Raw genomic sequence first — 144,179 nt, 5'->3', positions numbered from 1 at the left:
ACAATATCCGTTGCACTTTGAAGTACCTGCTCATGTATTGTATAATGTGTTAGTGCAGGAATAAAGAGGCACACCTCTTATGTGTGTTTCAGGGCCGGAATTTGCTGCACTGGGCCTGTGACAGAGGACACAAAGACCTGGTGTCTGTGTTACTGCAAAACAGTGCTGGCATTAACAGTCAGCTGAGTCTCTCACACACATACACAGACATCTGGGGATAGGGATCAAGGGGCACTTGATGCAGAAGTTCATGGGGTTAGATATTTTAGGAGATTTAAACATTTCTGTGAGATTCACAATTGTGTTAAGAGGGGCATGACACCGACACAGTGCACTCTGTCAACACCCCACCACACACCTCCAGATTACACAGTACACCCGGTCAACACCCCACCACACACCTCCAGATTACACAGTACACTCTGTCAACACCCCACCACACACCTCCCAAACCCCACCACACACCTCCAGATTACACAGTACACCTCACAGATTACACAGTACACTCTGTCAACACCCCCACACACCTCCAGATTACACAGTACACTCTGTCAACACCCCACCACACACCTCCAGATTACACAGTACACTCTGTCAACACCCCACCACACACCTCCAGATTACACAGTACACTCTGTCAACACCCCACCACACACCTCCAGATTACACAGTACACTCTGTCAACACCCCACCACACACCTCCAGATTACACAGTACACCCGGACAACAGTTGAGCACACACCTCCCAAAGACACACCTCCAGTTTTATTTTACTACACACCAGAAAGTCAAACCTCTATAACCATGGAGGCCTAGTTTCTGTGGCTGGCCCAGGGGACTAAAACCCCGGTGACACACTCCCTAGAACCCTCTGAGCAGGTCTACTGTAATTCACTTTGTGATATCGACAAATCCCATGGGGTTTATCCAACACAGTAAGCAGGTAGACGTTGTTTAGTGACCTGGCTGTGGAGAGAAAAACCCTGAACGCCATTCAGGTTTAGAAGCAGGCAGTTTTGTCTTAAGCTGGCTGAACGATGCATTAATACTGTTATGCATACAGTTGTGTGACCAGGGGCTTTACTGCCCCACGGTAAAGACAAATCAATTGGAAGTAATCAGGCAAATTGTTTGCATTATACAACCCATATAATCAGAACATTTGCAGATGACTTTCTCTTTTTGGCCTTGAACCTTTATATGTGTGGATGAAAACCAGAGCGCCGGCTTCTAGAGAATTATCTTGGTCTTCCTGGCAGTGGCTATGGTCATGGTTTACAAGAAAACATTACTACTTAAATGGAGGCATGTGAAAGGCTGCATTGTAATTACAGAGAAGTGGAGTCTTTCTAAAGCCCATTGTAACATGTACTGTATTTAGCCATCATTTATTAATGATAACAGTAGTTACAATAGCAGTACACTGATATAAAAAAAAGTGGTTAAATATGGTCAAATCTAATACCTGTACATCTCTGGCATCTCGGATGAATTTCAGACACATGGTCTGGGAGTATGTGTGCAATATGCATAGCTATACACATGCATACTATTTCCTAGTGTAGGTACCAGTAAGTGTAATTGAATGGCAGACAGTCCTTATTAAGACCCCGTGTGAGAGGTCACTCTGCAGTCCCTCTCAGGCCATTAGGACCCCTACGGTCATGTCTAGATGGGATACAGCTTTTGTCAAATTGACATCAAAAGTTTATTTTATTTTTTGCATTTTAGCTAACCTTAAACCTTTTCCTATCCTTAACCTAATTCTCCTAACATGCTGCCTAAGTTCTCCTAAACCTGCCACGAAAGTCAATTTTGACAAAAGCTGTGTCCTTTCCAGACAAAACCAATCTTACTTAGTCAGCTGCCTGAGGGTAGATAATAAGGCAACTGGATTTTTGCACCATAATTATTGAGATCAGGTTTAGGAGATGGCGTGGGGGTGGCCGAAAGGAAATGCGACTAAATCATACAACCGTCTCTGCCAAATGATTATACAATATAAACCCCACGTAACTTAGAGTTGATGGGATATAAAGCCTGCTACTTCTTATTACATTCTATTAGATTGCTGTTTTCAGTCACTTTCTGGCCATGCTGAGCTAGACTAAATCCCTTGGATGCTGCATGCCTTTTCACTGTTAAACTGGCAAACATACATGTGGTAATAGTATCGTAGTAGGTATGTACAGTAGTAGGTTTGACATATACAGTGGGGTCTAAAATGATTGACGCCCTTGATAAAGATGAGCAACAATGACTGTATCAAATAGATAATACAAATACTGAGCTTTATTGTATGCTCCATACAATGATCTTTTATTCTAACACAATAGCTCAGAGAAATTGATTTTGTTTAACAAGTAAGATCATACCCCCCCAAGACATGCTAACCTCCGCTGTTATTGGTAATGGTGAGAGGTTAGCATGTCGTGGGGGTATGATCTTTGACCTTCTAACTTTCTCACTCATCATTATTCATGATTCCATCAGGATTATCTGTAATCATGGTAGCATCCACATCAATGTACACGTGTTTAGAAACATATTTTATTCTTATTTGTAATGAGTCACTCAAATTACACTACATTTATTTACCATTAATTACCATTGGGCAGAAAATAATCTGAAACACAACCAAAACGAACAGCAAATGCATCCAACAAGTTTGTAGAGTCACAAGCTTGATGTAGGGGGGGGGATCTTTACAGATCACAGATCTTTATTGTAAAGGGTCTTAACACTGTTTCCAATGCTTGTTCACTATCAGACGGTAGGCAATTAAGGTCACAGTTGTGAAATCTTAGGACACTAAAGAGGCCTTTACTTAATCTGAAAAACACCAAAAGAAAGATGCCCAGGGTCCCTGCTCATCTGCATGAACGTGCCTTATGCATGAGGACTGCAGATGTGGCCAGGGCAATAAATTGCAATGTCCGTACTGTGAGACGCCGCAGACAGCTCTACAGGATGGACAGCTGATTGTCCTCTCAGTGGCAGACCACGTGTAACAATAACTGCACCGGATCGGTATATCTGAACATCACACCTGCTGGACAGGTACAGGATGGCAACAACAACTGCCCGAGTTACACCAGGAACACACAATCCCTCCATCAGTGCTCAGACTGTCCACAATAGGCTGAGAGAGGCTGGACTGAGGGCTTGTAGGCCTGTTGTAAGGCAGGTCCTCACCAGACATCACCGGCAATAACGTTGCCTATGGGCACAAGCCCACCGTCGCTGGACCAGACAGGACTGGTCTTCGCTGACGAGTCACGGTTTTGTCTCACCAGAGGTGATGGTCAGATTCGCGTTTATTGTTGAAGGAATGAGCGTTACACCGAGGATGGTACTCTGTAGCGGGATCGATTTGGAGGTGGAGGGTCCATCATGGTCTGGGGCGGTGTGTCACAGCTTCATCGGACTGAGCTTGTTGTCATTGCCTGCAATCTCAATGTTGTGCGTTACAGGGCGGCAGGGTAGCCTAGTGGTTAGAGCGTTGGAATAGTAACCGAAAGGTTTCATGTTCAAACCCCCGAGCTGACAAGGTACAAATCTGTTGTTCTGCCCCTGAACAAGGCAGTTAACCCACTGTTCCTAGGCCGTCATTGAAAATAAGAATTTGTTCTTAACTGACTCGCCTAGTTAAATAAAGGTAAAATAAATAAAACAAAAAACAGGCTCATCCTGACATGACCCTCCAGCATGACAATGCCACCAGCCATACTGCTCGTTCTGTGTGTGATTTCCTTCAAGACAAGTCAGTGTTCTGCCATGGCCAGTGAACAGCCCGGATCTCAATCCCATTGAACACGTCTGGGAACTGTTGGATCGGAGGTTGAGGGCTTGGGCCATTCCCCACAGAAATGTCTGGGAACTTGCAGGTGCCTTGGAGGAAGAGTGGGGTAACATCTCACAGCAAGAACTGGCAAATCTGGTGCAGTCCATGAGGAGCACATGCACTGCAGTACTTAATGCAGCTGGTGGCCACACCAGGTACTGACTGTTACTTTTGATTTTGACCCCCAACTTTGTTGAGGGACAGATTATTCAATTTCTGTTTGTCACATGTCTGTGGAACTTGTTCAGTTTATGTCTGTTGTTGAATCTTGTTATGTTCATACAAATATTTCACATTATACATTTGCTGAAAATAAGCACAGTTGACAGTGAGAGGACGTTTCTTTTTTTGCTGAGTTAGCATTACCTTTAAATTGTTTAACTTCCCACAATAAGTTGGGAGAATTTTGGCTCATTCCTCCTGACAGAGCTGGTGTAACTGAGTCAGGTTTGTAGGCCTCCTTGCTCGCACACGCTTTATCAGTTCTGCCTACAAATGTTCTATAGGATTGAGGTCAGGGCTTTGTGATGGCCACTCCAATACCTTGACTTGGTTGTCCTTAAGACATTTGGCCACAACTTTGGAAGTATGCTTGGGGTCATTGTCCATTTGGAAGACCAATTTGCGACCAAGCTTTAACTTAGCCAAGAGTGTGCAAAGCTGTCATCAAGGCAAAGGGAGGCTACTTTGAGGAATCTCAAATATAAAATATATTTTGATTTGTTAAACACTTTTTTGGTCTCTACATGAGCACCCCCTTTGCTATGAAGCCCCTAAATAAGATCTGGTGCAACCAATTACCTTCAGAAGTCAAATAATTAGTTAAATAATAAAATCAAATCAAATCTTATGTCACATACACATGGTTAGCAGATGTTAATGCGAGTGTAGCGAAATGCTTGTGCTTCTAGTTCCGACAATGCAGTAATAACCAACAAGTAATCTAACTAACAATTCCAAAACTACTGTCTTATACACACAAGTGTAGGGGGATAAAGAACATGTACATAAAGATATATGAATGAGTGATGGTACAGAGCGGCATAGGCAAGATACAGTAGATGGTATCGAGTACAGTATATACATATGAGATGAGTATGTAAACAAAGTGGCATAGTTAAAGTGGCTAGTGATACATGTATTACATAAAGATGCAGTAGATGATATAGAGTACAGTATATATGTATACATATGAGATGAATAATGTAGGGTATGTAAACATTATATTAGGTAGCATTGTTTAAAGTGGCTAGTGATATATTTTACATAATTTCCCATCAATTCCCATTATTAAAGTGGCTGAAGTTGAGTCAGTGTGTTGGCAGCAGCCACTCAATGTTAGTGGTGGCTGCTTAACAGTCTGATGGCTTGAGATAGAAGCTGTTTTTCAGTCTCTCGGTCCCAGCTTTGATGCACCTGTACTGACCTCGCCTTCTGGATGATAGCGGGGTGAACAGGCAGTGGCTCGGGTGGTTGTTGTCCTTGATGATCTTTTATGGCCTTCCTGTAACATCGGGTGGTGTAGGTGTCCTGGAGGGCAGGTAGTTTGCCCCCGGTGATGCGTTGTGCAGACCTCACTACCCTCTGGAGAGCCTTACGGTTGAGGGCGGAGCAGTTGCCGTACCAGGCGGTGATACAGCCCGCCAGGATGCTCTTGATTGTGCATCTGTAGAAGTTTGTGAGTGCTTTTGGTGATAAGCCAAATTTCTTCAGCCTCCTGAGGTTGAAGAGGCGCTGCTGCGCCTTCTTCACGATGCTGTCTGTGTGAGTGGACTAATTCAGTTTGTCTGTGATGTGTATGCCGAGGAACTTAAAACTTACTACCCTCTCCACTACTGTTCCAACGATGTGGATAGGGGGGTGTTCCCTCTGCTGTTTCCTGAAGTCCACAATCATCTCCTTAGTTTTGTTGACGTTGAGTGTGAGGTTATTTTCCTGACACCACACTCCGAGGGCCCTCACCTCCTCCCTGTAGGCCGCCTTGTCGTTGTTGGTAATCAAGCCTACCACTGTTGTGTCGTCCGCAAACTTGATGATTGAGTTGAAGGCGTGCGTGGCCACGCAGTCGTGAGTGAACAGGGAGTACAGGAGAGGGCTCAGAACGCACCCTTTTGGGGCCCCAGTGTTGAGGATCAGCGGGGTGGAGATGTTGTTGCCTACCCTCACCACCTGGGGGCGGCCCGTCAGGAAGTCCAGTATCCAGTTGCACAGGGCGGGGTCGAGACCCAGGGTCTCGAGCTTGATGACGAGCTTGGAGGGTACTATGGTGTTAAATGTTAAAGTCCACCTGTGTGCAATCTAAGTGTCACATGATCTGTCACATGATCTCAGTATATATACACCTGTTCTGAAAGGTGAATATATATGGTGAATACATATGCACTCACCACTTTTCCGTTTTATTTATTTTTTACATTTTTGTTAAAAGACCAAGTCCATATTATGGCAAGAACAGCTCAAATAAGCAAAGAGAAATGACAGTCCATCATTACTTTAAGACATGAAGGTCAGTCAATATGGAACATTTCAAGAACTTTGAATGTTCCTTGAAGTGCAGTTACAAAAACCATCAAGCATTATGATGAAACTGGCGCTCATGAGGACCACCGCCGGAAAGGAAGACCCAGAGTTACCTCTGCTGCAGAGGATAAGTTCATTAGAGTTACCAGCCTCAGAAATTGCAGCCCAAATAAATGCTTCACAGAGTTCAAGTTACAGACACATCTCAACATCAACAGTTCAGAGGAGTCTGTGTGTGATATTTGACCTTCATGGTTGAATTGCTGCAAAGAAACCACTACTAAGGACACCAATAAGAAGAGACTTGCTTGGGCCAAGAAACACAAGCGATGGATATTAGACCGTGGAAATCTGTCCTTTGGCCTGATGTGTCCAAATGTGAGATTTTTGCTTCCAACTGGCGTGTCTTTGTGAAACGTAGGGTAGGTGAACGTGGAGGAGGTGTGATGGTGTGGGGGTGCTTTGCTGGTGACACTGTCTGTGATTTATTTACAATTCAAGGCACACTTAACCAGCATGGCTACCACAGAATTCTGCAGCGATACGCCATCCCATCTGGTTTGGGCTTAGTGGGACTATCATTTGTTTTTCAACAGGACAATGATCCAACACACCTCCAGGCTGGGCCTCCACAATCACCCGACCTCAACCCAATTAATATAATAATAATATATGCCATTTAGCAGACGCTTTTATCCAAAGCGACTTACAGTCATGTGTGCATACATTCTACGTATGGGTGGTCCCGGGAATCGAACCCACTACCCTGGCGTTACAAGCGCCATGCTCTACCAACTGAGCTACAGAAGGACCATGAGGACCAATTGAGATGGTTTGGGATTAGTTTGATGGCAGAGTGAAGGAAAAGCAGCCAACAAGTGTCCAGCATATGTGGAAACTCCTTCAAGACTATTGGAAAAGCATTCCAGGTGAAGCTGATTGAGAGAATGCCAAGAGTGTGTCATCAAGGCAAAGGGAGGCTACTTTGAGGAATCTCAAATATGAAATATATTTAGATTTGTTTAACACTTTTTTGGTCTCTACATGAATCCATGTGTTATTTTATAGTTTTGATGTCTTCACTCTTCTATAATGTAGAAAATAGTTTTTTTTAAACTTGAATGAGTAGGTGTGTAGTGGTTGTGTGTGTGTGTATATATATGTGCAGTGAATTATAATATGTATAATGACTTATATCATTAGCAGACTATCAAAGATTTTAAATTCTAAATGGTCCTGTGAATGTGAAAGGTCTCCACCGTTTTACGTTCTCACATTCCTTTTGTCTGTGTATGATAGGCAGTAGAGGATGTTTGGTGTTGTTTTGGGGGGTATTGGATATCCCAGTAATCTGAACTGACCTCTGCCAACTGCCGTTAAATAAAGATAAAAGTGATTTATGTTTAATTTGTTGATTAAATAACAAACCAAAAAAAATGCGTTCAGTGAAAATGGTTGAAAATGAATCAACTGATTGTTTCAGTGGATGTCCAAACCTGGTAACCTGCATTATGGGCTGTTTGATTCTAATCTGGGATCAGAAGGGACTACAATAGGTAGCTCTGTTCATGAATACCCAGATCAACTGTATACCACCTGTCACCAGCAGAATGCCTCACACTGGCCCTTAACCAGCACTGCTTCTCTACTGCACTCTAACAAATGAACCCCAGAAACTGGGCCGGGTGGCAGAAGTAGGGTACCGTGTTTGTGATGTCAGAAGCATAACTCAGTTATTTTATGTGGGCTGACATTTAGTGTACTGCATTGTAATAGAGGCACATCAAAATATCCTCAAAAATCCATTATTTGTGAGGAGAGATAAACATGATCATTCAGTTTACAGGAATTTAAAAGTTGAAAAAAGTCCTTAAGAGTCTTGATACATCCGGGCGTCAATCTAAGTAACATAATGAAAAAATCCCCATCAAAATCGGTCAGTTTAAGCTAAAGATATCTCAATCTGCCTATGTCGGCCTTCCTTACAGTATCTGCGGTGGAAGGACGCAGAACTATAGCGGTGTTTGTCAGACCATGAAAATGACTGTAGCGTCTAAACAGACGCCTACAAACGAATACCACTCTATGGAAATGGGAGACTCGCGAACACACAATGTTATCCTTTTTGTTATTTCATAGTCTTCACTCTTATTCTAAAAATAAGAAAAACCCTTGAATGAGTAGGTGTGTCCAACCTTTTGACTGGTACTGTATATGTTTTTTATTTTCGTGATGGAAAAACGCTTTCAGTTTGATCTTAAAGGACTTAAACCAGATATAAAGTATGCAGAAAAGATCATGGACCTACAGTGCATTTGAAAAGTTTTCGGGCCCCTTGACTTTTTCCACATTTTGTTCCATAATGATGAAGTAAAAACAGTTTTTTAGACATGCTTGCAAATGTATTAAATTTTTTCGTTGTTTAAATATCTAATTTACATAACTATTCAGGCCCTTTGCTTTGAAATTGAGCTCCGGTGCATCCTGTTTCCATTGATCATCCTTGAGATGTTTCTACAACTTGGAGTCTACCTGTGGTAAATTCAATTGATTGGACGTGATTTGGAAAGGCACACACCTGTCTATATGAGGCCCCACAGTTGACTGTGCATGTCAGAGCAAAAACCAAGCCATGAGGTCGAAGGAATTGTCTGCAGAGATCAGAGACAGGATTCTGTCGAAGTGCAGATCTGGGAAAGGGTACCAAAACATTTCTGCAGCATTGAAGGTCCCCAAGAACACAGTGTCCTCCATCATTCTTAAATGGAAGAAATTTTGAACCACTCAGACTCAGGGAGGTGACCAAGAACCCGATGGTTACTATGACAGACCTCCAGAGTTCCTCTGTGGAGATGGGAGAGCCTTCCAGAAGGACAACCATCTCTGCAATACTCCACCAATCAGGCCTTTATGGTAGAGTGGCCAGACAGACGGAAGCCACTCTTCAGTAAAAGGTACATGACAGCAACACTTGGGAGGCCCTTGCATCTTTATTTTTATCTTTGAGAACTAATAATCACCAAAATAAAATCTAGACAGTCGGTGATGATTGAAAATTCCCAAAACAATGATTTTAGCAGTATTCATTTAGTTATTTTGTTGGACCAAAAGAACACAGCATTAGCCATGGCAAATGCATATAATTCCAGGAAACGTAAAGGGTTCTATCATCTCCATTGCAGAATATATATTACCACAGGAAATTTGCTTTAAATCTTCAAAGTTTTCTCTGAGCTGCATGGCAAAATGTGTAGAATTGCAGGAAATTTGCTTTTAAATGCAATCATGTCTCTACACTGCCAAGATGGGGACCTCTAAAATGTTCCTAAATAATTGTACACGCTGACGGGCCAACCATGCTCATTGCCACGCCCCTGAAAAAAAACCCTGCCACGCCCACCACCTAAGCCACTTTTTGATCCAGGAAAAACTTTGATTGCTATGTGCACAGCCACTCTCACTAAAGTAAATAAGGCCTTAAGAGTCCTTTTCATTGGTCAAGGCTCAGACATCCTGGCCTCCCCTTTGGGATTTTGTGTCAAACAAACAAGCAGCAATCTGTCTGTGGGCTGGCTGGCTGGCTGGCTGGGGAATGGGCTGTAGTGGGATATGCAGGTAGCAACAAAAACACAATTTAAGACTTAAGCTAGGCTGATTACAGATCGGAAACATGTAAACAATGTGGGAGGATTGGAATTGGGCAGATTTCATCTCATAAAAAGGGTGTGAGGGTAAGGTGCATGTAAGGCAACAGGAAACAATCACAAATAGAAACAGTTTGAAGAGAAAGAGGCAAAAAAAGTAGAGGGAGGAAGAGAGGCGGAGGGGCAAGGCAGGAGGAAGACTATAGTGAGGTGAAGTGAAAGAATCTGCAATTTATATTGGTAGGTTGTAAATTCAGTTTGTTGGGCTGGATTAAATCATCTCCATCCTGAATCTAGTCCTGTCCTCTGCATGTAGTTTGTGACAGTGGCTGTCCCTGTGTGTGCATGGCTGGCTGAGCTGGGGACTGTGTGTGCATGGCTGGCTGAGCTGGGGACTGTGTGTGCATGGCTGGCTGAGCTGGGGACTGTGTGTGTGGCTCTTTACTTTGTATTAAAACAACATGATCCATGAGACGCAGAGGGTGATTCCCAGCACCACTAATTCTAATTAATCCACTCCAGGCCTTGGCCACGCCGGTCTAAAGCGCTCGCAGTCTATCAGATAGAAATTCATAACTTAATTGAGGTCAAAGCCGAGAGCCGAGAGAACAAAAGTCTCTGGCTGGGACCAGGTAGATCAATAGTAATAAATATCTGGCTGGGCTACAACTAGTTCATGGCCACGCATTATGTGGGACAGACAGTGGCATCACAGGGCAGAGGGACAAGAGGGGACGGAGGAAAGGCGGGGGGGCTCTATGTTGGTGTCCTATCTCCTAGAGGGTTTCTGTACTTCACTGTTGGCTGCAACTGCAGATTGACTAGGGAAGTAGTTTCGGTAGTTCTTACTCTGACGTATAGACATTCACATTAGACTACTCTTCTACCACACTTGGTATTGAGTGCTGATTGGCAGGTCAGCGTGCACGTCAGCAACAAGGGCTGTGTGTGTGTTTGATTTGTGATTCCGTAAGTGTTCTTTTTCTGTACGACCTCTTAGACTATAAACACATTGATTTGATATTGATGTGAGGAGAAATGAAATCTTTGCTAAGTGCTTAAGTGCCCCCTGGCCTGAATACATATTTAGTGTCAATGTAGTGGATTGTTTATATGGCTAGATAGGGACCATGGCAGTTTGTTGGGTTGTGTGAAGACGAGCAAAACATTCTCAGACAATATCTGGACCGTGATGCATGTTTTGCTATAGCTGTTGTGTGTCAGAATCACACTTGAGAAATAGCTTTGCCTGTATATGGCTTTATTGTGTGTATTATTTTTTTCGTGACTTTAGTTTCATTAATCGGATTACTGTTATTTATCTAATCAACTAACTATATTTAATTGTTACCTGATTTTAAATTAATCATGTAACAATTAACTCATTAGTATTTGGGGCACCACGAGAGCGGTTGTTTAAACAGTTACTATCTCCAGAATTAAAATCTAAAAATCTTTACCTATCACATTCATAGAACAGTCAACGTATTAATCATAACCTCGTATCATATCATCATTCTGAACAGTCGTGACCTCCTGCATCTGCAAAACCCCAGCCTTACTTATGATTCAGTACTACACAAATTGGTTTAATTATTTCTTTACTAGCCAACTAAATGAAAACACAGGATAAACATACACACTTAATACATTAGAAACAGGTCCCTAGCGGAATGACACAATATGGCGGCTTGTTACAAAGGAGATGAAGAGAGACAGAGACAATTAACGTTGGTACATTTTATAAATTACTCTCACAGTAATCATATATTTTGCACACAAACCGCCTCCCATTTGGAGTAAGAAATCATGAATGTATTTACGTGTAAATGCCTTGGTTCGGAATTAGGCCTTCTTGGAAACGGTGTTGGGCCATTCCGCGGCACACTTGTAAGACTACAATTGTCCAAAAGGGGTCCCCACCCATCTCTTCTACTGTTGCTCTCCTCTGCCGTCACCCGGCATCTGGCAACCCGTGGTGTAGTCCTGAACAGAACTACAGAGCTCACTCTGCTTCCACTCGATCTGGAAGATGATTTTTTGAAGATAGGCCAGCCAGCCGTGTCAATGGTTCTCAGTGGCGTGATAAGAGTAGTGCACTACTGTGATTTGAGAAGAGTAGTAGAATGGTCCGACTTAAATTCGCTTTTGTAGATACTTTACTTAGGACAGCTAATCAGCCGTACCAGTGATTGTCCGGGAGGTGACGTTATTGTCTCTACCTTGTGTTGAGATTTCAGAGTTCAAACCACTTTGGACGTGAGCTGCAGCTCAACTCCTCTCTGGTCTGATATGGTAATTCTTAACCAATCATTTTATACTGTTCTTCAAAAGGGGCAGTTCATGAGGCTGACACACTCTGACCTCACTCATGGGGGCGGTGACTACTTACTTGTACAAAGTTATAAAAACAATTTCCTCTTATAGTTTCTAAGATCACATCCCTCTCTTAACAAAAACACTTGTTTTTATTATCATTTCATACACAAAGTAAAGGATGGAAACTTCGTACATATAGTTGATATACTTTCCAAGTTACAGTATATCCTTTATAAAATTTTTAATGACGCCACAAAATAACACCCAAACCGACATTAGTGGTCTTTGGGTCGCCTCTGACCATTCCCCACATTCTATGTTAGAAATATTGTTCCAGTATTAACTTTAGAATGTGATAGATTTTTGGCGGGAAAATGTCTGTATAGACAAAGGCACATTCCTTGGTGAGTATTGGAGAGGGATGTTCTCTCCTTGATTTACAACAGGGTTTGAGCAGTCAACCCCCCACCAGTTCCCTCCTCCCCCCTCTGTGGGTTGAAGTCATCCATTGCCAAGCTGACCTGACCTATTTGGATCCTCACAGAGCAGTCGTGACACTTTGATTGTAGGTTCCTGATCACAGTGGTCTCTTTACAGTAAGAGAGTAAATCAAGCTCATTGCAAGGCTCTAAGAATAGGGATCATTTATTGTACAGAAGCCTTCTGGCTGTAGATTTAAGTACTGTATGATGACAATGACATTCTCACAGTGTCTTACTGTGAACAACTCTTCTCTCCCAGTAAGTCAACTGTGTTTTACTCTTTGTCTTATTGAAAGTTTGCTGCGCCGTCCTAGTTAGTGGCAATGCAGTGTAATTTTGATACTTTAATGTAATGTGAATAGAAATGCATCACAGCTTTGTACCCGGCCTCAGCTGTGTGAAGCTAGACTGTAGAGCAGGGATCATCAACTAGGTTCAGCCGCGTATGGTCAGGGGGCCGGAACCTAATTACAAATCATTTGTAGACTGCAAATTGATTGCAAGAAACTCAAACAGGTTTAATATTTGACTAAAACATGAATCATTTCAAAACTTGCTTACGTTTGTGTGCAATCACATGTCTCTCTTACAGTGGGGCAAAAAAGTATTTAGTGAGCCACCAATTGTGCAAGTTCTCCCACTTAAAAAGATGAGAGGCCTGTAATTTTCATCATAGGTACACTTCAAGTATGACAAAAATGAGAGAAAAAAATCCAGAAAATCACATTGTAGGATTTTGAATGAATTTATTTGCAAATTATGGTGGAAAATAAGTATTTGGTCACCTACAAACAAGCAAGATTTCTGGCTCTCACAGACCTGTAACTTCTTCTTTAAGAGGCTCCTCTGTCCTCCACTCGTTACCTGTATTAATGGCACCTGTTTGAACTTGTTATCAGTATAAAAGACACCTGTCCACAACCTCAAACAGTCACACTCCAAACTCCACTATGGCCAAGACCAAAGAGCTGTCAAAGGTCACCAGAAACAAAATTGTAGACCTGCACCAGGCTGGGAAGACTGAATCTGCAACAGGTAAGCAGCTTGGTTTGAAGAAATCAACTGTGGGAGCAATTATTAGGATATGGAAGACATACAAGACCACTGATAATCTCCCTCGATCTGGGGCTCCACGCAAGATCTCACCCCGTGGGGTCAAAATGATCACAAGAACGGTGAGCAAAAATCCCAGAACCACATGGGGGGGACCTAGTGAATGACCTGCAGAGAGCTGGGACCAAAGTAACAAAGCTTACCATCAGTAACACACTACGGCGCCAGGGACTCAAATCCTGCAGTGCCAGACATGTCCCCCTGCTTAAGCCAGTACATGTCCAGGCCCATCTGAAGTTTGCTAGAGAGCATTTGGATGACCCAGAAGAAGATTGGGAGAATATCATATGACCAGATGAAACCATAATAGAACTTTTTGGTAAAAACTCAACTCGTCGTGTTTGGAGGACAAAGAATGCTGAGTTGCATCCAAAGAACACCATACCTAATGTAAAGCATGGGGGTGGAAACATGCTTTGGGGCTGTTTTTCTGCAAATGGACCAGGACGACTGATCTGTGTAAAGGAAAGAATGAATGGGGCCATGTATCGTGAGATTTTGAGTGAAAACCCCCTTCCATCAGCAAGGGCATTGAAGATTAAACGTGATTGGGTCTTTCAGCATGACAATGATCCCAAACACACCGCCCGGGCAACGAAGGAGTGGCTTCGTAAGAAGCATTTCAAGGTCCTGGAGTGGCCTAGCCAGTCTCCAGATCTCAACCCCATAGAAAATCTTTGGAGGGAGTTGAAAGTCCGTGTTGCCCAGCAATAGCCCCAAAACATCACTGCTCTAGAGGAGATCTGCATGGAGGAATGTGCCAAAATACCAGCAACAGTGTGTGAACCTTGTGAAGACTTACAGAAAATGTTTGCCCTCTGTCATTGCCAACAAAGGGTATATAACAAAGTATTGAGATCAACTTTTGTTATTGACCAAATACTTATTTTCCACCATAATTTGCAAATAAATCCATAAAAAATCCTACAATGTGATTTTCTGGATTTATTTTCTCATTTTGTCTGTCATAGTTGAAGTGTACATATGATGAAAATTACAGGCCCCTCTCATCTTTTTAAGTGGGAGAACTTGCACAATTGGTGGCTGACTAAATACTTTTTTGCCCCACTGTATGTGTGGGAATACTTGGGAACAGATTTCCAAAATTGTAGCTGATTTCCTTTTATTTTTATGTCTGTCAATGCTCAGAAAACATGGGGGGGGGGGCAAATAAAACCACCCGTGGGTAAATTCAGGCCCATGGAGCGCCAGTCGGGGAACCCTGCTGTAGACCACGGACATTAGGTCAGGTATTGAAGCCATGTTCCTGGTCTATCCAAAGCCAGGGTCTGTTTTATCAGAGCAATACAGCCCAGTGAACATTCTCATCTCTGTCCTCCACCTCAGTGTCAACTGCCTTGGTTATTAAACTAGTAAACACACACGGGCAACAGCGGCTGATTGAAATTCTATGGCTGGAGCATTATTACAGGTTTGTATCCCTCCCCCTTCCCAGCACGGCCTCGCATAACAAATGGCGCAGTCATCAGAGTCATAACAAATATCTAACAGAGTTTGTCATAACGGTGTGTGTGGGGGAGGATAAGAGAGGGGGAGGGGGAGGGGAGGGTCGTTGCCTGCTGCATGAGAATGGCAGTGTTCTCGCATATGCAGGAATAAGTCTCATCTGCATGGCACAGCTACTGTGTGCAGGTCATACACCCATGTACAGATGTTTAAGAATGCCAGCCCGGTTTCCGATCTTTTAATAGGGCCATTGACAAACAAATGAATTGTCCCAGTGTTTAATATGGTTTCTTTACCTTGGCTAAAGGTAATTGCCCTGTTTTGTGGAAGCACATTTTTTGTGTGTGCTTTTTAAAAATAAAAGCGGAGAGGTCTTCAGAAACTCAGTTTGACAGCTCTTTACATATGGTGCCAACAGAGGTGAATCATAGGAGTTGTAATAAGCAACCGTTTACTTTTGTGTAGGGTATTACAATATTATGTCTTATATGCATTAGCAACCGTTGTAAAGAACCACTCTGCTCAGCCACACACATATGTATAGAGTGAACTTACACCACTCATACAGAATATTTGACATTTATACCTGCTAGCAGGGGTTATATGGCATATGTTTAAATGAAAGTAAAACGGCCACACAACCATTTTAAAAGTCCCAATAGGATGATGCACAGATGTGGATTTATTGTATGAAGCACTGTGTAAAGAAATAGCTACTTGACTCATATTCCTGCTGCATGTAAAAAAAAATGAAGTCCCTCTTTGTTGCGTTGTAGCTACCCATCTTATTGGCTTCTCACAATTTGTAAACTCAACAATTTTAGTAAATATTTTTTAACCATTCACATAAATTGCTCTGAGCATTATTAAAGCTGTCCTCAGCTGCATACTGATGGAGAGAGAAAGCAAAGTGACCTTTTCGAGTCCAGTTTGTACACACTGCTGCTTTATAGGTCTCTCCCAAATGCCTGCTTCCTGGCCATAGATTTTCATATTACACTCTTTTATGTATTTATTTGATCTATTTATTTTTAAACATCACTGATGATCCACTCGACTAGGAGCTCACCAATGTTAATTCTCTGCCACTCTCCCCCATGCTAGAATGCTTAATGGATTCTAAGGTGTCCCTCGGGGAGCAAGCAAGAGCCGTGGGAGAGGAGGGGACAAAAGGAGGGAGGGGGGGACAGAGAGAAATGAACCCCAGTCTATGGTTTTAATCAACCTCAATCTGAATGTCAAAACACACATAGATACCCAATAAATAGTTCCTAGCAGACATTGTTGGAAGGATCCATTCCCAAACTTTCAGTTGATTAGGGAGCTGAGAAGAGCATCAGACCTCAAGGCCACAGATACAAACGTCTCAGTTTAACTACGTGGAGTGGTCTTGGCCATTTGCGAGGGGCGGCAGGCACCTCAAGGACACTTTGGGGAAGCGCTAATTTGCACCAGCATAGTAGCGTGCACACGCTGAATGGCAAGGTTAACACTCACTGCACAGGGAGGTGGCCCAGATTCAATTAGGGGTGCCCCTGTCTCCTGATCCTTTTAACACTGGACTCTCAGCTCCCTCAGACACACACAGAGGTAGATCCACACACACATACAGTGCCTTCAGAAATTATTCATACCTCTTGACTTATTCCATATTTTATTGTTACAACTTGATTTCAAAATGTATTAAATAGATATTTCTTCTCACCCATCTACACACAATACCCCAAAAGGAAAACATGTCTTTAGAAATTTTAGCACATTTATTGAAAATGAAATGCAGAAATATCTCATTTACATAAGTATTCACACCCCTGAGTCAATACATGTCAGAATCACCTTTTGCAGTGGTTACAGCTGTGAGTCTATCTGGGTAAGTCTCGAAGACCACCTGGATTCGATCCCAGGCTGTGTCACAGGTTAAGCAAGCAGTGTATCAAGAAGCAGTACGGCTTGGCACGGTCGTGTTTGGGAGGACGCATGACTCTCGACCTTTGCCTCTCCCGAGTCCGTAGGGGAGTTGCAACGATGGGACAAGACTGTAGCTATCAAATGGGGAGAAAAAAGGGGTAAATGTACAAAAAATAAGTAAGTTGGTTGTCGATCATTCCTTGACAGCCATTTTAAAGTCTTGCCATAGATTTTCAAGTAGATTTAACTCAAAAGTGTAGCTAGGCCACTCAGGAATATTCAATGTCGTCTTGGTAAGCAATTCCAGTGTTTACTTGTGTTTTAGGTTATTGTCCTGCTGAAAGGTACATTTGTGTCCCAGTGTGTCTTGGAAAGCAGTCTGAAGGATTTTGCATGTGCTTAGCTTTATTTTGTCTATTTTGGTCCTAAAAAAACTCCCTAGTCCTTGATAATGACAAGCATAGCCATCACCATGCTTAAAAATATGAAGAGTGGTACTCAGTGATGTGCTGTGTTGAATTTGCCCCAAACATAACGCTTTGTATTTGCCACATTTTTGAAAGTTTTACTTTACATTTAAGTCATTTAGCAGACGCTCTTATCCAGAGCGACTTACAAATTGGTGCATTCACCTTATGACATCCAGTGGAACAGCCACTTTACAATAGTGCATCTAAATATTTTATTGGGGGATTACTTTATCCTATCCTAGGTATTCCTTAAAGAGGTGGGGTTTCAGGTGTCTCCGTTAGGTGGTGATTGACTCCGCTGTCCTGGCGTCGTGAGGGAGTTTGTTCCACCATTGGGGGGCCAGAGCAGCGAACAGTTTTGACTGGGCTGAGCGGGAACTGTACTTCCTCAGTGGTAGGGAGGCGAGCAGGCCAGAGGTGGATGAACGCAGTGCCCTTGTTTGGGTGTAGGGCCTGATCAGAGCCTGGAGGTACTGAGGTGCCGTTCCCCTCACAGCTCCGTAGGCAAGCACCATGGTCTTGTAGCGGATGCGAGCTTCAACTGGAAGCCAGTGGAGAGAGCGGAGGAGCGGGGTGACGTGAGAGAACTTGGGAAGGTTGAACACCAGACGGGCTGCGGCGTTCTGGATGAGTTGTAGGGGTTTAATGGCACAGGCAGGGAGCCCAGCCAACAGCGAGTTGCAGTAATCCAGACGGGAGATGACAAGTGCCTGGATTAGGACCTGCGCCGCTTCCTGTGTGAGGCAGGGTCGTACTCTGCGGATGTTGTAGAGCATGAACCTACAGGAACGGGCCACCGCCTTGATGTTAGTTGAGAACGACAGGGTGTTGTCCAGGATCACGCCAAGGTTCTTAGCGCTCTGGGAGGAGGACACAATGGAGTTGTCAACCGTGATGGCGAGATCATGGAACGGGCAGTCCTTCCCCAGGAGGAAGAGCAGCTCCGTCTTGCCGAGGTTCAGCTTGAGGTGGTGATCCGTCATCCACACTGATATGTCTGCCAGACATGCAGAGATGCGATTCGCATTTTAGTGCCTTATTGTAAACAGGATGCATGATTTATTATGTACAGGCTTCCTTCTTTTCACTCTGTCATTTAGGTTAGTATTGTGGTGTAACTACAATGTTGATCCATCCTTAGTTCTCCTATCACAGCCCTTAACCTGTTTTAGTCACCATTGGCTTTCCTCTCCGGCAACCGAGTTAGGAAGGAAGTCTCTTTGTAGTATGGGTGTATTGATACACCATCCAATGTGTAATTAGTAACTTCTCCATGCTCAAAGGGTTATTATATGTCTGCTTTTTTATTTTGACCCATCTACCAATAGGTGCCCTTCTTTTGCGAGCTATGGAAAACCTCTCCGTATTATGTGACTTGTTAAGCACATTTTTACTCCTGAACTTATTTAGGCTTGCCATAACATAGGGGTTCGATACTTGACTCAAGATCAAATCTCCATTTATATTTTAAGTTCAGGCTATGTAACACAGCAACATTTTGAAAAAAGACAAGGGTTGTGAATACTTTTGAAGACACTGTACACACACAGAATAATAGTAGAGAGAATGATTTATTTCCACTTTTATTTATTTTATCACATTCCCAGTGGGTCAGAAGGATACATACACTCAATTAGTATTTGGTAGTATTTGTCTTTAAATTATTTAACTTGGGTCAAACGTTTCGTGTAGCCTTCCACAAGCTTCCCACAATAAGTTGGGTGAATTTTGGCCCATTCCTCCTGACAGAGCTGGTGTAACGGAGTCAGGTTTGTAGGCCTCCTTGCTCACACACGCTTTTTCAGTTCTGCCCACAAATGTTCTAAAAGATTGAGGTCAGGGCTTTGTGATGGCCACTCCAATAACTTGACTTTTTTGTCCTAAAGCCATATTGCCACAAATTTGGAAGTATGCTTGGGGTCATTGTCCATTTGGAAGACCCATTTGCGACCAAGCTTTAACTTCCTGACTGATGTCTTGAGATGTTGCTTCAATATATCCACATAATGTTACTGCCTCATGATGCCATCTATTTTGTGAAGTGCACCAGTCCCTCCTGCTGCAGAGCACCCCAACAACATGATTCTGACACCCTTGTGCTTCATGGTTGGGATGATGTTCTTCAGCTTGCAAGCCTCCCCCTTTTTCCTCCAAACATAACGATGGTCATTATGGCCAAACAGTTCTATTTCTGTTTCATCAGACCAGAGGACATTTCTCCAAAAAGTACGCTCTTTGTCCCCATGTACAGTTGCAAACTGTAGTCTGGCTTTTTTATGGTGGTTTTGAAACAGTGGCTTCTTTCTTGTTGAGCGGCCTTTCAGGTTATGTCGATATAGGACTCGTTTTACTGTGGACATAGATACTTTTGCACCTGTTTCCTCCAGCATCTTCACAAGGTCCCTTGCTGTTGTTTTGTGATTGATTTGCACTTTTCTCACCAAAGTATGTTCATCTCTAGGAGACAGAACGCGTCTCCTTCCTGAGCAGTATGACGGCTGCGTGGTCCCATGGTGTTTATACTTGCGTACTATTGTTTGTACAGATGAACGTGGTACCTTCAGGTGTTTGGACATTTCTCCCAAGGATGAACCAGACTTGTGGAGGTCTACATTTTTTTATCTGAGGTTTTGACTGATTTCTTTTGATTTTCCCAAGACGTCAAGCAAAGAGACACTGAGTTTGAAGGTAGGCCTTGAAATACATCCACAGGTACACCTCCAATTGACTCAAATTATGTCAATTAGCCTATCAGAAGCTTTTAAAGCCATGACATAATTTTCTGGCATTTTCCAAGCTGTTTAAAGGCACAGTCAACTTAGTGTATGTAAACTTCTGACCCACTGGAATTGTGACACAGTATGTTAGAAGTGAAATAATCTGTCTGTAAACAATTGTTGGAGAAATTACTTGTGTCATGCACAAGTAAAACCGACTTTCCAAAACTATAGTTTGTGAACAAGAAATTTGAGGAGTGGTTGAAAACATGTGTTTTAATGACTCCAACCTAAGTGTATGTAAACTTCCGACTTCAACTGTACACGCTCACACAGTGGTGTAAAGTACTTAAGTAAACATACTTTAAATTACTACTTTTACTTCACTACATTCCTAAATAAAATAATGTACTTTTTACTCCATATATTTTCCCTGACACCCAAAAGTACTCGTTACATTTTGAATGCTTAGCAGGACAGGAAAATGGTCAAATTCATGCACTTGTCGCGAGAACATCCCTGGTCATCCCTACTGCCTCTGATCTGGCAGACTCACTAAACACAACTGCTTAATTTGTTAGTGTTGGAGTATGACCGTGGCTATCCAAAATAAAATAAAAAAAAATAGACAATGAAGCTGTCTAGTTTTCTTAATATAAGGACTTCGAAATAATTGATACTTGTACTTTTACATTTGATACTTAAGTATATTTAATCAATTATATTAACTTTTGATACTTAAGTATATTTAAAACCAAATACTTTTAGACTTTTACTCAAGTAGTATTTCACTGGGTGACTTTCACTTTTACTTGAGTCATTTTCTATTAAGGTATCTTTACTTTTACTCAAGTATGACAATTGGGTACTTTTTCCACCACTGCGCACACACAAACACACACACACACACAAATACACACAATCATAAAAATCAAAGCTGCTGTCTCTTTACAAGAAAATCATGGATATTCGGTTAAAAAAAATACATACAATTCATGCTCTCCATAACATAGAAAGAGCAATGACCGTGCCGACCTGCACTCCTGTGTTGAACAGCAAACAGACATGTACAGTGGAGTGTCATTGTCGGTTCAGCCCATCAGTGTGCTGTATGTGCCCTGTGATCTGCTTCCATGGAATACAGTACCATAAAGAAAACAGACAGTACCATAGAGAACCCAGTGTCTTGCAGCAGGTCGTGAGAGACGGGATCAGCCCGTTCTCCTCTGTCTTTATGGGACTCTGATTAATGGCACCTGCTCATCATAATGCTATCTGCATATGAATGGCTGAGGGTTCAATCGATTCTCCCTTCACAAGTCCCACTGCAGGCCCTGGAGACACCTGAGCCTTTCTCCCCTCTCTCTCCCTTCTCTCCAGCGCCATTGTCATTATAAAAGTCAGCTGCAGCTGTATGCATTGATCATAAATCATAATTGCATGTCCATTTTTCCCACTTGTTTAATGTGCCTGTCAGGGACAGTTGAGGGAGAGGGGGGGTGGAGAGCGGAATGGGGGGGTTAGAGTGAGATTTAGCTGCAATAGAGAATGGTGTTAAAGGATAAAAATCCCACAATGGCTTTCAGCACAACTACCATATGCCGTTGCCGGATTTCTGTGGTATGAAAACAAGAAAGCTTTTAGTGGCTGGCCATAGAGAGAACAAGCCCTGCCTGCTGCCTCATATGCTGCAGCAGGTTCTACAGATGGCAGTGGATTTCAGAGGGATTTTTCTCTACAGAATCTGTGTCTGGCTCACGTAGACACAAACCTACTTTGCTGTGATGGACTGGAAAGACCTTGTTCTGTAACCCTTTCAACCCCTATTCGTGTCTCTCTCTCATTTTCTCCATGTTTCTTATCTCTATTTCCATGTTTCTCTCCGTTTTATCATCTCTTTCAGGGTCTTCACGTCTATCCGTCTTATTTCTCTCTCTGTCTGTGCACTCTTCCCTCCCCCCATGCTACTGGAAAGGGAAATTCCAGCACTCCCCTCCAATGGTAGTCTGATTGGAGCATCCTCCAGGGTTTTGGCTGCTACAAACAAATAGATGAACAGAGATGGACATATTGATACACTGTCACAAGCATACACACACACTAAAAAAGGCAGCCAGACAATAAGATGTAGACTGTAGTTGTTTGATTCACTATTTTTATTTATTTTAAATTTTTTATTTCACCTTTATTTAACCAGGTAGGCTAGTTGAGAACAAGTTCTCATTTGCAACTGTGACCTGGCCAAGATAAAGCATAGCAGTGTGAACAGACAACACAGAGTTACACATGGAGTAAACAATTAACAAGTCAATAACACAGTAGAATAAAAGGGGAGTCTATATACAATGTGTGCAAAAGACATGAGGAGGTAGGCGAAAAATTACAATATTGCAGATTAACACTGGAGTGATAAATGATCAGATGATCATGTACAGGTAGAGATATTGGTGTGCAGAAAAGTAAATAAATAAAAACTGTGGGGATGAGGTAGGTGAAAATGGGTGGGCTATTTACCAATAGATTATGTACAGCTGCAGCGATCGGTTAGCTGCTCAGATAGCTGATGTTTGAAGTTGGTGAGGGAGATAAAAGTCTCCAACTTCAGCGATTTTTGCAATTCGTTCCAGTCACAGGCAGCAGAGTACTGGAACGAAAGGCGGCGGAATGAGGTGTTGGCTTTAGGGATGATCAGTGAGATACACCTGCTGGAGCGCGTGCTGCGGATGGGTGTTGCCATCGTGACCAGTGAACTGAGATAAGGCAGAGCTTTACCTAGCATGGCCTTGTAGATGACCTGGAGCCAGTGGGTCTGGCGACGAATATGTAGCGAGGGCCAGCCGACTCGAGCATACAAGTCGCAGTGGTGGGTAGTATAAGGTGCTTTAGTGACAAAACGGATGGCACTGTGATAAACTGCATCCAGTTTGCTGAGTAGAGTGTTGGAAGCGATTTTGTAGATGACATCGCCGAAGTCGAGGATCGGTAGGATAGTCAGTTTTACTAGGGTAAGCTTGGCAGCGTGAGTGAAGGAGGCTTTGTTGCGGAATAGAAAGCCGACTCTTGATTTGACTTTCGATTGGAGATGTTTGATATGGGTCTGGAAGGAGAGTTTGCAGTCTAGCCAGACACCTAGGTACTTATAGGTGTCCACATATTCAAGGTCGGAACCATCCAGTGTGGTGATGCTAGTCGGGCATGCGGGTGCAGGCAGCGATCGGTTGAAAAGCATGCATTTGGTTTTACTAGCGTTTAAGAGCAGTTGGAGGCCACGGAAGGAGTGTTGTATGGCATTGAAGCTTGTTTGGAGGTTAGATAGCACAGTGTCCAATGACGGGCCGAAAGTATATAGAATGGTGTCGTCTGCGTAGAGGTGGATCAGGGAATCGCCCGCAGCAAGACCAACATCATTGATATATACAGAGAAAAGAGTCAGCCCGAGAATTGAACCCTGTGGCACCCCCATAGAGACTGCCAGAGGACCGGACAGCATGCCCTCCGATTTGACACACTGAACTCTGGCTGCAAAGTAATTGGTGAACCAGGCAAGGCAGTCATCCGAAAAACCGAGGCTACTGAGTCTGCCGATAAGAATCTGGTGATTGACAGAGTCGAAAGCCTTGGCAAGGTCGATGAAGACAGCTGCACAGTACTGTCTTTTATCGATGGCGGTTATGATGTCGTTTAGTACCTTGAGTGTGGCTGAGGTGCACCCGTGACCGGCTCGGAAACCAGATTGCATAGCGGAGAAGGTACGGTGGGATTCGAGATGGTCAGTGACCTGTTTGTTGACTTGGCTTTCGAAGACCTTAGATAGGCAGGGCAGAATGGATATAGGTCTGTAACAGTTTGGGTCCAGGGTGTCTCCCCCTTTGAAGAGGGGGATGACTGCAGCAGCTTTCAATCCTTGGGGATCTCAGACGATATGAAAGAGAGGTTGAACAGGCTGGTAATAGGGGTTGCGACAATGGCGGCGGATAGTTTCAGAAATAGAGGGTCCAGATTGTCAAGCCCAGCTGATTTATACGGGTCCAGGTTTTGCAGCTCTTTCAGAACATCTGTTATCTGGATTTGGGTAAAGGAGAACCTGGAGAGGCTTGGGCGAGGAGCTGCGGGGGGGCCAGAGCTGTTGGCCAAGGTAGGAGTAGCCAGGCGGAAGGCATGGCCAGCCGTTGAGAAATGCTTGTTGAAGTTTTCGATAATCATGGATTTGTCTTGTCGGTGGTGACCGTGTTCCCTAGCCTCAGTGCAGTGGGCAGCTGGGAGGAGGTGCTCTTGTTCTCCATGGACTTCACAGTGTCCCAGATCTTTTTGGAGTTGGAGCTTCAGGATGCAAACTTCTGCCTGAAGAAGCTGGCCTTAGCTTTCCTGACTGACTGCATGTATTGGTTCCTGACTTCCCTGAACAGTTGCATATCGCGGGGACTGTTCGATGCTATTGCAGTCCGCCACAGGATGTTTTTGTGCTGGTCGAGGGCAGTCAGGTCTGGAGTGAACCAAGGGCTGTATCTGTTCTTAGTTCTGCATTTTTTGAACGGAGCATGCTTATCTAAAATGGTGAGGAAGTTACTCTTAAAGAATGACCAGGCATCCTCAACTGACGGGATGAGGTCAATGTCCTTCCAGGATACCCGGGCCAGGTCGATTAGAAAGGCCTGCTCACAGAAGTGTTTTAGGGAGCGTTTGACAGTGATGAGGGGTGGTCGTTTGACTGCGGCACCGTAGCGGATACAGGCAATGAGGCAGTGGTCGCTGAGATCCTGGTTGAAGACAGCGGAGGTGTATTTGGAGGGCCAGTTGGTCAGGATGACGTCTATGAGGGTGCCCTTGCTTACAGAGTTAGGGTTGTACCTGGTGGGTTCCTTGATGATTTGTGTGAGATTGAGGGCATCTAGCTTAGATTGTAGGACTGCCGGGGTGTTAAGCATACCCCAGTTTAGGTCACCTAACAGAACAAACTCTGAAGCTAGATAGGGGGCAATCAATTCACAAATGGTGTCCAGGGCACAGCTGGGAGCTGAGGGGGGTCGGTAGCAGGCGGCAACAGTGAGAGACTTATTTCTGGAGAGAGTAATTTTCAGAATTAGTAGTTCGAACTGTTTGGGTATGGACCTGGAAAGTATGACATTACTTGTGCAGCCCTATTCCAATAATGTTGCATTCCTCTCTCAATCTTCAAAAGGAATGATAGATTTGTGTAAGCAAAAGGTAGTACTGCCATCACAACAAATAGACCAATCCATTTTTATGTTGAACCTCCAAATCATATTGCCCTCTAGTATGTATTATATTACCCCCCGCTTCTATCTGTTGTATGGACCCTGCTTTATTGAGCTGTATGCTGACATTCATCTAGGTATTTTTTGGTGACATTTAAAAAATATATACAGTATAATGAGCTCTGATGTGCTTCTGTAATGGGATGGAAGGCTACATGGGAAACGGTTACCTCCAACTAGGAAGTCTCCTTTTTCCCAAAGCAAGACAATCCAATTTCCCCTGATTACCATCAAGCCCCTCTTGGAGCATTAGTAAACGGTGAGAGGAGAGGAGGATGGGCCAGTGACCCCCCCCTCTAGCACCAGCTCCCAGACACACAGGTCCAGCCAGCCTCCCCACTGCAGCCCATTAAAGAGCCCAGTAAAGACCAGAGCCCCCACCTGCCCTAACATACATTTATTCAGCCACAGTGCACCAACCTGCAGCAAAGTGCTCTACCTCTGGATACCACTGTCACATGCTATGTGGGCTACATACAGTATTTGCCTTCAAAGGTAACCTGGTGCTTTTGGTTTCATCATTTGACTGAAATGTACAGGCATGTTTTTAGTCTAAGTTAATATAATTTTTATACAAACTTAGTTTTGCAGTGGTTACTTCATTATGTTGTATACTTCTATATGCTGTTAAGCTTAGTTTTTATATGGTATTATTCTGTATTATTTTATACGCTGTTAATCTGTGTTAATTGTGGTGTGTTTGTATGTGTTGTGCATGAGCCAACTCGTGTGTGTGTGTGTGTGTGTGTGTGTGTGTGTGTGTGTGTGTGTGTGTGTGTGTGTGTGTGTGTGTGTGTGTGTGTGTGTGTGTGTGTGTGTGTGTGTGTGTGTGTTCCTGTCATACCCTGGGAGTGTCCCTTCACATCCTGTGCTGTCCCAGCCCATCCGGGACTAACACCAGATTAGTGGGAGCAGATTAAGACCTAAACCCCTTACAGTTTAATTATTCCTGTATGTATTTGTGTGCGTCAAGGTCCCACTCACTGCCTCTACACTAAACATCTGCCACTTCTCTATTGTATAGGACAATAGACCAAACATAGTGTGTGTCAGTGCGTCTGCGCACTGACATGCATTTATTGTCCGGATATGCATCTGTCTGTTCAACCAATTAGTTGTAAAGGCATTTGTACTTACTATATGAATTTGATATTAATACTCACTTTGCACATCAAGTGGGATTAATACCCATTCATGATTTATTGCAGCTTTAGCTGAGTAAGCCCAACACTCACATTGTACTGAATACTCAACGTTGTCATAGGGATAGGCCATAAGAAAATACTGTATCCCTCTGTACCATTTATGGTTGAGGGCATTTGCATTAGTATTCTATCCATCTTGAGGGAATTTAACTCTAATGGAATCAGCAGACCCTGAAGTGGTGCTACTCGGGGCAAACAATAGGATCTCTGGGCTTGTTAGAGAGAGCCTTTACTAGGCAGTGTAGGAGATCTCCCCTCATGCTCTGGGACGGTTTAACAGTCTCTGTCTGACACTGGGTTGGTTCTACTAATGGTTCTCAGTAGTTAATGGCTAGGGCCAAGGGCTAAGAAATAGAGGATTTACTGATATTGAAAGTGAAACACTGTGTTTGTTGCTTTTCACATAAGGGTCCATATTGAATGAACCAACTTAAATGTTGGACGCAATTGATAGTCAGGTCCAGAATGATTGGCACCCTTGATAAAGATGAGAAAAAAATACTGTATAAAATAAATTATACAAATACTGAGCAACAGTATATTGTATGCAACAAAAAAATAGGAAAGTAATTCAACAAAATCTCAAAGATGGGGGTCAACATTATTGGCAGCCCTGTTTTCAATACTCAAACAATACTATTTTCCTAAAATGTTTTATGAGATTGGAGAACACACAAATCAACGTTTATTGGCTGCATACACAGTTTACCAGATGTTATCGTGGGTGCAGCGAAATGCTTACAGTATGTTACAGCTCCTAAAAATGCAGTAAATGTAAACAAGTACACAAATAATCAGAACATTAAATAAAATAAACAATATCTTGAAATGTCAGAACAAATCTAATTGACAACCCAAATAGCACTGTAACAGTAATCTGTAAAAATAGTCTGTCCTCGGTTGCAACACTCACTGCCTCTGAAAGCAACGTCAGCACAAGAACTGTTCGTCGGGAGCTTCATTAAATGGGTTTCCATGGCCGATTAGCCGCACACAAGCCTAAGATCGCCATGCCCAATGCCAGGCGTCGGCTGGAGTGGTGTAAAGCCTGCCACCTTTGGAGTCTGGAGCAGTAGAAACACGTTCTCTGGAGAGATGAATCACGCTTTCCCATCTGGCAGTCCGACGGACCAATCTGGGTTTGGTGAATGCCAGGGGAATGCTACCTGCCCAAATGCATAGTGTCAACTGTAAAGTTGTCATCAAGGCACGGGGTGGCTACTTTGAAGAATCTCAAATATAAAATATATTTTGATTTGTTTCACACCTTTTTGGTTACTAGATGATTCCTTATGTGTTATGCCATAGTTTTGATGTCTTCATTATTATTATACAATGTAGAAAGTAGTAAAAATAAAGAAAACCCTTGAATGAGTACAGTAGGTGTGTCCAAATGTTTTAATGGTACTGTGTGTGTAGAAAATATATTTTAAAAATATATTTTCCTTAATTATTTTCCCCTCAACCAGCCACGTCACGGACACCGATGTCTTGTTTCCAGACAAACTAAACACCTTCTTTGCCCGCTTTGAGGATATTACAGTGCCAACGATGCGGCCCGCTACCAAGTACTGTGGGTTCTCCTTCTTCGTGACCAACGTGAGCAAGACATTTAAACGTGTTCACACGCACATTGCCCTATCCCACCTGGACAAGAGGAATACCTATGTAAGAATGCTGTTCATTGACTACCACTCAGAATTCAACACCGTAGGACCCTACAAGCTCATCATTAATCTTGAGGCCCTGGGTCTTGACCCCAACTTGTGCAATTGGGTCCTGCACTTCCTGATGGGCTGCCCCCAGGTGGTGAAGGTAAGAATCAACATCTCCACTTCGCTGATCCTCAACACTGCAGCCCCACAAGGTTGCGTGCTCAGCCCTCTCCTGTACTCCCTGTTCACCCATGACTGCGTGGCCATGCATGCCTCCAACTCAATCATCAAGTTTGCAGACGACACAACAGTAATAGGCTTGATTACGAACAACGACGAGACAGCCTATAGGGAGGAGGTGAGGGCTCTCAGAGTGTGGTGTCAGGGAAACAAACTCACTCAATGTCAACAAAACAAAGGATATGATCGTGGACTTCAGGAAATAGCAGAGGGAGCACCCTCCAATCAACATCGACGGGACAGCAGTGGAGAAGGTGGAAAGTTTTAAGGTCCTCAGCGTACACATCACGGACAAACTGAAATGGGCCACCCACACAGACAATGTGGGGAAGAAGGCGCAACAGTGCCTCTTCAACCTCAGGAGGCTGAAGAAATTTGGCTTGTCACATAAAGCCCTCACAAACTTTTACAGATGCACAATTGAGAGCATCCTGTCGGGTTGTATCACCGCCTGGTACAGCAACTGCACCACCCACAACCGCAGGGCTCAACAGAGCGTGGTGCGGTCTGCACAATGCATTACCGGGGGCAAACTACCTGCCTTCCAGGACACCTACAGCACCTGATGTCACAGGAAGGCCATAAAAATCAAGGACAACAACCACCCGAGCCACTGCCTGGTCACTCAGAGTCAACTTAGGACACTAAAGAGGCCTTTTACTTTCGTAACTCTGACCATAATTGCCTACCGTCTGTAAACTAATAGTGTCTTAATGACCGTTCCACAGGTGCATGTTCGTTAATTGTTTATGGTTCATTGAACAAGCATTGGAAACAGTGTTTAAACCTTTTACAATGAAGATCTGTGAAGTTATTTGGATTTTTACGAATTATCTTTGAAAGACAGGGTCCTGAACAGGGGACGTTTTTTTTTTTGCTGATTAAAAAAAATCCATAGGCCTAATGGACAGACAGACACATGCTCAAACTTGCACATCCAAAAATGGGTGTAGCAAATACAGATTGCCCATTTTTAATTCTATCAAAAGTGTGTGAGTTTGAGCATGTGTCCATTAGGCCTATGGATTTATTTATTTTTATCGGCATGATTTAGATTGAGCAATAAAAGCCTCACTTTTATTCCATAGGCTGTGATCCTCACTGTGCAGCTGTTGCTAGAGCGCATTTTCACTGGCTGTCCACTGGTTTCATAAACAATGATTCATATGCAGCTTAAACTTCTTGAATTCAACCATTATTGGGTTCAAATACACATTTATATTTGAACAGCCATCCAGAACAACCACAATCCTTAGGCGCAAATAGCTAAATGAGATAGCAGCGGTGATTCACATCAATGCGCTATGTAGATATCAATAATAAGTGATATTCATATCATCGTAGACTACACCACTGCTGACATCCTTACCTCCAAGCATTTATTCAAGTTGGATAATCTTTGGATGCCGACAGCGGTCACACCATTGGAAGACATAGCTTGGACTGTAGCCTACAAAAGCCTATTCCTGCTCTTTTCCCGCAATCCATCAAACAAATTTGCTGTGTCATCATAGTGGTCTCTGAATTATAGTCTGACTCGCTCACGTTGAACAAATTTTAATTTGCGCCTTTTTTCAGTTCTGGTTTGAATGTCGTTGAGAAAACAGAAGTGTCAAAGTTTTTTTGTGTGAACATATTTTCGGAATTTAAAAGGAGTCCTCGAAGTAATCATCTAGTTTTTCAAAAGTATCTGTAATCTGTACAATATTTTTGCTGGTAACGTAACGGATTACAGTTTTTTTTTTTTTTGTAATCCATTACATATAATCCGTTGCGCCACAACCCTGACCGGTAGTTATATAGGATGAGCCTTTACTAGAGTACAGTATCTTATAAATTGGGTAAAAACAGTATGTAAACATTATTGGGAGTAGACCAGATCAATCTTTCCAAATCATTGATATCCTTTGTCTGCTATTCTGAACTCCAGGCAGTGCTATTCAGCACTTTGTCCAATATTTTATTTGAAAAAACGGTTTTAAACGCTCATTTCTAGTGACTTTTGAGAGCTATACAGACATATTAACAGACACATTTACAGGGGGTCCTTGCAGAGGGGCTGTGCCCTGGACACCATATATGAATTGACTGCCCCCCCATCTATCTTCAGAGTTCGTTCTGTTAGGTGACCTAAACTAGGATATGGTTAACACCCCGGCCGTCCTACAATCTAAACTAGATGGCCTCAATCTCATACAAATTATCAGGGAACAAACCAGGTACAACTCTAAATCTGTAAACATGGGCACCCTCATAGATATTATCCTGACCAACTTGCCCTCAAAATACACCTCTGCTGTTTTCAATCAGGATCTCAGCGATCACTGCCTCATTGCCTGCATCCATTATGGGCCCACGATCAAACAACCACCCCTCAGCGCCTGCAAGCACTCCCTAAAACACTTCTGTGAGCAGGCCTTTCTAATCGACCTGGCCGGGTATCCTGGAAGGATATTGACCTCATCCCGTCAGTAGAGGATGCCTGGTTGTTCTTTAAAAGTAATTTTCTCACCATCTTAACTAAGCATGCCCCAATCAAAATATGTAGAACTAAGAACAGATATAGCCCTTGGTTCACTCCAGACCTGACTGCCCTCGACCAGCACAAAAAACATCCTGTGGCGTACTGCACTAGCATCAAATAGTCCCTACGATATGCAACTTTTCAGGAAAGTCAGGAACCAATACATACAGTCAGTTAGGAAAGTAAAGGCTAGCTTGTTCAAACAGATTTTCATCCTGTAGCTCCAACTCCAAAAGGTTTTGGGGCACTGTAAAGTCCATGGAGAATAAGAGCACTTCCTCCCAGCTGTCCACTGCACTGAGGTTAGGAAACACTGTCACCACCGATAAATCCACGATAATCGAGAATTTGAATAAGCATTTCTCTACGGCTTTCCTCCTGAATACCCTGGCCAACAGCTTTGCACCCCCCGCAGCTACTTGCCAAAGCCTCCCCAGCTTCTCCTTCACCCAAATCCAGATTGCTGATGTTCTGAAAGAGCTGCAAAATCTGGACCCCTACAAATCAGCTGGGCTAGACAATCTGGACCCTCTCTTTCTAAAATTATCTGCCACCGTTGTTGCAACACCTATTACTAATCTGACTCAACAGCCTTGGTTTCTCAAATGGTTCACCAACTACTGTTTACATCTGACCCTTCTTTGGACACTGTGTTAACAAACCTACAAACAAGCTTCAATGCCATACAACACTCCTTCTGTGGCCTCCAACTGCTCTTAAATGCAAGTAAAACAAAATGCATGCTCTTCAACCGATCTCTGCCTGCACCTGCCCGCCCGACTAGCATCACTACTCTGGACGGTTCTGACTTAGAATATGTGGACAAATACAAATACCTAGGTGTCTGGCTAGACTGTAAACTCCCCTTCCAGACTCACATTAAGCATCTCCAATCCAAAATGAAATCTAGAATCGGCATCCTATTTCACAACAAAGTCTCCTTCAATAACGCTTACCAAACATACCCTCGTAAAACTGACTATCCTACCAATCCTCGACTTCGGCGATGTCATTTACAAAATAGCCTCCAAATTCTACCCATCAAACTGGATGCAGTCTATCACAGTGCCATCCGTTTTGTCACCAAAGCCAATATACTACCCACCACTGCACCCTGTATGCTCTCGTTGGCTGGTCCTCGCGACATATTCTTCGCCAAACCCACTGGCTCCAGGTCATCTATAAGTATTTGCTAGGTAAAGCACTGCCTTATCTCAGCTTATTGGTCACTATAGCAGCACCCACCCGTAGCACACGCTCCAGCAGGTATATCTCACTGGTCATCCCCAAAGCCAACACCTCATTTCCTTCCAATTCTCTGCTGCCAATGTCTTGAACGAATTGCAAAAATAGCTGAAGTTGATAAAAAATAGCTAAAATAGCTGAAGCTATCTGAGCAGCTTACCGATCGCTGCAGCTGTACACAGCCCATCTATTAATAGCCCATCCAACCACCTACCTCATCCCCATATTGTTTTTATTTACTTTTTTTGCTCTTTTGCACACCAGTATTTCTACTTGGACATCATCATCTGCACATCTATCACTTGTGTTAATTTGCTAAATTGTAATTACTTCGTTACTGTGGCCTATTTATTGCCTTACCTCTTTATTCCATTTTGTGACGGCCCTGAATTTGTCTGAATCGTCTGTGCATCTCCTTCCAATAGGGCGCTTCCCCTTTATAAATAGCCAGCATCAGCTGCGTAAAAGTGGGGTTGTGATGGAGACGCAAATGAGGATGTGTTCAACCCTCAGTTTCGAAGCTGCTCTATTCGGTTTGTTTTGTTGTATTTAAAAGTGTGCTTTGTAGCCTAATAGAGTTTGCCCAGGATCGGATCCACACTTTGCGTTGTGGACTACACATATACCTTTGACTATTGGATGTTCTTATAGGCACTTTAGTATTGCCAGTGTAACAGTATAGCTTCCGTACCTCTCCTCGCTCCTACCTGGGCTCGAACCAGGAACACAACGACAACAGCAACCCTCGAAGCAGCGTTACCCATGCAGAGCAAGGGGAATAACGACTCCAAGTCTCAGAGCGAGTGACATTTGAAACGCTATTAGCGCGCACCCCGCTAACTAGCTAGCCATTTCACATCACATCGTTACACCAGCCTAATCTTGGGAGTTGATAGGCTTGAAGTCATAAACAGCAGAGCTGCAGGCAAAACGCACGAAAGTGCTGTTTGAATGAATGCTTACGAGCCTGCTGCTGCCTACCATCGCTCAGTCAGACTGCTCTATCAAATCATAGACTTAGTTATAACATAATAACACACAGAAATACGAGCCTTAGGTCATTAATATGGTCGAATCCAGAAACTATCATCTCGAAAACAAGGCGTTTATTCTTTCAGTGAATTACAGAACCGTTACGTATGTTATCTAACGGGTGGCATCCATCAGTCTAAATATTCCTGTTACATTGCACAACCTTCAATGTTATGTCATAATTACGTAAATTAGTTCGCAATGAGCCAGGTGGCCCAAACTGTTGCATATACCCTGACTCTGCGTGCAATGAACACAAGAGAAGTGACACAATTACACCTGGTTAATATTGCCTGCTGACCTGGATTTATTTTAGCTAAATATGCAGTTTTAAAAATATATACTTCTGTGTATTGATTTTAAGAAAGGCATTGGTGTTTATGGTTAGGTACACGTTGGAGCAACGGCAGTCCTTTTTCGCGAATGCGCACTGCATCGATTATATGCAACGCAGGACACGCTAGATAAACTAGTAATATCATCAACCATGCGTAGTTATAACTAGTGATTATGATTGATTAAGTTTAATGCTAGCTAGCAACTTACCTTGGCTTCTTACTGCATTCGCGTAACAGGCGGGCTGCTCGTGAGGCAGGTGGTTGGAGTGTTGGACTAGTTAACCGTACGGTTGCAAGATTGAATCCCTGAGCTGACGAGGTAGAAATTTGTTGTTCTGCCCCTGAACAAGGCAATTAACCCACCGTTCCAAGGTCGTCATTGAAAATAAGAATGTGTTCTTAATTGACTTGCCTAGTTAAATAAAGATGGGGAGAAATGGGGGGAAAATCTGCAAAATCAGCGTACAAAATTACCGATTTCCGATTGTTATGAAAACTTGAAATCGGCCCTAATTATTCGGCCATTCCATTTAATCGGTCGACCTCTAGTGTAGACTTGAAGGACCAGACGGGACTCATTCCCTCCCAAACCAAGAGGAGAAACCTGGCACCCCTACAAACAATAACCTCAAGTCAAAACCGTTACAATTTGCACATTGTATATATATATTTCTATTGTGTTATTGACTGTATTTCTGTTTATTCCATGTGTAACTCTGTGTTGTTGTGTGTGTCACACTGCTTTGCATTATCTTGGCCAGGTGGCAGTTGTAAATGAGAACTTGTTCTCAACTGGCCTAACTGGTTTAATAAAGGTGAAATATATATATACATGTTTTTTAAAGGGCACTTACACTGATACAGTCCAATCAGTCTAAGGGCCATGACCATTCATACTGTACTGAATACCAGTATGACTTCATGTGGATATATATATCAAAAACATTTTGTACTCTTTCTCTGCGACTGTATGATTAATTTCCTAGCATTTTACTCACTTCCCCTATGTCAGGTTATTACTACTGCAGCTCTACATACTGTATGGTCTAAAACTTAACGTCATATTTTCAACTTATAATACAGTTAGTATACTGTAATAATAAACAGCAACATACACAGTTAAAATCTGTTTAAAACTTTTTTTTAAGGTAGGCTTGAAAGGTCCAACAGAAATGAATCAATCGCCACTCTAAAATGAAATCTAATCATGACAGCCTCTCTCCTGCATGAAGTAAACACATACAATTCACCCTCTCGACTTAAGATGCTATAATTTCATCAGAGATATTATGAACTCTATGAGCTTGGAGAGGCACTTCTCACTGTCTTACCTGTTTGTTGCCTTTCTCTCTCTGCCTGCCTGTCTGTCTGTCAGTGGGTATCATCATGCCTGCAGTTAACACATGCAATAGACCCACTAGACCAGGGATGGGAAAATTTGATGGGGGTGAGGGCAACACAAAAATCTGAACTCATCTGTTTACCCATATCCATACCCACACATGCAGTCAGAGCCAGCCCTAGCCTTTTGGGAGCCCTAAGTGAAATTTTGTTTGGTCTCCATTGAAGGTTGTGGGTCTTCCAGTAAGACACCGACCCCAAATGCACATAAAAAGCACCCTGGAATGATTCAAGTAGAGATGCTGGACTGTTCTGGAGTGGTCAGCGAAGAGTTCAGATCTAAATTACATCCAAAACCTATAGCGAGATCTGAAAACAGCTGTTGGTGGAAGGCACCCCTTAAACATTGAAGAATTAGAGCAGGTTGCTGCTGAGAAGTGGAACAAATTGGCATTAGAAAGGTGCAGCAAGATCATTGATGGCTACAAGAGGCATTACTCTGCAGTTATTTTGTCCAAAGGCTTTGCAACCAAGTACTACCTCTGGGGTGCCGATGTCATTTGTCTTTATTTTCGAAATAAATTGGTAAACTTCAGTTTACAGAAATAATGTTTCTTCTGGAATGTTGAAAAACCAATAACAAGGTGTGAAGACCGATTAACATTTTTTTTTAAAGTATTTTAATTTTATTTTAAATTTCAACTTATTTGAGAAGAAATAGGGAATTGACTTTATCAAGGGTGCCAATAACTCTGTACCTGACTGTATATTTCATGCTGCCTTGTATGATCGTTCTATCTTGTAAGTAGCAGAAAGGCTGTTCCTGTGGCTGTGCTGGCTGCTGATAGTCAGGTTTTGACAGCCTTAGACCTTACTAAAGAAACAGCCAGTTAACTCAGTGACTGCAGGTATTCTAATTGTTCCCATCTGATCCTGCGGCTTGCTGGTGACAACAGTATTGCAGTTTGTCATCATTATGGGGTGAAAAGGCACGCTGGAGTGGTAATTAAGAGATGAATCCCCCTTGATGATGCGTGTCATACACTGTGTCAGTGTTACACCGACCTCCTCCCCGTCTCACTCCCGGCCTCATGCCTCCTACACATAGAGTCCACAGGATTTACACCCCCGCTCTAGGACACAGAGTACAGATACCACTTCAATTAGTCCCAAACGGTGGCCGTGCTCAGGGCAGATTGCTCCTTTGTAGCAAGACCATTGTGTGACGGTACGGCCTCCGTGGATAATGCATTTAGCGCGTTCTCACCCCAGGACAATGACGAGAGACGCCCAGGCTTTGTCCCTCGACCCTGGCCGTGTCACCCTACCTCAGAGCCTGTTGAGCACGGAGGTCTGCCTTCTCTTCCTGGCCCATTGGCCACAGTGTGTTAACCTGTGGCAGGGACGGCTCAGCCAGGGCTCAGGGGTAGCTACTGGGCTAATGCCATTGGTTCCACTGGCTCAGGTCGCTATAGAGTCTCTCCCAAGTTGAAAGGTTTAATTGTTCGCTCAGGTTGAGATCAATATTTAATCTTTTCACATAATCCCCTTTATGGTGAAATCATTGGGTTTTTGATTTAGTCAATAATACCATAGTTTTCTCAACTGCAAAGTTTGCAAGCCACAAGTAAGAACTTTACAACTGTCAAGGCTAAGGTTCTTTCATTGTTCTTTGACACAGAGCCATGGTTATTGTCTCTATTACTGTGTTATGGGTCTGCAAGTTAGACTTGTTTGTCTTTAGCTCTCCTCAGGTTTCTTAACATTTCTCACTCTCTTCTCGCAGGATGACGAGGGCCAGACAGCGTTACACTAGTTGTCATAAACCAAAAGCTTCCAGATATCAGAGAATGTCATCTAGATTTCTGGGTGAATATGTGTATATAGGCTATGTTTGTGTATGAATGGTTGTATGTCTGTACATGTACTGTAAATTGCATCTCTGTTTATGAGTGTGAACAATTGTATGGTGATGGATGGGAAAGCGTGCACCATCTGCTCTCTTGGCCCTGCATCTGTCTCACTCTCCCTCGCTCTTTCTCATCCCCCTCTCTTCTCCCTCTTTTACTGCTTTTTCTATCTAAGGTGCCTTTCATCCATCAGCGTCTCTTTCATCCCTCCCTCTTTCCATCTGTGTGTGTGTGTGTGTGTGTGTGTGTGTGTGTGTGTGTGTGTTTGTGTGTTTGTGTGTGTGTGTGTGTGTGTGTGTGTGTGTGTGTGTGTGTGTGTGTGTGTGTGTGTGTGTGTGTGTGTGTGTGTGTGTGCTCATGTGCTTGTATCTAATCTATGGTGTGTGTGTCTGTGCGTATGGAGTGGCAGTGTGTAATAATCACCAGGTCTCCCCAAGGAAATCAACAGTGCTCCTCAGACTCGCAATACCCCCTCCCATGGGCGGCCCCCATGTCCTCTGAGCCCTTGGTGTGTGTGTGGGGGGACACCATCTGGTCCCCGGCTGGGCTGGGTGACTACAGGGTGGGGACTGGGTACGTGGCTGGGCAGGGTGACTACAGGGTGGGGAGTGGGTACGTGGCTGGGCTGGGTGACTACAGGGTGGGGACTGGGCATGTGGCTGGGCTGGGTGACTACAGGGTGGGGACTGGGCATATGGCTGGGCTGGGTGACTACAGGGTGGGGACTGGGCACGTGGCTGGGCTGGGTGACTACAGGGTGGGGACTGGGCACGTGGCAGGGTGGGGACTGGGCACGTGGCTGGGCTGGGTGACTACAGGGTGGGGACTGGGCACGTGGCTGTGCTGGGTGACTACAGGGTGGGGACTGGGCACGTGGCTGGGCTGGGTGACTACAGGGTGGGGACTGGGCACGTGGCTGGACTGGGTGACTACAGGGTGGGGACTGGGCACGTGGCTGGGCTGGGTGACTACAGGGTGGGGACTGTGCACGTGGCTGGGCTGGGTGGGGACTGGGCACGTGGCTGTGCTGGGTGACTACAGGGTGGGGACTGTGCACGTGGCTGTGCTGGGTGACTACAGGGTGGGGACTGGGCACGTGGCTGTGCTGGGTGACTACAGGGTGGGGACTGTGCACGTGGCTGTGCTGGGTGACTACAGGGTGGGGACTGGGCACGTGGCTGTGCTGGGTGACTGCAGGGTGGGGACTGGGCACGTGGCTGGGCTGGGTGACTACAGGGTGGGGACTGGGCACGTGGCTGTGCTGGGTGACTACAGGGTGGGGACTGGGTACGTGGCTGGGCTGGGTGACTACAGGGTGGGGACTGGGCACGTGGCTGGCGTACAGTAAACCACACGCCACTGGGGACCCAGGCAGGGACAGGAGGATGGGGCTTTAAAAAATGACTAATAAACATAAGCGATGAACTCTTGGAGACAAATAGCAGAGAATGAAAATTCATTTCCACCTCTCTTTGCACAGGGCCACAGTGGCTGGCAAATGATTAATGGAGGGTTTACTGCACACTATAAATTGTTCTCCTTCTCAACGACTCCCGGGGGGATGAGGGTTTTTACAGACCAAGGCCCCACACGCAGCCCCCAAAAAATATATACAATTTAAAAGAATAAAAAATGATTGAACCTGACATAACCACGGCTGTTTTTTTTTCTTCTCCCTGCTGAGAACGGGTGACACTTTAGCCACCTCTGGGCTGGAGGATAAAAGGGCCTGCTGTCAATCAGCCGTTCCTGCTGACATCAGCCCATCACACAAGAGCAGGAGGGCTCTCTTTTTAAGAGGAGAGAGCGATTGACACTGGCGGAGAAAAGCACTCTGAGCACAGAGGAATCTAGGTGCATCAGCGCTGTGACTCGCTAACTGAGTTAAGAAAATGCAAGCCCTATCCTCATATCGTAGCCTAGCCTGTGAGTCCTTTTAGTGGGACACAAATTGCCAATCGGGCACAAATTGAGTGTTTCAGCCAACCACAGGTTCAGGGAAATGTCAATGGGCCTCCATATGAGCTTTTCATTGACTCCTGCACTCAGGTTAAAAAAGGAATATAAACACCAATGCTTAGAGGCTGTGTTTAGACATAGTTGTGTGCATCATGTCTCCTCAGGTGACCTTGGAGATATTTAAAGGTGATCCTATCCTTTTCTATTAGTAATTTGGGTACTGTAAGATATACAGATAAGTGTGTATTAAAGTTGCTGTCAGAATAATGAGATTTACTATGTCCTGTCTTGTCATACCACCCAGAATGATATATGGAAATTGCTGCTTTCATGGCATGTTACCTATGTAGTCAATCCTGGATCCTTTTACCTCTGAAGTGCATCACAATGATATCGCTTTCCTCTCTCGTTCTCTCTCACCCTGGTGTGCTGTGCACCCCCCCCCCACACACACTCTCTCCTTCTGTTCTCGCTCCCTGTTCTGTTATTCTGCCCTCCTCCCGCTCTGTCCTGCAGCGTCTGCGTGTGAGTTTGCTGACGTAGTGGAACTGCTTCTACAGGCTGGAGCAGACCCTTCCATGAAGGACCAGGAGGGCTCTCTGCCTGAGGTGGTCACTGAATCCAGCTCCATCTCCTCACTGCTGCGCCAGTACACCGCCCCCAAGGGCTAGGCCCAGCTTCGCCATCCCCTCTCCTCCCCTCCAGCCGGTGCCCATCCCATCCTAGACCTAGCATCCAGCTCTCTCAGTAATGGTCATCACACTCTGAAAGTGCAACCCACCACTTCATCATCTCTCATGTCCCATTCCAAGGAATGCATCCATCATCATCGCTATTAAAGAAATTAGTTTCTCACTGACTTTTTCAGACCACCTCCTTTGATGACACGACAGTCATGTTTGCACTTCGGATTTTGTGTTACCTTCACTTGTCTTGTGTTTCCTGATTATTATTATTTATTTTTTTGAAAGACATTTGGATAGCATATGTATATTGGTAAAAAAAAATTAAAAGATATATAACTTCCAAAGAAGTTTACCTATTATTAACTATCTAGTCTGACTGCTTATTTAGCATTTTAGTTGGTATCATCCTTGCATATATAGATCTGGACAAGAAAATACAAATTTAACCTATATTTGTCCAAAAATAAACTTAGAATATGCAATTTTATATTCAGATGGAGCATGGAGAAATCTAGCTAAAAGTTATTCCATGATAACTAACATAACCACAGCAGCACACCGATCAAATTCCCTGGCCAGGCCTTCTGTCTCCCTTGGCCCACCCCACATACCCACACCCTCTATTATGTCACTTAAGATATATTTGGATGTTCTCCAAATAGTCAACACATGGGCTGCCTCCAAATCTGCTTTAGTTTTTCGTAAGCTCTTCTGATCAGAGCAGTCTCTTTGGCACCCCCTCCCTCCCACCTGATGAGAATACTAAATCTGGAATCTCAGCTCTTAACTACAGCTTGATAAAGAAGCTAATGCACATTTGAACAAACAATGGGGACATGCTGTAATCCCTCTCTCTGAACACGAGGCATTAAATAACAGTCACCAAAAAGAGTCCTGCTGCGGCTGACTGCTGTCTGTCACCATGGCCCCAGCATACAGAACAGAGATGGTCCAGCCCAGACACTCTGCTCTGTTGCAGTATCACTGAGAGAGAGAGAGAGCATTGTTATGCATTCCCTACACAACCAGGAATTATGCTGTCGGTATATTTCCAAAGGATGTTTCGCCAATTTTCCAGTAATTTCCTAAATCCTGATCGGGTTGGAGTAGTAGTCGGTGACGGCATGCTCCCCAGGCATGTCTGCACAACTGTGACACTAAGCCCATTATGTTTCCATTATGGGCCTCCATTTTCTCTGAGCTTTTCACTTTTGACACTGCTTCCTCTCAAATCGCAGCCCATATTGCTCAACCTTCTTTACTTAACGTTTATGCATTTTTACAAGTCGCCTCTCTATGGTTCTCTAACACCATTAGTGACAGATGGCCAAGGTTTGTTACAGAGATGAACTGGAGCACTTTCCTCTCCCTCTCTTACTCTCCCCAGTCTGGGGGTTAAAGGCAGTGGCATGTCATTGTACTGGCCAAGTCTTAATGCAATCCGCTCGCTAGTCCCCAGAACAGTATAGCTTGAAATTCAACAGTAAGCAAAATCTCAGCTCTGCTGTTGAAATGCATCCCTCTAATATCTTCAAGAGGACTCGATAAGTCTCTTGCTGCAAGCCGTGTGTTTAGTGCATGATTAACAAGCATTGCCGTCTGCTGCTACTCAAGGCGATAGTGATCAAAGCTGCTACACAGACACTCAAGTGTCTATATGGTTCTTCTCCTCAGAATGTTCTTATGCAACACCTCAGCAGACACTGAAGGCAATATCCTGTTAACGACCCTCCCTCTCTCTAATTATATTATATGTACATCTCATTTCTGCTATAATGACCCAGTGAAACAAACCTAATTTCACTTCAAACAGAAGAACAACCTTGAAGTTGTCATTGAAAGGCCTCTCTGTGACTCAAACCCTTTTAAAGCTACACTCTGTCATGGCAGCCATTGCTCAACATTAAAATAAAATATCATTTTAGGAGACAAATATCCTGTCTTGATGTCCAAGATTAAGTTTAGTCTGAACCAAATATCTATTTACATGTTAATGTATTTCTTTCCATCAGAAGGAACATAGAATTGTTACCTTCAGGAAGTTTGTAATAAAAGCCTCAGATCGATGATAATGGCATTTGTGCTTGTGTTTGTCATCTTTGCAAAAGCAACAGTGCAGGAATTTCCCAGATTTATTTGTATACTAGTGCTGTAAGTGCCGTGTAAATTATCCTAACTGTCTTTGTCGCTGTTTATCTTTGTAAGGCAGCACTATTAAAGGCTATCCATTAATGCCCATGGCTTGTCTAATCAATGGCTGAATAAAACCAGCTTGTTTTGTGGCGTTTTATGCAGACGTGCTTGTTCTGCAACAGGAATAGCTAAAATGCAACCAAATTGATGATACTTAAGTATAGGACACACATGCTATAACTCCGACAAGGCTGGATAACAGATACATTATTAAAGAGTTATATTTACATTCTATTTGTTTCCATTTAACTATGAATCTATAGCCAGTATATTGCAGATGACTAGCCAACAAGACTGCTTTTAGCTCATGGGTTTTTGTAATGCGGAATTGTAAGGAACTTAAAATTGAGACTTGTCGTATTCTGTTAATTTACTATCATATGTAATATACACTCCTGTATTTATGCCATACTTAATGCTTCTCTCTATCTCTACACTCCTGTAATTATGCCATACTTAATGCTTCTCTCTATCTCTACACTCCTGTATTTATGCCATACTTAATGCTTCTCTCTATCTCTACACTCCTGTATTTATGCCATACTTAATGCTTCTCTCTATCTCTACACTCCTGTAATTATGCCATACTTAATGCTTCTCTCTATCTCTTACACTCCTGTATTTATGCCATACTTAATGCTTCTCTCTATCTCTACACTCCTGTATTTATGCCATACTTAATGCTTCTCTCTATCTCTACACTCCTGTATTTATGCCATACTTAATGCTTCTCTCTATCTCTACACTCCTGTATTTATGCCATACTTAATGCTTCTCTCTATCTCTACACTCCTGTATTTATGCCATACTTAATGCTTCTCTCTATCTCTACACTCCTGTATTTATGCCATACTTAATGCTTCTCTCTATCTCTACACTCCTGTATTTATGCCATACTTAATGCTTCTCTCTATCTCTACACTCCTGTATTTATGCCATACTTAATGCTTCTCTCTATCTCTACACTTAGAAAAAAGGGTTCTGCGGCTGTCCCCATAGGAGAACCCTTTTGGTTCCATATAGAACCCTCTGTGGATAGGGTTCTACATGGAACACAAAAGGGTTTGACCTTGAACCAAAAGGGGTTCTTCAAAGGGTTCTCCTAAGGGGAAACCGAAGAGCCCGTTTTGCTTCTGGATAGCACCTATTTTTTTAAGAGTGTATCTTGCCTGACCACAAAGCATATTTATCCATATTTCACAAAGCAGTTTACAATTAGTTAGCAGTGCAGGGATTAAGGAAAAATGTGACTGTGCAAAACTGCAATCTGGTGCAGTCTTTAGTAGCAGAGGGATCAGTGTTTGCAGCAGCTAAGCAGATGTGCTGCTTCAGCCCCCGTTTTGTCTCTTCTATGGGTGGGAGTGGTGTATATGGGCTAACAAACAAACACTACCGGCCAAGGACTAGCAGACACAGAAAACCAACACCCATCATTGGTTACTAACTGGATCTCCATCTTTGAATGTGTGTGATATTTATTATCAATTCATCCTTAAAGGGATAGTTTACCCAAAGTAGTAAGAGTATAAAAAAACAAGTTTTAAGTGAGAATAGGCATTGGTCTGAAGCTGAAAAAGAAAGTAAATTAACTTGAACACAACAATGCCTATCCCACCCATGCTCTACTAAGATTGTACAGCACACAGCTTTGACCTACTACAATAGCTATGTTGGTACTAAACACTATATGTGTAGGCAGGTAGCACAGGATTCAAACCTTCTCAAACAGCCTAATTCATTCTCTTGGAGGCGGTGCTTCCACAATTTGATTTGTACCACATACAAGTTAATGTATTGGATTCTTCACACACAACAGTAAGACATTATCCCACTACACTACCTTTTCATGCTCTTTTTATTAAATGAATGCAAGCTTTACTTTAATACTTACAAGACCATCTGGCTTGATTGAGCTGTTTTGTCCTGTAATAATGTGGTGCCTGCCTGTATTTTTTGGTTAGTTGGTGCACAACATAACAGGTGGTGGTGTGTTGGACACAGTAGCTTAGATAGATAGAGCCTGTCTGCTTTCCTCCCGAGTGGCGCAGAGGTCTAAGGCACTGCATCTCAGTGCTAGAGGCATCACTACAGACCCTGGTTCGATCCTGGGCTGTATCACAACCGGTCATGATTGGGAGTCCCATAGGGCGGTGCACAATTGGTCCAGCATCGGCCGGGTTAGGTTTTGGCTGGGGTAGGCCGTCATTGTAAATAAGATTTTTTTCTTAACTGACTTGCCTAGTTAAATAAAAAAGCCTGATTTCTGTAACTTAGCTTATGTTTGTACTTATTTATCTTTGCAATGAAGATGGTGACGGAACAATAATACACATTTACAATCGGCCGATATCTAAAAATACATACAGCTAAATTATACGATGCATTCGGGAAAGTATTCAGACCCCTTGACTTTTTCCACAATTTGTTACTTTAAGGCCTTATTCTAAAATTGATTCAATTGTGTTTTCCCCCCCTCATCAATCTATACACAATACCCTGTAATGACAAAGACCAAAATGCTACAAGCTTGGTAATCCTGTATTTGGGAAGTTTCTCCCGTTCTTCTTTGCAGATCCTCTCAAGCTCTGTCAGGTTGGATTGGGAGGGTCGCTGCACAGCTATTTTCAGGTCTCTTCAGAGATGTTAGATCGGGTTCAAGTCAGGGCTCTGACTGGGCCACTGAAGAACATTTAGAGACCTGTCCCGAAGCAACTCCTGCGTTATCTTGTCTGTGGGTTTAGGGTCGTTTTCCTGTTGGAAGGTGAACCTTCACCCCAGTCTGAAGTCCTGAGCGCTCTGGAGCAGGTTTTCATCAAGGATTTCTCTGTACATTGCTCTGTTCATCTTTCCCTCAATCCTGACTAGTCTTTCAGTCCCTGCCACTGAAAAACATCCCCACAGCATGATGCTGCCACCACCATGCTTTACCGTAGGGAGAGTTCAATCTTGGTTTCATCAGACCAGAGAATCTTGTTTCTCATTGTCTGAGAGTCCTTTAGGTGCCTTTTAGCAAACTCCAAGCGGTCTGTTATGTGCCTTTTACTGACGAGTGGCTTCCGTCTGGCCACTCTACCATAAAGGCCTGATTGGTTAAGTGCTGCAGAGATGTGTGTCCTTCTGAAAGGTTCTCCCATCTCCAAAGAGGAACTCTGGAGCTCTGTCCGAGGGACCATTGGGTTATTGGTCACCTCCCTGACCAAGGTCCATCTCCCCCAGTTGCTCAGTTTAGATGGGCGGCCAGCTCTAGGAAGAGTCTTGGTGGTTCCAAACTTCTTCCATTTTTAACAATGATGGAGGAGACTGTGTTCTTGGGTACCTTCAATGCTGCAGAAATGTTTTGGTACCCTTCCCCCGATCTGTACCTCGACACAATCCTGTCTCGGAGCTCTACGAACAATTCCTTCGACCTCTTGGCTTGGTTTTTGCTCTGACATGCACTGTCAACTGTGGGACCTTATATAGACAGATGTGTGGCTTTCCAAATCATGTCCAATAAATTGAATTTACCACAGGTGGACTCCAATCAAGTTGGAGAAACATCTCAAGGATGATCAATGGAAACAGAATGCATCTGAGATAAATTTTGAGTCTCATAGCAAAGGGTCTTAATACTTATGTAAATAAGGTATTTCTGTTTTATTTATTTTTTATATAAATTTGCAAAAAAAAAAAATGTTTTCACTTTGTCATTATGGGGTATTGTGTGTAGATTGATGAGGATTTTTACAAAATGTGGAAAAAGTCAAGGAGTCTGAATACTTTCTGAATGCCCTGTATATAGACGTGTGTAATAGTGAAAATAATGTTCTCTACATTTTCAATAAACACGTAGCTACAATACTATGGGATTACTCTTCTGAAGTGAGTGATGTTAAACACCACTGTTTAAGGTAATTGATGCTATTCTTACCTTCTGGTGCATGGTCATAGCTAAGTCATAAAATATTAATGATAGGTTGCAGTCACTCCTGGCCCATATGCTTCTTACAAGGTAAGAACAAGATTGACAAATTATGGAAATTGAGTGAACAATCCCTAGGGCCTTGCTTTGCTTGTCTGTCACACCTTTCCCCTATGAGAAGGAAACACTAACTATGGTCCCTCCTCTTTTCTTCTGGTTCTTTAGTGGTGGGCCGGCCATAGCTAGGTCCTTCCCACTGCTGAGTTGTTGCTCCTCCTCTTCCTCTGCGGTCTGAAGACTAATCTCTTCTAACTGCATCTGCTATCTGCTTTATGATATAATATACATGTAAACATTAAAGAGAAATACACCCACTTTAAACCAAAGACATTTTAGCTTTATTTCCTCATATAGATATTTCTGTACACAGTTCCTATCAATGCACAGAAGGCATATATGAATAGTTTCAGTGCTATCTTTTTCATCTTTTTTAAAGACACATGGCAATAAATAGCGCTCATGAAACAAGACTGTCAACACCTTTTGAAACTGTACAAAATGTACAACAATTAAGACGCAAAGTTCTGAGGCAACAGATTGAACAAAAAGTATATTGGTGTGTGTATATATTTGCATGTGTTTTTTTGTGTTTTTTTTCCATTGGCTTTCTGGTTGGCATAATGTATGCTCTTTTCAGCTGGTTCAACATTTGGCAATTGACACGGAAAGAAATATAAATTAGCAGACATTGTGATTTTGAGAGATTTTTTTACAGGAATTGTTCTGTCCCCTTATACACTTATTCTCGGCGTAAATCTTTAGAAACATTCATGAATGTCTTGAAACCAACACCATCACACAAGACTGAGATTTTGTAAAACCTCTCTCATCTCACCCAGTGCGGGTCCTAAGATACAGCCTGTAGCGCATGACACAACAACATATTCAGATACCATGACAATCGGGCCATCAGCTGTTTTACACTGTCTCTAAGTATTACGTTTGATAATCCCTTTTGCATGTATTTATACTGAACACAAATATAAAACCAACATGCAACAATTTCAAAGATTTTACTGAGTTACAGTTCATAGAAGGATATCAGTCAATTTAAATAAATTAATTATGCCATAATCTATGGATTTAACATGACTAGGCAGGGGTGCAGCCATGGGTGGGCCTGGGAGGGCATAGACCCACCCACTTGGGAGCCAAACCATCCTGATGGTAAAGAAGATGGATGTTGAGGTCCTGGGCTGGCGTGGTTACACGTGCGGTTGGACATACTACCAAATTCTTATGGTAGAGAAATTAACATTCAATTATCTGGCATCAGCTCTGTTGGACATTCCTGCAGTCAGAATGCCAATTGCACACTCCCTCAAAACTTCAGGAATTGTTTTGTGTGACAAAACTGCACATTTTAGAGTGGCCTTTTATTGTCCCCAGCACAAGGTGCACCTGTGTAATGATCATGCTGTTTAATCAGCTTCTTGATATTTCAGGTGGATCGATTATCTTGGCAAAGGAAATATGCTCACTAACAGGGATATAAACAAATTTGTGCACAAAATATGAGAGAAATAAGGTTTTTGCACATATGGAACATTTCTGGGATCTTTTAATTCAGCTCATGAAACATGGGACCAACACTTTACATTTATTTTTTGTTCAGTAGACTTTGATGGGTGATATTACATCTGTTGACAGAGAAGAGCAGCTTTTAAACAGCCAAAGATACTGGAGCCAGGATGGCTGTTTATGACTTTTCAGCATTAAACAGTGAATGTTCCTCAGTCAAGATTAGGTTGGTGTGTGTTTTCTCATATAAATAAATATACTGCATTAATGAAACATTTAGTAAAATGATTGTTCTGTTCCTGCATCTGTCATAATGAGTTAAGATGTTGTCAGCTGCACCATGTTGTCAGCTGCACCAATAAAAGAGGATATCAAATGTGAATTTCCACATTGTTGTTGGGTTGCCTTTGCACTTCTTTCTATCCTACAGTCATTGGGTCATGACGACTTCTAGCAGAGAGCATATTCTTGGAGTAAGAACAACAGATAAATAAATACTGACAAAAGTGTACCCCCAGGACTACAGATAATTCACAGAGAAGAACATTACAGAAGAGAAAGAGTTTGAAGAAAGCGACTTCCTCCTCACAGACACAGAATAATCTGTGGCTCCCACACTGTATAGACCAACATCTAGTCATTCCTAAAAACCCAGTGCTGTTAGTTTCAGTATTACATTTTTAAAAAACGTTGCATTGTAAAATTAGACTTGTGTCACTGTTTGAAACTAGTTCTCAAATTAAACACTGCTGGGTTGCATTGTGCATTCATCTCTCTTCTGTTTGTTGCTGTCCATGTACAAACGAGGAGAAGTGTAAAGTGCATTGCCAATGTAAAAGGCTTTAATATGAACATTGATCCTCCTCATTCAGAAGCATGCAGGAAGCTTCTTTTTTTTTTTAGGGATTCCGTTGAGATTGTGGCCCTAACATTGCTGATGCCTGTTTGGGCTTGCCTCAGGGTTTAATGACAAACATCATCCCAATGCAGGAACTCATGCTGGAAATGTCAAATCCAGTTTTTTTTGAGAATGGAATCAAATCTATCCATAAAAAAATGATAATACAGTGTAAGTTCAACATTCAGTAGTGTTTTGTCCTGCCATTCTGTTCTGTGTGGCGTCACTGCTCTGCTCAGGTCACCGGTGGGTCTCCACACATCCTTTACTCTAATGTGGTGGGAGGGTAGCTGAAGTGTAGCCTGTCCGGCATACCTACTACTTCCACAACCATTATTGGACAACAAGCAATATCAGTTTCAGGGAAATAGAAATGTAAAAAGCCTGCTTCGTCTGTCTCTGTTCCACAGTCAATCTGCTGTGTTCAAGGTGGAGCTCAGAACTGGGAGTGGTCCATCTCATCCAGCCATGATGCAGGGCTGGTGGGGAAGTCTGGGTAGCCCGTGCTGCTTCCCGTGGAGAGGTCAGAGGTGGGGCCTCCTGCCATGGACCTGAGAGCCTGCCCCACGCCTCCCTGCCCCCCATGGGCTATGATGCTGTCCATGGTGAAGCCCAGGTTGTTGAGCAGCGGGGTGTGGCCGGGCAGTGAGGCGATGGATGAGGGCGACTGGGGGAGACCGTAGGGACTGCCAGTCCGAATGTCATGATAGGGCTGTCCAGCAGCGTCCAGAGAGAAGCCTCCGTTCAGCACTCCCCCGTCGCCCACACTCCCATACAGGCCGTTGGTGTGACCCAGGTCTGACAGGATCTGGTCATCTACAGAGAGAAGGGAGGGAGGGTTTTAACACTTCTTTGGTGCTGTCATCAACTATATCAACATTATACAGCTTTTATCTTTAAATAGAATTAAGTGCCGTTATGAAACCTTTTTATTGAGGCAACATAATCTGTATTTCATCTAGGTAAATGGCATGGGTGTGTAGTGTTCCCCCAGTGCTTAGTAAGAGGTCGAAAGACTTGATTTACCTTAAGCTCAAACAAAGGGGGTCTGTGCGTGCAATAGAACATATTTGTCTCCGACAGTCCCTCCAGTGCTGTTTCAATAACAACAATGCCCCAGAGCACTTTCCCTCTAATTGACTAAAAGCTTCACCTACTTTATAGAGTTTCTGCTATGGGGTTTTCATTTCTCGTAAAAATGGCCTCCTTTTAAAAATGGCTTGAGACTTTTATGAGTCCCCAAAACGGGCTCACAAACATCAAACAACCATAAAAACATGGGGATGTCTAAAATGTAATTTGCACAGTAGAAGCTTCTCTTTTCATGTAGGCTCCATATTGGATAAGTGTGAAAAGAAAGACAGGAAGAAGAGGAGGAGTTGAAGAAGCAAGAGAAAGATGTGAAGTGAAGGAGGTTTGGGGTTGGGTTAGCCATACTGACCTCTGAAGCTGAGCTCACTGTCACTCAGTCCTGCATCATCTGTTGAACTCTCCTTCTCTGCTTTGTTGCCCCCTCGGTTACGTTTGACGCTTTTGTAGAACTGACCCCAGCGGTGCCGCCCTGCGTCCTTCTTCAGACGCTTCTCTTTCGCACGACGATTCTGGAACCACACCTGCCATTGTGGGAGTAGAGACGTTTGACTTCTAATTCATGTATACATCTGCATATTATCACTGGGATGTTATATTAAGCTAGTCCAAACTAGACAACTGCTCAGCTTGGAATTAAAGATCCTGTTGAGGTACACACCTGCACTACTCTCATGTCCAGTCCCGTCTCTGAGGAGAGCTGCTCGCGGACGTGGCGCGCTGGCTTGGGAGAGTTCTTGTAGGCAATTTTAAGGGTCTCCAACTGTTTGGCTGTGATGGTGGTCCGTGGTCGCTTTGCCCCTGCCTCTGAATCATCTGAGAAAGATGTGCACGGATTAAAGAATATCTGGAAGAATGTTGTTTGCAATATTTGCATATAAAAAAAATGAAATTAACTTGTGGCTTTTCGCTTTTGAAAACATCATATAGGCTCGGATGGACTGAGTGGTCATGTATAGCAAGTCAATACCCTTCTGAAACTGTCCCACTCTATCTGTAGGGGATATAAATCTCCCTGGGGAATGCTAGAAGAAGGGAGTTATTGGGGACCCACTGTAAAAGTGCATTGCATCACTTAACATAATCAATCAGTGGGCCATGGAAATTTCCATAAATACACAGGCCGAGCTTTCAAAATCAGATCCATAAAAGGTCACAGCAACTGGAGATTTAATGCCCAAGCAGGACACCGAGAGACACTGAGAGACACTGGGACCCCATCCGGCTGGGTTTATGATGATTCTGTCGCTCCACTATCCCACTGTCTCTTGTGATTCCTCAATGCTTCAGTATTATTGTACATAAAGCAGTTAATTGCACCTTGCTGTCTGCTGAACTCCCTGTCTGAATGCTTTTGAATGGGCTGCTAACTCCTGCACCACTCTCCACAACTCCCCTGCTGGACCCTGCTGGACCCATTACTCAGAGCTTCACACCAGCTCCAGATAGTTAATTCAAGTCAATTCCCTGAAGAGGTTCTGAATATGACAGTTTATCAACCAGGGAGATAAGACTGAATTATTCTTTCAAAATATTTGGATGGTGTTTGATGGCCGATTGGCCATAGAACTAGTAGGATGGCCCAGTCAGAAACTTACCATTCTGTTTGGCTGTTTCATAGTCCTCCTTGCACACCAGCCTGCCATCCTCCATAAGGTAGAACTCATCCCCAGTGGCCAGCTGCCGGCTGCACATGACGCAGGCGAAGCAGTGCAAGTGGTACACAAAGTCCTGGGCCTTCCGCACCACCTGAGTCGGAGGGATCCCCTGTTGGCACGACGCACACTTTGTTCCAAACCGCCTGCAAGTACACACACACACACACACACACACACACACACACACACACACACACACACACACACACACACACACACACACACACACACACACACACACACACACACACACACACACACACACACACACACCTGCCATCAGATACACAAACCCCACGCAGAACAGGTGGATGCATCTCCACTGTTCAGAGGCTGAAGATAACATGGCCTTATAGCATAGTTATAACGTAGCACACATAGTTTCCACTTCCACCTGTAATAATATTTTCTGTAATACTACTTGGGTTAGTTGTTAGTTGTAGAGGGGCAAAGCATCAGTGGTGGAATGTATTTGTGTTGGTGGTGGGCTTGTCCTCAGCTTGACGAATGGCCTGGATCAATGCAATGGAAGTGGAGGCTATAAGAACCAGTAGAGAGAGCCCTGCACAGTAAACAGGCTGAAGAGAACCAATAAAACACTGACTCAGGATGGGGCTGTAAATCACAAAGCCTATACAGAAAAATAAACCCTTCCTTTAGACCAAGGAGAAGTTTCTTCATTACTGCTAGGAAATCCTGCACTATACTCCAGTTTCCAGCCCAGGCCTCAGCCCCATCATCTCTACTCCTCTCCCTGTCTCCGATAACATCCCCATAGTGCACACGCAGCCTCACTGCAGTTGTAACAGCAAAAATCTCCCCTATTGTCCCCAGGGCCGACTAATAAAGTTACCTCCACTCTCTGATTCGCAAGCTTTTTAGGTCTCATTGAAGCTTCTGACATTAAAACCTCTCAAACATGATTTAGTAAAAGACAGTACTGATCCTGTTTTGGATAAAAGTCTAACTTAATTTACTTCTTTAATGCCTCAGAAATGCAATCGTAAAAAGATCGAAGCAAAAGAAAGAGAAAGAGGGATGAGAAGAAATTCATGTTGCTGTTGTGTGTGTCCAGCTAAGGCTGCTAGATCAGTAATTCATTCAATTAGTATATAGAGTGTTTGGAGTTGAAAGTTTGATTGTTATGTGTTCTGTCTTATCCAACATAAGTATTCAAGTATTCAGGACAGAAAGGCAGGAGGATGTTGTAGGATGTTCAGCTTGATTAACCTCATTGTGTTGGTCCTGTCACTAAGTATTGACACAAGCCTGTTTTTTGACATCCACATAATGATATTATGTTATTATATTATATTATGAAAGTAAATTATGTAAAGAGGAAAATCCTCACTAGCACTAGTCCTGTATGATAAGTGAAGTCAAACCTACTCCATGAGTAATGTGCTCACCAAATCTTTCCTCAAAAGCAACATGCAATACAGACCACTCTGATCATGTCACAGATTTTACAAGTCAAAATCAGTGCAATTTTATTGCCATTTTTGAGCTCACAAATATTAAAGTAAATCACTTCTACAAGTAATGTCACTTAGCTTGCAGCAATCAAATGCTCAAAATGCCCATTCAAACAAAATAGGTGAATGTTTTAAGATTAAGATGAAGAAGTGGAACTCACTTGAAGAAGTCCTCTTTGCAGTACACATTTCCTGCCCGCGAGAAACACTTGTCTGCCAGCAACGCTTGACAGTCTGCGCACTTGAGGCACTTGGAGTGCCAGTGGCGGTCCAGCACCTTCAGGATGAACTTGTCGAGGATGTGTTGACTACAGCCCGCACACTGGGGGATTTCTATGGGGAGAGAGAGAGAGAACACACACCATGAGTTAAGATAAAATATTGGTGGTGGAATAGTGCAAGGAGACAAGGTGAGCATTGCCCTTGCAGGTTTTTGAGATCAGAGCCGGCTAAAATTATGTTAAACAAAATCGGTAATGTAGCCTAATTCCTCACCATTGTGACCCTCGATGAAAACAAATATGGTCTGACAGAGTAAATTGTATCATCATGCCACTCATTCGACTTAGGTTTATCAAAGGCCTGTGCCTGTGCCACAATATTTAGCCTTGAAGTGGATTTGATTGGATAAGCCGACTGATTCGAAAAACCAAGTAGTAAATATATATAATAAATACTAATAGTCATAAACAACGTGAATGAAAAAAAAAACTGGGCTATAAGAAGGAGCAATAACTTCGGCCTTATAGTGTTAAAAACAATGCACTATTATCACCATCAACATCGTAACACCAGCACAGTGGCGCTATTAATGTGATTTGTCTATGCAAAAGGAAATAACCAGAGTTATTTTTATATTTATAAATATATATACATATATATTATAATGTTATAGAATAATACATATTAATAGTATTGTTATTATTATTCTTTTTGCCATCTTTTTTTTTTCATTTTAGAAAATAAAACTTCGGGAATAATTTCCCTCAATCTCCGTTGTCGTCAGTGCAATGGTACCGCATGTGAACAATGGCCAGATGAAGAAAGGCTTCTCATTGCCTTTTCAGTATCTTAGAATAGCGGGTGAGGGCAAGAAGAGATCGTACTGGAAACTGGCCCCTCAAACTCATGAAAGCGGATGCAATAAGCACCGTTTTGTGCACAAAATAATTGGCCAAGTGATTTTTTTTGTACTCGAGCAGTTTAATATTTGTACTATATCTACAAGTATGTCTGCAATTAGGCTTTGCCAAGCCAATTGTTGTTTTAATTATTATTATTTTTTTACTCATACGGCCTATGAGTAATCTAATCACACCCATACCAAACTGTTTAAATGTGCGTTGTGGAGGTCATGACAACATTTCAAAACAATTACAATACAGTAGGCCTATATGTGCATCTTCATACTGTAGCCTACGTTGGGAGACATTTTTGAAGAGTAAAACATTTCATTTTTTATGTATAGTTTCTGGAGGGCTGCTCAATGAACAACATTTATACATAAGGCCTAAGCTAAGCATGCACAAATAGAGGGTTGATTTTACAATACACGAATGAAGGTGATACGGTAGCCTATACAATGTACAGGAGTTGCATTTTGAGATGCTGCTCAGCTCAATTTCTTTTATTGTACTATTGCGATGTGGCATTAGCCTATACAGACATCGAAATACCAGGTGTTTCCCAATCAACTTCACAATCAAATGAGATAACTATGAAGTACATGGCTTTTTAAGACTTTTTACAAAACTTAAATGAAAGTTAGATTTATTTTACATCCACAAAATATGAAAGAAATGCCCTGATTTGTGGAACAGTATGCATTATGCTTTGGTGTAAGTGATGATACTGAAAGGATAGCACGAGGGCCAATCTTGGCAGTATTCACGTTCGATGTCTAATAGCCCCTTCACCCCCCCCCCCCCCTCTCTCTTTCTGCATAACTTGTAAATCACACGATTATACCACTTAAGATCTCTTGTGAGGCTCCTCAAGAGGGGTCCTCAAATCTAATCAAATGTGATCCTATAAGCTTCCTTTTCTCAGTTACAATATATGCATCTCCTACAACATAAATATATCATCCTGTTTTACTGTATTTCGATTAGCAGAGGATAATTGTGTTTTTTAACAGGACTAAAAAAAAGTGTTTCATATCAACCAAGTCATGTACTTATTAGCTACACTATCGGAATAACTGTAGGTCTTATAGGGAACGAGCACATAGTCTATAGAGCTCATAGGCCACATTGAGCTCATAGGCCTATAGCTCATATGTTTTGTAGATTGCATGACCTACACTTCAAAGCAAGCAGACTGTAAAACTCTATTCAGGAAATAATCTTATTTATCTTGGGGCCTAAACGTATCTTGTATCCGAACGGTTTAGAATAATTACCCTTATTCATAAGAGCATGCTAACAGCCATATTAATCATGATAATAATGTTTAGATACATAATACTAAATTGCTTTTATTCCCAGAGTAATGCCGTATTAAATATTGCATGTATGCACCAATGGGGGTTGAGTGGCAAGATCTTTACACAATCTTTACACAATCTCCTTCGATTTACAAAATTAAAGCTCATACCCCACTAACATATAGTTTTATAGGTTAAACCAATTATATTTCACAATTCTGCATTGTTTCACTTTGTGCATTAAACATTATGGTTCACTGCCTTTACCAATAAGGTAGCCGAAATGAAGGTCAATTCAAGACAATTTTAAATGGGTTAAATGATAAATGATGCTAGATTTTGAGTAAAAATATACTCTCCTGCGCTGAAAGAAGCAACAACTCGTTTGGATCTGTGATGTAAACTATATAGTATTTCATTGTGGATTAAAAGCAACATTAGAGGTAATAGAGTAGGTCTAATATCATATCACAATCTGTACGTGTAATATAGCCTACACCCTATGTGTCAAACAATAATAAGACTGACATAATTGTACAATTATGTAGCCTACAATTGTACAATAACACAGCTATAGCAGAAACATCCAAGCATACGCAAACATAGCCTGGATAATTCCGATACGAATCAGTAATAGCTGTCAGTCAAACTGGTGGGGTATGGAGAGTAGGTGATGAGAGCGTCTGATCTCTCGTCCATGGCCAGACAAATAAACAGCTGTCTCATCTCTGACCAGAAGCAAACTTCTCATAGGTAGGGAATATGAATATTCCTGTATAATACAAAATAATGTACAAACATAAAGTGTTTATGCCTTGATGAGTGTTATACTATTATACACATGTCCCAACCTAGGCCTATATATGCTCATGGGTTCTAATAGTGTAAAACCAGCATGTACAACTCGTGCATACGGCTGGGGGTTGGAAACACAACATTACGAGCAGTACAAACGCATACTTTAAACAAGACATAGGCTACATGTGATAAATAATCTCTATCCATACAACATTCCATAAAAGTCCACATGAGGACCAGAAGATAAAAATGAAATGCATAATACCCTCACTTCAAATAATAATATGAAACACACGTTATATGAATAAGTAGAATAATATGAATATATATGATCCAGTAGAACAATGTCGCTGCCTTCTTTAGCCTTGGCTTGTCTGTCCCTCAACCCAGTTTAATTAAACGCTACATATTTTTTTCTACAGCAGTGCCCTGCAGCATTTCAGAGCTCGGCTGCCAATTTCCGTATGATATAATCAATATAGAAAATGAAGTGGAAAAGCCTTACGTTGCATTGGCACTCCGAGTATCTCGGGTACACCCTTCACAGGACTCTCTGTTGGTAGAACAGCAGCACTTTGCATCATTGTGATCCAGAACGGGGAATAAACACACACATATACACGCTCAACAAGGTGGGCTGAAGCTCCCGTCTTTTAGTGAGAAAATGTAGAATATGTCAAATAGAAACAGGGTATGAACCCTTCTGTAGATCTAGCTGTCCCTTTAAAGTCCGGTATTTTTTATTATCCTGGAATATTGTCCATGCGTGCGAGATTTCGCCGTGCTCTTTTGATGTGGATCATACAAGCTGCTTGATTCATTCACACTGCAGGGGCAACTGTGACGTCACCCCAGCATAGGAACCACCAGGGACCAATGGGATCCTCCATCAAGCCTCAAATGGGCGGAAGAATTCTGCTCCTGAGCGCAGGTGTACAGTGAGAAAGACGAAAGAATTGGTGACAAAACAGAATGCCCCCAGAAAGAAGCAACCTTCTTTAGAATAGTATCAATAAATATAGTATCGCTTAGCACATAGCATTGTCTTTCTAGTATGAAGGGGTAAAATGTTTTTCAGCTGAATATGGAAATACGCTTCAATAGATAGACTTTGCACTATCAAAGCGTCTCTTTCTTCAGAGACGTGAAAGGTAACATTGAGCAACCGCTACTAGCCCATACAGCCGAATCCACAGCCTACCTGCTCTGGTGACATATGAAATGAATACGTTTTCTCATATTTTTTGATGTTCGTTTTTATATCACCTTTATTTAACCAGGTAGGCCATTTGAGAACAAGTTCTCATTTCCAACTGCGACCTGGCCAAGATAAAGCAAAGCAAAAAAAAATATCACAAACAACACAGAGTTACACATGGGATAAACAAAAGTACAGTCAATAACACAATATAAAAATCTATATACAGGGTGTGCAAATGTAGTAAGATGAGGGAGGTAAGGCAATACATAGGCCATAGTGGCGAAATAATTACAATTGAACAATTAAACACTGGAGTGATATATGTGCACAAGATGAACGTGCAAAATTAGATACTGGGGTGCAAAGGAGCAAAAAAACAACAACAGCAATGTGGGGATGAGGTAGTTGGGTGGGCTAATTACAGATGGGCAGTGTATAGGTGCAACTGTGGTAAAGCTACTCTGATAGCTGATGCTTAAAGTTAGTGAGGGAAATATAAGACTCCAGCTTCAGTGATTTTTGCAATTAGTTCCAGTCATTGGCAGCAGAGAACGGGAAGGAGAGGCGGCCAAAGGAGGAGTTGGCTTTGGGGATGACAAGTGAAATATACCTGCTGGAGGCGTGCTACGGGTGGGTGCTGTTATGAGCTGTGAGCTGAGATAAGGCGGGGCTTTACCTTGCAAAGACATATAGATAACCTGGAGCCAGTGGGTTTGGCGACGATTATGAAGCGAGGTCCAGTCAAGGAGAGCGTACAGGTCTCAGTGGTGGATAGTATATAGTGTTTTGGTGACAAAACGGATGGCACTGTGATAGACTGCATCCAATTTGCTGAGTAGAGTGTTGGGGGCTATTTTGTAAATGCTATCGCCGAAGTCAAGGATCGGTAGGATAGTCAGTTTTACTAGGGTATGTTTGGCAGCATGAGTTAAGGAGGCTTTGTTGCGAAATAGGAAGCCGATTCTAGATTTAATTTTGGATTGGAGATGCTTAATGTGAGTCTGGAAGGAGAGTTTACAGTCTAGCCAGACACCTAGGTATTTGTATTTGTCCACATATTCTAAGTCAGAACCGTCCAGAGTAGTGATGCTAGTCCGGCGGGCAGGTGCGGGCAGCGATCGGTTGAAGAGCATGCATTTAGTTTTACTTGCATTTAAGAGCAGTTGGAGGCCACATAAGGAATGTTGTATGGCATTGAGGCTCAAGGATTTGACAATTAGCTGCTCTTTAAATTGCATTTAGGCAAAAAAAAAATAATGCTCTAAAACCTTCAGGAAAGGTAGGTCATATCTGTTAGGATAGGAGTTATTGAATGTGGTTTGCCGATAGCATACAAATAGGCCCACCATCGATGACGTGGAGGCTAAAAAAGCAAGTTTATTACATTTTGTTGATTGGACATATAGGACCTTCCACCCCCATCTGGGATATGGATACCTGAGTGTAGTATGGTTGTTAAAATAAAATCACCTTAGAGCATGAGCATCAGCGTGCGGGGTTTTCCTTTTTATTTTTCGTTGATTGGACACAATCACAATATTTGTGTCTGATCTCTGTGAATGGGATGTAACCTGACTGCAAGGAAGACCTATTGTCCGAGAGCCTTGACAGGTATTAGAAGTCCAAGCACAGTCCTTCTGACAGTGTTCATTTCAATTCCGCGTTTGAGAGACTGCTTTCGGATAAGATATTCCCCCCGGAGAGTTCGTAGTTCAAGCAAGATGAACTCAATCTTCGCTTCCAATTTGCTTCAAGCATGTACAGTGTGGTTGCTTGGTCCGCGTCCCAAGCTTTCAGATGAACAATACGGTCCTATTCCACTCACACGTTGAACGAAATCGAAACCTTCAAGTAGCCGACCGTCTGAATCGCGGAATATCTGAATACAAAAAGATCTATAGCATATAGGCTTATGTCTGCTATTACCATAACCCGTACCACCATTACTAATATAACAACAAGTGTTTATATTAATGATCATGAACATTGAACATTTATTACATTAAATAATATATGTAGCCTATTAATCATTAATCAATTATTGTATTACAATATAACAATACTACTAATAATAAGAACAATACTAACAATACTACTACTAAGAATAAGAATAAGAATAAGAATAAGAATAAGAATAAGAATAAGAATAAGAATAAGAATAGCCTATTAATATCAACAGAATTTTGATAATGAACACAATAACTGTAGAATATTATTTTGTCCAGACAACAATTGAAAGAGGAAAATATACATTTGGGGCATAAGAAATATCCGTTGTTTTTCTATTCTCCTTGCATCCTCCCACAGTCGTCAATATTCCACGTTTGTTCAACATACTTTCGTTGAAATGACGGAAACAACGTTGATTCACCCAGCGTGTGCCCAGTGGGCATCTTCTTTCGTTTTCGGAATATGTACAACTACAAAAAAAAAAAAAAAATCAATATCAATGCTAACGAGACTCAACTCAGTTGGGTTATCACTTGCAGACTGACAATATAGGCCTATAGGTGAAACAATGTCTAAAAAATAGAAGATATTCGGAATAATTTGAATAATGGGATTATGATGTTGGATATTTCAGCTAAACTGATAGGATATTTAAAATTTAGCTGATGATTCCATTGTGTCACATTGCAGTGCAATAGGGCCTATACAAACCCCATACGCGGTTGTGTGTTAATATTTCAAATTGAATTTAGTCAAATGAAAACACTCATCAAGCTGATTAAATGGGAGCAGCAGGGATATTACGGGAATACTCCCCACACCAGCCCCACACCAGCGCTAAACCCAGCTTCATGTCTGTATGCCAGGTGTCCCAGTTATATCCACCCCTTCATCCCTATCCCTCCATCTATCCCCTCATCCAGGACAGTGCGGCAAGGCAAGGGAATCACCCCGTCATACACTTTCATTTTCAATATTCACTTTTCCCCAAAGATTATTCAGTTACTTAGATTGTCGAGTGCATTTCAATCATGCATTTGGCTTTTAAATACAGGGTGGAGAAAATGATCTTGGACTGTCAACATTCGGTCATAGGGTAAGATGTAGTAGGCCTATAGTGGATAAAGGCAGAGCACATTTGACAGTGAAACTGCTGGACAAAATGTAGATGTTGTTTCTTATACCCACGAACGAATATAAAAAGTAGTCTATATAAAAATACAATAAAGCATGCGATCAAAATATCTGAAGAGAAATAGACCTATTGAAATAGTATAAACCTCTGCATTTGTTTGATCCCCTGCTAGAAGGTACAAGTAAATGGAAGTGGGTAGTACACCTCCTCTTGTGTGCTTGGGGGGAAAAGTCATTGTGTCATTGTAAAATCTAATGATGCATCCCTTAGTATAGGACAATGAGTCCTAGGCTAGGCTGGAAGCTATAACTCAAGCAAAGGGCAACTTTTCTACCACCACTGTTGACCCAGTCACCTCTAATTAGATATAATATTTCAGTGTAAGAGTTCATTGACATCTGCGATTCACAAATCCATCTTATAGGTAAAGCACAAGGACCAAGAGGTCTCGCAATATAACCATTCATTCGTACCACTGGACCGCTATATTGTTCATAGGATAACCAGGCCTTCCCCAAAACCAGCTTATAAAATAATATTACACGTTTTCACCCAATAGGCTAGCTTGATTACCCTCAACGAAATACGGCGTCATCTATGCTTATTATTTAAACCGAGATACACCGAGGGAAGTGGTTTGTTGATTGACAGAAAGCACAAATAACTTGAGAACCTATAGCCTACAAGTATCTTACTTGAAATGAATTTGTTAGTTGTGGGTAATCGACAGAAATATAAATAATCTCCTAGGTCAAGTCAGGTTGTATAGTTGAACAGGTTAAACCTAACTCAAAAGCATATAGGTTGTCCAGTAGTACAGTAGATTCCAGTAAGAAAACCCACACACACACAAAACCACACACCGTAGAGTGTGTACACCATACGCTTCATGAGATGATATGCACACGAAAACAGTAAGCAGTGATTGGGAGAAACATGAATAACAATATAAATAGAAAAGCCAATGTTTTTTCTGCTAGCATTATTTATCTTCTTTTTAAAACATACATTACATCCTGCTAAATAATTAAAGGAGGAACAATATTTTCATATATTGTAAATTGTGATGGATTTGTGCATTTAATGCATTTGCACAATTAAACTTAAACTACAATAGCGATCAACTTCCTTCGAATTGAACCTGGAACATTGTGTGCCATAGGAGAAATCTCGAAATCTCCTTCTTATCATTATCTAGTTACTTTTGATAAGCCTACATTGCCTACTTGTCAAAGTGACACAGACACGACAATCACAATGAATGGACCCAGACTTATACAATATACAGGTGTTAACATCACATGAATACATTTATTTCATAAACTCAAGATGCGTAATATGTATAGGGAGCATCACACTTCTGCCCCTCGTATTGACAAAACACGTACAACTTCATGCAAACGTACCTACTTAGGTGGATTGAAGGCATCATGTTAATTTCAGCACTACTCCTACTGGACAGCGCTCAACGTGGCAGCCAGGTTCTGTCTTTTTCACGACTTGTTTACTCCAGCTAGCTTCTGCTGTAGCATTTTAATAATATCAGTCTCTGTTTCTCTGAAAATAGAGACAAAAATAGAGAGAACCATCGTGGCTGAGGCATGTCATAATGTGCTCCCCCTTTCTTTGCCAGAAAAAAGACAGTGAAAAAAAGGGGGACCTTTAGACGAGGGCAAGGAGAAAATTAAATTGCACTTGGGAGCAAATTCTATTAGGGAATAGTTATTGTCTCCTGACAGGTCCTGTCCATTTAGGTAATTAGTGGAAGAGATTGCTTGAACAAACGGGCTGTATTTTAGTCAGAAATCATGATTTCCATCGCAATCTGATTGACTACTATTTTGTGGCTTAATACGTTATATTTTACATGTGATTGTATTATCTGTAGGCTAATGTAATCAATCCGTTGCTATTATTATTAGACCACAAATGTGAACCACAACCAGCGGTAGGCTACTTACTATGTATGGCTCTGTGCATAACAAGAAGCACTTACATAATAATTGATAATCTGTTTTGTAATGTCTGCTAGCGCATTTTAAAGATAAAATAAACATCTGCCTGCCTGCCTGCCTGCCTGCCTGCCAGCCAGCCAGCCAGCCAGCCATATTGCAAATTAGTGCCTGTCATGCATGTTCCCCTGAATCAACACATACCCTAAGTGTTAATTACTATTATAGGGCTACAGACTAACATTCCCCTGGTGTCACTGGTGCCACTATCTTTTACAGTTGGTGGCACCAGCCCATGATTTGGTTGGTCCGAAATCATGAGTAATCATCTTATAAAGTAATTCATAGTGTTTTAATTAGAATGTAATTTATAAACTACTGAGATATTCAAGAAAAACGTTGTTTCGTCTAACATGTCCCAGCAGGATACACACGATTTTGTGCAACCTAATCCAGAAATTGTCGTGAATTTTGCGTTGACAATTAAGACTGTAGTTGATATATTTTACAGTCAAAATTTGACATTTTCTTCAATAGAGATGAATTACATGGATCTTTGTCACGACTCCTACCGAAGGTTGCTCCCCTTCCTGTTCGGGTGGCGCTCGGCGGTCGTCGTCACTGGCCTACGAGCTGCCACTGATCCCTTTTCCCCTTTTCTGTTTATTGGTTTCACCTGTGTTTGTTTTAGGCTTATCGGTCGGGCTTTATCAACGTGCGGGATTGTTTGGTGTACGTGTGTACACGTCTGTGTGTCACGGTTTTCCCATTTTCATGGGTTTTGCAGGACTGTTTAAGTCCCTCGTGTTTGGGGCATTTGTTTTGGTGTGCGCCCTGTGTTTCGTGGGGTTGGCGTATGTTCACCGTTTTTGTGCATTCAAAAGTATATCACTACCCTGAACTCTCTGCTTCCTGCGCCTGACTTCTCACCCACTACACCCAGGACGTTACAATCTTTCAGCAACTGGTATTATAGTCTAATTAATTTGGGGTTCAACACCCGAGGAAGTGGAAACTCAAAACACATGAACTGGATCGCTAACCCACTGCAAGCCATGTACCCATCCAACAGTAAATGTAATGCAAAAACATTGCAGCCGTAGGCTACTACCAATGAGACCTTTGGGCCTATGCCCTCGCCATGGCCGGTGCGCATTTCGCGCTTGCGCCGCTCCATATCCCAAAGCCATACCAATTACCTTGGTTGTAAAATAGTTGCTATTGAGCTGAATATGGAGACTTGAGAAATAAAAACGATGCATAGAGAAAGCTGATACCATCCCCCCTCTATTTGACAGGGACGAGTGGGGATGAAGCTTCAAAAGCTGTGTTTTCCTCGAAATTGCATTTTGAAATTTTATAGAACCAGAACACATTTTTTTCTGTCGAGCGCATGGCGGGAGAGGAGAGTGTCTCGCTCATTACAGCAGCAGGCCCCAGTAAAACAGACAATACACTTTACTGTTTGGCCAAATCATGGTTTTAGCCGCCCAACAAACAGGACGTTTTGAGTGAGGTGACAATGTAGAATGTGTTCTTTCTGTTTTTTACGATCCATGATCTTGGCTGTCTCTTTGGTGCTTCCATGTATGACGTTGAATGTGAATTTGCATGACCTCAGCTCAGTCTATCAGAAAACAAGGCTGGGCGTAGCACACTGATCAGCCAAAGGCTCATAATACATTGAGTATACCAAACATTAGGAACACATTCCCAATATTGAGTTGCACTTGCACCCCCCTTTGCCCTCAGAGTAGCCTCAATTCGTCAGGGCATGGACTCTACAAGGTGTCGGTGTCGAAAGCATTCAACAGCGATACTGGCCCATCTTGACTCCAATGCTTCCCACAGTTGGGATGTCCTTTGGGTGATGGGTCATTCTTGATACACAGGGAAAACTGTTGACTGTGAAAAACCCAGCAGTGTTGCAGTTGCAATGTTGCTTTATAGTATTATTAAAGTCAGAGAGAGATGACAGAAAATGTATCAAGCCTGTCCTGCATTTTAATATCAATACACAGGTAATAAACATGCAGGCTGTGAATACAGGAGAGGCCCACAATAAAACTAAGCATTGTGGAAGACAACACCATACAGGGCAGCGAGGTGATTTTATTTACCCGTGTTTTGAGCTTCCATAACATTCTTCTGGTGTAGTGCTACAGACACAGACCTCACTAAGTCATGTTTTAGGATCAGTGCAAGGAGAGGCTTTCTCAGTTTCTAAAAGATGTTAAAGTAGTAAAAGTGTCCCTCTGTGATCTCGATTCATGAGCAGGGATATCAAGTGGATGGCTGAGAGTCTACGACTGGATTAGAAAACCTTGTTCTCAGTGTGCACTTTTCACCTTCCGTATTGGCAAAGCCACAGATGTATATTGCACAGCCAACTTCCTCATTAACTTTCATTAGTCTCAACCCACATAATATCCTGGGCTCTCGGGCTCAAAGCACCTGAGGGTTGCCACAAGCAGCAGGGAGGGTGTCAACAAGCACCTTCACAGCTCACAATCCAACAGCAATTAAACAAGTCAATTAAGAAAGATAAGTAGGTAGGTAGTAACAGGTAACAGAGCAAGTGATAAAGCAAGTAAATAAGTACCGTTAACAAATGTTTGTTCATGTCATCATTCTTACAGCAGTTAGACGTCTCAGACAGCTCAATCTGAGATACACCTCTTCGGAATGAGTAATATAGATGGTACATCGGAGGCAATCAGTAAAATGTCTAAACCTTGCAGTAATTTCGACATCACAAACTATGCTTTTCTCAGCTCATTCTACAAATCATAAACTGTAACATGCCATCATTTTCCCAAAATGACATTCAAGGCACAGGTTTGACTAGGTCAGAGATCACAGCTTCTCAGGTTTGGTGTTCAACTATAATGTAGGGCCATTAATCATGTGTGTTTTTGTGGAGACAATTGAGAGCACCCCCATCACACTGCTGGCTGCTGTGACCATGGTTCTACTCTACTCTGCCAGTGTGAAAGCCAGGAGACAGGGAGGGCTTGGACTAGAGAGGGGGCAGAGACACGGGATGGGTGAAATGCAATGTTCCAGGAAAACACAAAGCTCAAGATCAAGCGTTTACTGTCCTTCATATGAGTTTGAAATCTGAACCACATCAAAACCCTCCTATTCCCCAAGGTATCCACCCGGCCTTCACATCCACGGTTGAAACACCCCCAGCAGAGCCCACTTCCAAGTGTGTGAAGGAAGAGACCCTGAAAGCCGATTGCGTTTTAATAAAGTTTATTATCGGGTGGGAGCTAATCCTCACGGTAATCTCCCACAGCCCAAAGGAAAGCTGGATTACTCACTTGCTATAATCCCAATGAAATTGTTAGGATTTAGCTAGCGCAACAGACCAGATGGTAACAGGCTTTTTCCTTCAACCTACAGACACCCCCACCACTCCTTACTCCACCCCCTTCCTCAAAACAAAACATTTGAATGTTACTCATAAGACCTCATGCAAAACATTAAGTGGAAAGCTGTGGAGGGACAGAAAAACATAATTATCTGGCATCTCAGGTACTTTGGATATTGATGGTATACTGCATGTACATTTGGTTTACATTAATCTATAGTTGTAGAGAGATATAAAACAGCAGAAAGGTAGTTAGTGTATATTCTAAAACAGTGCAATTTGCTCCAGGAGAACTATCAAAGTCCACTATTGAACAATTACAATGATGCACAATCTTAGCAAAAAATAATTTTATTGATTGAGATAAGCAAAGCAAAACACAGTATCTCGAGTTGAGTGAGACCAGTAAGCCTAATGTAATGGACACCAGCCAAAACCCCAATCCTGCTTATTTTGTACCCTGTGAACAAGTGCTGCTCTACAACACTTCTTTAATGTCTAAACTCTATTGTGCAAAGCTAATTGGGACATGTAAGATGCACTAGCCAATCAGACAATAGCATGGTATGGCCAGTCACAACATAGACCACTTTAGAACAGAATGTGTGAACCATAGAATTACATTTGACAATTTTACCTTTATTTAACTAGGCAAGTCAGTTAAGAACAAATTCTTATTTCCAATGACGGCTTAGGAACAGTGGGTTAACTGCCTGTTCAGGGGCAGAACGACAGATTTGTACCTTGTCAGCTCAGGGATTTGAACCTTCCGGTTACTAGTCCAACGCTCTAACCACACACAGCATCTTTTCGGAAAGGCTGGCAGTGACAGGTCTAAGAGAAAAGAGCAGTGCTTCTCATATTACATTAGGGCTTTTATCCATGAAACTATATAAAGTTATTATTTTTTCACATAAATTAATTTGTCATTATATACAGACTAAGAATTACAATAAATATCAAATAAACGCCTTTAGTTGTTTTTACAAAAAAAATATATAAAATCCTATTAATTCCCTGGTGTTTTAATTCATCTGTCAGAAGTGGTCAAAAAAGGCTAAATATTTTGGGGTCATAAATTATTATCCTGAATGCAAGCACAATGAAGCAATCCATTGATGCAGAACATTACGAATCCTTCAGTTGGAGGGTTTCGGAACTGACCACAGCGTCACAGTATGGGTAAATCTACAGTAGCATTGCCAGGTAATGTTGACTCAGGGCAGAGCCACCTTGGCCCGTCGGAGCCGCCGGCAGTTCTTGAAGAAGAGGTACATGGCCAGCAGACACATTGAGGACAGGAAGTAGAGGAGCACACACAGGCTGATGTCCAGTCTGGAGAAACCCACGCTCAGCAAGGACATCCAGCGCCTCTTGTTAGGGTGCGGGTATATCTCCAGAGCCCCCTCCTCCTCTGACCCAGTGTACTTGCCCGTCAGAATCCTCTTCTGCATCGTTTTGTGCTGCCCGAACAAGTCCTCTGGCTCCACGGGCTGCATCCCCAGCCGCAGCACTGGCCCCTGTTCCAGGCCGGCTCCAGGCTGCGGCTGCTCCTTCATCTGCAGGGTCCTGAGTTTGACACGGGAGGACACTCTGGCTGCAGCACGGAGGGCCTTGGCCTTGTAGTGCTGGTTGATGAAGGAGTCCAGGTCTACAATCTCCTCCTGGGGGGGCCTGAACATCAACCCCACGATGCTGGGCCTGCGCTGGGGCTGGTGGGACACATCTGCCTTGGGCTTTACCCAAGTTGGGGGTTCAGATATCTGCACCTTTTCTCCTGCCCTCGCTGCCTCCTCTTCTGCTGGCTGTTCTTTAGCCACTTCCTCCTCCTCCTCCGGCTGTGGTTTGAGCAAGGTGTCCTGGGTCTGTCTGGCCCTCCTCTCTGCTCCTCTCTTGGCCTCCTGCTCTTTCTCATGATGCCTGGCGACCAGCCTCTCCTTCTGCCTGCTGAGGAGCTGGGCCTCCTCCTCCAGGTAGTCAGAGAGGAGGTGTTCAGAAGAGAAGTGGGAGTGGAGGAAGGTGAGCAGCTCTGCCTGGTTCCAGGTGTGTTCTCCATTCTTAACCCCGTGGCAACTGGGACACAGCTCTGGGGACGGCCACTGGATCTTAGGGAAGTGTGGATCCTCACTCAGAGCACCTGGTCAGCAGGAATGAGACGGTTACTTAGTATGCTTACTTATCAGAGCTAACATGAATGATACAGATAACACAGTCATGTTGAGAGGGTAAACTGTTTTGGTGGAAATATAAATGTATTAGGTAAAATTGACTGGTCGAATAGAAGGACATACTGATGACATCTCACAATAACATTAAACTGATACCAAGACAGAGGTATTTTTGCATGCAGAATCTATGTTGATGCTTGAATACATTACAAAAGATCCATTTCTCCACATGGCTCATAATAAGCAGTAAGTGCAGTGTGTTAGCATCATGTGTGGATGAGTGTGTGATGTCTCAGTGTGTGTGTGAGACAGTGTGACAGGGTCTAACAATGATCAATGGGCTTCTGGGACGTCCCGGAGGGAGGGGTGGCGAGATAATAGACGTCGTCCAAGCGGACAGCTACCCCGCCCCCACCCCCAACCTCTCCCAGACCCCGAACCCCTTACCTCCACACCCCTTTGAAGACGGCCCAATCTCCAAATTGAATATGAAAGCAGGCACCTCCAGAGGGGAGCTATCCTTTTAATGAATTACATTTTTTTTGCTTTACATGTTTCCTTTAGCCCCCAAATGGAGGCATCTGCTAATAAATTGCTTGTCGTCGCCCATGCGAGAGGAAAGTCAAAGCTGCAGCAGTTCTGTCACTTTACAGCGCTGTCAATTTACATCCCCCGTCTCTCCCCCAGATTCATCTCAGTCATATGCATGTGTGTATGTACTCTGCATACAGCACTTTACATAAGAGATACATCAATTTTACTATGTCCTGCTGGGCTTGGGGCCTTTTATACATTTCACCAGCGTGACAGCTTTCATATCCCGTCCCCTTATGACGACATGTCTTTGATGTCTCTATTCTAACTACCTTGCCTTTCATTTCCAGGGGTGACTTTAGCAATAGTACTGATACTATAGTAGCAATATTATACTTATACTGTAACAAAGGCTTGTCAGGGAATGTCATTCAAAGCATCCCATAAATATTAATGAAGTATAAAGAAATATCTATTTACCATATCAAAATTGTTTCTTCAGCACTAATTCTCAATGTGGAGATCTATTGTACAGGACACAGAGGAGCAGTATTAATGTAGGCAGACTGGTAGATTAGCAGAGTGATGCTCTACAAAGCAAACCAACAACATGAGGCTGATACAGTACAAGCTGCTCCAGTCGCATCTCCCTGCCCCTCTTCACTGAGCCCTGGCAGGCCCATGGCTCTGCTGTCTGTAGACATGCGTCTCTATCTCACCCTGTTGACAAGTGGCAACAGGACAGGTCTGCTGTTGCTGCCGAGCCGGGCTCGACTCAGGGTCTCTTTGTGCCAGCTAAATTAATTGCGTTGCTGCTTTACAAATAGGCCCCGCTTCATGCATGGCTGCCTCTGAAAGGAGGACAGTGGGAGCTGCTAAAGAGCCCCACTTTAGCGAGGAGGTGTAGAGGGAGGGGTGAGAGAACGAGGGGGAAGAGGAGAGTACGTTCCCCCTGGGGAAGACTGGGATGAGAAGCAGAGGCGTTTGTGAGGGGGGTGGACCGACAGAGGAAATACTGCTACTCAATGCTACCAACACCCCTGCCCCATCCCCTCCCCACCAGCCAAGCCCACCCCTTGAGGCCCTGCCCCCAAACCCCACCACATGTCACAACTTGAAGCATCCTGGTGAGGGTGAGGGATTACAAAACAGGGAAGCGTGATGAAGGTGACATCGCGTGTGCCAACTGCCGTCACAAGTATCTTGGAAATTGAGCTCTTGGGCTAATGGTCCTCGCTCTGGGAGATTGTTGCCATATCAATTGTCAAGCGAAAGATATGACTCTCTGGGGAGAGACAGACATGCAATCCTAATAGGGAGGAGTGTCTGGGGACCAGGGACAAGCACAGAAGGGGACACACACGCCCCTGTACCCTGTTATTCAGGACACAGGCTGTCCAGGGGATTGAGGATGGGGGAGTCACCACCACCACACAGAAACGACAACAATGTGATTCAACAAAGTGAGGTGATAATGACAGGCTTGTGCCAAATAAACTCAAATGATGGCCCTAACAGCCAACTCAGCAGCCATATAGTCCTCAATAAAATGACACGGACATCAAGGCTACAGTCTTGGCCGTTTGCAGTCTTTTTGTCATAGATTTAGTATTTACTGTTGACCTGTAGTGAGCTCTAGACAGGCTAGGGCAGGGAATCTCAGTCTTCTGGAAGGAGGGCTAATCTCTGAGAGGAAGAAGAGAAGGGGAAGACTGGGTGAGGAGGAGTGAGGGGGGACAGCTGGTGTCTGCCCAGAGGATCGCCAGGCATATTATAGGGATTTACGGGTTAGAAGTAGAGTTGGGACACTTGGGGGGGGGTATGTAGGACAATGGTGACCACTATAGGAGACATTTCAATGTATCATACTACTCTATAGTAATGTGATATATGCCAATTCTATACTTACTAATTAGCATATTATGTGTTGGAAGTTCAGTCTTAAAGACCAATCGTCCTCAATGGAAGTAGCAGTAACATTTGTCCTTACCTGCCAGTCTATTGTTTACGTGGTTATGGTGGGACCAGAGCCACAGCACGGCGGAGGACAGTGTCCCCACATGGGACATGCTCTCCTGGGCCATGTTCTCAAAGTGGGTGGCACATGCCCGACAGCCAAAGAAACTGTGGATGTATGACCTCATCGCCTGGAGCACCTCCTGGGGGTCTGGGGAGAAGAACGCATAGGTGGAGGAAGTCATTAGCAAGATTAACCATACTTGTACTGTTGAAAAGGAGTCTAATATTGTACATTTGAAAATCGCAGCAAGGAATGTCTGTATATTGTTTCGTATACATTTAGTATGGCTCGGGACATATGGGTTTGGCACAATGTAGAAAAGGTGCACCGGTCCCTTAAAATGTTTTGCCATTTATTATGAAAGGCTTAAAACATCGAAACATGGACAACAGACATGGACAGGGATAGTGAGGAATTTTCCAGTTCTAAACTATTAGTAGATAATAACAAGGCAATAAAGGGCCTGGATCCTGAGTCCCCTGGGCATTCCCATGGTGCTCTGATATCTTCCATGAATACTCGTATTTAGTCAATGTGCTCTGAAAAACAACGAGGTTGGCAGATGTCACCACCAGTACCAGCACCAAAATGTCTGCTGCAGGTTTTTGTTGTGTTTAATTCCCTACAGTAAAGCCTTATTTTGCTCTCAGATGATCCGTGGTGGAAGGGCGGAGGCCTAATCCAGAGGTCCATCCGCAGGGGGCCAGATGGACACCCCTGGTCTCCTGCTGGCCCATCTGCAGGTTATGTGACCCCCCTTTCCACCCCATCCCATAAGCCCTGGTATTAAGCCCTCCAGGAGCTGGTCAGCTGGTCAGCTGCCTCCATTATTAACCACTCATATTCCACTAATCTAAAGAAATCCCCTTTGACCCACCCACAATTAGGGACGGTTTCAGATGCTGTTGTGACAAGAAAATAGAACAAAAAAAGTGCTTTGTATAGGCTACTTACGGAACTTAACACAGAAGTAAGTGTGTGTGAGTTGTGTGGGACTGTCTAAATGTTGTGCAAGTGTGCACAGTTAAATACAGTCACTGCAAAACATTCCACTAAACATTCCAGGCTAATTTGTTTACAAAGCACTTGTCCTCGGTTGGTCACCCCCCACCCTGCTCTCCCCTAGCTGGACCATATCCCTGTATTGAAAGCAGCAGCCCCTGTGTGAACGCTGTACACTCTTCTGACTGGCTCAATGACCTGGAGGGATCTGTCCCCAGAGAGCCATAGGGGTTCTAACAGACTGGAAACACTTGTGTCATGCTTCATCGCCTGGGCACAGTCAATCCTCCAAGACTGAATGGCTGCTGACTTCTGGCCAATTTCCTAGGAGGCGATGGGCTCTAAAGGCCGCATTAACAGGCTAACATGGCAGGAGGACTCGTTTTAGCTTCTCACAACATCCCTTTTCCACTTATTACCATTGTCCCAGGAACATTCCTCTTGAATTAACTGAAGTTTAGTGATCATGTAATCATAAAGACGTAAACAGCTGTTGTTTAGAGAGTTTTTCCTACCTTTGCCAGCAGCTTCCTCGGCCTGTACAGTAAGGACATGGAATAGGGTCCACATGCCACAGGGGTAACTTCTGAAGTGGGGCTTGGAGCCCTGGCAGCCCACCCACATCACCCCCTCAGGCAGCGCAGCATTAGGTACCTGATCACACATAAACATTTATAAGCATTTTGCTTCACCCACAATAACATCTGCTAAATATGTGTATGTGGCCAATCAAATTTGAATACTTGATTTATTTTACTTTAACACTTCAAGATTGATTGATGTCGCCCTATCTCCTCACAAAGCTGTTTCCATATAACCTGCTCTATCTGAGGATTCCTAACAGGTTAGTTTACATTAATGAAAACAGGCCAAGTAAGTACATGGAAAATACATCTATGATTTATCTATGTTAAGTGGGAGCACGTTCTGTGCCATACTATTCTCATTCTATATCATGGCGATTCCAGGTTAATGGAAACGCCTCAACAGAGTGGTGAGATTGTGCTCAGGTCAAGGGAAGAAATCACTGGGAAAACATGCTTTGATCAAACAGCATATTTCTGACATATTATCGTTTCCTCCCTGCCACTGCCCAGGATTGCAGAGTCTGTGAATGACAGAATTACTTCAAAGTCGATAGTAAAGATTCGGTGTGTGTATACTGTTCGACACCAGTCCATTTCTTAGAGGAGCTTGTTCATACCTCTTCATTGATTAATTGATTCAGCTGCTAAAAGCTAATGATGTCACTAAGTGACTGGTCCAATTGGGGAACCTATAGGCATGTCGGATTTAATCCAAAGTCAACAACACGTACATTTTCCAATAATACATATGCTGGCACAAGGTTGTGAGCGAAGATTTGTTTACAGCATTACATAAACCTACTTACCTGTGTGCTGATACTCTATGCCTGAAATATTTCAGCTATCATCTATAAAATCACTTGACTCTGGCTCATCAACAATATGGTGAGTGGTTCTGCCTCAGGCTTGTCTGATTGGCTGGCGTGTTGACCCCTCACCTCTGCAGTGTTGTCCAGAGCGTCCCTCAGAGAACTGTAGGACAGCTCTGTGTCCTTCTCACCCTTCAGCCACATGTCCACAGACTTCAGCAGGTTGTTCACCACAGGACGACCAGGGAAGTACTGCCCAAGACAACATTACAGGTAAACATCAACATCATTAACTCCTCTCATTTCATACAAGACTATTAAACAGTATATTTTGTACTGTGTGGTAATAGATCATTATTACTGAGTTTAGAAAATTCACCTAAACACGCTTTTGCCATACGTAACATGTAATGTTTTTCCCCACTAATTTAGTAAAAACGACAGTGTATAAGACACCAGAGGATTTGTCATGACTTTCTTGTACTGTTTGTTAACGTTCTCTAACCTCTGTCGTTGTCAAGAAGTAGGTTGAAATTTCGGCCAAAAAGGCAAACTCCGATCCATCATTCATTGAATCAGATTGCTCAGTCATCACAAAACCCACTGATATTGCCAACTACTTGAATGACCTTTTCATTGGCATTAGCAAACTTAAGCATGACATGCCAGTAACAAACGCTCTCACTACACATCCAAGTATAACTGACCAAATGATGTAAGTGTGGAAGAGGTGAAAAAGTTATTGTGTTCTATCAACAATGACAAGTCACCGGGGTCTGACAACTTCTTTGGAAAATTACTGAGGATAATAGCAGATGATATTGACACGCCTATCTTCCATTTATTTGATTTAAGCCTACTGGAAAGTGTGTACCCTCAGGCCTGGAGGGAAGCAAAAGTCATTCCGCTACCAATCAGCATATTAGCAATCCGTAGTAAAAGAAAAAGGTGTTTGACCAGATACAAATGCTATTTTACAGTAAACAAATTGATAAGACTTTCAGCACACTTATAGGGAAGGACATTCAACAAGTACAGCACTTACACAAATAACTGATGATTGGCTGAGAGAAATTGATTAAAAGGATTGTGGCGGCTGTTTTGACTTCAGTGCGGCTTTTGAAATTATTGATCATAGTCTACTGCTTTACACCCCTTGCTATATTGTGGACCAAGAGTTACCTGTCTAACAGAACACAGGGGGTGTTCTTTAATGGAAACTTCAACATAATTAGGAAAATTACCATTGGCTCAGAACAGGGCAGCACGGCTGGCTCTTAAATGTACACAGAGAGCTAACAATGATATGGATGTCAATCTCTCATGGCTCAAAGTGGAGGAGAGATTGACTTCATCACCACTTGTTTTTATAAGAAGTGTTGACATGTTGAATGCACTGAGGTGTCGGTTTAAACGACGAGCACACATCTCAGACACCCATGCATACCCCGCAAGACATGCCACCAGAGGTCTCTTCACAATCCCTAAATCAAGAACAGACTATGGGAGGCACACAGTACTACATAGAGCCATGACTACATGGAACTATATTCCACATCAGGTAACTGATGCAAGCAGTAGAATCAGATACAAGAAAACAGCAGGGAATGTGAAGAGACTAACACACAGGTACAGACGCATGCATGCACACACACACACACACACACGCTAGCACATACACACTAAACACACGTACATTGAAATATTGTTTTATTGTGGTATTATACATTTTGTATTGTAGATATGTAGCTGTGTAATAATTTTATATGATGTACGGTTTTATATTTTGTGTAATGTAAGTGCCTTAATATGTTTGGATTCTAGGAAGAGTAGCTGCTGCCTTGGAAGCAGCAAACGGGGATACCTTATAAATACAAATACAAAGACAACATGGCGTGTGTGGAAATATAACACTGCAACTAACAGTGGCTATGGGAGGCAGGGAGGAAATCCCAGTGCCTTGTGTTTGAGTCGGATGGTGACAGAAGGTCAGCTGAAGACAGGGAGGCATTAACAACAGAACAAGCTGATTGGGGGTGTAAAGCCACTTCCCATCCTTAAAGAACTCGTACAACAGCCACCCTGGAGGACCCATCACTATACTGCTATTGACTAGATTCTACAGGTCGACCTGGATTTAACCCTAATGGCTAAGAGACGACCAAATAAACAGTAGGCTGTCATGGCAACCTTCTCCCATTCAACACAGAGGTAAGATGTCTCAGTCACGATGGACTATTTAAGTTCATTAGCATTTTCTGGGGTTGTCATGGCGAAAACTACTTATGAGGAGCCTGTAGATAACAATCCAATCAGATGCCCACACACATGTGCAGGCGTGTATGCACGCACACACCCACAAGAAACAGTCAGTGTAGTAACATCCAGCAGTGCGAATATGGTGGACCTGGAAGTGGGCAAGTGCTGCCCTTTTGCGGCACGGGGGCACAAACCCATCAGTGCGACACAGAGGCAGGGGCCTGGCCGGGGGGGGGCATCCCAGAGGTGCACCTTTTTTGATTTGTGCTGCAGAGTCTTTTCAATTTGCCCTGGCCATCTGTTCAGCAGCATTTGGGTGCCTGGCTCATGGTTCTATTCATCACTCTAACTGGATCTCCATTACACCAGACCCACTTAAAAAGGCTCCTGGAGATTTACTTAACCCCTGTGGCCCACACAAGCCCCATACAGGGTTTGATTTGCTCCCTTAATCTGAGACATTCAGCTAAGAAGATGGTGTTTGGGTATTCACAGACAGAGATACCCAATCCTGTACTACAGGTGGGGTGTTAACAGGAAACAAAAAGAGGTCCCGCGTCTGCTGCTGCTGAGGAGGACAATTAGATCATCGGCCGGGCAGCCGAGGCGCCTAGGTCTGGGGACTACTGGGCACTAACCAGGCTGAAAAGCTCATTAACACACATTTGAATTTAACAGCAAGGAAATTGGGTGCGGGCAGGCCAAACACTTAGCATGTTCTGCTCTCCACCTGCGTATCTATTTCCTAAATCATAAGCAAAGGCCAACATATTTGGCTGGGAAATTACTAGTAATTTGGGCTGAAGTATTTGATTGGCAAACATGAACATATCAAGTGTGATGAATCAATGCTACAGTATACTGTATCCCCATCATGAAGGATCTCTCCGAGTGACCTCTTCTCTGGTAGTGTACCTCTAACCACTATCAGAGCCCCCACCTGACCCCCAAACCTAACCCCCTGCCCCCTCCCCCAGCCTCTCAGAGGACCATGACAATCCACTTCACCCGGCAATATGTCATCTTAAATCCGATTAGTATCAGCACTTGAGAAACCGCAGTCTCCTCTGAGAGACGTTCAAAATAGAATGCATCTGTCGGCCTGGCCCGGGGAAGCCCTTTTTAATCCTGCCTCATTCAACCTCAGGGACCAATATACATGCCACTGAGTAAAAGCTGCCCAACTGCTTCCCTGCATGCAGCAGCCTAGTGGACCTATCTGTCATGCCCACAGCCCAGCCACAACACAACAAACAAAGGCCTTTGTCCTACTGGTGGAGTCCAGAGGTTGGTGGGCTACCCTTACAGTATCACTGAGGCCAATCAGTTAACACAGCCACATTCCACCACCATCCACCTCCGCTAACTGCTAACCTTAGCATGGACACACTGAGCCAAGCGCCACAGGAGAAAGATGGATTTGGGCTCAAGCTCCCCCTAAATCCTTGTTTTATTCCCTGGCCCTCCCTCGCTGCAGGAGGCTTCTTTCAAGAAAGCAGGATAGAAACGGTAATCCTAAAACCTCTTTGTAATGCTCTCATGCTTCCCAGATCCACTTTTTAAAAAATCCTCATATACATGTAGGGATTCATAAATCTGGATTCTGGTTGACAAGACAGTAAATCTAGTAATATTACAGCGCAAGAAAATATAACTTGTTTACATCCTGTCTGGGACAGAGATGCACTGTGATGTTGGAGCACACAGCACACCACAGATTCTATTGACAGCTGAGCGTGTCATTGGTATGAGACCAGCTGTAGGTTTTGTGCACAGTGACTCATTCTCAGGATGATCCAATTACACCAGTCACTCTGGAATTTTAAGAATCTTTGTTTGCTGTGACATGCCGTGCGTGTTATCAAGTAGACGGGTAAACAGTGCTGTGCGGTCTGCCATTTGGTCACAACACTTGAAGGGATACGACAGATTGAGCATGAACAGACAGACCATGGTTTTATACACATGGTTCACTTGTCTGTATTGGTCCAAACTATCCCTAAGACAGGTTGAATATAACCACTTTGTTGAGGCAATGGTCTGACAAACATCAATAAATGCTGCTGCATTGCCTGCTTTCTCTGCTACAGTCTCAGCCATGACATTGCTGTGAGGCACTGACAAATACCACAGGGAGTTTGAGGTATTGACAAAACAAACTGGAGTTAATGGGGGGCTGGAGAAAACCCCTCCCACAGTCCGTTCAATCCCTCCCTAGAGAGTCTGAAATAATCACAGAGATTGGTGGTGGAGAGGCCTGATGCACAGCCAATACGAGCAGGACTGGGGAGGTCATTGTCTTGGGATCCCTGGCACACTTCTGGGTAGCATAGAGCTGGGATGGGAGGTGAGGGGTAGGGACAGGGGTTTTACCCAGTTCTAAGAAATCCTAATCAGGGTATGTCTGCATACAACAACAAGAGGTGGGGAACCAATGGGAAGCAAATAAAGCATTTCCCCAAGAGAGCCTTTTGTGTCCTGTCAAGTCAATGGCCTCCAATTTTGGGCTCACCATGAGAGTGTCATTCCTATTGTGATACACATTTTTGGGTGTGAAGGTATAAGCATGTAAAAACAATGTAATAGTATAGTTATTGTACACTTCAACGTTATTACATTAGGAATTTTGAACCAAGTAACAACGGCACTTGTTCATTTGGTAAATTAATATGGACCATATGCTCATATTTACTTTTTTTAAAGCAAAACTGAATTAGAACTAATTATGCAGCTAAATGGAAGGCCTCTGTTTCACAACTGATATCCTTGAACAAATCCAAAGCACTCTCACACTCTCCCTCTAGTGGTATGTCGTCATAACTGCATAGCCCTGACAACAGCCAACCAACCATCTTCTTTAGGGCTGATCTGAACAGAGAGAGGATGAATGGGTGAGGTTAGTGTTCAGTATGGGTATGGTTTAGTTTCAGTGTGAGCAGCAAACCGGTCCACTCACCTTCGCTAGTACTGAGATGTACCGTCGTAGTGTGCTCAGTGCCTCTCCTTTGATGACAGGGTGAGCGGCCAGCTCCACGCGCAGAGAGTAGTGCAGAGTAGACTCCAGGTCTGACATATACACATGAGACCTGACGACACACACAATTCAACATTTTTGTCATGGAATCAATGGGGGTAAATCTTATACCTAAAAAATAGGAACTTATTTTTCTGGACACTATTACTGTTTTGTCAAGTTAAAATGCTTTACCTGTTGAATGGTCTCAATTGGTCCTCTGTTGTGTTTTTTGCAAGGTCAGAGGTCACTGGCAGTGGCTTTCCGTCCCGCACTACCCCAGGAAGCCTCTGGAGGGCGTAGGTGTAGAAGGTCCGGACCTCAAGTTGTCTGGAAGACAGCCAAGCAGACAGTTGAGTTCACAGTTAGGAAACAGGTGAAAAAGCATTCCCACTAGAATAACAACACATACCTCACAGTATATTGTAGCTACAGTGGAAAAATATGGTTTTTAGCTTCTCTGTCTAGGAACAGGACACAAGTGGTTGCATGTGCCAGGGCCTGCCCTCAACAGACCACAGGTGGGCCCCTGGTCTCCTCACTAAGCCCTCCTCTGGTGAACAGATGGTGCTGAAATACCATCACTGATCATTTTCCTCTCTACAAACCCTACAAAAGGAACAGACTGCTATCCCTCTCCCTGTTCTTACCAGCCAGCCAAACCACCCCGTGGGCCAATGAGAGCAGGAGGACGCTCCAGGCCTGAGCTCGCCCGGCCCACTCCTGCCTGGGACTCAATTACACTAGACTCGCTGGGTCGCTATTCATTGTGGGGTCCCCAGAGCACAGAGGCACGCGTCAGAGGGGGAGATGCACACGTCGGAGGAGAGGGGCCGCTTTCACCTGGGAGAGGCACACGCATGACGGATGTACGACTCCATCCCCCCCCCGGATCAATCACGTATTCAATGGGCGACCATCTGTCGCAGCGCGAGGCAACGTTGGGGTGGTTTGGCAGGTGAACTGCAGGAAAGGAACGCTATTGTATCCATGCAATAAATTAAACCCCCTCTGTACACCCTGGAAGAGGGGGGAATAAATAAATCAGCAATAAATCATTTCCTTTTTGCATTTGCCAACTAAAAAGACTCCTCTTGAATGCCAAGTTATGGAAATAAGCAAAACAAAGTGAAAGAAATTCATTAATTATTTCACGGGGTGAGGAATCATCATACAAACTATTATGATATTAATAATAATAATAATAATAATAAAATAATATTTTAATTCCATGATCCCATTAAGAGGCCAGATGTTAAAAGGCATCCTACTATAGCAGTGTATAACACAACACATTTATCAACAAGATTGTTGAGTATTGAACTGTGAAAATAGAAGAAAAAAATAACTCTTGATGAGTAGGTACATTTAGGGTCCAGACTCTGAGGAAAGCTGAAAGTGATCTGCAGTTCTGTCACACATTGTGATGGTATTAGAGCAGCCACTCACACATGGAGCCTGGTGAAGATCCCACTAGGATAGTACAGGTAACAGGATGGGAAGTGGGTCACATTCAGTTTAGCCACCAGGCCATCCTCGGTGCTCAGGACCCTCCGCACAGCTATGTTCTCATACTGCAGTAGGTCCAGAGTCAACTGGTGAGGAAGAAAAACCAACACAGTAATGACCGACTGTCTGCATGTTGTTTCAAATTGGTTGTACTAGGCACACAAGTACACTGTTGACACAGTCAACATAATGTTTGCCTCCTATACAGCAGGGGTAGGCAACTAGATTCAGCAGGGGGCGATTTGTCAGGGCTGATGGTCGGGGGCACAATAATTTGTACATTGCAAATTGACTACAACTAAGTCCAAAAATAGATTCTATTTGAAAATAAAAATGAGACACGACCACATATCTCTTTTATTATATATTTTTTAAATTGTGGGAATTCGTGGGAACAGATCCCCCCCAAGAATCAAAACTTAGGGGAGCCCAAAAAATATCACTGTCTTTTGCCAACACCTGCTATACAAAGAAAATGTTTTTCGTGTGCTTGTAAATGTTTACCATTTGACCACCCCAGGATTTTTTCTCCTCCATTTCCCATTTCCCTGAGGAGCATGTAGCTTGACTGATGCTAATTAATGCTTACCTCTCTGCCCACATATGAGTTAGAGGTCTCAAAGAGCAAGGCCAGGTGTCCCACACCGTTTGTCTCAATGAAGTTTTCAAGCTCTGCTCTGCTGTGGAGTGAAGAGGATAATACAATTTACATAGGGACCACAACATATCACTAATAGTTGACTATTGAAACAGCATGTACATTTCTATTAAGACTTCATAGAAATTGAACAACAGCACAATCTGAGCATTGACATGTAACACACATGACAAGTAGTACAGCACCTTCTTCAAAAGAGGAAGAATGACTTCATGAGCTAACACTTTCATTCAGAAAAGAGGAATCAACGTGACCTCCTGACTGTTTCCTTTATTCTACTTCCTATGTTATCAACCATTATCTTGTAAAGTCACGGAGATAAATAACGCCAAAAGTAGAACTCAAGTGTCTCTTATGACGGGTTGGAGGAGTGTGTGAGTATATGTGCTGTGGCACAACCCAATAGACACCCTCATTTATCCATGAAAACCTTTAAACCAAGGGTGGTATTGTCACAATATAAATGGAAGTCATGATGGCCTAAGCCCTAGAGGTAGTGTGTGTGTGTGTGTGTGTGTGTGTGTGTGTGTGTGTGTGTGTGTGTGTGTGTGTGTGTGTGTGTGTGCTAGGATGTTTGTGTGTGTGTGAGCGCTAGGATGTTTGTGTGATCAGAAGATGCTGCCTCTCCTCTCCTGCATGTATGTTTGTTCAAAAAAAAGAAGGGAAAAAAAGAAGAGGCTGCCTCACCTAGTAGTCTCCAGAGGGGGGCAGGCCGGGGGCCAGGGCTCCGCATGGGTCTCCATCTTATCGATGATCTTATGGCGTAAACCCCTCACATTACGAGGAAATCCTGGAAGGATACAGGCACACAGGACTAATAAGAGAACATGTAGAAAAACACAGTTCAAAACCTCTCATACTAGCCATTCACCATCTGCCCCAGGAATTATCTAAACATTTGTATTACCTCTGAAACTTTCTCCCTTGGAGTCAGGTTTGGAGTAAGCGTGGAAGAACTGTCAGAGGGAGAGAAAGAGAGGATCAGATGGCAGGTCGCCACATGTTGACCACTGGGAGGAACAGGGGACACCCCTCCCCATTAAAACCCCTTCCTACTTTAAATCACGTGCAGATGTTGCAGCTCCCTCATTCATTCAGACAAATGGTCTCTTTGATCTGACTTTCACCGGACCACAAAAAGAAGAACTCAGAAATGTATTGATAGCAATATTCTCACTTGAGATAAGTTAACTGAAATGTAACACTGATAGGTTTTATGAGTCAAAATAGCTGATAATGAATGACTCACAATCTGTGTTACGGTTAATTTTTAAACATTGGATTCATTGGTTCCTGTGAGGTAAGACACTGAAAATCCATAAAGCTGGTGGAACATAACAGTTGAAGTACCTTCAGTGTTGGGTACCCCCTGACACCAAAACGGGAACAAACTGGCCCATTATCTTGATTAGCACAGTCTATGGCAGCTAAATCCACAGCCGGTTTCCACTCTAGGGAGAGACATTATAATTAGTTTCAAACTCAATGCACCAAAAATGCATAACTCCATACGATAGGGGTTATATAAATATTCCTCTGATTACTACAACTTCTAAGCACATACAATTATTCCATATGATCAGCAGGAAAGCAGGCCAGAGGCTGGTGGCTTCTCTAGATCTGAGGCCTTAAAACCTGCCTCATGGTTTGGGCCTGCTGCCAATAGGAAACTAGGTCAATTTCAAACTAACTGCATGGGATTATTTTCCTATTACACAGTTAATTGGATCCTGCATATAGACTGAGACCTGAAATGCCAAAATGTATTCTAATTTGGGATTCCAAAGGATGGTGTTTGAACAAGAGTAGATGAGATGGACAGAATGTGAATTCCTAAATCACATCATATGCTCCAATAATCAAATGTAGAGTCTGCCTTCTGGGAGGGGAGGACTGAGATACTGGCTGTGTTGAACTCTGGAAGAACAACAAAGTCAGAATCACACAGCTCTTATCCCGCAATTTATATTTGAAAGTGGAAAAATACAGGAGAATATATATATATATTACATTTAAAAAGTCTGCATAGGCTAATACATTTTCTTTTAGAAATTGGATACTTCATACAGTCTCAATTTGCACTGCAGTTTGATGGGTATATAAAACATGAATACATACACTGCAATCGGTAAGTACTCAGATCCCTTGACTTTTTCCACATTTTGTTACATTTTAGAACAAGGCTGTAATGTATTTAATTGTCCCCCCCCCCCTCAGACCTTTTAGTTTGTACTTTGTTCAAGCACCTTTGGCAGAGATTACAGCCTAGAGTTTTCTTGGGTGTGATGCCACAAGCTTGGCACACCTGCATTTGGAGAGTTCCTCCCATTCTTCTCTGCAGATCCTCTCAAGCGCTGTCAGGTTGGATGGGGAACATCACTGCACAGCCATTTTCCGGTCTCTCTTGAGATGTTCGATCAAGTTCAAGTTCGGGCTCTGGCTGGGCCACTCAAGGACATTCAGAGACTTGTCCCGAAGCCACTCCTGCATTGTCTTGGCTGTGTGCTTAGGGTTGTTGTCCTGTAGGAAGGTGAACCTTCGCCGCAGTCTGAGGTCCTGCACCCTCTGGAACAGGTTTTCATCAAGGACCTTCCTGTACTTTGCTCCATTCATCTTTACCTCAATCCTGGACTTGTCTCCCAGTCCCTGACGCGGAAAAACGTCCCCACAACATGATGTTGCCACCACCATGCTTCACCGTAGGGATGGTGCCATGTTTCCTCCAGATGTGATGCTTGGCATTCAGCCCAAAGAGTTCAATCTTGGTTTCATCAGACCAGAGAATCTGGTTTCCCATGGTCAGAGTCCTTTAGGTGCCCTTTGACAAACTCCAAGCTGGCTGTCGTGTGCCTTTTACTAAGGAGTGGCTTCCATCTGGCCACTCTACCACAAAGTCCAGATTGGTGCAGTGTTGCAGAGATGGAGAGATGGTTGTCCTTCTGGAAGGTTCTCCAATCTCCACGGATGAACACTGGAACTCTGTCAGTGACCGTCGGGTTCTTGGTCAGCTCCCTGACCAAGGCCCTTCTCCCTGATTGCGCAGTTTGGCTGGGCAGTCAGCTCTAGGAAGAGTATTGGTGGTTCGAAACTTCTTCCAATTAAGAATGATGGCAGCCATTGTGTTTTGGGGGACCTTCAAACATTTTTGTACTCTTCCCCAGATCTGTACCTCTACACAATCCTGTCTCGGAGCACTACGGACAATTCCTTTGACCTCATGGCTTGGCTTTTGTCTGACATGCACTGTCAACTGTGGGACCTGATATAGACAGGTGTGTCTTTCATGTCCAATCAATTGAATTTTCCACAGGTGGACTCCAATGAAGTTGTAGAAACATCTCAAGGATGATCAATGGAAACAGGCTGAACCTGAGCTCAATTTCAAGTCTCATAGAAAAGGGTCTGAATACTTATGTAAATAAGGTATTTCTGTTTTGAATTTGTAAGAAATTTGCAAACAAAAAAACAGTTTTCACATTGTCATTATGAGGTAGTGTGTAGATTGATAAGGAAACCCCGTAATTGAATAAATTGTAGAATAAGGTGGTAACGTAACAAAATGTGGAAAAAGAAAAGGCGTCTGAATACTTTACGAATACACTGTAAGTGAAAAACGAAGACAAATTGATGGATCCATGTCGCAAGAAAGAACATTTAAATGTGTTCAACCCATGACTTGTACACTTAACACATGACCAGTCAATTATGATTGGTTTACTAACAACCCGTTCAATATGTTGTAAAAACCCCGCCTACGGTACTGTTTATTAATGGGCTTCCAGTTTATATCAAATTCATGAAAATGTGGTCATTTAAGATAAATTAAATTAAAGGCACGAATATAATTTGACGTAATTAACCTGATGCCTTTTCGATTGCGTTTTTCTCTTCGTAATCGAAACCAGTGAGTAAAACTAAATTAATACACAAATATAATTTTACATCTTCAATTACTCAATTTTGATGAATTTGGTGATATAAAACTTGAAACCCGTTCAAAAACAATACGAGTCTTACACCAGGAAGTAGGCGAGACTGCCATAGGCCAACACATTGAATATTATATTACTGGAAAATGCAAACCAACCTTTAATATCGCTTGCGAGACTTTTCCATACGGGAGAAAAAGCAATACAATGCCCGCACCAAGAGGCGTAAAACTCAACAACCAGTGCGGCTGTAGAATTGACCAAAACACTGTCCACATTATCCGGGGTTAAAACGACTACCTGATCAGAAGCGGTGTACAAGCCAGCTTCGGTGGTAAAAGGAAAAAGTAAACACACAAATAAGATAGTAGATATTAATGACTCTCTCAAAGTTGCGTGTATTTTCCCTGTAAACCGAGACGTTGCACGGTAGCAGCGCCACGCCATCTTCGTATGTTTTTCTGACAGTCAGCAGGTCCGAGCAAGGCAACCACTGTATATGAAAGTTATAGAAACGTTTTTCCCTCGTCCAACTCCCTCCCCCAACCTCTGACCGCCGAAGAAGCAGGGCTACATTCATAAACAAGGACGGGGGTGATATAATTGATTTGAGCTTTGTTGATGTGAGTTGATGCATCCATATGTGAGAATACTTGTCTATGTATTTGGTTACATTTCTCCCTTTTCCTCAGCTGTTTACGAAAAAAGTGGCAGGGATTCCGCTTTGTTTGAATCACATATTGCCCCTTTAAAAGGGATTGGCCTGCAGAACTTATTCAATGTCCATGATCCAGACTTACTATCTGATAATTGACTTAAACATCTAATAATGACTTCTCATAATTATAATAAAAACTTACTTCTCAATTATGATGATTTACTATCTCACAATTATGTATCTCAAAATAATGAGTGCTCATAATTATGACTTACTACCTTATAACTCGTAGTCAGACTTCCAAATGCTAATGTTCATTAAAATAATTATGACAGTGTGTGGGGTATGGGAAGTTCAAGGTGTAACAGGACACATTGAGGCTATCCTGCAAGTTTGTTTATAATAATACTTATAATACACCTATGCAAATCACTCAAACAGCTGAAAGGCAAGCCACATTTGGCAAACCACACTTGAGGCACTGAGCACCAAAAGCAAGTGGTTTTTTTTTGCAGGTAATACAACATTTAATATGTGGAAATAATGAAAGCTTTATTTACAATTTCAAAGTTCAATTTAGTTAACAAATATATATGTATACTATATACATATCCGCAAAGTGAACAATGTTTATTTTACAATAATCGTATAGGTTCAATAGTGATTGATTCAATATACAAGAACACCCCATAAAACTATGTACAAGTCTTCAAGTGCACCTGCGTCTCTCACAGTAGTACATTATTATAAATATTCATACACTTTAAAGATGCAAAAACATTTCACTAGTCTACAGGCCATTTGATTATCTAACCATTTTTGCCTAATATCCATTTTTGTTTTGGAATTGAAATCCCTGTCCTCAAAGCAAGGCAACCCTGAAGAAGACACTGCATGCCGAAACATTGGTTGTTATTCCCATTAAATGTTTGGGAGCATAATTCATGTGAGACTTTTTATTTTTATCATTTACTCTCCATGAGTCAGCATCTCTATAAAACGTTGTTTGGTGAGCCTCAGCTTGTGCCTTTCACAGTAAGGCCCAACACAATCTGAGACAGACAGCAGTTTGAAAACAATTTGAGGCATTTTGACTGTCCTATGGGAGGCCCAGAGAACTTCAACTACATTGTTATTCAATGAGACTACAAAGCTGGCTTGTAAAACAATGTATCCAAACAACAAATACTGCATAGATATAAATGGGACATTTCATCCCCAAACTACAATCAATTCAGATTTTTTTTAACCATTCTAGACCACCAGGAATTAACATTAAAGTCTGACAAGTCAGGAGTATTTTTCAGTTACCCGAAGATTATCACTTCCCAGAAAATGTAAATGAGCTAGTTAGTTTTATTAGTCGTATTTACACTCAGAAGTGTCATATTGCCTGCCTTTCACCTACACATATGGGAAGAATCAGAAACATCAGTACTGGAATTCTTAGTATAATGGTTGTCCAAAAAAATCTCACCAGGCTCAACTTGCCCCACAAATGTTCTGTCTTTCACTTAACTGGGAGGACCCAGAAATATCAATTGTAGGCTTATGAAATTCTTTGCAGTTGGGATTTTTTTTATTTAACTAGGCAAGTCAGTTAAGAACAAATTCTGATTTACAATGACAGCCTAGGAACAGTGGGTTAACTGCCTTGTTCAGGGGCAGAACAACAGATTTTTACCTTGTCAGCTCGGGGATTCGATCTACCAACCTTTCGGTTACTGGCCCAACGCTCTAACCACTTGGCTACCTGCCACCCCAAAATAGGGCATCCCTAAATGTCAATACCTGGGGAAGTGTTGCTATACACAGCCTTGTGGAAATGCATTTCCTAGGTACAAATAAAATTATAGTTCTCTCATTAAACACATCTAGGGACTGGAAATTAGGCATATCATGGAGAAACATTACATTTACATTTAAGTCATTTAGCAGACGCTCTTATCCAGAGCGACTTACAAATTGGGAAACAGGTTTCAAAGGACAATGTACAGTCAGAGCCCTAGTCAGAGCCCTAGTCATAGACAGTTTAAATATCTACCCCTTCGTCCGGTACAAGAACAGTGGTGGTAAATGCTAATTGGTATGCAAACTTTCATTACCACCATTAAAGTCACTTTGCTAACAGACATTACAGTTGACAAGCATAGTCATGCATGTTAAATTGATCTGTAGCTACATCACAGTATTCTTGGACTGAAGTAGCTAAAGAAGAGTAAGCCCTTGAACATCAAATGTTGAATGCTACGACCCACACAGATTAATCCATGACTCACTTGTTACCATGATGCAAAAGCCATTGTGTACGTGGACGAATGGCGAGAACACTTGGTTCCCTTACAGTATATCAAATGTACATCATATCAGTGACATCCACAGAGGCATAACGACACAGAAGCTAGTTTATTTACCTACCATAAATGGCATTTGAATCACTGATTCAGAAACATGAGAAATGCAATACTTCTTGTCTGTATTACATTTCTAATGTTTCTGAATTAGTGACTCAAATGCCAAAAGGCAAATTTCAAGAAGGTGTTCTCTGATAGAACTATGCTTCGATAGACACAGAATAAGGCAGAGACTGAAGGTTTACCCAGTTGGGGAAAAGTGATCCTTTAGGTATTTATGAAAAACATGGTATATATGTAAATAACATTAAAAGAGTAGAGACATCACTTAAGGCCTATAAATTGTGTTGCTCTTCTTGAGTGAGGCAATTCATAATCATACAGAACAGAGGCACTTTAACTGAAACAGGTAAAAAGCTCATCTTAAGGCTTGAATCCAGCATGACAGAATTAAAGGTTTCTAAACTAACCATGTAGAACCTCTTGGTGTCTGTTTGTGGCCAAGAGGCTAGTTAACAGGTAAAATGATGGAAGAAAAGGGACAGGGATCAAATCCACCAATTACTAATAAGATATTTAAATATTAAATACAAATAGATATCTTTGCAGGTCTTTTCAACATTCCCTTTAAATCCCTATACAGTGAATTGCCATTTTCACATTCCCATTTATTTTTGTGCTTTGTTATTTCATCAGTCTGTTTTACAAAATGCTCAAATAAACTTTGTTTCTAAACATGTTAACAGCAAGATTACCTAAAAAAAAAAAATTCTAATCAAATAGTTCACAATAAATATCACAATACGGGAGGCAAAATATTTATTTGTATACTATAATTAAAAAAAAAGATCTGATAACCCCAATGACTGTTCCATACTCTATTAATCCTTATCGTCCTGTCTTTAGTGTCTTGTCAAATTACCCCTGTGCTCATTACAAAAACCATGAGTTTGTCATGGAACATTACATTTAGCAGCATTGATTAATTTAATGCAAAACTAGGTCTACTCCATCTTTGACTGGCCATGAACAGGTGGGCCAGCGTGGGAGGCTTTACATATTGGTTAAAGGCTGGATCAAAGATGTTTGGTGTAAGACATGTGGTAGATCCACAATTAGCTGATCCAAATCTGTGTAGCAGAGAGGTACCAGTTTGACTGAAATGAAGGCATCCGGAGATCATTGGCACATTGGCTGTGGGAGGAAATGTCTGGTGGAAGGTGGGTTTAAAACAGAGGTTTAAAAGCTCAGGAAAGGGCTCTTTTTGATCTCTTCTCCTGAATTTGAGAGAGAACTTCTGCCGTGTCCTTTATCAATGCATCAAAGATCCCGTCAGCCAACTGCATCTTGACATAGAGCTCATCTTCATCATAGTTCACCCACTGAGACTCTTCCTCGTGAAGCTCCTGGACCTGAAAACACACAATACTTACTACCAGAAAATAAAATACTTTTGAAATTGGAAAATTCATAATGAGTCACTCCTGAAGTTACTGTTCAATGCCCTTACCAGAATATGATCTACTCGATCCCGTTTTTTCCTCCCGAATTTCAGCATCTTCTGCCAATCTGTTTTCTGGTTGTGGTCTTTCTTCAGGCCATACAGCTTCAACACCTCGGTGGTGATGAACACCTTAGAAGACAAGGTTAAATATTACATTGTGATCTTAGCAAATCAAACCACCAACACTGAAGTGTTACCCACATTGGATGCCAGCATAAACATGGAATACACACCTGAACCCTGGTGATGTCGCCAGGGCTCATTACTCTATGGAAATAGGAGGAGTTCATGCGTCGAGGCTTCACCCACTGAGGCTGATGGGCGTTAGGATCCTCTGCAAAGATCTCCTGGATGATCTCCCATGTTAAGTCATAAACAGCCTGCAGATAAGCAAAGGTTATGTCAGTGGATACATTTCAATAAATTACATGGGTCTTGAAGATTTCATATAGTATCAATTGTTGTGGCAAATCCTTTTCAATGTGGTCTTACCTGTCTGTAGCTGCGAACACATTGACCTTTATCCTGGCCTATGGTATCGCAGCCCAGGAACTCCTCTGAAGGTTTGAGGACGGGGAGACCAGCGAGGGTCTGTGTGCCCTGGCCCAGTTTAAATCTGTCCCAGATCTCCTGGGTGGCAGCATGGACCAGTTTCTCCACTTCAGGGGCAGAGTGGGGAACCACCATAGCAGGCTGCTCAGGGAGCTTGGGCTGCAGGGGCAGCTCTGGTCTGGGTGGGGTCTTCACCTGGCATCCTGAGCCAGCAGACAGCCCCTCTTCCTCCTGCTGCTGCCTCCGTTTCTGTCTTTGCTGCTCTCTATGAGAGCTGAGGCCATAGTCCTCATCGAACCAGTCCTGCTCGTCTCCCAGTTCATCCAGTAGCTCGCGGCTCAGCTCCAGCTCAGCCAGACGTTTGGCCAACTCCTCCTGACCACTGGCCCCCAACACTGGACTCTCCTACAGAAAGAGAGAGGGAGGGAGGAAAGACAAGTCACTTACAGTAAAAAACAAAACAATAAAAAACTAAAAGTTTATGTTAGACTGTGATGAAAATAGAGTACCAAATTCAACTGTATATCTGTCAACATAAGCTTCTTGGTCCCAGTTGTCGGACTCAAACAAATCGCATTGAGGTCTTTTGAGTTTAAATCAAGACAGGATGTTATCGATAGTGCTGCTAAATGCAATTATTGCTACATTCCTCCTCAGTTATCTTATCAGTTCTGTTTAATCATTTACTAGATCAAGTCTCTTAAGTACTTTAACTGAAAAACTAGGAATTTATAAATTTGAAATTCAATGTGTTACACATTATGTGATTTCAGGTTATCACATTATTGGAGGAGTAAATTCTTTGTTTTAACACTTAGAACATTTACTCTATAAATGTCTTTAGAAAGGGTCAGATGAACTCACAGGCCGGTTACAGAGTTCTGGAGAGGAGACTTGCTCTTCTTGCTCTGCATCTAGGAAGAAGGGCAGACCATCTCTTTGTGCTACAGACTGTGGTTGGGAGACAGTCACCCCACCCTCATCATTAAAAAAGTCATCTTGCATTTGATTATAAGCTGATATCTTCTCTTCTTTGGCCTTTCTGATCTGTGTGAATTGTGTCACAGCATCTTTCATGAAGTTGTTGAGGAGCTTATCTGCAAAAGCACCGAGGGCATCTTTCTCCACGGTTTGCTCTGGAGTAGACTTCTGATGGGTATCTAGGCCTTCCCTCTCAATGAGGGTAGTGGTCTCATTAAGAGTTTTCCCCCCCAAGGCTATCTTACTGTCTATGTCAGTGCTGAAGAGACTGGTAGGCACATCTTCAAGGTCCAGAATGATTGTCTTGGTTCTTCCATTGGACAATGGATACTCTCCCTCTTTGAACTCGAGTTGCGAGTTGGTCAGGTTTATCTTGTGTTCAGCTGAACCATCATTCACATCAGTAGGTCCTTTGTCTTCAGAATTGTAACTCTTCTGAGATGTTTCCTCTTTTCTATTTCTCAGATTCCCCCCGTGTGTGTTCTTAATGTGGTGTTTCTTTGTCTCGTCTTCAGACTGGTCATCAAGGAAAGAGTCCTCATCCTCTGTGGTTTCCACATAGATCTCAAACTTATCTGGCAGATGGGAGATCTTGTCTGGAGGAGCGAAGATGCCATGGCCCTCCTCACACTCAAAGTAAACCACCTCATCGTAGGTGCCATTGTTGCTTCCCTCAAACTTGTCCAGTTCTACTCCAGCCCAGAAGCCGTTGGCAAAGCTGGTGTGGCCCTTGAATCTAAGCGTACCAGGCTGGACGTTGCTCACTAAAACCCTGTCCCCAATGGTGAAGTTAGGCATTTCATCCACTGATTGTGAAGGCGGTGTCTGGGAAGGGGAGATAGTTGGAGAGCGGTTTGAACTAATGACCTTCTCCTGGGAATCCTTGGTCTGGCTATTCAGGTCCAAAAGTCTTTCAGAGCAAGGACTGCCAGAACTAGCTCCAGATCTTTCACTCAGCTCTTCACCGATATCCTCCTCACTACTGTAGAAGGGTGAACTACTGTGGGAAGCCTCCCTGGTCTCTTGGCGGGACGGTGAGGTAGGTTTGGAGCCTTGGTTGTCCTCCCTGAGTGATGACTCCACGGAGGATTCAAAGTCCTCATGATAGTCATCAGCTGAAGGAGAGGCCTCCTTACCCTTGGCTGAAAAGTCCCTATTTGATGAAAAAGCATCAGACTCAGGGCTGTATGATCGCTCTTTGATGGGGGATGGTGATTTCTCATCAACATCAAGACTGCTTATCGGGGATAGCCCTTGTTCTCCTTTCTTTATAGAAACATGTTCAGACAGAGACTGGTGCTGCTGGGAAGCTGGTCTCTGCTCTAGGTCAAGTTTGAGAAGATGGTCAAAGTGTCGGTCTTCAGAGCGGGAATGAGAATGCTCAGAGCCTTCAGACTTCACAGAGTCCAGCTCCTCCATGACCTCTGACCGGAGGCTGGAGACAATGCTCTCATCCCCCGAGTCGGTGGCCTGTGGTCTGGCTGGCTCCCTCAGAGGGAGTGCCCCCTCAGAAGGCTGCCTGGGGAGATTCTCGGGGGACAGCAGGCCCCTTAGACCGTTGGTGTGCTCTGGACTCCCATACACTGGAGTTGGGGTGACTGTAGGGGGGTCCTCGTCTGAGGACTCCTCATGCCCTGAGGTATATTTACTGAGGTCATCTGAAAACAAATCAACAACGCATTAAACAACGTGTGTTATGATTACAGTATGGGCACAAATGTCTAAGTCTTAGAAAGTATTTTGAGGAGAAAAATACACTTATTGACAGTGCTTATCCACAACCCACCTTGTCCAACTGGAGAATGTGGAAGGGTCTTCTCAGCTTTCTCAGAGTCAGAGACAACCTTCCAGTTTTTGCTGGTTTCAGACCTGGGGAGAATATTAGAATATTCTGATTAAGATCCCATGAAAGCAGACTAATTGATCAATTTGCGGATCATACATAGAGTGAAGTGCGATGGTGTACCTGTAATGAGGTGGTGATTTAATCTGGGGCTTCTCTGTGGCTGAGATGGGGGCCTTGATTTGAGGCTTGGCAGAGGGTGTCGAGTCTGGTTCCTTATTCAACTCAGTCTTGGTCTTCTCAATGAAGTCATTGTAGGACTAGACGTAAGAAAACAACAACAAAAAAAGTCAGTCACTCTTTTTGTTACGTCTCATTGAATGGAGCAGGACAGGCTAGGATTCTCTGAGACACATACTGACCTCTAGCTGCTTCAGTAGGCTGGCCTCCTGGGCTTTCAGACGCTCTTTGTGCCTCTTCTTCTGCTCTTTCTTCAGATGGTACACCACAGACTTGCGTTTGCGCAGCTCCTCTTTCAGGGCACGTATACGGCTCTCGATATCTCTCTGATCTGACATGGGCTCTGTGTGGCACAATAAGTATTGTTAGAATGCTAAATCCATACAAGACTGATTAGTATAAAGTAATCCAAATTAGAGCTACAGAACTCAAATTCTGAGCAGGCGGGGGGGGGCGCGTAAATGTCATTATTTGGTGTTTGTCGATACCAACATTCATAGGATACTCCAAAAATGCATGCACAAGTACATGTTATGGTAATGGTAAAACCTGTAGATTGAAATTCCCACCATGATATTTACACAGAATCAGCAATAGTTTAAGGACTATGAATGTAGCTCGGTGACACAGGTAGGAAGCTTCCATACACCCATAACACAACTAAGCAGGTTGAGCGTCAGGGAACTGCACGCACAATCATTTTCTTACAACATCACATTATGCCTGCACAGTCAGTCATCTTTATACTCTGCCTTTCAACATATCTAACAGAAAATACAAAATAATGCCTCAGTTTGGAAGGGACTACTGCTCCAGACATTGGGGCCAACTCACCTGTGTGTATTACTGAAGGGGTGTCAGTGGCCTTGGGGTCGTGGCTGGCGGTCCTGGAGGAGGAGTGGAGCTGCATCTTGCTGCTGCTGCCCTCTGTGTGTGTGTTAGTGTCGAGGCTGGCTTTTGGTAGAGACTGTATAACAGAGTAAAATGATAGGGTCCAAGGGGAATTTAGGACAGTCTCACATTCACCACAACAGCATTCTCCAACTAACTAACCATTCCAAGCATCTCACACATACACAAAAACAAACACACTCAAAAGACAGTGTCCCTAATGGATTCAAATATGCCATATTCTGCCTTAATTTAGTCTTCTTGCTTATAGCCCATTTGCACATGGCTGCAGGTAGCGGTTAAGAGCGTTGGGCCATTAACCAATAGATCGTTGGTTTGACTCATCGAGTAAACTAGGTAAAATATCAGTATTTGTTCCCTTGAGCAAGGCACTTACACTAATTGCTCCTGTAGGTGGCTCTGGTTAAGAGTGTCTGCTAAATGACAAAAAATTTACATTCCTAAAATGATTTAACTCATAACTACATATTATGTTATTCACAATTTGGGTGAAAGTAGTGATTTTTTTCTTGACCTAATAGGGCAGTTGATTAACAATACTGCATGTAACAAAACAATCAAGTAGCACATATTCATTGATCACGAGAAGTGACAATTCACTGAAAGCAGCAACTGGTCCTGGAGCCTGGACAAAGGCCTGCATTCACTGAGCTGCCCAGCGATGGGAAGAGAGCTAACAAAGTCTCAATTTGCGCTCAGGAGGGAAACAGATTCTGTTAACTCATTATACAATTCCCTCCATATTCCTTTCACATGCTGCTTTTGATTTCTTTTAACATTATTTCCTAATCTTATGGAAAGGCTAATAAACACATGTAATCAATGTCTTTCTACTGTATTAATACATTACTGCAAAACATGAAATCCCAACATGCACAGGGCCTTACCCTCCTGCTCGCAGAGGGGGAGTCAAAGTCCTGGGTGTAGATAGAGGGGCTGTGCTGGGCAGAGGGCAGCTCAGAGACAGAGCAAGGCTGATCAGTGGAGGGGATGTCTGGCTGCTGGGACCCAGACAGCTCTGTGTGCACACTGGAGCCAGTCACAACTGGGGAGTAGTCACCCCCACTCACAGAGTCTGAGGAGATACACAAAGGTCATGGGTCAAGAGTAGATAGACCTGCAGCCTCAAACATTGAGATGCAGCTAGCTAGATGGACTGTATGGCGTTCTGTCATTCATAAAAGTACATGACATAAGGCAAGCAAACACATGACCTGATAACAGGCAGTAAACAGACACCACTGTATACTACCAGGTGCCCATTTATTTAATGTCATACACAACCTCTTTCTCACCTCTGTCAGTTCTGCCCTCAGGGCTGTGCTGGCTGGGGCTGGGGCTCTCTCTCTGTTCTGACCTCTGGTCTCGGTCTCTAGGACACCCTCTGTCCCAGGCAGCCATGGCCTGCTTCTCCATGTGCCTCACCTCTGCCTCCTCAGCATCCAGCCTCTGCTTCCACTCCAGCAGCTCCTCCGCATGCCTCCGCCGCTGCATCAAACCCTGCTCCCGCTTGGTCAGGAACCTGATGGTGGGGAGGAGTGGAGGAATGGAGAGAAGGGTGGAGGAGAGAAAGCACAAAGGGCACAATCTACATGAGGAGCAGTGAAATGATGGCAACATTGCAGATGCTAGCAGAGCCACCAGCAGTCCAAACAGTCAACCCAACCACCCCCTGCCGATCTTCACTGCAAACTCAAAACCTATGGGATCGCCCACACACACACACACACAACAAACCATGTTTACCTCGATAGACATGGTTTCATTTTGACACCATAGTGCACAAGTCACCCAAACTCTTCCCCAAACAACAGAGTAAAAGTATTTCATCAAAATGGGGAAAAACAGAAACAAAGTGTGGTGGCGACCTGATCACCAGGCCAACATCACGCATTTGATTTAACACCTCTCAAACATCTCTGTCCAATACAGAACCGCACCCCAGAATATCCAAAATGTCTCTATGGATGTAACTTCAACATGAATTCTCCACAACACAAGAGTCTAAATGCATTTCCCAAGTACACTGCTGAGAGAAAAGACAACGTTCAAATTATTTCTCCATTGCTTGGATTTATAACATACATCAAAAAGGACTGGTGTGTTATGCAATGCAAGTTAAACAGCTATTTTGCGTATTGACTATAATTAGTACAAGTACCAGACAGTACTGTGTTGTTTGGCTTTGTCTCACTCCCTCTTGCACCAGCCTAATTCAAACTGAAGTTGGGAAAGATACTGTAGGGCTTTGGTCTAGACTGTGTACCCAATTCTATTGAGCCCACTTGATATATATTCTCATTAGCCTATCACAAGCAACAGTTACCTAATCAGGAAAATCAGTGAAGATTTACTGGGCTCATTAAATCAGATGAAACCCTTTATCATATGTTAAAGCAACTCCCAAAGGCACTGCATCTTTCTCATAGATGGGTTGTAGCCTAATATCTCAGCATTTCATCTTAGGGACTTTGTTCCAACTAAGTAGTGAGTGAGCAGATTATGATTTATTCACTCTGAATGAGAGTTAAATGAGCGCCTCCAAGCAACACCACAGTGAGCTCTCGCTGTTCAATGGGAGAGTCTCACTTAATCAGGCCAACCATATTAACATGAATATGACCTTTGACCGAAGCATGTCAAAGAGAGGTCATATTATTATTGACAAAAATGCCTTTTGTTTTTCACTTCTTTTTGAATTGTATTACTTCTGTGCCCCTTCATGCATACGGTTGTGATCGTACATGCAATGCCTGGTGACTTTGGTTTGCGTTTGGTTTGTGTTTTCAAGCTTTCAATTCCCCAATTATTGGGAGAAAAATTAAAATAACCTGGCAAGACCCTAGCAGACCCCCCACACCATTCCACCCATGCTTCCACTAGTGGTAGTGGCTGAACACAAGCATGCTCCATGGGACAGAGGCAGCAGTGAGAGGCGAGAGCAGCACTGTACCTGACCAACTGGTTGTAGATAAACAGCTGGAGGTTGGGATGGAGATTGGGGAAACAGAGACTGAGAGAGGCCCAGTGGTGGGCCGTAAACACACAGAAGAAGTAGTGCACAGGAGAGCAGTGTCTACAACAAAACAAAGCAAGGGGACACATGACACACAGAGAAAAACAACCAAACATGAGTTGGAAAATGAGGGGAAAAAACAGCAAAATAGAGAGATTAGGAAGTAATAGAAAAACAACCACAGAGACAAGAGGGGGAGAGAGAGAAGACAGCAGTGAGTAAGCATGTGTTTTATTGCACCGAATGTTTCATGTTTCATTCTAAGAGAATGAATGTACTTAATTACTGCGCCAGGGCTTTGTGTTGTTGGCAGTGCTTTAAAGGGGTATTAAAACCCAGTCCTTTTCATCAGACGTGAGCCAGGACAATGGCAGGGATGTAGTGCGTGTTTGTCTTTGGAGCCGGACTACAATGAATCTCTGGTGTCTAGTAATGTGTAGCCATGTGTGAATGCGTGCAGTGGTGGCGGTGCCAGAGACAGGAGCTAGGCGTGACTGATAAATGATCATCCTTAAGGGTTAAGAGAGAGAGGCCTTTGTCTCATTTTGCACCCCACTGGACATAATGCTTCTGCTTAATTAAATGCACTGGATTAAGGAATTTGGGGAGATTAGATAATTTTTGCAAAAAGTTGCAAACGTGGTGGGTGATCATATTGTTAATGTTTTTAACTACTGATTTGGACTTCATTAGAATAAAATCCAGGCTAAAAGCACACAAACCTTCACTATGATCAACACAACAATAATAATAACAACACTAGGGCATGATTCAAAGAGAGGCTGTTTACATAATGAAAGGGCAGATTGTTAGAAGACCAAAGCTAGCGAGCAAACAGAGGCATGGCTACAAGCAGCTTGTTAGTTCCCTATAGGAAATAAAGTCTCGGCTCAAATTGACAGCGACCTCCATGTTTAGCCGTGACATTACGTACATTCAGTTTGTGTTATTTGGTCATTTTATAAATTCAAGGAATCATTAGCTCTAGAATTAGTACTGATGATGTTCTTGAAAGAAAATTCAAAATCCTAAAACGCCACAACACCTGAACGTGTGTTAGGACCTGTACTGCAGAATGTTCAAGTACACAAATGAGTTCAGTCAGTGTGCAAGTCTGGTTGTATAACCAGCATGTGAGCCCCAGAGTCACAAAACCACATTTTTAACAGACGTAAACCTGCCCTGGTTGCTTGTACGAGACACCAGACAGATATTTTACAATACATATCTGCTCTGGTTCATATTGTTAATATTCCAATGATTAGTACAGGGGTTAAAGAGAACGCACTCTATCTATAGAGGACAGGAAGCATGCTTATATTCATATCCACACCACAGGTTAAGGATCAGGGTGTCTAGTCAAGCCATTCCCCCACTTTCACAAGGCAATAGACATTTGGATTCAATTGTTTTCACTAAGATAAGCTCTGAGGTGGCTAGCTAATTCCTTGTGAATAATAAAGCAAACAGCTTGAATGATTGACATGCCCAATGTGAGAACAGGATTATAGGTTTGTTCAATCATCAGTGTTAAAACAACAATCACACCCATAAAGATATGGTTATCAAATATGGTAATTTCAGCTGTTTAAAAGTTGGTATAAAGTAATATTCAGTGACCAGAATGGTGGCATAATATCAGCCATCTTAGTGTGAATCCTGTTATAACCCCTAAAGTGGAAAAAAAAAGAGCCCATGACTGTCAATTAGACATTTGAGTTGTCAATAGAAATTTGGACAGTGTGGTTATTAATAGGTTAATAGAAGAGAAAATTACTTCTCCTCCATGTGAGAGCGCATCTTCTTGAGCTTCTGCATGATGCTGCTGGTCTCACTGCCAGACACTGAGAGGGGAGAGGCACTGCGCACGTCCCCGTCTGTTATCGCAGCACTGGGGGAAGCTGCCTCAACTATGGGCTCTGACACTGGAGTCTCCTGTAGGACACAGACGGATCATTTTAACTCTTTATGAGACCATGTAGCATTATTTTAGACATATGAATAACAAAAAAAGCATGTCTTTCTGACGTTCAGTTCAGTATCTCCATGAATAAGAAGTGTATGCGTCTCAGATAGGAATAAGATGAAAGGTGGTGGTAGTACTGACTGGTGGGGTGTCACCGGTGCTGGCACACTTGAGGCGCTCCTTCAGCTTGAGGGTGGTGTATCTCATCCTCTCTATCTCCTCCTGCTGTTTGAGCAGAAGCTGCCTCTCCTTCCTGGCTGCCTTGTTGGCCTCCTGCAGACACTTGATTTCCGCCTGGACGCCACACACACAGGGTCATGGTCACTCAGCAGGTGAGATGTGCAGAGATTTAAGGCTCGATTCAATCCGTATCGCTGAAGTTAAGTGCTATAGTGTGCTTCAAATTGAAAGGTACTTTCCGATGAGCAGACAAATGCTGAGTTTACCGCGAATGCAGTCTCCGCGAATGAGGAAAAATTGCCTTTAAATGTCAATCACACCATAGTGCTGAACTTCAGCGTCACAGACTGAATCAAGCCCTTAGTAAGTTAGTTGTGAGTTAGTTACCTGCTCCTGTTGAAGTTTCATCAGTAGGCCTCTTTGCTTCTTTCTGATGGGCGGCATCTTGTCATCTTCACCCTTGTCTCTGAAGCGCCTATGTGGTCAGAAAGGAGAAAGTGAGATCATGAATGCAAAATGAGGACAGAAGTGCCAAATGGAGTCTAGTTTTGGTCAATGTGTTCTGTTGAATTTCTCTAGTGGTTACTGTATATGAATCATTGGAGGACATGACAGAAAACAAAACATTGAATTTAGCGGGGAATGAGACACTATTCATTTGGACAACATGGATCCTAATAAAAGTAAACCGGTGCCTTTTCTGATGCTCCAGCCAGGCGAGCTCGGCCTTGGTCTTCTCCTTAAGGGCCTTCTGTCGCAGGCGCAGCAGAGAGCTCTGGTGGTGGGCGCGCACCTCTTCCTCCTTCATGTACTGACGCACCATGTCCATGGTGAACCTGGAGAAGCTGTCCTGCCCGCTAGAGAAGGGCATGCTGCCATCCTGCTGCTGCTATGGGGGGGCAGTGAGGGGACAGTGAGTCACTCACACGGATAACACAAAGCCTTATCAGTCAGGAAACCGGGCATACACAGAGAGCAAACAGCGATAGATGGAAAATCACTCTGGCCACTGGTTATAATGTTTATTCGGCTGGCAAACAGACTGAGGCGTGGGAGTGGTTGCTACATAGGTATTTACAACACTTATTCTCTAAGTCCATTCAAATAAAACACCCGGGCCCAATGAAGGCCCAGGTTTGTACAAGATCATCTCCACATGTGGCAGCCAGGTGTGAACAACGGTGTATGGTTCTCCACCCTATCTTAGCTGCACCATGGCCAACCTCTCCTCCACATGTTGGGTTTTAGAGGACTGAGTACAGGTTGGGGAGAGAGGGATACAGCCAGGAAGGGAATCTCCTAGGAGCAGTTAAGCGGACTGGGGAACACAGCACATTTATTGTTCCCAGGGTAGAAATTAGTTGAGCAGGCTTTCCCAGTCTCTCTGATGCCCTTGCCAGTGGAGCCCACAAGGCAGGCAGGTCTTTCCTGGCCTCAATATGCCCAGGCACACTCCCTCATACCTCATCTCAGGGACTGAACACTGAGCCCTTCAGAGAGGCAGGGAGCTGCCACTGTGGCTTGACATTAAGAGTGAGGACAGATGCTGCTGCCAAAATACTAGAGAAGATATACGTTCACCATTAATGAGGTCAAATGCTAGTTAAGCATTGTGTACTAGTTAATTCAAGGATAGGCAGAAACCTCTCCAAGTAAACTAGTACACTTAAGCTTTTGGATAAGTGCTAGGACTTCAGTACTGTGGAGGCCAATCATTATTTGAGTAGCCTTGCTATTTTGCCAGAATGACAACTATTGAGATGAGGTGGCATACTAACCTTGGAGCTGTCCTGTTCTGAGGTCTTCTCCTGACTGGGTTGGTTGTCTGAGTCCTCACGGGGACCTCTCTTCTCCACCGCTCCCCGCCGGTGGGACTCAGAGGGAAGCAGAGAGCGGAACGAACGTTCCTCAATCTCATCTTCCGTCATTGACTCATCAAACTTCAGAGAGTACTCTGTAGCAACTGAGGTGCTGTCTGTATGGGGACAGATTGGAGAGAGGAAACATAGATCACTTTCTAAGAGACTCCAGGTTGTTTACTCTCTCCTCCATACATATTTGGAAAGTGAAGCTATGTTATATTTGGCTTTATATATGAGGTTACAGGACAGAACGTCACCTTTTATTTAACTGTTTTACTGTTTAGAAATGAAAGCAATTTATGTATTTAGTCGACCAAACACAAAACTTATGACTACTTTAATAAACTATACTTACGACTACTTCAAACGGGGGGAACAGGATACATAAAGTGAATTCATTTCTAAAATGGTAAAACTAGGTGTATAAATACACCTTCAAATAAAGCTGACATTCTATACTATCGCCTAATATGAAACATTCTCTATCAAACCTAAAACTCTGGAGTATACAACCAAAATAAAATATTTAGCTTCACTGTCCAAATGCATATGGATGGGAGTAGTGGGCAAAAAAGTATTTAGTCAGCCACCAATTGTGCAAGTTCTGACCACTTAAAAAGATGAGGCCTGTAATTTTCATCATAGGTACACTTCAACTATGACAGACAAAATGAGAAAAGAAATCCAGAAAATCACATTGTAGGATTTTTTATGAATTTATTGGCAAATTATGGTGGAAAATAAGTATTTGGTCACCTACAAACAAGCAAGATGTCTGGCTCTCACAGACCTGTAACTTCTTCTTTAAGAGGCTCCTCTGTCCTCCACTCGTTACCTGGCACCTGTTTGAACTTGTTATCAGTATAAAAGACACCTGTCCACAACCTCAAACAGTCACACTCCAAACTCCACTATGGCCAAGACCAAAGAGCTGTCAAAGGTCACCAGAAACAAAATTGTAGACCTGCACCAGGCTGGGAAGACTGAATCTGCAATAGGTAAGCAGCTTGGTTTGAAGAAATCAACTGTGGGAGCAATTATTAGGATATGGAAGACATACAAGACCACTGATAATCTCCCTCGACCTGGGGCTCCACGCAAGAATACACCCCGTGGGGTCAAAATGATCACAAGAACAGTGAGCAAAAATCCCAGAACCACATGGGGGGACCTAGTGAATGACCTGCAGAGAGCTGGGACCAAAGTAACAAAGCCTACCATCAGTAACACCAACCATTCAGGCCCGTAGGAAGTTTGCTAAAGAGCATTTGGATGATCCAGAAGAAGATTGGGAGAATGTCATATGGGAGAATGTCATATGGTCAGATGAAACCAAAATATAACTTTTTGGTAAAAACTCAACTCGTCAGGTTTAGAGGACAAAGAATGCTGAGTTGCATCCAAAGAACACCATACCGGGATAAGTACCATTGGGGATTTATACATAGAAGGGACATTTGCTTCCTTTGAGTTGCTGAGGGAAACTTATAATCTTCCCAGAAGTATTTTTTTCAGATACCTACAAATTAGAGACTACGTTAGAAAACACCTCCCGACATTTGGGAATGCTAAACCTTCCATGTTTGACGGATGCATAAAAATATGCCCCACCTCAGATAAACTGATATCGCGTCTATATGATGCTTTTCAATCTGTTAGCACACCTTCTACTGATGCCATCAAGGCAAAATGGGAGGAAGAACAAGGGACTGACATCTCGGTGGCAGACTGGGAAGAGAGCTTGGAGTATATCCACACATGCTCCATTAATTCCAGACATCGTCTCATACAATTCAAGGTATTAAACAGATTACACTATTCCAAAACTAAACTGCATAGGATATTTCCTGACACATCCCCTACATGTGATAAATGTCAGGCTACGCAGGGTACACTACTCCACTGCTTTGCCCTATGCTCTAGCTTGCATGGTTATTGGTGTGGAATTTTTAGGATCCTCTCTGAAGTTTTGGAGACTTCAATAGATCCAGACCCGCTTCTGATAATCCTGGGAGTATCTGAGTCCCTAAACGGATTAACCAACCCCCAAAAACAACTAATCTCGTATGGTCTCATCTCGGCAAAAAAACTAATCTTAATGTTGAGGAAAAGGAGGGAAGCGCCCTCTACCAAATTATGGCTCAGTGAATTGGCAAACACTGTACACTTAGAAAGAATTACATATATTCTGAACAATAAATTATCAACATTTGATAAAATCTGGCAGCCTTTCGTCCCCTACTTGGACGAGTCGGTGCTGTGAATTTGTACTTATTAACGCACTCTCAATTGTAATATTTTAATCTACCTTTGGGCAGCATGTGCTGGCCCTGCCACCCGAGCAGTTGAGAGGGAGGGGGAATAGGGGATGGGGGGGGGGGGACATCTTCCCTCTTTCTTTCTACGTGTCCTTGTTTTGTATGTCGTGTTTTGTATTATTTGTTCTGCACCCAGAACTCTGGGTCTTGTTGTTCCTGTATGCTCTTTTATGTTTAGATAAGAATTGTATACCTGTCATGTATACCTATACACCATTCTTGTGTGTGTTTAATAAAAATATTTGAAACAAAAAAAGAACACCATACCTACTGTGAAGCATGGGGGTGGAAACATCATGCTTTGAGGCTGTTTTTCTGCAAAGGGACCAGGACGACTGATCCGTGTAAAGGAAAGAATGAATGGGGCCATGTATCGTGAGATTTTGAGTGAAAACCTCCTTCCATCAGCAAGGGCATTGAAGATGAACGTGGCTGGGTCTTTCAGCATGACAATGATCCCAAACACACCGCCCGGGCAACGAAGGAGTGGCTTCGTAAGAAGCATTTCAAGGTCCTGGAGTGGCCTAGCCAGTCTCCAGATCTCAACCCCATAGAAAATCTTTGGAGGCAGTTGAAAGTCCGTGTTGCCCAGCAACAGCCCCAAAACATCACTGCTCTAGAGGAGATCTGCATGGAGGAATGGGCCAAAATACCAGCAACAGTGTGTGAAAACCTTGTGAAAACTTACAGAAAACGTTTGACCTCTGTCATTGCCAACAAAGGGTATATAACAAAGTATTGAGATAAACTTTTGTTATTGACCAAATACTTATTTTCCACCATAATTTGCTAATAAATTCATTAAAAATCCTACAATGTGATTTTCTGGATTTTATTTCTAATTTTGTCTGTCATAGTTGAAGTGTACCTATGATGAAAATTACAGGCTTCTCATCTTTTTAAGTGGGAGAACTTGCACAATTGGTGGCTGACTAAATACTTTTTTGCCCCACTGTATATTTATCATAAATTATGGTTATACACTGCCTGCTTGATAATGGTCCATCTCCAGATCCCACAATGCGTGCTATGAGCCCAGGCCTTACCTTTCTCATCCAGTAGGGACTGCACGCTGTCACTGGGGATGGAGTCATCAGCTGCTGTATGGGCCTCCTCCTCCACTGAGCTGTTACCTGTCTCAGCCTTCCTCCTCTCCCTCTTGTCAGATGAGGCCAGGGAGTGACTCATGTGGCTGCTACTCTCTCCACCACTGGGGAGGAGAGCAAGGCAGAGGGGACAGGGGAGATAGAAAAACAATTGAGTATTGAGTCAAGGTAATGCCTATAAATGGGACCAAGTTTTTCCTGACCAAGTCAAGTGAGCTAACAAGGAAAGACCCCTGGTGTCTGTGAGGCTCCAGTGTGTGAAAGACCCAATACCTGAGGGTGGGTCTCCTGGAGGGGATGGAGTCAGAGCGGCTGTCCAGGGAGGAGAGGGGATCCTCAGTCCTGGTCCAGGCAGCAGACACCTCACTCCTGGAGCTCTCTGTGTCAGTGCGGGACTGGAGCTGCTTCATGAAGCTCTGGTGATGCTGCCTCTGCTGGTCAAACAGGGTGGTGATGGGAGCAGCAGCAGGGACACCTATGGCTCCAGCAATCTGAGAACGTGCCAGATCGGTCATCTGGGAGAGAGCAACTTGTATCAACTGAAAAGCAGACTTAACCCAACCTAAAGTAGACGGTAATTATTTGCATATTTGTAATATTTTCCTAATTTCAATACAACATGTAGTTTTGAGGAAACAAACAAAAACCAACGCCAGTGACTGGCTGTAGAGAAAAGAGTGGAGAGGGAGTGTTCTCACCTCTTTGATCTGGCGGGCAGCTTCGGCCGTATAGCGTACAGACTCAGCTTGTTGGCTGATCATCTTAGTGGTGGCCTCCTGCATGCCTCCCAGAGACTGCTGCTGGGTCTGAGCCATGTTCTCCTGCAGCTCCACGTGAGCCTGCAATGACACACACACACAGTTCAGTTAGTGAATCACACTACACACGTCTAATAAAATAGCTCTCATCTCACAACAAATGCAGTGACGTTAGACTGCGTTCTATAAATATTAAAGGTGTTTTGCAAATATGAAGCCCTCCTTGAGAGTATCAACAATCTACCAAGTTGGGGCATGGTTCTAACTCTAGGTGATTCCTTTCTGTATTCTGCAGAGTTGCTCGTTCTAAATGCCAGTGCTGTGTGTACAGTACCCTGGCTGCTTTCTGCCGTGTCTCCTCCAGCTGACGTTGGGTCTCCAGTGCCTCCTGCTCTGCCTTCACCTTCAGCTCATAAAGGTCACGCTCGTGCCGCTGCTGCTGCGCCTGAAAGGTTAGAGGTCAAAGGTCAGGACCTATGGGAAAAGGCGAATGAAAACTACCAGAACATAACGAACAGGCCAAAAGTGCCGAAGGTAATGTTTCAAAAGTGCAGCAGCACTATACTAAGCATCTAAACATATTGTTAGCAATCGTCAGGTGTTCTGATTGGTGGGTTAGCATCTATCACCTTGAGTATTTGGGCGAGCGAGACGCTTTCATGCTGAGCCAGAGACACGCCCCTCAGCCTCTCCACGTCACCCAGCTGACGCACTGACTCCTCAATAGATTCCAGGTAATTGAGTTCTGCAGACATACGCTGCTGCAACACCCCTGGGGTGTAGTGGAGATCACCTGGACAATAAAGAGACGGATATAAACAAAGAGAGGGAGAGTTAAGACATGGATAGTACAGTGCCTTCAGAAAGTATTCACACTCCTAGACCTTCCGAACATTTTGCTGTGTTACAGCCGGAATTTAAATACTGTCAAAGTGGAATTATATTTTCTGAAATGTTTACAAATTAATAAGGAATGAAAAGCTGAAATGTCTTGAGTCAAGTATACAACCCCTTTGTTATGGCAAGCCTACATGTGTCACGCCTTGGTCTTAGTATTTTGTGTTTTCTTTATATATTTGGTAAGGCCAGGGTGTGACATGGGTTATTGTGGTGTGTTTTTTGTCTTGGGGTTTTGTGGGGCGTCGACGTAGTCTATGGCTGCCTGAGGCGGTTCTCAATCAGAGTCAGGTGATTCTCGTTTTCTCTGATTGGGAACCATATTTAGGCAGCCATATTCTGTGAGTGTTTTCGTGGGTGATTGTTCCTGTCTATGTGTAGTTGTTCACCAGACAGGCTGTATAGGTTCACGTTCCGTTTGATGTTTTGTATATATATAGTTATTTCATGTATCGTCTATTCTTTATTAAAGAACATGAGTAACCACCATGCTGCATTTTGGTTCGCTTCTCCTTCAACTGACGAACGCCGTTACAGAATCACCCACCACACCCGGACCGAGCGGCGTGGTAACAGGCAACAGCGAGAGCAGAAGCAGCGAAAGGAGGAATGGACATGGGAAGACGTTTTGGATGGCAAGGGTTGTTACACTTGGGAGGAGATACTGGCTGGAAGAGATCGCCTCCCATGGGAACAGGTGGAGGCACTTAGGAGAGCAGAGGCAGCCGGAGAGAGGAGCCGAGGGAACACGGTTGGCAAGGAAACCCGAAAGTCAGCCCCAAAAATGTATTGGGGGGGGGCTCAGGGAGAGTGTGGCAGAGTCAGGGTTCAGACCGGAGCCAACTCCCCCTGTTAATCGTGAGGAGCAGCGATCAAAGGACTTCTGGACTTGGGAGGAGATATTGGACGGAAAGGGACCCTGGTCACAGCCTGGTGAATATCGACGCCCCAAAGAAGAACTGGAGGCCGTGAAAGCGGAGAGGCGCTGGTATGAAGAGGCAGCACGACGAAGCGGATGGAAGCCTGAGAGTCAGCCCCAAAAATGTATTGGGGGGAGGCTTACAGGGAGTATGGCTATGCCAGGTAGGAGACCTGCGCAAACTCCCTGTGCTTACCGGGGGGCTAGAGAAACCGGGCAGGCACCGTGTTATGCTATGGAGCGCACGGTGTCTCCAGTGCGGGTGCATAGCCCGGTGCGGTACATACCAGCTCTTCGTATTGGCCGGGCTAGAGTGGGCATCGAGCCAGGTAAGGTTGGGCAGGCTCGGTGCTCAAGAGCTCCAGTGCGCCTGCACGGTCCAGTCTATCCAGTGCCACCTCCACACACCAGTCCTCCGGTGGCAGCTCCCCGCACCAGGCTTCCTGTGCGTGTTCTCTATCCAGTTCCACCTGTGCCAGCACCACGCATCAGGCCTACAGTGTGCCTCTCCTCTCCAGCGCTGCCGGAGTCTCCCGCCTGTTCAGTGCTTCCAGAGCCTTCCTCCTCTACAGCGCTGCTGGAGTCTCCCGCCTATTCAGCGCTGTCGGAGCCTTTCTCCTCTCCAGCGCTGCCGGAGTCTCCTGCCTGTTCAGCGCAGCCTGAGTTGCCAGTCTGCATGGAGCAGCCTGAGCTGTCAGACTGCATGGAGCAGCCAGAGCTGCCAGTCTGCATGGAGCAGCCAGAGCTGTCAGTCTGCATGGAGTAGCCAGAGCTGCCAGTCTGCATGGAGCAGCCAGAGCTGCCAGTCTGCATGGAGCAGCCAGAGCTGCCAGTCTGCATGGAGCAGCCAGAGCTGCCAGTCTGCATGGAGCAGCCAGAGCTGCCAGTCTGCATGGAGCAGCCAGAGCTTCCAGTCTGCATGGAGCTGCCAGTCTGCATAGAGCAGCCAGAGCTGTCAGTCTGCATAGAGCAGCCAGAGCTGCCAGTCTACATGGAGCAGCCAGAGCTGCCAGTCTGCATGGAGCAGCCAGAGCTGCCAGTCTGCATGGAGCAGCCAGAGCAGCTAGATCCGCCAGTCAGCCATGATCTTCCAGATCTGCCAGTCAACCAGATTCTTCCAGATCTGCCAGTCAACCAGACTCTTCCAGATCTGCCAGTCAACCACTCTTCCAGATCTGCCAGTCAACCAGACTCTTCCAGATCTGCCAGTCAACCAGACTCTTCCAGATCTGCCGGAGCCAACTACCTGCCTGAGCTTCCTCTCAGTACCGCGCTTCCCCTCAGTCCCGGGCTTCCCCTCAGTCCCGGGCTTCCCCTCAGTCCCGGGCTGCCCCTCAGTCCCGAGCTGCCCCTCAGTCCCGAGCTGCCCCTCAGTCCCGAGCTGCCCCTCAGTCACGAGCTGCCCCTCAGTCCAGTGGGGTTCTGGGTGAGGACTATTGGGCCATGGTCGGCGGCGAGGGTGGATTATGGTTTTAAGGTGCGTCCGGGAGTCCGCACCTAAGGGGGGTTCTGTCACGCCTTGGTCTTAGTATTTTGTGTTTTCTTTATATATTTGTTCAGGCCAGGGTGTGACATGGGTTATTGTGGTGTGTTTTTTGTCTTGGGGTTTTGTGGGGCGTCGACGTAGTCTTTGGCTGCCTGAGGCGGTTCTCAATCAGTCAGGTGATTCTCGTTGTCTCTGATTGGGAACCATATTTAGGCAGCCATATTCTGTGAGTGTTTTCGTGGGTGATTGTTCCGGTCTCTGTGTAGTTGTTCACCAGACAGGCTGTATAGGTTTTCACGTTCCGTTTGTTGTTTTGTATGTATGTATGTATGTATGTATGTATGTATGTATGTATGTATGTATGTATGTATGTATGTATGTATGTATGTATGTATGTATGTATGTATGTATATATATATATATATATATATTTCATGTATCGTCTATTCTTTATTAAAGAACATGAGTAACCATCACGCTGATTTTTGGTCCGCTTCTCCTTCAACTGACGAACGCCGTTACAACATGTGCTTAACAAGTCACAAGTGTCATGGACTCACTCTGTGCAATAATAGTGTTTAACATTATTTTATGATAACTAACTCATCTCTGTACCCCACACATACAGATAATTGTAAGGTCACTCAATCGAGCAGTTAATTTCAAACACAGATTTGTGAGACAGGTTTTCCATGTCTTACAAATACATTTTCAAAAAAAGCAAACATTGAATATCCCTTTGAGCATGGTGAAGTTATTAATTACACTTTGGATGGTGTATCAATATACCCAGTTACGACAAAGATACAGGCATCCTTGCAAATTCAGTTGCCGGAGAGGAAGGAAACTATCAGGTAGCCTAGCGGTTAAGAGTGTTGTGCCAGTAACTGAAAGGTTGCTGCGTCAAGTTCCCGAACTAATGAGGTGAAAAATGTGTCACTGTGTCATTGAGCAAGGCACTTTACACTAATTGCTCATGTAAATCGCTCTGGATTAGAGCGTCCGCTAAAATACTGAAATGTAGAAAATTTTACCATGAGGCCAATGGTGACTTGAAAACAGTTGCAGAGTTTAATGGCTGTGCTAGGAGAAAACTAAGGACGGATCAACAACATTGTAGTTAATCCACAACACAAACCTAAATGACAGAGTGAAAAGGAAGCCTGAACAGAATAAAACTATTCCAAAACATGCATCCTGTTTGCAATAAGGCACTAAAGTAAAACTGCAAAAAATGTGACAAAGAAATATCAAAACACCACTACCACTCTTAATATTTTCAAGCAAGGTGGTGGCTGTATCAGGCAAGAACTAGGGAGTTTTGAAGGATAAAAATAAATGGAATAGAGATAAGCACAGGCAAAATCGTAGAGGAAAACCTGGGTCAGTGTGCTTTCCAACAAACACTGGGAGACAAATTCACCTTTCAGCAGGACAATTACCTAAAACACAATGCCAAATATGCACTGGAGTTGCTTACCAAGAAGACAGTTTTGACTTAAACCTGCTTGAACATCTATGACTTGAAAATGGCTGTCTAGCAATGATCAACAACCAACTTGACAGAACTTGAAGAATTAAAAAAAGAATGTAAAAATATTGTACAAACCAGGTGTGCAAAGTTCTTAGAGTCTTACCCAGATAGACTCTTAGCTGTAATCGCTGCCAAAGGTGATTCTAAGTATTGACTCAGGGGTGTGAATAGATATGCAAATTAGACATTTCTCTATTTGATTTTCAACTCATTTGAAATCTAAAAACATGTTTTTACTTTGTCATTATGGGGTATTGTGTATAGATAGGTGAGATTTTGTATTTATTTAATCTGATTTCACTTCGGGCAATAACGCAACACAATGTGGAATAAGTCAAGGGGTATGAATACTTTCCGAAGGCACTGTAGATACACAATACTGGTATGTATTTAAACCGCTGAGCGGGTATTTCTAGGTGGTATACCTGCAGCCTTGGGCTCTGCTCTGGCTGAAGACGACAGGGAAGGGGATGAGCTGGGGCGGGCTGAGGAGTGAGGAGAGCCGGACCCCAGGCCCAGGGTGTCTGCCCCGGCTAGGGAGGCGCTGCTTGGAGACACACGAGGAGAACCAGAGCCTGTAGGAGAGCCAGCTGGAGACAGGCCAGGGCTTCTGGTGGATTTCTTATTGTCCAAGCCCAAACTGGAAACAAGAAAAAATCTAATGTATTCATATGCATGCTTTCTGAAAATAAATGTCATGTCCCATTTCTAACTGTCAATTTAAGGCTTTAAATAAGGATTAGATTGAAAAAGTAACAAAAAAAAAACATTGACATAACTTTTCCCACTCCGTTTGACTTCAGGTATGTGTGCTATACAGAGCACTGTAACAAGGTGAAATGGGAACCAGAGACTAACAGAATCAAGGAAAGGGGGCCCCAGGAAAGCCACCCTAAGTATGTTATGCTGAAAGAACGGTATCAATGACCATATTGTGCTGCTTTGAACCAGTGGAACAGGCAACGATGTCTAATCCATGATGATATATGCTTCGGCTTCCGAGCCGGCTTCTGATGCCCTAACTGCTAGCGCACCCAGTGCTTTACCTTACCAGAGAACTACTGTAGCATTAAGGACTGGATTCTGAATGTTATCAAATCACACAGACAGAACAGTATGGAGGGAATCTGATATATTTTTAAAATGTCACTGAGGATGCTCAAATGTTACAGGAGAGAACTCTGCCTGGCGACGTGCCCATTTTGCAGTGGGGAGATTTGACCACCGTGCAGCCCAAACAAAAGAGTCAGTGTCAGCTAGCCTCCCCCTCCCCCACCCCCCTCTTGTCGACAGCATGAGGTTGGCTGCCACAGACCCTTCAGCCACAACCGGAGCAACGACACTACTTTCCCTAGCACTCTGAACTACAGCTCCTAAACACATTTGAATTATTAGTATTTAGCCTCTATGCCCAAATAAACTCAGCAAAAAAAGAAACGGCCCTTTTTCAGAACCCTGTCTTTGAAAGATTATTCAGATTTTTACGAATTACTTCACAGATCTTCATTGTAAAGGTTTTAAACACGGTTTCCCATGCTTGGTCAATGAACCATAATCAATTAATGAACATGCACCTGTGGAATGGTCGTTAAGACACTAACAGTTTACAGACAGTAGGCAATAAAGGTCACAGTTTCAAAAACTCAGGACACTAAAGAGGCCTTTCTATTGACTCTGAAAAATACCAAAAGAAAGACGCACAGGGTCCATGCTCATCTGCGTGAACGTGCCTTAGGCATGCTGCAAAAAGGCATGAGGATTGCAGATGTGACCAGGGCAATAAATTGCAATGTCCGTACTGTGAGACGCCTAAGACAGTGCTACAGGGAGACAGGACGGACAGCTGATCGTCCTCGCAGTGACAAACCATGTGTAACAACACCTGCACAGGATCAGTACATCCGAACATCACACCTGCTAGACAGGTACAGGATGGCAACAATAACAGCCCGAGTTACACCAGGAACACACAATCCCTCTATCAGTGCTCAGACTGTCCACAATAGGCTGAGAGAGGCTGGACTGGGAGCTTGTAGGCCTGTTGTAAGGCAGGTCCTCACGAGACATTACCGGCAATGTCACCTATGGGCACAAACCCACCGCCGCTGGACCAGACAGGACTGGCAAAAAGTGCTCTTCACTGACGAGTCACGGTTTTGTCTCACCATGGGTGATGGTCGGATTCGTGTTGATCATCGACGGAATGAGCGTTACACTGCGGCCTGTACTCTGGAGCGGGATCGATTTGGAGGTGGAGGGTCCGTCATGGTCTGGGACAGCATCATCAGACTGAGCTTGTTGTCATTGCAGGCCATCTCAACACTGTGCGTTACAGGGAAGACATCCTCCTCCCTCATGTGGTGCCCTTCCTGCAGGCTCATCCTGACATGACCCTCCAGCATGACAATGCCACCAGCCATACTGCACGTGATTTCCTGCAAGACAGGAATGTCAGTGTTCTGCCATGGCCAGTGAAGAGCCCGGATCTCAATTCCATTGAGCACGTCTGGGACCTGTTGGATCAGAGGGTGACGGCTAGGGCCATTCCCCCCCAGAAATGTCTGGGAACTTGCAGGTGCCTTGGTGGAAGAGTGGGGTAACATCTCACAGCAAGAACTGGCAAATCTTGTGTAGTCCATGAGGAGGAGATGCACTGCAGTACTTAATGCAGCTGGTTGCCATACCAGATACTGACTGTTACTTTTGATTTTTACCCCCCCTATGTTCAGGGATACATTATTCAATTTCTGTTACTTGTTCAGTTTATGTCTTCTTGAATCTTGTTATGCTCATACAAATATTTACACGTTACGTTTGCTGAAAATAAACAGTTGACCGTGAGAGGGCGGTTCTTTTTTTCATGAGCTTATATAGGCTAAGCAAAATAAACATTCCAAAGTGTTGAGTTAGCAAAGGACAATGAGTGAGTGGAACATCAGGGGTGCCCCATGTGGTAATGAACTGAAAAGACGATATTCACTGCTCAGGCCTGACAGAGGTTTAAGATTCATCTTTATGTTGGCGGAGAGATACTTTGTCGAGAGAACACTGTGGCTGATGTGGTGTCCCAACTTCACTTCAATATTCTCTCGTCATTTGAACTGTGTAAATAGCATGGGGTGCAGCGCTGGTCTTTGGACACCGGGGTTCACTTAATCATTACTCTCCCTGAAGTGAGACTGCACAGTGAAACCAATACAGGGACTTTTCTGCCATTGAAATCAGGATGGAAAAATGCTTTCAGTGTGAAAAAACAGACATAAAATTCGCAAAAAAAGATGAGGGACCTATAGATATTGTTTTTATAATATAATATTTGAGAACTAACAATCAACAAAATAAAAGCTAGACAGTCAGGCAGAATTGAAAATTCCAAAAACAAATGTAGCAGTATTGATTTGATTATGTTTGAGCAAAATAACAGCATTGGCAATAGCAAAATGCATAGAATGAGGAAATTAGCTCTAAAAATTGGAACACTTTCTCTCAGATCCATGGGAAAAATTTTGTAGAATTGCAGAAAATTGGCTTAATTATAAAAATGTCTCAAGATCATCAAGATGGGGGGGCCTCTAAAAGTGTCTAAAAATGTCTCTAAACTCCAGCTGTGCAGATGGCAGACCGTGCCCATTGCCACACCCACCACCTAAGTCTCTAATCTATTTGATCCAGAAAAAACTCTGCCATATACAGTTGAAGTCAGAAGTTTACATACACTTAGATTAGAATCATTAAAACTTGTTTTTCAACCACTCCACAATTTTTTTTGTTAACAAACTATAGTTTTGGCAAGTCGGTTAGGACATCTACTTTGTGCATGACACAAGTAATTTTTCCAACAATTGTTTACAGACAGTATCACAATTCCAGTGGGTCAGAAGTTTACATACACTAAGTTGACTGTGCCTTTAAACAGCTTGGAAAATTCCAGAAAATGATGTCATGGCTTTAGAAGCATCTGATCTCATTTGAGTCAATTGGAGGTGTACCAGTGGATGTATTTCAAGGCTTGCCTTCAAACTCAGTGCCTCTTTGCTTGACATCATGGGAAAATCAAAATAAATCAAACAAGACCTTAGAAAAAAAAAAAGTGTAGACCTCCACAAGTCTGGTTCATCCTTGGAAGCAATTTCCAAATGCCTGAAGGTACCATGTTCATCTGTACAAACAATAGTACGCAAGTATAAACACCATGGGACCACGCAGCCGTCATTCCGCTCAGGAAGGAGACGCGTTCTGTCTCCTAGAGATGAACATACTTTTGTGCGAAAAGTGCAAATCAATCCCAGAACAACAGCAAAGGACCTTGTGAAGATGCTGGAGGAAACAGGTACAAACGTATCTTTATCCACAGTAAAAACAAGTCCTAATGTGAAAGGCCGCTCAGCAACGAAGAAGCCACTGCTCCAAAACCGCCATAAAAAAGCCAGACTTCGGTTTGCAACTGCACATGGGGACAAAGATTGTACTTTTTGGAGAAATGTCCTCTGGTCTGATGAAACAAAAATAGAACTGTTTGGCCATAATTACCATCGTTATGTTTGGAGGAAAAAGGAGGCGGCTTGCAAGCCGAAGAACACCATCCCAACTGTGAAGCACCGGGTTGGCAGCATCATGTTGTGGGGGTGCTTTGCTGCAGGAGGGACTGGTGCACTTCACAAAATAGATGGCATCATGAGGTAGGAAAATTATGTGGATATATTAAAGCAACATCTCAAGACATCAGTCAGGAAGTTAAAGCTTGGTCGCAAATGGGTCTTCCAAATGGACAATGACCCCAAGCATACTTCCAAAGTTGTGGCAATATGGCTTAAGTAAAACAAAGTCAAGGTATTGGAGTGGCCATCACAAAGCCCTGACCTCAATCCCATAGAAAACTGAAAAAGCGTGTGCATGCAAGGAGGCCTACAAACCTGACTCAGTTACACCAGCTCTATCATGAGGAATGGGCCAAATTTCACCCAACTTATTGTGGGAAGCTTGTGGAAGGCTACCCGAAACATTTGACCTAAATTCAACAATTTAAAGGCAATGCTACCAAATACTAATTGAGTGTATGTAAACTTCTGACCCACTGGGAATGTGATGAAAGAAATAAAAGCTTAAATAAAATCACTCTACTATTATTCTGAAATTTCACATTCTTAAAATAAAGTGGTGATTCTTACTGACCTTAGATAAGGAATTTTTTACAAGGATTAAATGTCAGGAATTGTGAAAAACAGTTTAAATGTATTTGGCTAAGGTGTATGTAAACTTCTGACTTCAACTGTATGCCTTCAAAAAGAATATCCCCACTCAAATGTGCTCAGAAATACCAATAATAACTGAAGGTCAAGGAAGATATTCAAGCTCCTGGGAATCCCTCTAAGCCCCTCAGAAGAGTTTTGGGCTTGGCTGAGGCCACTTACCTGCGGAGTGTGTCGCCCGATGCGCCACCTAGTGTACAGTCAGAGTAGGCGCTCTTCACCAGGTTGTGGACAGAGCTTCTCTCGGAAACTGAGCCTCCCCATCTGGAGTCTCTAGTCAAGGCCTCCAAGCCCGGGTAGCAGGGGCTCCTCTGCTCCTCCACCAGAGTGGCATCACTCTTGTCTGAAGCAGAGCCTAAAGAAAGGGGAGAAACTCTCTTTAGAGCAGAGACACTTTCACTGGTAAGAAATGGTCTCTTGATAGCATAATTTCAGGGAAAGTGGTTATTTTATGGTGAAAATCTCACCCCTTTTCACAGAGCCCTTTGAGTGAGGTGAAGATACTGGTGTGGAGCCTGCGGAGTGATGGGATGGCAGGTCTACTACAGTCCTGGTGTCATAAGGGGACCTGCGACTCATCAACTCATCATAGTGACTGTTCCCACTCGTGACACTGCAATGAGACGTTGAGATAAAAGATGGTTCAAGTCCCACATCATGGGCATCCAACAACCACAAAAAGACTACTAAGACAACTTCAAAACACCTTGCCAGGCTTCTCTGCCAGCCATGTGACATGAGTGCCACCTTGTGGTTAATCCTGTCATTTTTACAGTTTTTTCAAAATGATGTTTTTATTGCATGAGAGCAGTATTCAGATAGCAGCACCCTGTCACGTGACAGTGGTAGAAAGCCTCCTTACCTGCGCCCATTGTATCTTTTCTTATATTGGCTGCTGCCGCCGCTGCTACGGGATGACACAAAGTCATCCTCATACATTGGTGCCCCATCCACTAAGCTGGCTGCAGACAGGCCACAATGCACAGGAGGGGAACGCCGGTCTGCTCGCTCCTCTCCTCCAACTGCAGGGAGAAGCCAGAGGAACAGATTATTGTTTAAAAGTTCATTCTTCATTCAAAACACTAAGGATACGGTTGGGTGTGTAAATGTGTTGGCTAACCTTTGGTGTGGTTGAGCAGGTGGTTCTTGGTGAAGATGTTGATGACACTATGAGGGCTTCCCTTGGCCAGTTCCTCCCATGGGCCACGGCTGTTGTCCCGTTGCTGAGAGAGGGGGCTGAGCCCCGGGTACTTCTCTGCCTCTCTCTGGAAGTGAGAGATGGGCTGGAAGCCCTCCCGCTGGCCTGCACAGAAGTCCAGAGCCCCAAGACGCTCTGCCGGTTTTGGGACCTCCTTTATGTTGGTGAGGGGGCTCCCGTCGCCCTCCGACAGGCTGCATTCGCTCAGCAGTGGGCCCTCACTGATGGACTCACCACTGGAGTCATGGGTGATGGTCTTCCCTCCCTTCTCTTCCTCTGGCTCCTTATGGGAGCCGAGGCCTGGGGCTGTCTGGGGCCTGCTGCCTGGAGCAGAGGTCCTGTCTCTCTGCTCTCTGAAGCTGTGCAGGTTGCCCACCCCTGGGAGAGCTCCGTTGTATGTGCTCTGGCCAGCACTCAGCAGCCTCTGGATCCTCATGGACAGCTCGTCAGCAGCATCAGCTCTCTCTCTGACCGGTGTGCTCACAGGCTTGGCCCAGTGGCCGTCATCCGGAGGGGTCAGACCAGTCACGTCCATGTCCCATGCACAGCTATAGTTAATCCCTGCGCCAGCCAGTTTCCTCGCTTCACTCTCTATGCGAGTGGACAAGGACGCAGCGGTGGCTTTCAGGGCCTCAATGCGGTTCATCTTGGTCTTGTTGCCAGCTCCATTGAGAGTGGAGTGCTGGGGCCTTGCTGGGGGGTTGGTTCCCCTCCCACCAGTGCTCCCTGCTGTTTCCGGGCCTAAGAGTGGGGAGAAGAGCTGGTCTGTGGGTGGAGCCAGAGCGGTGGAAGGTCTGACTGCAGAACTCAGGCGGTCTGGCTGCAGCCACGATGGAACTCCCAAGCCCAACTCATTCCTACAGGAAGAAGAGAGTGGAGGATTAGTATTCAAATATACTACACTTTTTATGTATTGAACTAAAGGGCTCTGAAACACTGGAAATATAGTTTTATGGACTCACAAAGTCCTTTAGTATATGGACTCGATGCATTTTAGTACTCAGCAATACTCTCTATAGGCTATGTCAAAGGTTTACAAGAATGTAAGACATCTAAATATGCATGCAGCCATTAAAATATGTGGTTTGTACAGTCTAACCCATGAGCTTCTGAGAACAACCTGTGTGTTTACTATACAAGCAAACATGTTCAGGGCCGAGGATCAAGTCAACAAAATTCCAAGAACTGCATAGCAACTCAAGAGCGTATGAACATTATGCAGATTACATAACGTAATGTTTACCCCACACAAGGACCAGACATGCATTTACACAGAGAGTCATCTGATGTAACTGTTGAATCTAAAATAGCACTGGAAATTCCCTGTTTTAAGGTTAACCGAGCATACGCCACCATGTTTTGAAATGCTGCTAGGAGTGCCCATGGAAACAGACAGTTTAGAAACAAACAATCCCTTATTGGCTCTGTTGCTTCGCTATGAGGAAGTACTATGGTTCTGTGCTTTGTTTTGGGCCTCTACACTAGCCAGCGCTAGTGGAAAAGGTTACATATATAACGACCTTGAGAGTGGAGGGGGCGGGGGCTCAGAAAGAGACAGGTCACTGCTGGAAGAGGCACTCTGGGGTCTCTCCTGTCTCTTGTTCTCCTTGTCCGACTCCCCGGATGGCTGGTACAGGGACTTCTGCTATACGGGAACACACCACAAATAACTCATAGCTAGTTTCACTCACCACATGAGAGGTGTCATTTCCTACAGGCAACATGAGGAGTTAAACTGAGGGTAATTCTACATGTTACTATTTCACATATTGGTCCCTTTACATAACAAGAGCAGCTATGAATTGCATTTGACACACCAGCCATGCCATCCCCATTTTCACTAAAGCATGCCATGCGAGTAAGGGGACGGTGAGGGCTTCATCCCCATTAGAACTAAAGATGCCTTTACCTGGTAAATGACTGTGGAAGATGCTGGCTGTGTCTGGGAAGGCAGAGGTTCCTCTCCTAGCTGAGCCTGTTCCAGAAGTAGTTTGGTGTAGGTCTCCTGCAGGCGTTTCTGTACTGGGCTTTCCGGTAGTGCAGGGCCCTTATTGGCTACCCCCTCTCTCTGCTTCCTGTACAGCTCCTGCAGACGTTGGCTCTTCCTCTCCGCCTCCTCCCTCTGGGCCCTCCGCTCCTCCACCTGACGTCTCTTGCGCTCCTCCTGTTGCCGGGCGATGTACTGGCGCACTGAGTCGGAGTCGTAGTGCCTCTTCCTGGGCGCTGGTTCTGAGGGCTCTGGCTTGTTGCGCTTGGCAGGGCTGGCACTTCGGGAGCCCCATAAGGAGGAGCCACCAGTCGTCCATGCTGTGGTTCTGGCCCTGGACTCTGAATCTCTCCTGGGATCCGCTGGACCTCGCTCCTCGGCTCTGCTCTTCAGCTGCAGGTCATCCAGGATGCCCCGGATATCTGCAGAGAGGTCGTCTGTGTTGGGGGCCCTGTCCTTGGCTGGGCCTGCAGACTGAAGGTTCGGATGGGTGGTCCTGTCTCGGCTGCTGGGTCTGGACCGATGCTTCAGCTCCGGACGGTGGTCTGAATTTGACCGGGGAAGGGGTCCTGGAAAAGATTTGTGAAGACACAAAGGGCAACCTTTTGGTGACTGAAAGGAAAATGTTTTGAGTGCATGATTAGGTGGGAAATATTGGTCGCCATTAGGGCTGTCAAAGTTAACAGCATTGTTTTTGTTTTTTAGGCATTTAATCACATCTCCATTTTTTCAGAAAGTTTTGAGCAATAAGTTTTATAAGGAAAACTTCAAAGTTCAACCATAAACACTTTCACAGGTGTTTCTTTAAATAACAACAAACACTTAATTTGCACAGAAGTAGCTAGTTTGTTATGCTAACGTTAGCTAGCTTACAAAATGAGAATGTTTAGAATGCCAAGGCTGAAATCCTTTAGATTAAACTCTGATTCCATTTAGCAACTGTTTTTAATTATAGTCCTCAAGTCAAAAGATTTTAGCAAATTATCCCAATTCTAGTAGTAGCAACTTGTGACTAGTTAATGTTTACGAACACGGATAAGAAGTAGACATGGCTAGATGCATTAGCTGTATGATATGTTATGTGAACTCAGACCCGGCTGATCTGTTATTGTCTTAGAATAGTGGCAGTACAACCCTTTATGCCTCACTCCAATTCCCCCCTGTGTATTTGAGTCTAGCACAGGGACAACCACTGGAAACCAGACCGTGCTGACAGGGACAACCACTGGAAACCAGACCGTGCTAACAGGGACAACCACTGGAAACCAGACCGTGCTGACAGGGACAACCACTGGAAACCAGACTGTGCTGACAGGGACAACCACTGGAAACCAGACCGTGCTGACAGGGACAACCACTGGAAACCAGACCGTGCTGACAGGGACAACCACTGGAAACCAGACCGTGCTGACAGGGACAACCACTGGAAACCAGACCGTGCTGACAGGGACAACCACTGGAAACCAGACCGTGCTGACAGGGACAACCACTGGAAACCAGACCGTGCTGACAGGTACAACCACTGGAAACCAGACCGTGCTGACAGGTACAACCACTGGAAACCAGACCGTGCTGACAGGTACAACCACTGGAAACCAGACCGTGCTGACAGGTACAACCACTGGAAACCAGACCGTGCTGACAGGGACAACCACTGGAAACCAGACCGTGCTGACAGGTACAACCACTGGAAACCAGACCGTGCTGACAGGTACAACCACTGGAAACCAGACCGTGCTGACAGGGACAACCACTGGAAACCAGACCGTGCTGACAGGTACAACCACTGGAAACCAGACCGTGCTGACAGGTACAACCACTGGAAACCAGACCGTGCTGACAGGTACAACCACTGGAAACCAGACCGTGCTGAATTGTGCAGTCAGTCAGAAACGGCGAGTCAATCGTAATTAATTCCGGTCACTGACAGCCAATGTGCCTGTGTGCTGGAAGAGACGACAACCCCTTTATTTATTGATATTTCTTTAGCAATGCCGACTGTCTGTCGCAGGGCACTGTATGCCTTTTAACATGAAATCAACACTAAAAAACATGAACACCACATATACTGTAACACTATCCACTACTAACACGATTGCTTTGTCACACATTTTTTGTTTTGCCAGACCACTAACTGCTGTCTGGTTTTCATAGTGCTGACAAATAAAGTTAGATTTGATTTGCCTGTAAATGTAGTGGAGGGGGATGAGCGAGATGGGTGAGGGGTGTAGGCGAGGTGGAACGAAGAGGGGGTGGAGGAGAGGGGAGGGGTTGGAGAAGAGGGGGGAAGGCCAAGCAGAGCAGAGAGGAGTGAGGGTAGTATGCAGGTCTCAAATCCCACCTGTCCTGGCCAGTCTGTCTGTGGGCTCTGGCCTTTGCTCTCGAGGCAGACGTGGAGCGGGACCCAGTACCATCTTCACCATCTTCTGGCCCTCCCGCCATGACGTGGTGCTGATCACTGCAGCAACAGCGAAGACGGAAAGAAAACACACAGAAGGTCATAATCAGTGTTGAGTTCTGCAGTAATGACTTACATTAGGATTGTTTCTCAGACGGCCACGATATACAACTAAAATGAATCACATAAAACCCTTTGAAGTGCAAGGATCTTCATGTCCCCAAAAGAGAGACAAAAACATGATTTCTCTCTCTACTTTGAACGTCTTTGGAGATTAATTATTTTAGAGCGGCATCATCAAATTTAATGAGTTTGGCTCAATTATGCACCATCTGAAATCAACTTAGAAAATTTAAAGACCAGCAGCTGTTTCTGTTTTGTAAAGGAACTTGATCACAGATTTCAGAGGGCTATTTTTAGTGAGCGGACTGGGAGCAGAGGCCAGCAGCAGGGTAGAAGGGGAGGATAGCTGGGTGACAGGATAAGACTAGGTTATACCACATTCATCTCACTTTCCACTGCACTGGGACGGAGAGAGAGATGTTTGTTTATTTTCCCTTTTGTTCATCATTACAATACTGTATATAGACTTAATGACATTTCAAATGTCTTTTCTTTTGGAGCTTTTGTGAGTGTAATGTTAACTCTACATTTTTTATTTCACTTTTGTTTATTATCTATTTCACTATCTTTGGCAATGTAAACATATTCGTCGCCAGGCCCACTGGCTCCAGGTCATCTACAAGTCCATGCTAGGTAAAGCTCCGCCTTATCTCAGTTCACTGGTCACGATGGCAACACCCATCCGTAGCACGCGCTCCAGCAGGTGTATCTCACTGATCATCCCTAAAGCCAACACCTCATTTGGCCGCCTTTCGTTCCAGTACTCTGCTGCCTGTGACTGGAACGAACTGAAAAAAAAAATCGCTGAAGCTGGAGACTTTTATCCCCCTCAAACATCAGCTATCTGAGCAGCTAACCGATCGCTGCAGCTGTACATAGTCTATTGGTAAATAGCCCACCCATTTTCACCTACCTCATCCCCATACTGTTTTTATTTATTTACTTTTCTGCTCTTTTGCACACCAATATCTCTACCTGTACATGACCATCTGATCATTTATCACTCCAGTGTTAATCTGCAAAATTGTAATTATTCGCTTACCTCATGCCTTTTGCACACATTGTATATCGACTCCCCCTTTTTTTTCTACTGTGTTATTGACTTGTTAATTGTTTACTCCATGTGTAACTCTGTGTTGTCTGCTCACACTGCTATGCTTTATCTTGGCCAGGTCGCAGTTGCAAATGAGAACTTGTTCTCAACTAGCCTACCTGGTTAAATAAAGGTTAAATAAAAAATAGAAAAAAATACAAGTTTCCCATGCCAATAAAGGCCCTTAAATGAAATTGAGAGACTGGTATGGGCCCTGTTAAAGGGTGTCTGTTCTCAGCTGTGAGAGCTGGTATGGCGAGCATCTGCATTCCAGATAGTGTGCCTCTAAGCCGCTGCTTGCTTGCAATCAGCATGCGATACATTCTGGACATATCTTTGAAGATAAGAGACTAAATGCTGGCACTCACACACAAACAGAGGGGCCTGTTGACTAGCACACAGTTAAGAGAGGCCTTCTGTGGTACGGGCCTGCCAAATGTATTCACTGTGATACGCCTGCTCTGGTTCAGTGTGCATACTGCACAGTAACTGATGAACCAAAATAAATGTGATTTGTAGTCTCCTACCGAGGGGGATTCCCCTTTGTGAAAGACCCCTTGGCTTCACAATGATTATTAATGAGTATTATCACCTAACCTACACACAATATTGAAGTAAGTTTTAAATCTTCTATTGAATTCATAGACCCAGGATGAGTAAGCACTACTGGGGGAGGATTGAAAGAAAGAAAGAGAAAGAGGAAAAAGATCCAACCTGGCTTGGTCTTTGGGTCGGGAACAGGAGCTGATTTATGGACTTTCCTCACAGGCTTGGACGGCTTCCTCTCCTTAGCCTTCTCTGTGGGCCGCTGCTGAGGCTTGGTACTGTCTAAAATGGGGAGAAAGGAGATGACATGACAGTCTGAGCACCAAAGAGTGGAAATGAACAGAACTATCAAATTACAAAAAGCAGCCCAAAAAAAAAATCTGAATGCAAAACAAAGCTATTGAATAGGAAGCTGGTGGACTGTGTCAGTGTAAATGAAGAAGCTGAGCGCTTTGGCTCCTACACTTGGGTGGAAGCCCAGGAATCAGCAGAGAGCCAGAGAAGACAAAGAAAAGAGACTTTGAGAGAAGAAAAATCTTCAAGTAGTCATACAAAACTATGGGAAATGAGCCGTGCTGCAGTTGTGGCAAAATGCAAGGAAAGTCTGCTGCAGCGAAAACCTCAGCGCAGTCATCAAGTTTTCCTAAATTTAAAAAAGAGAACACTCAGATTTCTTTGGTGGTATTTCTATCTCAGCATTATCCTCGTATCAAAAAGGACAGTAACATTATTTCTTAAAGGAAACAGTTGATTGGGATAGGTCAAATAGGTCTCAGTCCTCCTGAAAGTACTGGTGCGTATCTAATGCCATCTAATCTCCAGGGCAGTTTGAAAAAGCAGAGCAGCATTTATGCAAAGGAGTTTGAAACAGGTCTGTCAGATACATTTATAGCCTATTATGAAACAGGACAACCAACTACACTGTCTATTTGATGCTATTTGATCTCAACAGCCCATCGACTCTATTGAACGTCAATGAGTTGGCAGTTCATCTGAAATGTGCATTGAGTCACAACCTACAACTCTGTACTACAGGGATTATTATGTAGCATATAATAGTGTGTGTTCTGTGATCTGACATCTACTGCTCGGTGCCCACCTGAGAGCTGGCGAGACAGGTCTCTGTAGATCTCTCTGCTCAGGTTGTGGAACTCCTCCTCTCGCCACACTTTCCCATCAGGAGTGCGGATCTTTGTCTCACTACTGCTGAAACCTGATGTGGGATTGGGTTACATAAGATTTGGTTTGAAGGCATTTTGTAATGCTATTTTTACATCCAGTGTAATTGCGTCTCTCCAGTGGACCTTACCTTTGTATACAGGTGCCGGAGGTGCGGCTGCCACTTTGCGCACTTTAGCCGTGGGTGCAGTGGTTTTCTCCACAGCTCCAGCGATGCCCACTGTCTGATCCAGGTACCCCAGCAACCCGTCTCTCTCCGCAGCCTCCTCCAGGTGCTCTCTCTGCCTGCGGATCCGCTCCTTCAGCCTCTCCAGTTTGTCATCCGGCTGCCTTCGCCTTAAGTTTTCCAGCCGCTGGGAGGCTGAGCCAGGACTGGAGGACGAAGAGTTCTCTGCTGAGGGTGGTGCCGGGCACTCCAGGGTGTGTGCTTTGGGCCTGTCTTCCGGGCCCTCCTCCCTGTGAGGGTCTCTGGCTGCAGTAGCGTGGCTTGGGGGACGCAGGGCGTCCAGCGCGGGCCGGTCGTTGAGGTAGCGCACCACGGTGCTGTCCAGAGCAGACGAGTGTGTGCTGTCCAGGTCTCGGCGGGTTTGCTGGTCTCGGGTGTCGCTCTGGTAGACCAGCTGGCTGAGACGGGAGTCCGGGGCAGGGGGGTTAGCCACCTCGGACTGCAGACTGTGGGCCTCCAGCTGGGAGGAGGTCAGGGGTGGTGGAGTCGCTTCCCTGGGGGGAGCAGGATGATTAGAGCAGAAACAAATTGGCTAGTTGCTATTTACAAAAACCTCAGAAAACAAGCTACTCGAGTGGGAGATGTCAAGATCATATGGCTTTGAATGGCATGAGACTTACACATGTAGATGTGGCAGTTATTAGTATAAAAGGACTATTTTAAAGTAGCCACTTAACAACCATCCTCTGACAGCAGGCCTTATAGGATTACAGACAGAGAATGAAAAAAAAAAAAAACCTTTTGTCCTGTATCATAGCACAACCTCCACTCAGTCACAGCAAACATGAGTAAATACGGTGGAAATGCACTTCTGACTTAAAAAAAAAACATCTCATAAAAATCTGAGTGTATTAACAATGCATACCTATAGGAAGCCAGAGGCTCCTTGAACTCCACACAGTTGTTCCTACGGACATTGCTGTCCTGTGTGGTGTTCCTCAGGGGACTGCGGGAGCTCTTGTCTGGGCTGCGGGAGCTCTTGTCTGGGCTGCGGGAGCTCTTGTCTGGGCTGCGACGACTTCTTGTGCTGGACTTGGAGGTTCCACCTGCCTGAGAGCAGTCCTCTGTGCGCCGCCCATCTGAGTCAGGAGAGATAGGGTTAGATCCCTGCAAACTAACCTTGCAATGCAAAATGAATTACACTTGTATCTGCAAAGTAATGATGATGCCTGCTGCTGCTGCCAAGTCCAGTTCGAGGGAGAACCTTGTTCTATAAATAGTAACCATGGCTTCCAAGGATTAGCTATCCCATTGGGTGCCTCACCCCTGCGGCTGACTTTCCTTGTGGCGCCCCCAGAGCTTTTCTTTGTATCCATGATGGATTCCAGCAGAACCCCAGAGCCAGGAGCTGCCTCCAGGCGGTTCTCAATGTGCCGCAACTGCAAGGAAAACAAGAGTGCCTGCCTCAGATACACAATGTAGAACAAAAACTCACTTCAGAGTCCAGACAGACATCACAAATACCACAGGCCATGAGTCATTACATTAAGGGTGTCTCCCCTCAGAGAAAAACAGTAAAATCAGACAATGTAAATATTGGTTTACTTACAGCAGCTTTGGTCTGATTCAGACTTGTCCATGCGGCTGACAGCTCTGAGTGGAGAAAGGCATTTCAGTGAAAAGAAACACGGGGCTAAAGAGAAAAGGCAACACAAAAAGGTAAACAACGTCTTTGCAGCCCCATAGACACCACAGAAGGCTGCTGAGGGGAGGACGGATCATAATAATGTCAATGAACAGAACAAATGGAACGGCATCAAACACCTGGAATCCACGTGTTTGATGAATTTGATACCATTCAACTCCAGTCATTAAAACGAGCCCATTCTCCCCAATTAAGCTAACACCAACCTGCTGGGATAAACACATTTGAGGTGACATGGAGGGGTATCCCAAGTCCTTATTACTTCAGTGTGCCAGACAGTAGGATGTTGCACTGATATAAAAAGGATAATAATAGCATAAGAGACATTAAGAAGCTGACCTCTCCCGTTGTCCTGCCCAGTAGGCTGCACCGGGGGAGTCAGGTGTGGCTCACTCCGCTTGGAGCTCCACATCACACCTTCAATTGGAATAGTAGAGGACAGTAATGAAGTACGGAAATACACTTGATAACACTTCACCAAGACAATCATCTGATCAATAAATACAGTTTACTGAGTAGTTGTAAATGAGAAAAAGGAATGTAATGTCAGCAGCAGTACTTTTATGCTGCCATCTACCTCGGAAAACAGAGTACACAGAATACAAACTGCCTCAGCAGAAACACTGAAGCCAAACACAACATTAAATATAGTGGCAGGCAGATAATCCAAGTGACTGGGACAAGCACCTCTATGTGCAGTGGGTCAAAACAGGAAGAATTATACATATATATATGGTTGTCTAGTGAATGGATTTTCATGACAGACTGCTAACTCAAGAGAGGTTGCACTACCATTTAAAACCGGTCCTACAGCAAATAACTAACAAGGTTTATGTATTTGGCTCCCAAGTGGCACAGCGGTCTAAAGCACTGCATCTCTGTGCAAGAGGCGTCACTACAGTCCCTGATTCGAATCCAGACTGTATCACATCCAGTCGTGATTAGGAGTCCCATAGGGCTGCACACAATCAATGCATGTCCCTCTCCCAGTGTTACGATTTTGTTAAATAAACCAATAATGGTCCCTTTACCTAGATGTGTTCAAATGAGAAAAAAAAAACAGGACATTCTGGCATCTCATATGTCACACTTCATGCATTCCTCTCATGTCAAGACAGTTTCCTCATAAACAACACATAACACTTCCTTGAAGGTGGTCAGTTCAGGCTAGCATGAATGACTATTGCAAATGCTATGGTTACATTCAAGATCTAGCCTACTCCCCATACACGCTTCTCTATACACTCATACACGCTACCACTTTTTACGGTCTCTCTGCCAACTGAAAGTGACAGCCACAGATCAACGTGTTTAATAAAATCTGAGATCTGCCCCAACAATTCGTTCACTACATACAATGCAAATTATCGGGCATTGTAGGCAAAAACAAATACTTTAAATGCAGCAACTTTGTAATAAAAGTGTAATAACTGGGCACACAACGTCAACTACAGTTTGTGTTTTTACGTTTGAAAAGCTATTATTCATCATTACTAATATAAATCTGCAATAAATCGTTTCTTAAATGGTGTTATTCTAGCTAGCTATCTGTCTCTAATAGAAAAAACTAAGGTAAGGCTGCCAACACAAAAGTTAAATCAACTTAGGCTGCGTTTTGTATAGAATTATTCACATAAACATGACTGTCCAGTTGTCCACATTGAAGCACATCATCGGTCACTTTCAAGTAGCTAACGTTAGTTAGTTGTCTCAATGTCTAGATGAGAGACTAAATCAATCAAGAAAAGCTGACTCCGCAGTGAAGCTCGCTACAGTAGTTAACTAGTTAGGTGAAATTGTTAGCTAGCTAACGTTAGTTACCTAGGTAACTAAGGATTTGCCGAAAGGGGATTTACACCACACATTGTATTGAAAACTAGCTAGCTACTGCTAGTATATATATGTATATTAATAAAACTATCTTCAGTATGATTGTTCTTCTGTGACTAATCGACATTAGCTAAATAGCTAACTTTCTAGCTAGCTATAAGGCTAAAGTTAGTTTGGGGCTTCGTTTAAAGGCAATTTTGCACAACTTCAAAAAGATGCCAATCGTGGCCACATACCGGTACGGGTGACGTTCCGATCTAGATGTCCATGGCTAGTGATGCTAGCTAGCTGATTTGTTGATGGTCAGAAAATCCAACTTTTACAAAACCCCAGGCCGCTGCTACTGTAGCTAGGCTACTGTCAGATTTTAGCCAGCTAGCTTGTTAGCGTCAACCATATAACTTATTTTCAGAGGTCTGTCGCCTGTTATCAAAGCCTCAGTATTGGAGAGTTTGGTTTAAGGCTTCTATTAATAATTAGCCACCCGCGTTTCAGGTTGTCTTTTCCCGGGTTACAGTGTTGATATTCCCCGTCCGTTACGTTTACTGTCCGCCATTGACAAAATAACTACAGGAAACTGGTGCCGCAGAACCTCGCGGGAGGTGGAAACGTGATTTCACAACACGAAACTACGTTCAAGTTCGAGTCGGAACGAAGAGTGCGTTCGTAAATTCACTCTTGTTATCTACTACGATTTCAGACCATTCTCGTCAGAGTGTGCAAGAGCGCAGAATAGCTGATTAATCTACTAACGCTCAATACCCGTTGAATATGGCCGGTGTCAGTAAACGTCGGCAAAGAAGCATAATTAAATTGTTGCCTGCAGCACAGTTACAGTCACCAACGCTCTGGATAACATGAAAAAGGCTTTTACCAGCACTGCTAGGGCGAGTAAAATGGTCAGAGTGAGGCGTTCTCTCATTTGTGTCTGGAAGTAGGTAGCAAGCTAGCCAAAGTCAGCCAGTTAGCTTGGGTGCTTGACTGCCGTGATGTCTTTACGCTCGGATCAACTCAACTCCTTGGCCAGAGCGTCCAGTGTGTGCTCTGAATTTACGAACGACCAGAGGGCACACTGGTACTCCAGATTGAATTTACGAACACACCCTAAGAAACTCTGCGTTACCGACTTGCTAACGCGTCGTATAACCATGTGCCGCGTTTTCGTGATAGTCGGACCTATAAACTAGGAAATGTCCAATTTGCTAACTCGCTGTAGAAATATGATCACTTGAGAAGGTACAAAATCAACCAACAGAACGGGCTATGCAAATAATTGACATTTATTTTAACTCGGAGGTTCCGAGTTTCTGATAGCAAGTAAACGCGACAATAGACATATGGTACGTTCCTGAAGTCGGAACCTCAGAGTTCAAATTGAACGTAAATTATTTGCGTAGAACTTCTTCCTATTGGTTGATTCTGGTACTTTTAAGTGTGCAACTCGGAGCTCATAATTCTTCCAAAAAATTTCAAGTCAGAAATGTCAGAGTTTTCTAGTTCCGATTAGCACTTCAACGCGGCATCATCTTTCTACAACCAGTTTCCGAGTTTTCTCAAATTCACCAAAGCCAGAGGCGTAGTTGTCTTAAATCCTCAAAGTTCCGTAAGGGGTCAAAAATGGCAGCCATTTTGGTCGTCCAAAACCAGTCTAATTGGAATGAATAACAGTAGAGGCATAGGTCCTGCATTTCCGTCTTTTACAGGAAAATAAATTGGCATGTAATATCAGAAATTGCGTAGTGGAATTATAGTCAACCTAAAATATTGACTATTAAAATATTGTATACACATTTTCTGTATAAATAAGCTCTAAATATATGTAAACAGAACATAAATGTCTCAGATGTTGTTTTCTTGGAAAGCTGTGAGTGCTATTATATGACGCAATATCAATATTTATTTTCGCCAATGCTTCCCAATCAAATCTTATTGGTCACATACACATGGTTAGCAGATGTTATTGCGAGTGTAGCGAAATGCTTGTGCTTCTAGTTCCGACAGTGCAGTAATATCTAATATCAATAATCTAAGTAATCTAACAATTCCACAACAACTACCTAATACACACACATCTAAGTAAAGGGCTGGAATAAGAATATATACATATAAATATATGGATGAGTGTTAAGTTTGCTGGACCATTCGGGAAACTGTTGAGAGTGAAAAACCCAGCAGCATTGCAGTTCTTGTCACACTCAAACCAAAACTGTACTACCATACCCTGTTCAAGGGAACTTGCCCATTCACGCTCTGAATGGCACACATACACAATCCATGTCTCAATTGTCTCAAGGCTTAAAAATCCTTCTTTAACCTGCCTCCTCCCCTTCATCTAAACTGACTGAAGCTGTTAAACATCGTCATCTGATCTGAGACAGCAGTGTATGGCTGTGGATTGACTGCACTGTTTGAATTAGATGTTGGCATATTGGCAGTTAATTAGAAATATGTATGAAATCATTCCTCTAAAACTGTCTGGCTAGCTAGCTAACAAACATACACTGCAGATACATTTTTCAAATTCATTATTTTACATACAATATCTTATCACAGACCTGGCAAACCATGGGTGACCAATGCATTCCAGTTGACTACCTCATGAAGCCTGGTTGAGAGAATGCCAAGAATGTGCAAACCTGTCATCAAGGCAACGAGTGGCTACTTTGAAGAATCTCAAATACAAAATATATTTTGATTTATTTAACACTTTTTTGGTTACTAAATGATTCCATATGTGTTATTTCATAGTTTTGATGTCTTCACTATTATTCTACAATGCAGAAAATTATAAAAAGAAAGAAAAACCCTTGAATGAGTAGGTGTGTCCAAACTTTTTACTGGTACTGTACATAGACACTTTAATAATGGAACACTAGTCACTTTAATAATGTTTAAATCATGTTTACATACTGCATTACTTATCTCAAATGTACATACAATACTGTATTCTATTCTATTGTATTTTAGTCAATGCGACTCCGACTTTTGCTCAATCTAATATTTTTATTTAATTATTTTACCTTTAGATTTGTGTGTATTGTTGTGAATCGTTTTTAGATACTACTGCACTGTTGGAGCTAGGAACACAAGCATTTCGCTACACCCGAAATAACATCTGCTAAATAGGTGTATGTGACCAATAAAATGTGATTTGATTTGATGATTTGATTTGAAGGTGTCGGTTTCCTCCTTAACAAGGTTTAATGGCGTGCCGCCGGGGAAAAAAAGAATAAAAATATGCATACGGTCTTTTTCCCCTCACCACCGTGCTAGTGGACATTGCCCAAGTTGTACTCATAAGGAGCCTACCATTACTACTTAAAGCAGTAAACAGCCGTTGAAACAATGACAACGCGCAGCTCTCGCACCTTTGTCGGTAAAAAGCTGAGGGATGGCGCTAAATAAATGTAACCACTCTCAAATGCATAGACATAGCTACGGATGCAAGGACTGACCATCCATGACATCCAAATGATAGTTTTTAACCATGTGTTGAGGCTATATGGTGTTTGTTTACATGTACTTTGTTTGCAAAGATTGGAATAAAACAAGAAACATGACATGTTTCTTGCAACCTTCTTCCTTTACACACATCAGGGAGCATGCTAGATGGCCAATTAGCACCGGAGGTCTCCCTTTCTACCATATGTATTCTGTAAACATGAGCTGTAACATTGAGATATGGCTTTGTGGGAACCCTAACCGTATAAAGGTGTGTATCAATTTAACCTTTTGCGTACATTTTTTTTCCCGCTGATATTAAAGATTATGCTTATGCTTCCAAAATCGTACCGCAAGCAATACGTGTTAATATTCAGACCGAATGTCGGGGCTCTTAACAAAACTTCCCCATACTGAAGAGGCCTTCATCTAATGACTCTTATGTGTAATGTTATAGAAGTGAGAGTCATGGTGAAGGGCTAGAGTGGCAAATGCTACTTCCTGATGCTGTGCACCGTGTTTAGCCAGGGGGGACCAGAAATGTCTGGTGCGAGAGAGGCAGGTTGAGTTTTCCAGGGTTAGATTAGTGGAGATGGTGTCGTATGCTGAGGCAGTGAAGAAAGTAGAGGAAGATGGGTCAAGGAAGCGTTTCCAGGTCTAGTAAAAATATCTAGACCCTTCACCCCTCAATAGCTGAAAACTAGCCCAATAAATATTTGCCAGCAAGATAGGAGTTGCAACATTCATCCAATAAACCCGTTATCAAGTGAATTAAGAAGGAATATCAACGCAATTTTTAATGACAAAGGCTAAGAAGCAAAATGTGCTTTTCTATCAAAATAATAATTTTTGACCATTTAAGAGTATGTCACAAGAGAAAATATAAATCACCCTTATTAAACTCGCCAGATAATTTTCTGTCAATGGATGTCGATTTAACTTGTTTTGACTGCTATGATTAAGCAATAAGGCCAGAGGTGTGTTCTTAGGACACAGCCCTTAGCCGTGGTATATTGGCCATATACCATAAACTTCTGATGTGCCTTATTGCTATTATTCACTGGTTACCAACATAATTAGAACAGTAAAAAAAAGCTCCTGAGGGGCGCAGTGGTCTAAGGCACTGCATCTCAGTGCTAAAGGCTTCACTACAGACACCTTGGTTCGAAACCAGTCTGTATCACAACCGGCTGTGATTGGGAGTCCCATATGGCGGTACACAATTGGCCCAGTGTTGTCAAGGTTTGGCCGGTGTAGGCCATCATTGTAAATAAGAATTGGTTCTTAACTGACTTGCCAAGTTAAATGAAAAAATAATAATTCCTGTGGTACACTGTACACGGTCTGATATACCACAGCTTTCAGGGCTCAAACCACCAAGGTATGATAGGCTATTTTCTGGCAATTGTGCCGTTATTATGCGCCAGATGTTAAGATAACAAACATGGCCTTTTTGCAAGATTTACTTATTTCAATAGGCATAGGTTATTGACCAAAATCTGGGTTGATAATTTCAATTTAACTTTGCCATGGTCTCTATGCTACCACCTACTGATATGTAATCTCTCAGGAAAAGTGGCGGTTTCGAAAGGAGTGGGCATTTAGAAAGTAACCATATAAGGAGAAGTGGGGTTTCAAAAGTGCCATCCTGTCTTCTTCTTCTTATTTGGCGGTTGGCAAACAACTTTAAGGTGCATTACCGCCACCAACTCGACTGGAGTGTGGACCAGCGAAAGGAAAGGTCTAAATTCTATGCAATATTCTCGTGTCCCTAAGGAAACGAAATACATAATTAAATACTTCATCCCCAGTTCATTTAATATTAGCTCTTCATCCCCATTACTCCTCAAATCTAATAACAATCACTCCCTTTCCCTCCCATGTTTCAGGCACTGAAATAGAATGTGTTCCACTGTCTCCTTCTCCTCCTGACAATGAGCACACCTCCCAGGTCAATGTTTCCCCACCAATTTCAATGTACTATTGAGCCCTCTGTGTCACAATTTCAGCTTTGTGATGACACTTTCCTCCCTTCTCTCTCAGCCTGAGGACCTCCCTGCCCCCACCTTTTCCTGAATCTTTTACAGGTGCCTTCCCATTCCCTCCCTTTTCCACAACTCTTGCCATTTGTTTTGTAACCTTATGTCCTTGTAGTTTACCCAATATGTCATGGTTAGCTGTTGTCTTTTTAACTTTAATGGCATCTCTCCCAACTCTACCTGCATCGCTGCCACCAGGGAGGTCTGGTGTGCTCCACAACATATTCTTAGGGCTTGGGCCTGGATAACATCTAGCTTTTCTAAAGATGTCTGAGCTGCAGATCCGTATGCTACCCTTCCACAATCCAGTGATGACCTTAACAGCACTATATATAGCATTTTCAATGCCATTTTATCTGCCCCCCACTCCATACCACACAGGCAATGCATCACATGCAATATTTTCTTTCCTTTGACAACTACTCTGTTAATATGCTCCACCCATGTCATTTGAGTGTCACACCAGACCCCCAGACACCAAAACACTCCCACCCTCTTCAGATTCTTTCCATGCAACAAGTATATTTCCTCCCCAACCTTCCTTCTAGAAAAAAACACTGTGTGTTTCTTCAAGGGAAACAGAAGAGGTAAACATAAGCATACATTTAGAAAAGACACAACAGAATTGTTAGATACAGTGGCAATGGTTAGAGACTGTCATAAACTGACATTGGATTTGGGAAATGTCAAACGAGCAATTTAGGCATTTTGAAAGAAAGAGTTATACCACCCTCTGCTGGTTGTTCTCCTCAAACATCTTTCAACAAGGAAATGATTCATGTTGAATAGGTAAATCCTATATATATGCCATTTAGCAGACGCTTTTATCCAAAGCGACTCATAGCAGATCAGCAAAACAGGATGAAAAGAGTACTTTAACCGCAAAATCCTTGGAGAAGTACAAAGGCCATCACCAAACTTCACAGCTCAAGTCACTATTTAGGTGCTAGGGGCTGAAATCGAAATGCAGACTATTTCCTTAGCTCTGTACAAAGCAGTGGATGTAAGTGGTTGTGTACTGACACACAGAGGACAATACCCATACTCTCAAGTCCAAGCCTGAAATCCACTTTAGCAAGTAGTTAGTAGAGTCACTCCTGTTTGGCCCTGTCCGGGGGTGTCCTCGGATGGGGCCACAGTGTCTCCTGACCCCTCCTGTCTCAGCCTCCAGTATTTATGCTGCAGTAGTTTATGTGTCGGGGGTCTAGGGTCAGTTTGTTATATCTGGAGTACTTCTCCTGTCCTATCCGGTGTCCTGTGAGAATTTAAGTATGCTCTCTCTAATTCTCTCTTTCTCTCTTTCGGAGGACCTGAGCCCTAGGACCATGCCTCAGGACTACCTGACATGATGACTCCTTGCTGTCCCCAGTCCACCTGGCTGTACTGCTGCTCCAGTTTCAACTGTTCTGCCTGTGTTTATTATTATTTGACCATGCTGGTCATTTATGAACATTTGAACATCTTGGCCATGTTCTGTTATAATCTCCACCCGGCACAGCCAGAAGAGGACTGGCCACCCCACATAGCCTGGTTCCTCTCTAGGTTTCTTCCTAGGTTTTGGCCTTTCTAGGGAGTTTTTCCAAGCCACTGTGCTTCTACACCTGCATTGCTTGTTGTTTGGGGTTTTAGGCTGGGTTTCTGTACAGCACTTTGAGATATCAGCTGATGTACAAAGGGCTATATAAATACATTTGATTTGATTTGAACATGATTTGCTGTTTGTTAACCTGATTTTGGGGAAATGTGTTGAAAGATTTTCCAAAGTATTGTTCGCTTCCCTTTCCCGCCGTTCACAACAGTATTTAAATGTAAATCAATTCATGGGTTCTCCTTAATAAGGGCCTTATTTAGCTGAAATTCAATGTGCCATATCAGAGGAAAATTTGCACTGTCAAAATCTGGGCTATAGTCCATGCAGCTTGTGTATCACTTGAAGGAGGTGGTGCATGGCTATCAATCCTAAAGTGTACAGTATGGCAAGGACTGTCTGTATAACCGCCCCTCATGAAGTCAACAATGTAAACTGGTAGGTATTCCTTTTATTCAATAAAAACAGGATACAACATTTGTAACAGAGCAAAGTTTCTAACATTTTAATTTATTTGTGACAATTGTATGAATATAGCATATTAGCCTAGTAAGATATTGTCCCTTCTAATACCAGTTCACATCAGTCTAACATGTTCAGTTCCCAACTGTCCCATTATGAGTATTTGAATCTCATTATAATATACTATTACATTAGTTGGCTCCAGGATTCTGCTAAATGTCTAGTATTATGTGGCATGTGTTCATTGCACTCTTTGGTACCTATTGCTGAGAAAATAATAGAAATTGTCTGAACATGAGAGAGATCGCTCACAGGTGAGTCATACATTGAACATTTAAGCTTATGACTATAATAATTAGGAACTCATTTTAAAACCAGAAGCTTATGCTTACCTGTTCATAGGGTGGGTCTACATAACACACAGGGCAATTACAAAAAATGTATTATGTAGATTTTTTAATTACTAATAAGATGTTGAAAAATAATAAATAACAACTGGCCCATGGGCACTATTTTATGTCTATTACATAATATGAACAATATGGTGGCAGTAAATTACTCATATCCTTTAATTGGCAGTACACTGTGAGTCTCCTGCAGGGACGGCTTCAGGCATAAGCGACAGGTCGCTTAAGGCCCTGAACGTTTTTCATTTGGAACTCAGTCGGGTCTCAAGTTAAGAACAGTAGAATACACCAGGTGCAATTTCAAAATTTGGTTGTGCATCAGCCATTATTCTCTTGCAATATCAAAATGAGTAGAATTCCATGACATGGATTATAACTTTGCAAAATTGTTTAAAATTGCAGAAAACTATCTTAAAAACTACAACATTTTCGGTACACCACATGGCAAAATGTGTAGAATTTCAGGAAATTAACTTTGAAACTAAAACTAAACTTAGAGGGATGGCCACTAAAACGTTTTGCCATGAGGTGTGGGCCCCCAAAACCAAATCTCGCTTAGAGCCCCCCAAATGCTAGAGCCGGCCCTGCTCTTGCAGCCCCCCTGTGGTGAACTAACCTGTATGACTACGTGAAACTCAGCAGACTGTCAGTCACTCATATACAGTATCTCTGCCCGGCTCTATCTTTACATCTTCTCTCATTCACAACAAGGAAATTCTTCGATGAACATGGACATGTCCGTTATCTAAGAACACTTTGTTTTTGGGGGGATTCGAAGATAAAAATGGAGAGACAGCCATTACCTTTAGGTAACATTGTGAAACTGTCGTTTCAGTTAGAATAAAAGGGAAGGCAAATAGCCTTTTAGAATGTTACACTTGTAGCTCGATCGTCAATTTGCCAATTTCTCAGCAGTCTTCGCAAGTCATTGATATATCTATATATATATTTTAGCTTTGTACATATTTCCCATCTGAAAACATTGGAAGATCTTATTGTAGTTTTTGTCATGGAGAGTCTCATCATACAACTTTTGCATTGCGTGGACAGCAGGCTATAGGAATGAGTCAAGGTACGTTTTTCATATTTCATTTCTTCATTTACATTGAAATTGAAGAGCCTTCGGTGAGGTTTCAGAGCTTGATGCGCTGCTGGAGGGAATCGAGTAGTGATTTTGGTTGGCAACCGCGATACATTCAAACGACATTGCACGGGGTCCGCAATTGTATGTATTTTCCAGGGTATTGCAGCATTTTCGTCCTCTAATGGACAAAATACTTGTCATGAGATGTATTTTTCGTTTTCTTTATCCAATAAATAACAGAGTCTGCATGGGCGGCAAGATCAGTAAACATAATGGGCTACATCTCAATCGCCATATTGTACCCTCAGATTTGGACTTGTTGACTCCCTTTCCTAGACCCCACCTGAACAGCTGTAAACTGTAGCCTATGTTAATGATAGCCCAATCTCTTTGCTTTATGAAGTCAAAAATCTCTTAAATGTCAACACTCACTCTCTGAACTGAAAAAGCAGTGTAAACCATGTTCATTCAATGGGAAAGTCAAGATATCGTACACCTGTTGGGGTCAGGGTTAGGGTTGGCGCCAAAACAAAACAGTTGGACAGGCATTTGATTTCCATAGGGGGCACATTTCTTTCACTGGACCTCTTATGTAAAAAAAATGTTTTAATGGGTTTTATAGTAAGACATGTCAGTTAACTGTGAAAATGTATTCGGAGGATCTGAGCCCTGGGTCCATGCTTCAGGACTACCTGGCCTGATGACTCCCTGCTGTCCCCAGTCTACCTGGCCATGCTGCTGCTCCAGTTTCAACTGTTCTGCCTGCGGCTATGGAACCCTGACCTGTTTACCGGACGTGCTACCTGTTCCAGACCTGCTGTTTTCAACTCTCTAGAGACAGCAGGAGCGGTAGAGATACTCTGAATGATCGGCTGTGAAAAGCCAACTGACATTTACTCCTGAGGTGCTGACCTGTTGCACCCTCGACAACCACTGTGATTATTATTATTTGACCCTGCTGGTCATCTATGAACATTTGAACATCTTGGCCATGTTCTGTTATAATCTCCACCCGGCACAGCCAGAAGAGGAGTGGCCAACCCTCATAGCCTGTTTCCTCTCTAGGTATCTTCCAAGGTTTTGACCTTTCTAGGGAGTTTTTCGGGGCCACCGTACTTCAACACCTGCATTGCTTGCTGTTTGGGGTTTTATGCTGGGTTTCTGTACAGCACTTTGAGATATCAGCTGATGTAAGAAGGGCTTTATAAATACATTTGATTTGATATGACCTTTTAATATGGCATGAACACAACCAGTCATGAGGTTTTCATTTGATTGTCAAACAAATCACTTCATAGGTGGCACTTGAGCTTAAAGTTTGGTGAAGCTTACAATGTATCCTACCATTTCTACTGATCTGCATGCCAGTTATGATTGTCATATGATCGTTTTTGTGACAAATGATACAGATCTAAAAGGTCAAATTCAGCTAATGCGAGAGCACCTGCCAATGTGTCCATATGGACACACTGATACACCGTGATCCATTGGCGGCTAAAGAAATGAGCGAATGCAGATTTTTCAAATAGTGTGAGGATTGAGGAACTATTATCATTCACAATGGACTTTGATGAGATACTGTGTGAGGTTAAGAAATAATACATGAGAAGCTCAGCTTATTGGTCATGGTGAGTTAAAGGGAAACTGCACCCACTGATTTGGTAATTTTTTTTTGCTTGGTCCTCAAGAAATGCTGGCAGCCATGACAGAAGCCAAATGTGAGATGGTTTTGGTGTGTGGTTTGATGTGGTGTTTCTTGGGTGTGTCCTTGCACCACCAAGACACACCCATCTGTCAGAACCTTGCCCACAGCTGTTTCCCCCTGCTCAATCACAACAAACAAACCTCCTGCAGGTTGAGTTCAATAACTACTGGCAGATGAATGGTGAGATGCCGGAGGAAGCTTTGAATAGGTCAGTTGCTTACAGAGTAATATGGAATAATGCAATTGCTGAATTTATGTACATATTCTAAACTAAATGTTTTGATAAATTGACACCTGTACCATATAGATTGCAAAATAGTTGGGAAGAGATTTTCGATGTACCGATTCCATGGCGCAAGGTTTATGAATTGACACACAAAATGACACCGGATTCGAAACTTAGAATTTTACCATTTCAATTATTATACAACATTTGTACAACCAATAGAATGTTATATATATATATATGGGGGATACAACCTTCTCAGCGCTGCAGATTTTTCTGCGAGGAGGCAGTCATTAGATCATTTATTTTGGTACTGTCCATATGTAGCTCGTTTTTGATCACAGGTCCAGGAATGGCTGGAGAATTGTAACATTTATCTAGAGCTATTGCTGCAGATAGCAATACTGGCTGATTTGAAAAGTAATAGAACATTTATGAATAATATAATAATACTTTTAGCAATAAAAAATATATTTAATTTACAATCTGTAGAAACTATGAGAATAGAAATGTTCAAAAGGTTTGTGAAGCATCACAGCACAGTTAAAAAATATGGCAAATAGAAATCCAATATGGATGGTGTTAAGAGATAGATGAATGGAGCTGAAGGGTGGGACTAATAACAACAATATAACACATGTGTCTGTAAAATGTATATAGGTTCAAAACCTTTGTGAAATAGCACAGTTAAAAATATATAGCAAATAGAAATCAAACTGGATGGATCAGAAATAAATGGGAGGGGTGGACTAAAAGGCCAGGACTAAAAACAAACAAAATGTAACTATTGTCAAATAGATTGTGTCCATAAAATGTATATACACGTTTAAGCTGGAAGTAGAAGCCTAAATGTTGTTGTTTATTAGGAAGGAAATAATAAAAGTAAATGTATTTTTTTAAAGATATGTACATTTATATATGTATGCACATTTGTATGGATATATACAGTTGAAGTTGGAAGTTTACATACACTTAGGTCGGAGTCATTAAAACTCGTTTTTCAACGCCTCCACAAATCTCTCGTTAACAAACTATGGTTTTGGCAAGTCGGTTAGGACATCTATTTTATGCATGTAACAAGTAATTTTTCCAACAATTGCTTACAGACAGATTATGTCACTTATAATTCACTGTATCACAATTCCAGTGGGTCAGAAGTTATCATACATTATGTTGACTGTGCCTTCAAACAGCTTGGAAAATTCCCCAAAATTATGTCATGGCTTCAGAAGCTTCTGATAGGCTAATTGACATCATTTGAGTCAATTGGAGGTGTACCTGTGGATGTATTTCAAGGCCTACCTTCAAACTCAGTTAATCTTTACTTGACATCATGGGAAAATCAAAAGAAATCAGCCAAGACCTCAGAAAAGAAATTGTAGACCTCCACAAGTCTGGTTCATCAATGGGAGCAATTTCCAAATGCCTGAAGGTACCACGTTCATCTGTACAAACAATAGCAAGCAAGTATAAACACCATGGGACCACGCAGCTGTCATACCGCTCAGGAAGGAGACATGTTCTGTCTCATAGAGATTAATGTACTTTGGTGCGAAAAGTGCAAATCAAGACTACATTTTGCAACTGCACATGGGGATAAAGATTGTACTTTTTGGAGAAATGTACTCTGGTCTGATGAAACAAAAATAGAACTGTTTGGCCATAATGACCATCGTTATGTTTGGAGGGAAAAGGGGGAGGCTTGCAGGCCGAAGTACACCATTCCAACCGTGAAGCACTGGGGTGGCAGGATCATGTTGTGGGGGTTCTTTGCTGCAGGAGGGACTGGTGCACTTCACAAAATAGATGGCATCATGACGGAGGAAATTTACGTGGATATATTGAAGCAACATCTCAAGACATCAGTCAGGAAGTTAAAGCTTGGTTCCAAATGGGTCTTCCAAATGGACAATGACCCCAAGCATACTTCCAAAGTTGTGGCAAAATGGCTTAAGGACAGCAAAATCAAGGTATTGGAGTGGCCATCACAAAGCCCTGACCTCAATCCCATAGAAAATGCGTGGACAGAACTGAAAAAGCGTGTGCGAGCAAGGAGGCCTACAAACCTGACTCAGTTACACCTGCTCTGTCTGGAGGAATGGGCCAAAATTCACCCAACTTATTGTGGGAGGCTTGTGGAAGGTGCCCCGAAACGTTTGACCCAAGTTAAACAATTTAAAGGCAATGCTACCAAATACTAATTGAGTGTATGTAAACTTCCGACCCACTGGAAATGTAATGAAAGAAATAAAAGCTGAAATAAATCATTCTCTACTATTATTCTGACATTTCACATTTTAAAATAAAGTGGTGATCCTAACTGACCTAAAACAGGGAATTTTTATAAGAATTAAATGTCAGAAATTGTGACAAACTGAGTTTAAATGTATTTGGCTAAGGTGTATGTAACCTTCCGACTTCAACTGTATGTGTTTATGTACGTATTTTTACAGTACCAGTCGAAAGTTTGGACACACCTCCTTATTCAAGGGTTTTTCTTTCTTTTTTTTTTTTTTTAACTATTTTCTACTTTGTAGAATAATAGTGAAGACATCAAACCTATGAAATAACACATATGGAATCATGTAGTAACCAAAAAAGTGTTAAACAAATCGAAATATAGTTTGTATTTGAGATTCTTCAAAGCAGCCACCCTTTGCCTTCATGACAGGTTTGCACGCTCTTGGGATTCTCGCAAACCAGATTCATGAGGAAAGCTTTTCAAAAAGTCTTGAAGGAGTTCCCACATATGCTGAGCACTTGTTGGCTGCTTTTCCTTCACTGCGGCCCAATTCATCCAAAACCATCTCAATTGGGTTGAGGTCGGGTGATTGTGGAGGCCATGTCATCTGATGCAGCACTCCATCACTTTCCTTCTTGGTCAAATAGCCCTTACACAGCCTGGAGGTGTATTTTGGGTCATTGTCCTGTTGAAAAACAAATGATAGTCCCACTAAGCACAAACCAGGTGTGATGGCGTATCGCTGCAGAATGCTGTGGTAGCCATGCTGGTTAAGTGTGCCTTGAATTCTAAGTAAATCACAGACAGTGTCAACAGCAATGCACCCCCACAAGTTCACACCTCCTCCTCCATGCTTCACGGTGGGAACCACACTAAGATCATCCATTCACCTACACTGCGTCTCACAAAGACATGGCGGTTGGAACCAAAAATCTCACATTGGACTCATCAGACCATAGGACAGACTTCCACCGGACTAATGTCCATTGCTCGTGTTTCTTGGCCCAAGCAAGTCTCTTCTTCTTATTGATGTCCTTTAGTAGTGGTTTCTTTGCCGCAATTCGACCATGAAGGTCTGATTCACGCAGTCTCCTACTTACTTTACTACTTTACTCTCCTCTGAAACAGTTGATGTTGAGATGTGTCTTTTACTTGAACTCTGTGAAGCATTTGTTTGGGCTGCAATCTGAGGTGAATTTAACTCGAATGAACTTATCCCCTGCAGCAGAGGTAACTCTGGGTCTTCCTTTCCTGTGGCGGACCTCATACCTTAATGTCTTAAAGTAATGATGGGCTGTCGTTTCTCTTTGCTTATTTGAGCTGTTCTTGTTATAATATGGACTTGGTAATTTACCAAATAGGGCTATCTTCTGTATACCACCCCAACCATGTCACAACACAATAGATTTTCTCAATTGCATCAAGAAGGAAAAAAAATCCACAAATTAACAAGGCACAACTGTTAATTGAAATGCATTCCAGGTGACTACTTCATGAAGCTGGTTGAGAAAATTCTAAGATTGTGCAAAGCTTTCATCAAGGCAAAGGGTAGCTACTTTGAAGAATCTTGAAATATATTTTTATTTGTTTAACCCTTTTTGGTTACTACATGATTCCATATTTGTTATTTCATCCTTTTAATGTCTTCACTATTACTCTACATTGTATAAAATTATAAAAAATAAAGACAAATCCTTGAATGAGGAGACGTGTCCAAACTTTTGACTGGTACTGTATATATATGTGGGTATGTCTATTGTGGCTTACAGCAGGTCAGCCACCAGACACTCGTCCAGGCCTGGTAACAGATGGGGTTTACATCACCAGGCGATGGCTCCATCTGCTGGACGTACCAGGTCTCGACGGGCTCTCCAGCCAGGATTAATTGGGAGCTGGTGAGTAATCAAGGGCGGATTGCTCAACAGCTGTGCAAGGCCCATAAATCTGGCAGAAGGGCAGCACACAGGGGAGGAATGGGGGAAGAAAGGACACCTGTGTTATTGTTAACGGTTGCAGAGGTAACAAGAGGGAGTTCAATTTGGTGCCCGACAGGAAACATGCAGACCAGGAATCCCAGAAGACAGCATCCTGGAGAGGGTCTCATAGGGGAGACATATCCTTTTCTTTTTGATATTTTATTTTAATAAAACACCCTTGAAACTGAGCTAATTCTTCTCTGTCCGTGTCTGATATGGGTAAACGTGTTGACCAAACCCCCTGGTCTGCCACAAGTGGTGGAGAATGCAGGCACTTCTGATAACGTGGTCAGATCAGGGTTGACGCTTACCCAGTATCAGCATGGACGAGTTGATAGCTCAGTTCGTCCGGGCCCAACAAGCACAACAGGCGGTTCAGGAACGAACGCTGGAGGAACAGCGACTGCAAAACGCCCGCCTCGTTGAGGAAGTCAGGAAGCTGCAAAGAGGAGCCTCTCCTGGATCACATCCCAACCAGATCAAGCCAACGGAAGATGACATCAAAACATACTTCTGTACATTTGAACGGACAGCACTACGGGAAGGATGGCCAAGGCCGCAATGGGCAAGTCTGCTGGCCCTGTACCTCTCTGGGAATGCCCAAAAGGCCTATTGGGACCTGAACAACGAACAGGCGGCTAACTACGACGGTCTCAAACGGGAGATACTCAGCCGCTATGGGTACAGCCTGGCCCATCGGGCTCAACGGTTCCACGACTGGAGGTTCGTACCCGATGCACTCCCCCGAGCCCAGATGAGCGACCTACTGCGCGTCACCAGGGCATGGCTCCTCACCGACGTACGAATCAACTGCACCCATGGTCCCGGTGAAGGTGGACGGACACAACACGGAAGCGCTATTAGACGAAAGCACGGAAGCATGGTTACGCTCGTAACCACGAGGTTGCTGAACCAGGAGACCGAATGGGGTAGGGAGATGTCCATTTCCTGTGTTCACGGTAACACAAAGCGGTATCCCACCGTATGGACCAACATTGTGTCGCCCCACGGGAGCTATCTGATGATGGTGGGTGCAGTACCAGAGCTGCCGGTACCTCTCGTAGTGGGATGGGATTGTCCTCTGTTCACGGCCCTATAGGAGCACGAATTAAGGAAGAAGGTACATGCCGGCAGAAGAAGAGAGCGGGGACGACCAATAGCCTGTGCGGCCCGGAAGCAACTGGTTAACCAGCATATGTCTACGGCTCCGGAGTCGGAAGGGGCGCCGGAACCCGATCCCCATGGGGGACCCCATGGAGGAGGAGCCCATCCTCCCCCTCCTCGATTTCGAGGGGCCAGTAGAGACCCCTGCTGGGGGCCAACTGAGTGGACAATTAGGGACGGCCCAGTGAGAGAATCCGAACTTGAAAGCTGCCGCTGCCCAAGTGATAGCGGTGGATGGACAGCTACTTCTGGGGGTGAGTGACTGGTGATACCTCCATTTCCAAATTAAGAATCAGGTGTCGCACTGTATCAGGTGTCGCACCAACAGGGGGAACTTCGAGAGGTATTGTTGCTGCCCCGACAGTACGTAGGGACCGTTCTTCAGCTGGCCCACACCCACCTGTTGGGGGAGCACCTGGGAATGGAGAAGACCCAGGAACGGATCGCAGCCCGGTTCCACTGGCCCGGGATGAGGAGGGCCGTAGAAGACTACTGTCGCAGCTGCCCGGAGTGTCAACTCACTGCCCCGAAAGCACACTTCCGAAACCCTCTGGTCCCCCTGCCCAAAATCGGGGTTCCCTTTGAACGCATCCCCATGGACATAGTGGGACCACTGGTAAAGACTGCACGAGGACACAGGTACATCTTGGTAATAGTGGACTATGCCACCCAATAAAACTGTCCTTCTTTAGACTAGTTGAGTATCTGGAGCATCAGCATTTGTGGGTTCAATTACAGACTCAAAATGGCCAGAAACAAATAACTTTCTTCTGAAACTCATCAGTCTATTCTTGTTCTGAGAAATTAAGGCTATTCCATGCAAGAAATTGCCAAGAAACTGAAGATCTCGTACAACGCTGTGTACTACTCCCTTCAAAGAACAGTGCAAACCGGCTCTAACCAGAATTAAAAGAGTGTGACGCCCCAGTGCACAACTGAGCAAGAGGACATGTACATTAGACCGTCTAGTTTGAGAAACAGACGTCTCACAAGTCCTCAACTGGCAGCTTCATTAAATAGTACCCGCAAAACACTAGTCTCAATGTCAACAGTGAAGAGGCGACTCCGGGATGCTGGCCTCCTAGGCAGAGTTAATACAAATACAATGTTCATACAAATATTTACACATGTTAAGTTTGCTGAAAATAAACGGGGTTGACAGTGAGAGGACGTTTCTTTTTTTGCTGAGTTTATTTACAAATAAATATATGGGCGATTGGAAATGATGCAGATAATTTGATTGTAGCTTCCATCAATGTATCTGCAATATAAGAATTGATCTACCCCTTAAACATATTGATAATGTTGTATCAAATGTTGTAAAAGGTCC

The 144,179-nt window shown here is 43.4% G+C and overlaps 4 protein-coding genes across 7 annotated transcripts; all 4 read right to left on the bottom strand.

Annotated features, from left to right (window-relative positions):
* Positions 1 to 37,704: 37,704 nt before the first annotated feature.
* On the bottom strand, positions 37,705 to 38,899 carry LOC127931060 (uncharacterized). The gene is made up of 2 exons (XM_052521988.1): positions 38,893 to 38,899; positions 37,705 to 38,609 (listed from the first exon to the last, which is right to left on the bottom strand). The coding sequence occupies exons 1-2, from the start codon at positions 38,897 to 38,899 to the stop codon at positions 37,705 to 37,707; spliced, it is 912 nt and encodes a 303-aa protein (XP_052377948.1).
* A 7,475-nt stretch (positions 38,900 to 46,374) lies between these two features.
* LOC118395801 (LIM/homeobox protein Lhx4-like) lies at positions 46,375 to 56,687 on the bottom strand. Its single transcript, XM_035789741.2, has 6 exons — positions 56,419 to 56,687; positions 52,852 to 53,023; positions 51,156 to 51,358; positions 50,219 to 50,373; positions 49,910 to 50,081; positions 46,375 to 49,284 (listed from the first exon to the last, which is right to left on the bottom strand). The coding sequence occupies exons 1-6, from the start codon at positions 56,495 to 56,497 to the stop codon at positions 48,905 to 48,907; spliced, it is 1,161 nt and encodes a 386-aa protein (XP_035645634.1). The 5' UTR covers positions 56,498 to 56,687; the 3' UTR covers positions 46,375 to 48,904.
* A 9,175-nt stretch (positions 56,688 to 65,862) lies between these two features.
* Positions 65,863 to 84,564, bottom strand: LOC118391241 (sulfhydryl oxidase 1-like). The gene is made up of 12 exons (XM_035782429.2): positions 84,174 to 84,564; positions 81,437 to 81,537; positions 80,994 to 81,042; positions 80,774 to 80,876; positions 80,018 to 80,108; positions 79,369 to 79,514; positions 78,115 to 78,249; positions 77,863 to 77,992; positions 72,777 to 72,899; positions 71,767 to 71,905; positions 70,220 to 70,396; positions 65,863 to 67,664 (listed from the first exon to the last, which is right to left on the bottom strand). The coding sequence occupies exons 1-12, from the start codon at positions 84,460 to 84,462 to the stop codon at positions 66,745 to 66,747; spliced, it is 2,403 nt and encodes an 800-aa protein (XP_035638322.1). The 5' UTR covers positions 84,463 to 84,564; the 3' UTR covers positions 65,863 to 66,744.
* A 2,496-nt stretch (positions 84,565 to 87,060) lies between these two features.
* Positions 87,061 to 127,117, bottom strand: LOC118391221 (centrosome-associated protein 350). 4 transcript variants are annotated; one of them, XM_052458089.1, is made up of 38 exons: positions 126,752 to 127,117; positions 125,025 to 125,102; positions 124,590 to 124,633; positions 124,305 to 124,419; positions 123,906 to 124,119; positions 122,945 to 123,534; positions 122,735 to 122,848; positions 121,804 to 121,917; positions 119,817 to 119,933; positions 117,398 to 118,044; positions 117,009 to 117,133; positions 115,411 to 116,345; positions 115,153 to 115,312; positions 114,758 to 114,903; positions 114,453 to 114,645; positions 109,467 to 109,681; positions 104,835 to 104,998; positions 104,540 to 104,650; positions 104,146 to 104,286; positions 103,721 to 103,962; positions 103,388 to 103,551; positions 99,940 to 100,136; positions 98,857 to 99,050; positions 98,549 to 98,636; positions 98,123 to 98,275; positions 97,793 to 97,950; positions 95,953 to 96,075; positions 94,295 to 94,521; positions 93,887 to 94,074; positions 92,922 to 93,054; positions 92,270 to 92,430; positions 92,031 to 92,167; positions 91,851 to 91,933; positions 89,948 to 91,722; positions 89,024 to 89,488; positions 88,765 to 88,911; positions 88,538 to 88,660; positions 87,061 to 88,439 (listed from the first exon to the last, which is right to left on the bottom strand). In XM_052458089.1, exons 2-38 carry the CDS (start codon positions 125,095 to 125,097, stop codon positions 88,275 to 88,277), a joined length of 9,141 nt encoding a protein of 3,046 aa, XP_052314049.1. In that variant the 5' UTR covers positions 125,098 to 125,102; positions 126,752 to 127,117; the 3' UTR covers positions 87,061 to 88,274. The 4 variants fall into 4 exon arrangements, with proteins under 4 accessions (XP_052314049.1, XP_052314071.1, XP_052314060.1 ...); XM_052458111.1 differs by having other exon boundaries at positions 98,857 to 99,047; XM_052458100.1 differs by having other exon boundaries at positions 117,009 to 117,130.
* Positions 127,118 to 144,179: the final 17,062 nt, after the last annotated feature.

Source organism: Oncorhynchus keta, chromosome 1 (genome assembly GCF_023373465.1).
Source record: "Oncorhynchus keta strain PuntledgeMale-10-30-2019 chromosome 1, Oket_V2, whole genome shotgun sequence".
Taxonomy (NCBI): Eukaryota; Metazoa; Chordata; class Actinopteri; order Salmoniformes; family Salmonidae; genus Oncorhynchus; species Oncorhynchus keta.
This window is presented reverse-complemented; position numbering and strand designations above follow the sequence as displayed.

Coding starts and splice junctions, on each gene's coding strand:
- LOC118395801 (XM_035789741.2), bottom strand. CDS start 56,497: ATGATGCAAAGTGCTGCTGTTCTACCAACAGAGAGTCCTGTGAAGGGT. Junction 50,082..50,218: donor TGGACATGAGAGTAGTGCAG/GTGTGTACCTCA, acceptor CCACAATGGCAG/GTGTGGTTCCAGAATCGTCG. Junction 49,285..49,909: donor CAGTGAGCTCAGCTTCAGAG/GTCAGTATGGCT, acceptor TTCTCTCTGTAG/ATGACCAGATCCTGTCAGAC.
- LOC118391241 (XM_035782429.2), bottom strand. CDS start 84,462: ATGGCGTGGCGCTGCTACCGTGCAACGTCTCGGTTTACAGGGAAAATA. Junction 80,109..80,773: donor CCCCCTCTGGAGACTACTAG/GTGAGGCAGCCT, acceptor TTCACTCCACAG/CAGAGCAGAGCTTGAAAACT. Junction 72,900..77,862: donor ACATCTCAGTACTAGCGAAG/GTGAGTGGACCG, acceptor TGTCTTGGGCAG/TACTTCCCTGGTCGTCCTGT.
- LOC118391221 (XM_052458089.1), bottom strand. CDS start 125,097: ATGTGGAGCTCCAAGCGGAGTGAGCCACACCTGACTCCCCCGGTGCAG. Junction 109,682..114,452: donor TCGGGCGACACACTCCGCAG/GTAAGTGGCCTC, acceptor TCTTGTTTCCAG/TTTGGGCTTGGACAATAAGA. Junction 94,522..95,952: donor ATCTACAACCAGTTGGTCAG/GTACAGTGCTGC, acceptor CCCCACCATCAG/GTTCCTGACCAAGCGGGAGC.